We start from the raw sequence: 144,179 nt of genomic DNA, 5'->3' as shown, positions 1-144,179 counted from the left end.
TACCTATGCCTAATCCAATCAGCCCTATGCAGTCCTGCCCATTTAGGACTGTAGGTGAGAGCCTGTACCACACACCTGATGACCGAAGACATGGACACCTGAGCTGAATCCACACAAGAAAAATAAATGGACTCCTGGGTTCACATACCTAATAACAGCTCTAACTGCCTGGTATCAGGATGTGAGAGCTTCAAAAATGCCAATAATCAAAGTAGCTCCAATGACCAGCCTACTTGGGCATATCAAAGTGGAATAAAACAAGAAGCTAGGATGCAGTAAGGAAACATAAAAGAAATAAATATAACTTATTGATGGATTAGAAACAACAGTCAATATCAAATCACAGAAAGAGGCAGACCATGATGGCTTCAGCAAGTGACCGAAACAAAGAACCAAGAAATCTCCTGGAGGACGAAAAACTCTTGGAGTTATCGGAGGTAAAATTAAAAAGATTAACATACAGAGCTCTTTAAGAGATCAGGAAGGAGATCAGGCAAAATGTAGACCAAGTCAAGGAACACACAGAGAAAGCAATAGTGGAACATAAGTCTGCTATACAAGAGCATAATGACAAATTTAACAAGCTGCAATAATCCATAGAGAAACAGCAAACAGAAACCCAATATATTAACAACAAAATTTCAGAATTATACAAATCAATAGAAATGCATAGGTGCAGAATTGAAGCAATGGACGTCAGAATTAGTGAGACTGCAGAGAAAGCATTTGACAGCAATTTTTTGAGGAAAAATCTGCTATAAGAATTTAAAAAAATGAAGAAACCCTAAGAATTATGTGGGACTCTATCAAGAAGAATAATCTGTGAGTGACTAGAGTACTAGAACGGGGCGGGGAGTGGATAATACAAACAGAATTGTTGAAGATATGCTGGCAAAAAACTTTCTTGATATCATAAAAGATGAGAAGATACCTGTTCAAGAAACTCATCGAGCCCCACAGAGGGTAGATCCCAAAAGAAACTCACCAAGACATAGTATAATCAAACCAAAGATAAAGAGAGAATTTTAAGAGCAGTTGGGGACAAATGAAAAGTCATCTAAAAAGGAGAGTCAATAAGACTATATTCTGACTTCTTGGCAGAAAACACGCAGGCAGGAAGGAAATGGGATGACGTATATAAAACCTTGAACAAAAAAGAAAATGCCAGCCAAGAATTATGTATTAGGCAAAACTCTCTGTCGAATATGATGGAGGAATTAGGGCATTTCCAGATAAACAGAACTTTAGGTTATTTGTAAAAACCAAACCGAAATTACAAGAAATACTAAAGGGAGTCCTCTGGTTACAAAATCAATAATATCAGAAAACAACCCAAGACTAGAACACAGGACAGAACAACCAAATATCAACCCAGATAGGGAAGTCAAAAAAATAAATCAAAACTAAAACATTGAAAATAGGGCAACAGAGACATCAATATGTAAAAGATGACAACATTAAAACAAAAAAAGAGGGACTAAGTAATGTAGTCATAGAACTTTCATATGGTGACGAAGTCAAGGTGGTATCTAGAAATAAAAGATTGGTTTAAACTTAGAAATACAGAGGTAAATATTAAGGTAACCACAAAGGAAACTATCCTACACACCGAAATAAAAAATAAGAAAAACATAAAGACTTAGCAAATATAAAATCAACAATAATGAAAAAAAGTTGAAAATACATAAAGAAAAATAACTCAGCACAGAAAATTAACTGGAACAAAGAAACTGTCAAAAACAACACACTTACACACACACACAGGTACATCAGAATGACAGCACTAAACTCATACCTTTCAATAATTACACTGAATGTAAATGGAATAAATGCACTAATAAACAGAGAGTGGCAGAATAGATTTTAAAAAATGATCTGTCTATAGGCAGCCTCCGAGAGACACACTTAGATTCAAAGGCACAATCTAAAACTTGAAGGACGGAAAAAAATATATTAAGAAAACAATCAAAAAAGAGCAGGAGTGGCAATACTCATCTCTGACAAAATAGGATTTAAAGCAAAACCCACCACAAAGGTTAAGGAAGGACACTATATAATGCTTAAGGGTCAATACACCAGGAGGACATAACCATACTAAATATTTATGCACCCAAAAACAGGGCTCCAAAATACATAAAACAAACTCTAACAGCACTGAGAAGAGACATAGCTCCACAACAATAGTAGGAGACTTTGACAGACCACTTTTTGCTGAAGGACAGAACATCCGAAAAGAAGCTCAATAAAGACATGGCAAATCTAAAGGCCACAGTCACCCCAACTTGATCTCATAGACATATAGAGAACACTCCACTCAACTGAAGCCCAGTATACTTTCTTTTCCAACACACATGAAACATTCTCCAGAATAGAGCATGTATTAGGCCAAAAAAGCAAGTCTTAACAGAATCGAAAACGTCAAAATATTATAAAGCATCTTCTCTGACCATAAAGCTATAAAAGTAGAAAGCAATCAAAGAAAAAGGAAAAAAACAAAAAAATCAAATACATGGAAACTGAAGAACACCTTGCTCCAAAACTACTGGGTTATAGAAGAAGTTAAGGATACAGCAAACAAATTCACAGAATTAAATAAGAATGAAAACACATCCAACAAGAACTCTCTGAGGCTGGGCAAAAGCACTGTTCAGAGGTCAACTTATAGCAATAAATACACACATCCAAAAAGAAGAAAGGGCCAAAATCAAAACACTAACCCTACAACTTGAACAAATAGAAAAACAGCAGCAGAATAAGCTCATGGGCACCAGAAGACGGAAATAATAAAAATTAGAGAAGAAATGAATGTTATGGAGAATAGAAAAACAACTGAAAGAGTTAACAAGACCAAAAGCTGGTACTTTGAGAAGATCTACAAAATTGATAAGCCATTTACCAAAGTGACTGAAGAAAAACAGGAGAGGAAGCAAATAACCCAAATAAGAAATGAGATGGGTGATAACAAAACAGACTCAAATGAAATTAAAAGAATCATAACAGAATACTTATGAAAAACTGTACTGCAACAAATTTGAAAACCTAGAGGAAATGGACAAATTTCTAGAAACATACTAGCTACCTAAACTAACACAGACAGGTAGAACAACTAAACAAACTCATAAGAAAAGAAGAGATTGAAGAGGTAATTAAAAAGCTCCCCCTCCCCCCTCCAAAAAAAGCCCTAGCCCTGATGGCTGCACTGGAGAATTCTACCAAACTTTCAGAAAAGAGTAAATACCACTACTACTAAAGGTATGTCAGTACATAGAAAAGGATGGAATACTTCTGAACTCATTCTATGAAGCCAGCATAGCTCTGATATCAAAACCAGGTAAAGACACCACAAAAAAAGAAAATTACACACCAATATCCCCCTAAAACAGGCGCAAAAACACTCGGCAAAATTCTAGCCAATAGAACTAAAAAACATATCAAAAAAATAATTCACTATGACCAAGTGCGATTCATGCCAGTTATGCAGGGATGGTTCAACATTAGAAAAAGAATTAATGTAATCCCTCATATAAATAAAAAAAAAAAAGAATGATACGATCTTATCAATTGACAAAGAAATAGCATTTGACAAAGTCCAATACCCATTCATGATAAAAACTCTCAGCAAATTAGAATAGAAGGAAAATTGCTTAAAATAATACAGGGCATATATACAAAGACAACAACCAACATCATCCTAAATGGAGAGGGTCTGAAAGCGTTTCCCTTGAGAAGGGGATCCACACGATGCCCTTTATCACCACTCTTATTCAATATCATGCTGGAGGTCCTAGCCGGAGCTATAAGGTAAGAGAAAGAAATAAAAGATCATCCAAATTGGTAAGGAAGAAATAAAAGTATCCCTATTTGCAGATGATATGATCTTATACACAGAAAACCCCAAGGAATCCATAAGAGAATTACTGGAACTAATAGACGATTTCAGCAAAGTATCAGGATAGCAGATAAACATACAAAAATCAGTTGGATCCCTCTACACCAACAAACAGAATCTCAGAGGAAATCACCAAACCAATACCATTTACAATAGCCTCCAAGAAGAGAAAATACTTAGGAATAAATACAACCAGAGATGTAAAAGACATATACAAAGAAAAATACAAGACACTACTGAAAGAAACCAAAAGAGACCCACGTAAGTGGAAAAATATACCTTGCTCATGGGTAGGAAGACTCAACATGGTGAAAATCTCAATTTTACCCCAAACTATCTACAGATACAAGGCAATACAATCCAAATTACAATGACATTTTTTAATGAGACAGAGAAACAAACTGACAACTTCATATGGAAAGGGAAAAGATCCCAGATAAATAAAGCATTACTGAAGGAGAAGAACAATGTGGGAGGCCTCACACTACCTGATTTTAGAACCTATTATACCATGGCAGTCAAACAACAGTAAAACAGCTTGGTACTAGTACAAGAGATACACAGACCAATGCAACAGCATTGAGAATCCAGACGCGAATTCATCCGTCTAGGAGCAGCTATATTTGACAAAGGCCCAAACTCCATTAAACAGGAAAAGGACAATCTCTTTTACAAGTGGTTCTGGCATAACTGGATATCCATCTGGAAAAAAATGAAACAAGACTCACACCTCACACCATGTACAAACTATCTCAAAGTGGATCCAAGACCTAAATATAAAGTCTAAAACGATAAAGATCATGGAAGAAAAAATAGGGACAATGCTAAGAGCCCTAATACATGGCAGAAACAAAACACAAAACATAACTCACAATTCATAAAGAACAGAAGAGAAGGTAGATAACTGGGAGCTCCTAAAAGTCAAACACTTATGCTCATCAAAAGACTTCACCAAAAGAATAAAAAGACAACCTAAAGACCAGGAAAAAAATTTTTGGTTACAACATAACCGATCAGGGTCTAATCTCTGAAATCTACAAGATACTGCAAAACTTCAACAGCAAAAAGACAAATAACCCATTAAAAAATGGGCAAAGGATAGGAACAGGAAGTTCACCAAGGAGACATTTAGGCAACTAACAGACATAAGAGGAAATGCTCATGATCATTAGCCATTACAGAAATGCAAATCAAAACTACAATGAGATACCATCTCTCCACAACAAGGATAGAATTAATCCAAAAAATACAAAATAATAAACGTTGGAGAGGTTGTGGAGAGCCTAGAACACTTACATAATGCTGCTGGGTATGTAAAATGGTTCAACCACTTTGAAAATCAATTTGGTGCTTCCTTACAAAGCTAGGAATAGAAGTACCATACAATCCAGCAATCCTATTCCCTGCAATATATCCTAGAGAAATAAGAGCCATCACACAGATACATGCACACCCATCTTCATTGCAGCACTGTTAACTACAGCAAAAAGATGAGAACAACCTAGGATCCCATCAACGGATGAATGGATAAACAAATTATGGTATATTTCACACAATGGAATACTATGCAATGATAAAGAACAATGATGAATCTGCAAAACATCTCACAACATGATGAATCTGGAAGGCATCATGCTGAGTGAAATTAGTAAGTCGCAAAAGGACAAATATTGTATGAGACAACTATTATAAGAACTCAAGAAAAGTTTAAACACAGAAGAAAACGTTCTTTCATGGTTACAAGGGTGGGGAGGGAGGGAGAGGGGTATTCCCTAACTAGATAGTAGATAAGAATTATCTTAGGTGAAGGGAAGGACAACACACAATACAGGGTAAGTCAGCACAACTGGACTAAACCAAAAGCTGACAAGGTTCCTGAACACTACCAAACACTTTGAGGGACAGAGTACCAGGGGTGAGGGTCGGGGGACCTTGGTTTCAGGGGACATCTAGGTCAACTGGCATAACAAAGTTGATTAAGAAAATGTTCTGCGTCCCACTTTGCTGAGTCGCACCTGGGGTCTTAAGAGCTTGGGAGCAGCCATTTAAGATGCATCAATTAGTTCCAACCTACCTGGAGCAAAGGGGAATGAAGGACACCAAAGACACAAGGAAAATATTAGCCCAAGAGACAAAAGGGCCTCGTAAACCAGAAGTTCCATCAGTGTGAGAACAGAAGAACTAGATAGTGCCCAGCTACCACCAATTGTTACCACCAATGACTGCCCTTAGAAGGAACACAACATAGTCCTTGATGGAGCAGGAGAAAAGTGTGGTGCAGAACACAAATTCACGTACAAAAGACCAGACTTGACGGTTGACTGAGCCTAGAGGAACCCCAGAAGGCATGGCCCCCAGACTTACTGTTCAACCAGAACTAAAACCATTTCCGAAGCCAACTCTTCCGAAAAAGATTAGGCTGAACTTTACAGTACTTTACCCATGGAGAGTGTGCTTCTTAGTTCAAGTAGATACATTAGACTAAATTTTTTTTAAAAAAACTTTTAAAATAAATACATAGCACATAGAAAAAAAAGGAAAAGAAATGTGAGAATTTGCCTTGGGAAAAGAAAAATCTGAAGTGTATGAAAATAAGTTTACTTCATATTTAACTATATTTAGGTTAGAATTCCAACTATGCTCTAATTCTCGGAATAAACAAAGAATGAATCAACATCGATGGAGAGTTTAGGTATAAATATTTTTTACCCCAAATTTTGAGGGCTTCTACAATTTTCCCCAGAGACTCTAAATACCTGATAGGAAATTCATTCTCTTCTGAAGGGCCTATGCCATCAGCCCTCTTGTTCATTTTCTTTCAAATGCAAGCTGCCCTCACTCTCTGAAGTCCTTAATTGTCAATAGTTTTGTCAATGACGTCAGAGTTTCTTCAGCATCACCCTCCTCCCATCTTGAATTTTAAACCTCATGGACAATCAGCAAGAAGGCCAAGTAACAAAGCTGTTGAAAGGAGAGTCTGGAATATACACCCCTGACTTAAACAGGGAGGGATACATAAGAAGAAGACCCAAAGACAAAACAGAGACTATGTACTCAGTTGTATGCAGCATAGTTACACCATGTTAGATGGAAGCATGGCTTTATTTGGAGAATAATTATGTTTAAGGAGACATGAATGGATGCCACACAGACACAGGACAACTCACCCAGGGAACACTGACATAGGCAGGGAGTTCATTAGTAAATATCATTGTGTTTAGGGCCAATGGAGCCCCAAGGTAATGAACATGCCAGTGGTCCCTTCTTCACAGTTCAATCTGAACTGACTGAGTCCTCTAGAGCTGGAACAGGAATAAAGCCCTATGCTCCCCAAACAACCCCACCTCACCAGACCATGAAAGGTGTTGTTGCCATCGCTCCCACCTATCCCTCTCCTGATCTTTCTGCTCTCCCCTGAAGAGGAAGCATGCCCTAGAGAGCAAGCATGGATCTGATCAGCCCTCTTTGATTCAACCCTGGAGGAGACAAGACACGTCCTTCTATGTCATAGCCTTTCTGTTAACTACTGTTGTCGGTAGTTGTTGTTGAGTCAATTTCGACTCATGCTGACCTCATATATTTCACAGTAGACATGGGCTCCATAGGGATTTCAATGCTGTGACCTTGCAGAAGCAGATTGCCAGGTCTGTCTTTCAAGGCACCGCTGGGTGGGTTTGAACTGCCAACCTTTCAGTGAGTAGTGAAGCACTTAACGGTTTGTGCCACCCAAGTACTCCTATGAACTACTAAAGGGTTTTAAAATGGCTAGTGGTTACTTTCAGGTAATACTGAGTGGGACAAGGCTGTAAGGGAGTTAACTGGAAACTGGCCCTACTCTCAGGGTCATGATCTTGGTGGTGTTACAGAGGTGTATGCATATGTGGTTAAGAAATTGCACTTTACAGCTTATGGAGTTCCAGCGGTGAAGTGGTTAAGAGCTCAGGCTGCTAACCAACAGTTCAGCAGTAACAATCTACCAGCCACTCCTTGGAAACCTTATGGGACAGTTCTACTGTGTCTTAGAGGGTCGCTATGAGTCAGAATCGGCTCAATGGCAACAGGTTTGGTGTTTTCGGTTTCATAGAGTACTTAGGATGTGAAAGCACTCTCCTAAAGCTTGATACCTATTAACTCATTTCACCTAGCCCTCAATACTGTGTTGTTGTTGTTGTTGTTGTTGTTGTTGTTGTTGTTGTTGTTGTTGTTGTTAGCTGCCATCGAGTCAGCCCCAGGCTCCTGAAGACCCCATGTGTTACAGAGTAGAACTGTTCCGTAGGGTCTTCTTGGCAGATTACCAGGCCTTTCTTCCACAGTATCACTGGGTGGGTTCGACCCACCAACCTTTGCATTAGCAGCTGATGGCAAACTTCTTGCACCACCCAGGCTCCTTCAACACTATGAGGCAGATGCTGTTTTTATCCCATTTTAGGATAAGGAAACTGTGTCACAAAGCAGTGAAGAATGTTGCATTAAGTCTCAAAGATATCACACGGTGGAGTTCAAATTTTAACCGAGCTTGTCTGGCTCTAAATCCATGTTCCTAACCCTTCGCTAAAAAAAAAAAAAGGAGAGAGAGAATGAGACAATACCCTACAGCTATAAAAAAAAAGGTGGTCTGCACCATCTTTTACCTTTCAAGAGATAATAGCAAAGAGAAGCAAGACCAGAGTGGGGACCTCATACCACCAAGAAAGCAGTGCCAAGAGCAGAACGTGTCCTTTGGACTGGGGTTCCTGAGCAGAGAAGCTCCTAGTCCAAGGGAAGATTGATGAGAAGGATCTTCCCCCAGAGCCTTACTGTGAAGCTGATGCCCTGAATTTGAACTTCTAGCTAGTAGGCTGTGAGGAAGTAAATTTCTCTTTGTTGAAGCCATCCACTTGTGGTATTTCTGTTATAGCAGCGCTACATAACTAAGACAGTCACCATGCTCTTATCAAGAACACAGCACAAGCATCACCTTGCTTTTCCATTCATTCAATAAACATTACATTTTTGCCGTCACAGTGGTTAAGTGCTTGGCTGTTACCTGAGAGGTTGGCAGTTCAAACCCACCAGCCACTCCGCAGGAGAAAGATGTGGTAGTCTGCTTCCATAAAGCCTTGTAAACCCTATAGGGTAGTTCTCCTCTGTCCTATAGGGTTGCTATGGGTGGCAATTGATGTGAAGCCAGTGGGTGGGGGTATCATTTCTTGGCACTCACCCTGACTTCACTCCTGTGCTGCAGGTGGTGATAGTGTTCATTGTCCTGGTTCCACTGTTCCTGTCCCATGACCATCTCACCAAGGAGTTATGGCAGCACGTGAAGGGAGCGACAGCCCCACACAAGCACCTGAGGAAGGTGAGCATGGCAGATGGATAGGGTCTGGCCCTCTGGGCTGGTTCTGGTGCTCAGCTCTCCCAAGGCCTCCAAGGTGTTAGGGTAAGCTTAGGTAAACAACCGCACTACCTTTTTCTACTGCAGAAGACCCAATTCAACTTAAGGATGTGGTGGAGCGGACTTAATTGATTGGGATCCTCGAGCGTGTGTCAGAAACCAAAAAGGAACTCACTGCTGGTAAGTTAACCTAAAGAAAAAAAATCAGACAAGTGTCCACAGACCTAAGTGCAAGAAGATTATTCATAAACCTCCTGAATCTTAAAAAGAAAAGTCCAAATCAGCAGCTTCAAAACTATCTCTAACATGATTCATCGTAAGAAATACATTTTGTATTGCAGCCCAATACATATATACATAAATATGACATATAAAAGTTAATAAAATATCATCATAACTCAATACATTGAGTACTTTCTGTTCTTCATCTGTTTTTAAATGCTACTTGCAACCAACAAAATTTCTTTTACAACTATCTAATGGGCCACAACATGGTTTGAAAATCACTGATCTCAATGTCCAACATAGAGAAGTGATTCAATTATTCCCAGAATTAATACAGGCACCTCCTGATGGCACAGTGGTTAACTGCTTGGCTGCCAACAAAAAAGTAGACAGTTGGAACTCTCTAACTGCTCTCTGAGAGAAAGATGTGGCAGTCTGCTTCTGTAAAGATTATAGCGTTGGAAACCCTATGGGGCAGTTCCACTCTGTCCTGTAGGAGCACTATGAGTCGTAATCAACCTTAATGGCAACAGGATTTTTTTTTATAGTTAGATATGATTGCACATATTTAATTTTTTTACATAAACAGATCTCGACAGCACACGGCAGAACATGGAAGGGTATATGATGTATGATCTTACCTGCTCAGAGTCTGAAAGGGTACAGATGCCAAAGATTTAACATTTCCTTCTTTTGTAATACTTTGCGGCATTGTTCAAATCTTTACAATCAATGCATATTATGTAGCTACATGTCTAATATTTATTGATCACCTACCCTGTGTCCTGGGCCCTGTAATAAATGCTCTACATGTAGCATTATTTCACTTAATCCTTGCCACAACCTGCTATGGTATAACTCTCCTGTTCTACGTGGAGGAAACTAAGACACAAAGTAAATGGCCTGAAATTACAGCTAATAAAAGGCAGAGCTGGAACTCAAACCCAGGTGTATCTGACAACAGGGTTCGCGCTTTCCATTTTAGGCTCTGTTGCCTCATAGCTTTCATATCATGGCAACACCCAGGCCACCATAGTAACACCAACAGACAGACAAGTATTGCAAACATCAGCAGGACCACCCATGGCAGACAGGTTTCAGTGGAGTTTCCAGACTAGGACAGAAAAGGAACAAAGGCCCGGAAATCTACTTCCAGAAGTTAGCTAATGGAACTCCTATGGATCACAACAGAATATTTTCTGATGTAGAGTTGGAAGATGAGCCCCCTAAGTTGGGAGGTACTCAAAATACGTTGTGGCCAAAACAATGGGCTTGAGCATAACAATGATCATGAAGATGGCACAGGACCAGTCAACATTTCATTCTGTTGTCCTTGGGGTCGTCATGAGTTGGAGCCGACTTAATGCCCACGAACAGCAACAACAACGCTACCTCACAGAGAACAGAAAAAATGACGCATAGCATGAGGTTGTACCGTGGGGAACTGTGATGGTTAAGATTGTGCATCATCTTGGCCAGAGCCTGATTCTCAGTGTTTTGGCAGTCATTTCACGTTGTGATCACGTCCCTGTTGAGATTTGATATGTGATCACCCCTATGATGGGATCTGCTGTGAGTGGCCAATCAGTTGAAGGAGTTTTCTTGGGCATGTGTCATGCATCAAGTGTGGGGGGACATTCTGGCAGGGCTCAGGGGCTTTTGCTAGTTCTGGATCCTACAGCTGGCTCCAGTTCATCTGAACTCCCATTCTCGGGACTTGAGCTAGCAGCTTACCTGCCGTCTTGCCGGCCGATCTTGGGATTCATCAATCCTCATAGTCTGTGAAAAACAGCCTGGCTCTCCAACCAGATGATCTTGGGTTCACCAGCCCCTGCAGCTACGTGAATCAGGAGAACCCTCCATCCTGATCCACAGACATGGGATGTTCCAGCCTCTACAACTGCATGAGCCATTTCCTTGATAAAAATCTTTCTCTCTTTATATATATTTATAAGTTTTACTGGTTTTTCCTCTCTAGAGAACCCAGCCTCAAACAATAACGAACAGCCCTAAAATCTTAGTGGCTGATAGCAAAGAAAGCTTATTACCACGGGTATTCTGGGAACTCTGCTCCACATCCTGTCACTCTGGGACCTGGATAAAGCACAGCCACTATATAGACACCTGCCAGGTGCTATGCTGATGGGAAGAAATGGTGGTCAGCCTTCCATCTAAAAGATTCTGAACTCTTCTGCCTAGAGGTGACACACTTCACAGTTCATTGGCCAAAGGAAGTCGTGTGGCTATGTCCACCCTCGGGGAGACAGGAGGAGGACCTGAGATACCTGGTGAGATACACGGAGACCCCCTCATGATGCCAGCCTGTCTGGGGTCTCTGCAGGTGACAAGGATGGGAGTGGGAAATGGAAGGAAATAATAGCAGGATCAAGTCAGGCCGGATCTGCTTTCTCCTGGTCCAGGTGGAGTTTGTTAAATAGCTGCCCAAAACCATCACTAGCAAGATCGACCAGACTGAACTTTGGAAAAAGAGTTGCAGCTGATGTAATCGACAGTCAACTCAGGCCCACGGAGTGAACCTGGGCACACCCCAGTCCCTCTCAGTTTCCCCAGTATGGTTGGGGGGAGGTGTGTTTAGAGACTGGATTTCAAAGGGGATCAGGAGAGCCTAGATTCCTACACTTTTCCTCTTTGAAGTTAAATTTAGTCACCACACCTCCTTCCACTGCTCCGTCCCTTTGGGGTTGGCCAGGTGAGTGCTGGGACTGGGACTGAGGGGTGATAAAAATGCCTGGGCCTGTGTTAAGTGCTGCTCACAACTTCCTCTGAGATTCTCCCCAACCCTCAATTCAAGATCCCAGGCCAGATGGATTCTCCCTTCTGGAACCAGCACCATCTGGGGGCCCCGTGTGCACATTCCCGTGGCCAGAGACACTGAGGCTGGGTGGGAAACTCCAGGTGGCCCTAGGCTCCAGACCTGCTGGGCTCCTCCTGACCCTACAGGAGGGTAAGCCTGGCATGGCCCTGGAAGGGCATCTGAGGCCTCGGTCCTTGCTTGGTGGCTTCACTTGCTGGCTAGATAGTCTAGTACCTGCCACCACCCAGTGGGTCTGTCACCTTTCGGCCTGACAGTAACGCTGCTGTTGCTGCTACCACCACAGCTCCTGGCCACCACAGTGAGGGAGGGACCCGGGCTCTCTAGGATTCCAAGAGCCACAAAGACTCCCCAAGTCTACCTAGGTGTGCTGCATACTCACCATTAACCAGGGCCCCAGAAGCCTTCCGCCTCGAATTTCCCTAGAGATCTCCCTCACTCAACCCATCCCCAGGAATCCAGGACTCCCCCAAAACTTCAACCAATGCCTCGCTACTCACCTCACCCCCAGGCCACAGAGCCCTGAGACCCTAGCCCTCCGTAGGGACACTTACTCAATCACCTCTCCCAGGGACCAAGGACTCCCCCAGACCCTTCCCAGGGGCATAGGACCCCCTCCACTCTTCCCACTCACTATAAACCTCTGCAGTTGCCCCCTGACTGGGGGGTCCTGTGTACTGACCCTTCACTCCCTCCATCTTGGGGCCTGAGATGGGACCACCAGAAGGACAGCAGAGGCTGAGAGGAGCAGGGGCAGAAAGGTCCAGCCCCTCCTGACAGAGGATGGACATACCGTCTCCTCTCACCCACCCCTGGGATGGCTCTCCAAAAAGTCTGCTCTGTGTCTGCATGTTCCTGGGGTACATACACACACATACACATACACACACTCAGTGAGAAGTGTACACACACAACGAGCATGGAGATGCACAGACAAGGACCACCTAGACTCACCTGGCAAAGCGTGTGGGCTCATGGAGAGGCTCACATGGCCCCACACTGCAGACCCAGGCAGACACAACGTGGGGAGCACACAGACACACACTCAGGGTCACCCTAGATGGCCCCCCGGGGCAAACTTTCATACGATGGACACACGCATACACAGATGCACACTCAGGAATATCCAAAAGAGCAATTTACACACACACGGATCCAAAACACAGATACTCCAACAGGGACACACATTCCCACACACAGACACAGGCCCAGAGGCACATGGATTACATGCATTTCCACAACTGACACATATCCTTTCATTGACAGACACGAAAACACACACACACTGTAATGGATGGAATTGTTTCCCCCCAAAAATATGTGTCAACTTGGTTAGGCCATGATTCCTGGTATTGTGTGGCTGTCCTCCATTTTGTGATTGTAATTTTAAGCTGAGAAGATTAGGGTGGGATTGAAACACCGCCCTTAATCATGTCATCTCCTTAATGCAAGGTAAAGGGAGTTTCCCTGGGGCGTGGCCTGGACCACCTTTTATCTCTCAAGAGATAAAAGGAAAGGGAAGCAAGCAGAGAGTTGGGGACCTCATACCACCAAGAAAGCAGCACCAGGAGCAGAGTGTGTCCTTTGGCCACGGGGTCCCTGTGCCTGTGAAGCTCCTAGACCAGGGGAAGATTGAGGACAAGGATCTTCCTCCAGAGCCAACAAAGCAAGAAAAGCTTCCCCTGGAGCCGATGCCCTCAATTTGGACTTGTAATCTACTAAAAAAAAGTATAAGAAAATAAAATTCTGTTTGTTAAAGCCATCCACTTGTGGTATTTCTGTTATGGCAGCACTAGATGACCAAGACACACACATACACAGAGAAGGGCACAGAGAAACGCACAACAGCCACACAGGGGAAAGCACAGCACACAATCGATGCACTCACAGACTCAGAAACTCAGACAGACAGAGACAGCCACACAGATTACACACCTGCACGCACATAATCACACACATGCACAGACCCTCGGCCCCCCAGGAGGCACAGATAGCCCCGGTACTCCCAACAGAGGCCACTGCAGGCAAATGAGGCTACAGTCCAGGCATGCCCTGCTCCACTGAAGCTGTCTGTAGAGGGAGTGCTTTCCTGGCTCCAAATTCATGCTGGAGCCCTCTAGAGGGCTGCGCCCAGGGCGCTGAGAGTGGCCAGGGCAGGGTGGCTCTGGGAAGAGCCTCTGGGGCCGAGATTAGAACTTGGACCCTGTCAGGGGCCCTTAAAGTGGGGGTGTCCTGTAGAGCCTGGTGGATGCAGAGGTCAAGGGAGGCTTCAGGAACTGTTCTTAATTTTCATAGGTGTTGTGATGATTAATTTTGGGTGTCAGTTCTACCTGTGTGTGCAAAGGTAAGGAAAGGGAAGGGGCCTGTCCTAGAGGATCAACAAAGGAAATGCCCAGTTATTAAAGAAAGCATATTCCAGACAGGAGTAACGTTATAAATAATGGGAACTCCAGAACAGTTCATTGTGCTCATGCCTAACCTTCACATGGACCAAGAGGCAATTGTCTAAACAGAATAAATTGCAAAAGGTGCGGCAGGGTTCTATCCTTTTACCTTACTTATGCAGTCTGTACGCTAAACAAATAATCCTGGAAGCTGGCATATGAAGAAGACAGCATCAGGATGGAAGGAACACTCATTAACAAACTCAATAATCAATTGACAGAACCTTGCTTGCCGAAAATGAAGAGACTTGAAGCACTTACTGATCAAACTCAAAGACTACATAGAGCCTTTGGTATAGATGATGCCTGAATGTGAAGAAGACAAAAATCCTCAAACTGGACCAATAAACAACGTCATGATAAATGGCAGAGAAACTGAAGTTGTCAAGGATTTCCTCCTAGTTGTATCAACAATCAATATCCATGCAAGCAGCAGTCAAGAAATCAGAGAATGTATTGCATTGGGCAAATCTGCAAAAGACCTCTTTAAAGTTGTTTTTTTTTTTTTTTTTTTGTGCTTTAAGTGAAAGTTTACATATCAAGTCAGTCTCTCACACAAAAACTTATATACACCTTGCTACATACTCCCAACTGCTCTCCCCGTAATGAGGCAACCCACTCCCTCCCTCCACTCTCTCTTTTCCTGTCCATTTCGCCAGCTTCTAACCCTCTCCAGGGAGGAGATGCCAACATAGTCTCAAGTGTCCACCTGATCCAGGAAGCTCACTCCTCACTAGCATCCCTCTCCAACCCATTGTCCAATCCAATAACTGTATGAAGATTTGGCTTTGGGAATGGTTCCTGTCCCGGGCCAACAGAAGGTCTGGGGGCCACGATCACTGGGGTCCGTCTAGTCTCAGTCAGACCATTAAGTCTGGTCTTTTTATGAGAATTTCGGGTCTGCATCCCACTGTTCGCCTGCTCCCTCAGGGGTTCTCTGTTGTGGTCCATGGCAGGGCAGTCATCAGTTGTAGCTGGGTACCATCTAGTTCTTCTGGTCTCAGGATGATGTAGTCTCTGGTTTATGTGGCCCTTTCTGTCTCTTGGGCTTGTAATTACCTTGTGTCCTTGGTGTTCTTCATTCTCCTTTGATCCGGGTGGGTTGAGACAAATTGATGCACCTTAGATGGCCACTTGCTAGCGTTTAAGGCCCCAGACACCTCTCTCCAAGGTGGGAAGCAGAATGTTTTCTTAATAGATTTTTATTGTGCCAATTGACTTAGATGTCCCCTGGAACCATGGTCCCCAAACCCCTGCCCCTGCTACGCTGGCCTTTGAAGGATTCAGTTTATTCCGGAAACTTCTTTGCTTTTCGTTTAGTCCAGTTGTGTTGACCTCGCCTATATTATGTTGTCTTTCTCATCACCTAAAGTAGTTCTTATCTACTATCTAATTAGTGAGTACCCCCTCCCACCCTCCCTCCCTCCCCCTCGTAACCATCAAAGAATATTTTCTTCTCTGTTTAAACTATTTCTTGAGTTTGTTTAATATAAGAGTCGCCTTATACAATATTTGTCCTTTTGTAACTGACTAATTTCACTCTGCAAAATGCCTTCCAGATTCCTCCATGTTATGAAATGTTTCACAGATTCATCACTGTTCTTTATCAATGCATAGTATTCCACTGTGTGAATATACCAGAATTTATTTATCCATTCATCATAAATAATTTATTTATCCATTCATTGGAACAAGCCTTGGTAAATTTTTTTTTTAAACATTAGTGGTTGCACTGGATCCTATGAAAGATGGTTCAGAAAGCTGAAATTTAGAATTCTTTGAGGTCATGAAAATCAACAAACATGGCAATTATTTCCATTGAAAATGAGACAAACTAATAATTATATTTCAAAGATGTAATTGATGACTATCCTTCCATGGGAACCCTGGTGGCACAGTGATTAAGACCTAGGCTGCTAACCAAATAGTTGGCAGTTCCAATCCACCAGCCACTCCTCAGAAACCCTACGGGGCAGTTCTACTCTGTCCTATAGAGTCTCTGCAGGGTGGATGCCGCAGCAACGTGAGTTTGTTTTTTGTTGGTGTTTTGTTTTTTCATGGTTCCATGAGGACTCCCTGGGCTGTGCAGATGATTAAGCGCTGGACTACAAGCCAAACGGTTGGCGGTTGGAACCCACCCAGACGCGCCTTGTAATACAAACTTGGCAATCTGCTTCCAGTAACATCACAGCCTGGAAAGCCCTATACAGCAGTTCTACTCTGCACACATGGGGTCGCCCTGAACCAAAATCGAACCCGCTCTACCGCAACAAAAACATCAGCGCTTTCACAAAAACCAGGACAATAAAATTAGAGTAATTTCTAATATTTTAATAGAGAAAAATAAACTTAAAGTAATGTTTTCATACACCTACTTTTCAATTTTTTACTATTTCCCAGCTACTTTAAAGTTATATGTAAAAATAACAACAAAAACCCGCTGCCATCAAGTCCACTGCAACTCGTATCAACCCTACAGGACAGAGGAGAACTGGCCCCTAGGGGTTCCTAGGATGTCATCTTCAAGGAAGCTGACTGCCACATCTTTCTCCAGCTGAGCGGCTGGTGGGTTCCAAACACCAACATTTCGGTTAGCAGCCGAGCGCTTCACCACTGCGCCTCCACCTGGGTTCCTTCTTTAGGTAAAAAGAACCGTTAAAATGGTAACAACAGCCTGTACACAGGGGTAGCGTCTTCCCTTTCCCCTCGGGCTCCACCGTGGCTGGCCTGAGAAGCCACAACAAAGCCCCTTCTCCTCAGCACTCAGGGCCCCAAAACAAAGCTTTGTACTCACTGTTGACTCTCGGGTCCCATAGCCGCGGGGCCTCCCTGACGCTGGTCCCCTGGAAACTAAGCTCTTTTTCCTTCCCCGACAGCCCGGTCACCCTCCAGGCCGAAGCTCCGATCCACCAGCTCTTCCAGGCGCCGCCCGTCAAAATGGCGGCGGGGCGCCCTCTGCCGGCTGCTGCCGCCCAGGAAAGGTCGCTTTGTGCAAACTGTTAGCAGTGGCCGCACCGCCCCCTGGGAATGACATTCTCAATTCTAAGTGATGTTTTAAACCAAAAAAAAAAAAAAAAGATTAATTACAGTGTTATCTAGAGAAGCATTTAAATGGGAATTTCACCAGCAATATTGACTGATCTCCAGAAAGAATTCTCCATCATCACATTAAGATGAATACACGTTAATTCACTGACGAATTCTCCTCAGAGCTTGAGTGGAATATCTGTGTTCTTTATTTGCAAATGAGTATTTTATCAGAGACCTCTTGTGCATCATTTCTGACCCTCTTGGCTCTCTTATCTCTGTTTCACATGCTACTGTGACAACCAGCTCTGAAGACTCAGATGTACTTCATGAGGGACCAACATCACAAACTCCTGCACTTTGTCCCTGTGTCCAAAGACTCCCCACCCCTCTCTGGGTTTCTATGTTGATGCTTAGGTGGGAGATGCTCCATGATCAAAGCCCACAAATGCAAAGCCAGGTGCCTTGTTGGCTTTGGGTGTGTGTCTGGTCTGTGTTTGTGTGTGTTCAGAGAGTGAACGGTCATTGTGGTGGGGGTCCGTATGTTGCTAGGGTGTGTACATATGATTTTCATATTTGTGTACGATCAGAAGGTAGGTGGTCATTTCAGGGTCTCTTTGTATGTGTATTTTATTATGTTTGCTATGATGAGTGGGTGTATGGACATGTGGAATCTTGGAGAATGTGCAATGTGTGTTTGTTGTCAGTGTTTTGTGCGTTTCTAAAGTGGACTGACATGTGAAAATGTGTGATCAGTGTGTGACTTCAGGATGTGAGTGTGGTCAGAATATGTCTGAGTTCTCAGTGTTGATGTGTTGTCAGAAGAATACAATCATTTGCAATATCTCTGTGTGTGCTGCATTCATTTTCATGTGGCCAGAAGTTGTGTGGTCAGTGTGAATGTGCGTGTCTGTGTGTGTTTATGATGTGGTTACAGAGTGTTAGTGAGGAGCAGCATTGAACACTTGCCCAACTATTCAGCAGTCACCTTCCCTGGAGCCCCAGTTTATCCAGGAATTGCCCAAAGGTTACCTGAGAATCTGCAAAAAGGAGGAAAGAACAGAGGGATCTGGACAATGGGAGCTACTAATGCTCAGGACAGGTTCTTGACCAGCTAGAGACAGGGATTTGGGTTCTGTAGGTTCAAGGGGTTGGGGAACCTGCAGGCATCAGTAACTGTAGAACTTTATGGGATCCGGATTAAGGGCTTTGTGCAAGATAGGGATTTGGGACTAAGAATGCTGAACTACTTTTCATGTGCCTATTGGCCATTTGTAATCTTCTTTGGAGAAATGTCTATTCAAGTCCTTTCGTCAGTTTTTCTTTGGCTGGTTTATGATTTCATTCTTAGTGTTCTTTGTATCTTCTGGATACTAGGCCTTTATCAAATGTATGATTTGCAAACATTTTCTCCCATTCTGTGGTTTGTTTTCCACTCTCTGGTTAGCATCCTTTGATGCAAAAATTTTTTTTAATTGGATGAAAATTAGTTTCTCTATTTTTTCTATAGTTGCTTGTGTTTAGGTGCCATTTCTAAGAAACCATTGCCAAATGCAAGGTCGTGAAAATTGCACCTATGTTTTCTTCTAAGACTTTTATAGTTTTGGTACCTATATTTAGATCTTTGATTATTTTGAATATCTGTATATGAGGTGAGGTAAAATTTCAACATCAGTTTTTGTATGTGATATCCAGTTCCCCTAACAGCATTTGTTGAAAAGATTCTTCTTTCTCCATCCAATGGACTTGGCAGCCTTGTGGAAAAGCAATTGGCCTCATACGTGAGGGTTCAATTCTGGATGCTCTGTTGATCTATATGTGTATTTCTATGCCTGTATGATGCTGTTTTAATGACTGAGGGTTTGTAGTAAGTTTTGAAATTGAAAAGTATGAATTCTGCCACTTGGTTCTTCTTTTTCAAAATTATTTTGGCTACATAGGATTCCCAGAAATTCTATACCAATTTTAGGACTGGCTTTATCATTTCTGTAAAAAAAGGTTGGGATTTTGGAAGGCAAGGCATTGCATATGTGGATTTCCTTAGGAAATACTGCCATTTTAACAATGTTAAATCTTTCCATTCGCAAACACAGGATCTTTGCATTTGTTTAGGTCTTTTTTAAATTCCTGCAGAAATGTCCTGCAGTTTTCAGGGTACAAATCTTTCACCTCATTGGTTAATTTTATTCCTAGGTATTGTATTCATTTGGATGGTATTGTAAATGGAATTGTTCTCTCAGATTCCTTCCTGGAGTTTTCAATGCTAGCATATAGATAGTCAACTGATTTTTTGTGTTGGTCTTGTATCCTGCAACCTTGCTGAATTCGTTGATTAGCTCTAACAGTGTTTGTTGTTAATTCTTTAGGATTTAATCTTTACACTATCATATCAACTGTGAGTACAGATAGTTTGACTTCTTCCAGTTCAACCTGGATACACTATTTCTTTTTCTTACCTGACTAATCTGGCTAGAACTTCCAATACAAGTTGAATAGTAGTATTGACAGCAAGAATCCTTGTCCTGTTCCTGATGTTAGGGGGAAAAGCTTTCAGTCTTTCACCATTGAGTATAATGTTAGCTGTGGGTTTTTCGTATATGGCCTTTATCATGTTGAGGAAATTCCCTTAGTTCAAATTTTCTGAACATTTGTTTCATGACAGACTATTGGATGTTCTCAAATGCTTTATCTCCATCAATTAACATGATCATGTGTGGGCTTGTGTGCTTCCTTGTATTAATGAAGCATATTACATTGGTTGATTATGTTAAACCACCCATGGATTTCTGGGGTAAACCCCTCTTGCTCACAGGGTATAATCCTTTTGCTGTGCTGCTGGATTTGCGTTGCCCTTGTTTGGTTGAGGATTTTTATGTCTATATTCTTAAGGAATAGTGTGCCACATTTTTCTTTTCTTGTGAAGTCTATTTCTGCCTTTGGTATCAGAGTAATGCTGACCTCATAGAATGAGTGAGGAAGTATTCCCTCGTCTTCTTTTGTTTTTGAAGATTTTGAGAAGAATTGATGATAATTCTTCTTTAAGTGTTTGGTGGAATTTAGCCACGAAACCTTTTGTTCCCGAGCTTTATTGTTGGGAGATTTTTCATTACTGATTCAATCTCTTTACTTGTTATAAGTCTATACACATTTTGAGCTGTTTTGTAGCATGTGTGTTTCTCAGAATTTGCTCATTTGATTTACCCTATTTATTTGTTCAGCTCTCAGTTGTTCAAAGTGTTCACTTATAATCCATTTTTATTTCTGTAAGGCTGATAGTAATATCATCACTTTCATTTTTGATTCTTGTAACTTGAGTTAAAGTAACAATCTTGAAGCTGCCATGGGCCTGAATAAGTTTTAGAATCACTGTGTTCAATCATGCAGATAAACACCTACGTAAGAGTTCAACTCAGGACAGGGCCTGGGAAAGATGATCACCTATGTGGGTTTGTCCTAGTCATGGGTGCCTCTAGGCCCTGCCTACCTTCTTGACATTCACCACCCATTATTCCTGGGGTTGCCATGCTCTCTGGGTATTGTTCAGTGGTCCCCTAGGAGAGAAGCTGAGAAACTTCTCTCTTAAAATGCACGAATTCTTTGGAGATCCCAGGAAGATCAAGTGTGAGAGTTAGATTGATACATTCCCCATTTATGTGCATCATTTAAAGTCCACACTAATGAATAGTGGGTGACATAGTTAACTGACATTTCTACAGCTGTTTAATGTGTGATATTTTCTAATTTAATAAGGGATGATTCTGAGGCCTGGAAATCTTCCCAATAAAGATCAGAATTCCCAGGTCAAAAGGGTTGCATTTTAATGCCATTTTAGGTTATCCTTATCACTAAGGTCACATTCCTTTTCCCTTGAGATTTCTCCTTGATTCGTGTTTCATTTAAAAGGGTACGTGACCATTTCCAACATGGGGAGTTTCTGCTTAGCATTTTATCAATTCCTAGCATAGTTACGTTATGCAAGAAAACAATAGAACATGTTCTCTGTGATTTCATTCCTCTGACATTGATGGAGATGAGCTTCAAGTCCAGAATAGAGTGATTTTTGTGGATGTACCATGTGTGCTTGAAAAGAACGTTTCTTGTACAGTTGTTAGGAATAATTAGATAAACACATATGTATATATCGGTTTGCTATTCAAATGTTCCACATCCTCACTGATTTTTGTCTGTTTATTATATCAGTTGCAGAGAGAGGCCAGGGGTGTGAACTCTCCTGCTCTGCTTCTGTTTGTTTCTTCTAGCAGCCCTGTCATCATTCACGCTGTAAGTTCTGTAGCCAAGGATGGGATGGAAAATTCTGGGAGCTCAGGAAATGAGGGAACACCCCAGAATGTGGGGGACAGGGAATATGGGTTGGGAATGACCATAAATCACAAGTTTCTTGATGGTTCCAGAGAGGACCTGTAGTTGGTATGGCAGTTGGTGGGGGGGTGGTACACTGTGGGTTACCTGTGGTGTCTCAGGTATGGGTTCCATTGTGATGTGTCAGGGAAGAAGGCAGGGATTGGATGAGGGAGAATTTATAAACCATGCAGGTTACTAAGGCATGGACCAGATGGGAGAAGGCTACTGATCCTGCGAGTCCAACTCTTCTGCTCCTTGAATCCTACTGACCTGTTGAGCTACTCACCTACTTACCGACTTTGAAACCTCCTCCAGCTTCTCCTGTGTGATCTCCTCGCTCATCCATCCCACTCCTGCCATCTCTACCGTTTTCCCTTCCCTTCCCCCCCCTTCCCCCCCTCCCAGGCGAACAAGCACCCCCTGTCTCTTCAGGCCATACCCCTTGTTCCACTCTCATACACAATTGGCCCTGTCCCCATCCCACACTTAACCGACTCCTCCTTTGTGCCACTTGAGCTTCCTCAAGGGGACAGGACATGAAGGCACAAAGGGTATTTTTCTCGTTCCTGGTGCTCTGGCCACCAACTACTCCATTGGAAAATGTGAGTAATCCTTGAACATGCAGTGCTTTCTCACCTGTTATTGGGCTTTTTCACACTAGTTTAAACAACAGCTTTTCCTGGGGTGATTGAGGGGGACTTAGTCCAGCACAAAGGGTGGCCAGCAGAGCTGCAGTATTTAGTGGCCCCTGTCTGAGCTGACTTCAGGAGTAGTGCACTCCTGACACTGGCGTCTTGACAATAGCTAGATGGAACAAGAGTGTCCAGAACTGGGGTGTTTGACCAGTGAGGAAAGGATGGCCTTGGTCTTTTCATGCATCTGATCCACTTCTTTAATGAATTTGCTGAGAGTGACTGCTCCCTTTTAGACAGTGGCTACTCAAAGACAGTGTGTTTCCTGAAAGCACACATGATAGTCACCTCAACTGTGAGGGCTGAGATGACAGTGTTAGAGAGCTCAGAGTTTACTTTCCAGAGAGATTTCAATCTGCATGAAACTGAACCTCCATGTGGATTAGTATGAATTCCATTGCAAAGTTATTTTCTCCTAAAATACTTGTACAATCTTGCTTTTAAAGAAACAAGATTTTCCTTCTGTTTTGGTGACCACACATTCCAGAAATTTTTGTATTCCTTTTACATATTAGTTTCCATGTTCCTATTCATTGGTTCAGGTGAAGTACTATGAAATACAAAACTAAATTCTTGTTAGCAGCTATCTGGAATTCTGTTCCTAACTAGCTGCTAATTTCATAGTTTTAATCGTAGAATATACAAGATTACTCTTTTATGCAAATCTTTTATGGACTTCAGAAATCTGGCATTACATGGCTTGGTTCAGAATGCAAACGAATGTTGAAAGAAAACTTCGATGGTTTTGGAAACTTGATGTTAATGTTATCCTGTACTTTTTGTTGGAATATGAATTTATGATGTCAACTGCCTATCTCTCCTAGTTGTGGTCATAACTACATACATCTATATTTATCTCATATATACTCTTTAGTTTTTTTTATATACACTTTAATACAGAATTTTGATTCCTGTTATTTCTCATGCTTTCATACAGGTTGAGTATGTTTTCAACCATTATAACGTGCCAGGATTCCCACATAATGTAAGTATTTTTTCCTCAATTCTGAATTGGCCTATAAATTCATGAATCATATCCTGTTGACTTTTTAAAAATGCGTGCAATATTCTTTTGGTCAAGGAAATAAACTATAACAGTGTGTATATCTAATCTTTTTTCCTACAGCTCATGTATAAGTGGTGTATAATAATCAGCACCTAATTAAAGTATGCAGTTTGTTGAATTTTGACTTGTGTATACAGCCATGAAACTGTTACCATAATCAAGATAATTAACCTACCCCTCACCCCTAAAACATTCCTGCTCATTCTTTTAATTCATTCTGTCCTCTCCCTCCATTTCTGGCACCCTTCTTCCAACCAGTGATCTGCATTTTTATAGAACGTTTATGTAATTGAAGCATACAAGATTTACTTTTTGTTTTCATTCAGGATTCTTTAAGTCAGCATAATCATTTCTGGGTTTATCCAGGATGTTTGGTATACTAATAGTTGCTTCATTTTCATTACTGAGTAGAAGTTCTATATATGAATATGCCACAGTGTGGTTATCCTTTACCTTGGAAAGAGACATAGGGGGCTGGTTTTTCCTGTTACAACATGGCCCTTTAAACAAAAACGCAGAAAGCAGCACCTTCACAGGGTTGTACCAGCTTCTACTTCCATTTTGCAAGTTCACAATGGATCATTCTTGCCTGGTTCCATAATTCATTCATTTCTGTTGCTGAATCATATTCTGTTGAATCCATATCAATGTTGAACACACTGTCTTGAAGGACACGTTTAGAATGAAAATAATGAGTTTTCTAGAACAAACAGTTACATCCAAAGCAATCTCTCCAGACCAGTTAGCCAGACAGTCAGAGCATACTCAGAAGTCTGTCTCCATTCACAGAGGACTGGAACAGAATTAAAATCAAGGATCTCAGAGAAACCTCACATTGTTAGTGTCACCTTCATGGTCACCACTTCGCTTTTATTCAAGCCCTAAAAGTTCATTAATTCTGAATAAAGACATCTCTGTAGTGCTTTTCCTTTTTTTTCTTTGTCCTGTGCTTGTCTTTAAGATGCTAAAAACTCAATGTATGCATGAGAAAAGTGTGATTCAGCATTAGACACAAGGGCAGGTAGAGCCTCTGGGGAACCAGAGATTGAGCCCTATTTAGAGAAAGCACACTCACAACCTCTAACAAACACTGCCAGACTCAGAAGAAACACCAGGTGGCCAGCTTCCAACCTTCCTGGAAGCAGAGAAATCCACTGGAGATATCTGATGGGTGGGGCTCGTTCCTGGAGGCTGATTTGGGATTTCTGCCCATGATTCCCTGTGACTGCTATACTGTCCATTTCTTTGAAGCTTCTTGTGACTTTGAATATTGCTCTTTCAGCTCATTGACAATTGTTTTCCTGGGCCGGTCCAAAAACTTATAAAGACATTCCTCTTTCTGGGGATTACTATTTTAGCAATACTTTTTCTCCGCACTGTCCATTCGGTGAGTATTTTAACATACTTTATAGACATGCTTTGAATCATAAATAGAAACTCTAGTGGTGTGGTGGTTAAGTAAGTGCTACAGCTGCTAACCAAGGGGTCAGCAGTTCAGATCTGCCAGGCGTTCCTTGTAAACTCTACAGGGCAGTTCTACTCTGTCCTATAGGGTTGCTATGAGTCGGAATCAACTCCAAGACAGTGGATTTGGAATCATAAATAATCAGGACAGAGTAGAACAGCCCCATAGAGTTTCCAAGGAGCAGCTAGTAGATGGGAATGCCAACCTTTGGATTAGCAGCCTTAGCTCTTAACCACTACACCACCAGGGCTGGGGTTTTTTTTGGTTTATACATATGCTTTGAATCATGAATAATCAGGAATTTTTATGCTCACTAGCCTGTTATTGGATTTCCCTTTAAACTACTAATGAGAACACAAATTGTTGAGTGAAAGCAAAGCTAACTTTCTAAAACAGTCTCATCTTTTTTAGTGAAGAATCACTGAAAAAGACAACTACACAACTTCAGTAAAAAAAACTTTTAATTGATAAATTCCTTCTATCAAAGGAATTAAATATTAACTCTTCTGGGCCCCCTTTCACACACTGGTAGTGGAACAGCGAATTCTCACAACCATCCTGAAATGCAATGGAACACTTTCTACCCAAAGCCTTCAAAACACTCACACCCTTTTATTCAGCACAATCCCACATCTAGTCATCTCCCCTAATCAAAGAACCACCACATATCCAAAGACCTGGTGAGACCACATTCAGCGGAACAGGATGGATTACAGGGCAAATGTGGCAACAAACTAAATCACTCATGGTAGAGGGATGGTGGAACTAGTGTAAATCCTTACAGTGGAGGCAGCTCCTAAAAGTCATATGTTTCAAAGACATTTCAGAACACAGAAAATGCTGCTAATGTAATGTCAAGTGGAAAGACGCAGAAACCAGGCTTTCTGTGTTGTGTAGAGAAGAGTGTACGTGTTTCTGCACAGACAGAGTGAACAAACGCTTCATGAAAACACCACAGAATGGAAGAACAGGGCTTTCTAAAGGGTGCTGTAACCACCACTGTATCCACTTCTTGACAGTTATTTCTGGGGCTCTGAACAGTCAATCCTGTCCTCACTCCACCATTGAGGGTGGGGGCACTTTCCTCCTTTTTAGCAAAGCCTTGTTTGGACTCTAAGTGACAGGCCCAGGAGGGGCCTGGCTTCCTCTTTTCCTTCCTTACTCCTACGTATGATCTCAAAGTTTCCTGTGCATTTTGACTTACTCAATCCAGTTTTTGTTTTTCGCTTTTTGGTTGCATCATCCTTTACCACCCCCTGAACTGTAGTGGGATCAGCGGGATAGACTTTTCTGGCACTGATGCTTCTTGGAGGGGAAGGTGCCAGGTGCGGACACCTGCTTGCATCATTATGTTTCAACTTTTATAATTTGTAGTGTTTTGGTCTGTCCTATTAAAGTATTTTAAAAATGCAACTGCTCCTCTTCTGCAGGGTCAGCGGGCTTCAGCAGGGACCCTTCCTTACCCAGGAGGATCGGCCACACGCTGCCCCATCAGATGCCCTCCATCAGTACCCATGGAGAGTGGGCCACCAGATCCACCCAGATGTCTTCCCCAGCCTTGGACTGACCCTTCAACACACCCTCGACCAACTCCTCCCAGATCTGTTCCCAAACCTGGGCCAGACCCTCCCCCTCCTCCTCCCACCATTGTTCCCAGAACTGGGCCAGATCCTCCCCCTCTCCCTCCCACCAGTGTTCCCAAACCTGGGCCAGACCCTCCCCCTCCTCCTCCCACCAGTGTTCCCAGAACTGGGCCAGACCCACCCCCTCTTCCTCCCACCCATGTTCCCAAACCTGGGCCAGACCCTCCTCCACCCCCTCCCACCCGTGTTCCCAAACCCAGGCCAGACCCTCCCACTCCTCCCACCAGTGTTCCCAAGCCTGGGCCAGACCCACCCCCTTTTCCTCCCACCCATATTCCCAAACCTGGGCCAGACTCTCCCCCTCCTCCTCCTCCTCCTACCCCTGTTCTCAAACCTGGGCCAGACCCTCCCCCTCCTCCTCCCAGCACTATTCTGGGTCTTCCACTACACCCTCCCCCTTCTCTTCCTCCCAGCCCTGTCCCTGGACCTCCCCTAGACCCTTCCCCTCCTCCTCCCAGCTGGCCTCCCAAGGCTTGGCCAGAGTCTCCACCTCCTTGTACACCCTGCTATCCTCCCAAACCTCCACCACTCCCCCCCTCTTCTGGCCTCCACCTCCTCCACCAGGCTGGCACCCTCCTCCCCCACTGTTCTGGCGAGCCCCTCCCCCACCTGGCTGGCGTCCCCCTCCCTCACCCTTATGGTATCCCCCTCCCCCATCAAGCTCACTTCCCCTGCCGCCACGTGGCTGGCTTCTCCCTACCACCCGAGGCTGCCCTCCACCCACCCTGCCAGGATGTCCTCTATCCACCCAATCTGGCAGCTGTCCACCCACCCCACCCGGATGCCGTCCACGCATCCCACCCAGATGCCGTCCACCCACACCATCCAGCAGCCGTCCACTCATCCCACCCAAATGCCATCCACTCATCCCACCCAGCAGCCGTCCACCCACCCCACCCAGATGCCGTCCACCCAACGCCCCCGAATGCCGCTCACCTCCTCAACCTGACTACTGTCCACCTCCCCTTCATGTCGCGGGTCCTTCTCCCCGGGCATGGCTGGGAACCCCTTCGCCTGCACGGTTGGGATCCCCTTCCCCCTCAAGGGTGGGGTGCCCCTCCTCCACCCCTCTGGCATCCCCCTCCCCCACCAGCCTGGGTTCCCGGTAACCCACCCAGCTGGTGTCCCTCTCCATCATTTGGCTGTCCTCCACCTTCCCCACCCAACCTGCCAGATGGGCCTCAGCAGCTGCCTCTGTAACCCAAGGCCTCTCTGGTTCTTTGCCTCTCACATTAAAGCAAAACAAACAAACAAAAAAAGCCAAACTGGTTGTGATCAAGTCAATTCCTACTAATAGCAACCCTATAGGACAGAGTAGAACTGCCCTATAGAGTTTCCAAGGAAGGCCTGGTGAATTCAAGCTGCTGACTTTTGGTTAGCAGCCCTAGCTCTTACCCATATGCCACCAGGGATCCCAGTCCTACTAACCGATTGAAATAAGAGGGACAGCGGTTTTAAGGGAAACGGAAAGTGGCAAGTTTATTATCAGCACAGATAAGGAGCAACATGGGGTCTAGTGACCAGAAGACCATTAGCTCCTTGAGCTGGGAACTTGAGGATCTTTAAGGGGGAGACTGGTTCCAGGTCTTAACACCTTAGTCCCTTTAGCCCGCCCATTCTTGGAATTCCCCTCCCCTGTCCAAGTTTTTGGTTTTGTCCAAGTTTGGGAGTCCCATTGTCGAGTCATCTTGGGTTGCATGTACTGGTGGGTGGATCTCTCACTCCAGAATGGGCTCCAGGTACAATGGTGGGCTGATAATTCTGCACCTCTCCAGAGAGAGAAGTTCTGAGGCCAGATTCTGCATGAGCCTGGGTGGCTGCTTGGAGCCAGTTCTCAAGATGCAGCTTTCTGGACTGAATAGTGTTACTAAGAAAATGTTGCCTAGAGCATATCAGTGGTTAGTCACGAAGAAAAGGGGGTTAACAGACCTTGCACAGTAACTCAATCTTACCTTGGGATGCCTCTCAGGAGCCTTTAGCTAGGATTTCATCTCAGCCACATACTTGTAGGCCTCAGTGTCCAAAACCTCTATCACCTCCACGCTTTCAGCCTCTGGAGACCTTTACATAGTTGCCAGAGTCTCCTCCTGCGGCGGCCTGGCCACCATTATTGTTGTCCCTATTGTTAAATGGTCTCATTCTACTTCCTTCCAGCTTCCATGGGTGAAAACCCATGTCTGTGGAAAGACAATTCTTTATTTAAGAAATCTTAACTGTGGCATTAAGCTCACTGCAGAAAACTTATCAACTAAAATTGGTACCATTTGAAAAAGAATTTCACAACTGGTGTCTCTCATAAGTTGATTAGATTTAATGTAAGTAAGCGCACAACCACTCAACACATTTGTTTCCTCAACAAACCTGTATTGAGTACCTGCTTTCTGCTATGACAAACAATAGACTTGATGCTTGGCCTCATGGCCTTCAGATGCAACAATCTGAAATTAGTGTGTGCAAAAATTGTCTAGCGCCCATGGCCATCGAGTTCATACTCACTTAAAACGAGCTCACAGGATAGAGTAGAACTACCACGGGGAATTTCCGAGGAATGTGGATTTGAACTGCCAACCTTTTGGTTAGCAGCCCATCTCTTAACCACTGTGCCACCAGGGATCCAGAGAGGACATTACAGCCCAACAAAGTCACCTTTTACAGATGAAGAAACTAAGGTTGAGTGACTTGCCTCTAAACTCCCAGTGAGGATCCCCAAGGTTGTGCTCTTGACCATATTCTCATCTCATTCCACTAGTTCACAACCACTTTCACAACCTGATTGCCCTGTATATACCAGTGATTCACGTTTGTATATTAGGTCAGGACATCTTTCCCCAAGTCTTCATGTGTCAGTATGCTGTCTACCAGAGCCACACTTCAGATCCAAAACACAAACAGGTTGAAACTAGAAGGATGGAAAAAAACATTCCATGTAAATAGTAACTGTGACCCTAATACCTTGCAATATGTTTTCTTCCTTTTCAAAATGGACAATTGAGAGCTTGACATAACACCATAATGATACTCTAAGTAACCTACAAGCTTTTAATTTTTTTTTATTGCACCAGCTGCACTGGTCTCTTTCCAAAGGGGTGCAGGGCCCTCTTGGCTCTTGCACCCTTGGTTTCCCTTCTCTTCTTTGTTCTCTTGGGGGATGTCCTTCAGCCTGCAAGACAGTAGCTAGGAAGGCTGCCTCGTGCTTTTGGTCTGCAGCTTTCTTTCTTGCTCCTTATCTTTGTCAGAGTCAACTTGGCAGGCCAGATCCACTAGCCAAGATATTTTATGTAAGTTTTTTTTTTTTTTTTGCCTGTTACAAAGATTAGGGTCCAGATGTCCAGCATGCACATCTATATTTTAATAAAGAGTTTCTTGTAGTTGTTTTGTAATGTATACAACCATTCATGGGCTATGTGCTTAAAAATATTAGGTAATCCTTGCCGAAATGATATATAAGCTCTGATGTAAAAACTGCTTTTCGGGACTCCATAAAGACAGCCTGCATTACTGTCAGAACTTCCGTTGGTGCCACCTCCTCCTAATAAACTTCCTCTCTCTTTCTGACTTGGGGTACCTTTCATTGGCTCAACTGCTCCAGGATACAGATCATAATTGGGTCAAAATAACCAAAAAACTTGGATGGCTATATTAATATCAGAAATAGTTCTACAGTCATAGTTACTTCCATAATGCAGAGAATATCTAGACAGATCAATAGAGAAACAGAGGGTTTGAACAACACTAGAAACCGACTAGACCTAATAGACATATATACAACACTTCACTCAACATCAGTAGAACATGCATTCTTCTTCAATACACATAGATTATTCTCCAGGATAGAGCATACACTAGGTCACTGTCTTAGCTATCAAGTGTTGCTATAACAGAATACCACATGTGAGTGGCTTTAATAAATTCATTTTCTCAAAGTTTAAGAGGCTAGAAGTCTGAAGTCAGGGTGCCAGCTATAGGGGAAGACTCTCGGTTGTTTCTGGGGGATGGTCCTTATCTCTTTTCAGCTTCTGTTTCTTGATTCTGTGGAGAGCTCCTGTGGTGTGGCATCTATCTTCCCCCATCTCTGCCTGCTTGCCTGCTTACTTGCTCAATCTGCTCTTTTATATCTCAAAAGAGATTGATTTAAGACACATCCTTACTACTGCCGCCTCATTAATATATTAAACATTATATATTAATATATATTATATAATAATATATATTAATATAATAAAACCCATTCCCAAATGGGAGTATAAGAACAGGAATAGGGATTAATGTTTACAATCCATATTTTGTGGGGATGCAATTCAATCTATAACAGTCAATACAAATCTAAATAAATTTAAAAAGGTTAAAATCATACAAAGTCTCTTCTCCAACCACATGGAATGAAACTAGAAATCAAGTAACAGAAGGAAAAGTGGAAATTACAAACATATGGAAATTAAACAACACACTATGAACCAGTGGTCAAAGAAGATACTAAAGGAAAATCAGGAATACTGAGAGATGAGAAAAATGAAAACACCACCTCAAAACTTAAGAGATGCAGCAAGGGCAAGGCTTGTAAACACTGACATGGGGGAAAAAAATCAAATCAAGAAGGCAACTTTACAATTTGAGAAACTAGAAAAAGAACAGCAAACTAATTCCAAAGCTACCACAAGGAAGGAAATAACAAAGATTAAAGCAGAGATAAAATAGAGAGAATAGCAAAACAATAGAACAAAATCAACAAAACTAGAAGTTGGTTGTCTGAAACGATCAGTAAAACTGACATATCAGTAGCTAGACAAAGAAAAGAGAAGATGCAAATTTTTTTTTCCAGAAATGAAAGTAGAAACATTACAACAGAATGCATGTGCATTTTCAGAAATGCAAATTATTATAAGAGAATACTAGGAAATTTTTTATACCAACAAATTAGATAACCTAGATGAAATAGACACAGTCCTAGAAACCCACAAACTACCTATATTGATTCAAGAAGAAACAGAAAATCTCACCAGATCCATAACAAGTGAAGAGACTGAATCAGTAATCAGTATCCTCCCAGCAAAGAAAAGCCCAGAACCAGATGGCTTCAGTGAGTAATTCCACCAAACGTTTAAAGAAACATTGACACCAATGCCTCTCAAGCTCTCCCAAAAAATAAGAGGATGGATCACTTCCTAAATCACTTTATGAGACCACCATTACCCTGACACCAAAGCCAGACAAGGATACCAAAAGAAAACTACAACCAAATAATTCCTAACAAACATACAGATAAAAATCCTTAACAAAGTAGTAGCAAACAGTATCCATGACCAAGTGGGGTTTATCCCAGGAACGCAAGGGTGGTTCAACATAAGGAAATCTAACAATGTAATACAATGAAGAAAAAAAAACCAAATGATCATCTCAGTTGATGTGGAGAAGACAGTTGACAAAACCCAATGCCCTTTCATGATGAAATTAATCAAAAAACTAGAAATAGGAAGGAACTTAATATGATGAAGGGCATTTATGAAAACCTCACACATAACATCATACTCAATGGTGAAAGGCTGATAAATTTCCATCTAAGGTCAGGAGAAAGACAAGGATGCCTGCTCTCATCACTGCTTTTCAGCATTGTACTGGAAGTTTTAGAGAGAAATTAGGCAAGGGAAAAAAAAGAAAGAGGGAAAGCAAAGTATCCAAATTGGAAAGGAGGAAATAAAAATATCTGTATTCACAGATGGCATGATCCTATATGTAGAAAATCCCAAAGAATCCACATGCACGTGCACGCACGCACACACACAGACATACACACACAAAAACTAGTGGAGGTAATAAACAAATTTAGTAAAGTTGCAATGTACATGTTCAACACATTAAGGTACATTGGGTTTTTTTACACCAGCAATGAACAATCTGAATAGGATATAAAGAAAACCATTTCATTTACAATAGTATCAAAAAGAATAAAATACCTCGGCGTAAAGTTAATCAGGGAAGTGAAACACTTATACACTGAAAACTAAAACTTTTCTAAAAGAAATGAAAGGAGGTGAATAAATGGAAGGACATTCCATGTTCATGGATCGGAAGACTTAATATTAAGATGTCAATACTACACAAAGTAATCTACAGGTTCATTGTAATCCCTGTGCCAACTCTATAGTTATCTAGTGCTTCAGGAAAAGCTGGTGGCGTAGTAGTTAAATGCTATGGCTGCTAACCAAAAGGTCAGCAGTTCGAATCCACCAGGCGCTTCTTGGAAACTCTGTAGGGCAGTTCTACTCTGCCCTATGGGGTCGCTGTGAGTTGTAATCAACTCGACGGCAGTGGGTTTGGATTTTTTGGTTTTTTCTAGTGCTTCTATAACACAAAAACTACAAGTAGATGGCTTTAACAAACAAGAGTTTTATTTCTTCACAGTTTAGGAGGCTAGAGCTCCAAATTCACAGTGCTGGCTATAGGGGAAGGTTTTCTCTCTCATGGCTCTATAGAAATGTCATTTCTCTTTGAGCTTCTGCTCCTGGGCAATTTTCATGTGGCATGGCATTTCATTCCCCCCATGTCTGCTTCTTTAGCTTGCCTGTTTAATCTCTTTTATATCTCAAAAGAGACTGACTTCAGACACACCCTATATTAATCCTTTCTCATTAACATAACAAAGACAACTCCTTCCCAAATGGGATTATAAACACAGGAATAGCAGTTGTGATTTAAAACACATATTTTGGGGAGAAACAATTCAATCTGCCACAAATTCCAACAACCTTATTTTGCACAAACAGAAAAGCTGAGTCTCAAATTCATATGGAGAGGTGAGGAAAAGATGGCAGAGTAGTCAGATGCTTCAGGTGATCCCTCTTCAACAAAGACCCAAAAAACAATTGAAACAATTATATTTACGACAAGCTGGGAGCCCTGAATATCAAAGGCAAACTTAGAAAATGGACTGAGTGGCAGAGGTAGGGAGACATGGTTCAGAAGCAGAGAGGAGTTGCCAGACCTGAATCACCCAGGAACCCTCAGGCACCATTCTCGGGAGCGTGGCTGGCTGGTGTAGTGTTCAGTCGCAGTTTCCTCAAGGAGAAAACAGCCAGCTGCACAGCCTACTCACACCTCTGCAACCAGAGAAGAGCGGCACTCTAGACAAAAGCTAAGCACTTGCATATATTTTACCTCGCCCCCAGCCCCTGGGCCTGAGATAGGCCCTGCAGAAAGCTTAGAGCCATTGTCCCAGCCACAGAGAAGGAATAAATTTATAATTGGGGGAAAAGCTAATCTGCCAACTCCACTAACCTGGGGAGCTTAGGACAGAAGCAGTTCCCGTCCATGCATAAATGGTCTGTGGACATTGAATACCTTTCCCCCCTGCACTGACCTGTGTGGGCCTATTTCAGAAGGATAGACCCTTGTTGGCAGATTGCAACTGTTTCAGCTGTGCAGTGGAGAGGTGGGTGTTTGATGTTTCACACAGCTTTGCCTATTAAACAGGGTTCTCACCTACCCACATCAGGGACCTAAGGACTAGTGGCTCCACTCAGGTCACCCAAGCACCCACGACAGGGGTCCAAGGATAACTGGCACCTCCCAGTCCTTACAACCAAAAGCATTGGGTGCCCATGGTCTGCTGCAGAACCCACCCACCTGTATGCTCTAGGGAACCAGGATGGGCTTTCCTCACAGACACTCGGGGACAGTTGTCAGCCCCCTGCCTTGTTCAGAGTGTGATCCCCTGCTGCAACCAGATACTGGTACCTACACCAATCACCCCTGCCCCTCTAAGACTGTAGGACAGAGCCTGTACTACATACTTGATGACTAACTACCTGGACACCTGAGCTGAATCCATACAAGAAAAGTGAATAGACTCCTAGGCTGATATACCTGATAACAGCTCTACCCATCTGGTGACAGGACGTTAGCACTTCAAAGGTGAAAATAATCAGTGTAGCTCACTCAAGCAACCTATTTGGGCATATCAAAACAAAACTAAGCCAGAAGCTAGGACCCAGTAAGCAAACATAAAATAAACTAATAACTTATACATGGCTCGGAGACAAGAGTTAATATCAAATCACATAAAGAAGCAGACCATGATTGCTTCAACAAGCTCTCAAAACAAAGAATCAAGAGATCTTCTGGATAAAGGTGCCTTCCAGGAATTACTGGATGCAGAATACAAATGATTAACATACAGAATCCTTCAAGACATTAGGAACGAAATCGGGAAGGAGATCAGGCAATACACAGAACAAGCCAAGGAACACACAGATAAAGCAAGGATATAATGAAAAATTTAATAAGCTGCAAGAATCAATAGAGAGACAGCAATCAGAAATTCAGAAGATTAACAATAGAATTACAGAATTGGAAAACTCGATAGAAAGTCAGAGGTGCAGAATTGAGCAAGTGGAAGGCAGAATTGGTGAGACTGAAGATAAAGTACTTGGCACCAATATATTAGAAAAAAAATCAGATAAAAGAATTTTAAAAAATGAAGAAACCCTAAGAATCATATGGGACTCTATCAAGAAAAATAACTGACGAGTGAATGGAGTACCAGAAGAGGGAGAGATAACAGAAAATACAGAAAGAATTGATGAAGATTTGTTGGCAGAAAACTTCCTGATATCGTGAAAGATGAGAAGATATCTATCCAAGATGCTCATGGAACTCCACATAAGGTAGATCTTAAAAAAAAGTCACCAACACATATTATAATCAAACTTGCCAAAACCAAAGATAAAGAGAGAATTTTAAGAGCAGCCAGGGAGAAACAAAAAGTCACCTATAAAAGGGAGGGTCAATAAGAATAAGCTTGGACTACGACGGTACTGGGTACTCAGCAGAAGCCCTGCAGGGAAGAAGGCAATGGGATGACTTACATAAAGCACTGAAGGAAAAAAATTGCCAGCCAAGAATCATATATCCAGCAAAACTGTCTCTCAAATAAGAAGGCAAAAATCGAACATTTCCAGATAAACAGAAGTTTAGGGAATTTGTAAAAAGAAAACTAAAACTACAAGAAATACTAAAGGGAGTTCTCTAGTTAGAAAATTAATATCAGGTATCAGTCCAAGACTAGAACACAGGACAGGGCAACCAAATATCAACTCAGATAGGGAAATCTCAAAAATGAATAAAGATTAAAAAAAAAAAAACCCTCAAAACAGGGATGTCATTATATAAAAGAAGACAACATTAAAACAATAAAGAGGAACTAAGAAATGTAGTCATAGATCTTTCATATGGAGAGGAAGACAAGGTGATATAAAGTATTAAAAGTTAGATTTAAACTTAGAAAACTAGAGGTAAATATTGAGTGAACCATGAAGGAGAAGAACAATCCTACTCATCAAAATAAAATACAAGAAAAAAATAGAGCCTCAGCAGAAACAAAATCAACAACAACAAATAAGAGGAAAAGACAATATATAAAGATAAACTACTCAGCACAAAAAATTAAGTGGGAAAAAGAAACTGCCAACAACTCACAAAAAAAGACATCAAAATGACAACATTAAACTCATACCTATTCATAATTACGCTGAATATAAATGCACTAAATGCACCAATAAAGAGGCAGTGAGTGGCAGAATGGATTTAAAAACATGATCCGTCTATATGCTGCCTATAAGAGACACACCGTAGACTTAAAGACACAAACAAATTAAAACTCAAAGGATGGAAAATATATATCAAGGAAACAACAATCAAAAAGGAGCAAGAGTGGCAATATTAATTTCTGAGAAAATATACTTTAAAGTTAAATCCACCATAATGGATACGGAAGGACGCTATATAATGATTAAAGGGACAATATACCAGGAGGATATAACCATGTTACATATTTATGCACCCAATAACAGGACTTTGAAATACATAAAACAAACTCTAACAGCACTGAAAAGTGAGATAGACAGCTACACAATTATAGTAGGAGACTTCAACACACCACTTTCAGTGTAGGACAGAACATCCAGAGAGAAGCTCAGTAAAGACATGGAGGAGCTAAATGTCACAATCAACCAACTTGACCTCAGAGACATATGCAGAACACTCCACCCAACAGCAGTCAAGTATACTTTCTTTTCTAGTGCACATGGAACATTCTCCAGAATAGACCACATATTAGGTCATAAACCAAGCCTTAACAGAGTCCAAAACATTGAAATATTACAAAGCATCTTCTCTGACCAGAAGGCCATAAAAGTAGAAATCAATAACAAAAAGAGCAGGGAAAAGAAATCAAACACTTGGAAACTGAACAATACCCTGCTCAAAAACAACTGGGTTACAGAAGACCTGAAGAAGAGAATAAACAAATTCATAGAATCCAATGAGAATGAAAACAGTTCCTATCAGAACCTTTGGGACACAGTGAAAGCAGCGCTCAGAGGTCAATTTATATCGATAAATGCACACATACAAAGAGAAGAAAGGGCCAAAATCAAAAAATTATCCCTACAACTTGAACAAATAGAAAGGGAGCAACAAAAGAAGCCCTCAGGCACCAGAAGAAACCAAATAATAAAAATTAGAGCAGAATTAAATGAAATAAAAAAAAAAAAAACAGAAAAACAATTGAAAGAATTAACAAGACCAAAAGCTGGTTCTCCCAAAAAATTAAAAAAATTGATAAACCATTGGCCAGACTAACAAAAGAAAAACAGGAAAGGAAGCAAATAGCCCGAATAAGAAATGAGATGGGCGATATCACAACAGACTCAACTGAAATTAAAAGAATCATATCAGATTACTATGAAAAATTGTACTGTAACAAATTTGAAAACCTAGAAGAAATGGATGAATTTCTAGAAACACACTACCTACCTAAACTAACACAAACAGAGGTAAAACAAACAAACCCATAACAAGGGAAGAGATTGTAAAGGAAATCAAAAAACTCCCAACAAAAAAAAAACCCTGCCCGGATGGCTTCACTGCAGAGTTCTACCAAACTTTCAGAGAAGAGTTAACACCACTACTACTAAAGGTATTTTAGAGCACAGAAAAGGATGGAATGCTTCCAAGCTCATTCTATGTAGCCAGGATATCTCTGATACCAAAAAGAGGTAAAGACACCACAAAAAAAGAAAATTACAGACCTATATCCCTCATGAACTTAGATACAAAACACCTCAACAAAATTCTATCCAATAGAATTCAACAACATATCAAAAAAATAATTCACAATGACCAAGTGGGATTCATACTAGGTATGCAGGGATGGTTCAACATTGGAAAACAATTATTGTAATCCATCATATAAATAACACAAAAGACAAGAACCACACAATCTTATCAAATGATTCAGAAAAGGCATTTGACAAAATTCAACACCCATTCATGATAAAAACTCTCAGCAAAATAGGAATAGAAGGAAAATTCCTCAACATAATAAAGGGCATTTATACAAAGCCAACAGCCAACATCATCCTAAATGGAGAGTCTGAAAGCATTTCCCCTGAGATCAGAAAGCAGACAAGGATGCCCTTTATCATCACTCTTATTTAACTTTGTGCTGTAGGTCCTAGCCAGAGCAATTAGGCTAGATAAAAAAAATAAAGGGCATCCAGACAGGTAAGGAAGAAGTAAAAGTACCTCTATTTGCAGATGACATGATCTTATATACAGAAAACCCTAAAGAATCCTCAAGAAAACTACAGAAACTAATAGAAGGGCTCAGCAGAGTGTCAGGATATAAGATACATTTATAAAAATCAGTTGGATTCCTCTACACCAACAAAAACATCGAAGAGGAAATCACCAAATCAATGCCATTCACAGAAGCCCCCAAGAAGATCAAATACTTAGGAATAAATCTTACCAGAGACATAAAAGACACATACAAAGAAAACTACAAGACACTACTGCAAGAAACCAAAAGAGACCTACATAAATGGAAAAAAATACCTTGCTCATGGATAGGAAGACTTAACATTGTAAAAGTGTCTATTCTACCAAAAGCGATCTATAGATACAATGCAATTCCGATCCAAATTCCAATGACACTTTTTAATGAGATGCAGAAACAAATCACCAACTTCATGTGGAAGGGAAAGAGGCCCTGAATAAGTAAAGCATTACTGAAAAAGAAGAACAAAGTGGGAGACCTCATTCTACCTGGTTTTAGAACCTATTATACTGCCACAGTAGTCAAAACAGCCTGGTATTGGTCCAACAGATACATAGCCCAATGGAACAGAACTGAGAATCCAGACATAAATTCATCCACATATGAGCAGCTGATATTTCACAAAGGCCGAAAGTCAGTTAAATGGGGAAAAGACAGTCTCTTTAACAAATGGCGCTGGCAAAACTGGATATCCATCTACAAAAAAATGAAACAACACCCATACCTCACACCACGCACAAAAATGAACTCAAAATGGATCAAAGATCTAAATATAAAATCTAAAATGATAAAGATCATGGAGGAAAAAATAGGGACAATGCTAGGACCACTAATACATGGCATAAACAGTATACAAAACATTACTAACAATGCAGAAGAGGAACTAGATAACTGGGAGCTCCTAAAATTCAAACACCTATGCTCATCCAAAGACTTCACCAAAAAAGTAAAAAGATTACATACAGGCTGGGAAAAAGTTTTTACTTAGGACATTTCCGATCAGCATCTGATCTCTAAAATCTACGTGATACTGCAAAAACTCAAGTACAAAAAAGGAAATAACCCCATTAAAAAATGGGCAAAAGATGTGAACAGGCATTTCACTAAAGAAGGCATTCAGGTAGCTAAAAGATACATGAGGGAAAAACACCAAGACATATTATCATCAAACTCACCAAAACCAAAGATAAACAGAAAATTTTAAAAGCAGCCAGGGAGAAAAGAAAGGTTTCCTTCAAGGGAGGATCGATAAGAATAAGTTCAGACTACTCAGCAGAAACCATGCAGGCAAGAAGGGAATGGGACCACATATACAGAACACTGAAGGAGAAAAACTGCCAGCCAAGGATCATATATCCAGCAAAACTCTCTCTGAAATATGAAGGAGAAATTAAGATATTTACAGATAAACACAAGTTTAGAGAATTTGCAAAAACCAAACCAAAGCTACAAGAAATACTAAAGGATATTGTCTGGTCAGAGAACCAATAATATCACATATCAGCACAACACAAGGTCACAAAACAGAACGTCCTGATATCATCTCAAATAGGGAAATCACAAAAACAAATTAAGATTAATAAAAAAAAAAAAAATACACATAACAGGGAATCATGGAAGTCAATAGGTAAAAGATCACAATAATCAAAAAGAGGGACTAAATACAGGAGGCATTGAACTGCCATATGGAGAGAGATACAAGGCGATATAGAACAATACAAGTTAGGTTTTTACTTAGAAAAATAGGGGTAAATAATAAGGTAACCACAAAAAGGTATAAAAACTCTATAACTCAAGATAAAAGCCAAGAAAAACGTAACGACTCAACTAACATAAAGTCAAACACTATGAAAATGAGGATCTCACAATTTACTAAGAAAAACGCCTCAGCACAAAAAAGTTTGCGGAAAAATGAAATTGTCAACAACACACATAAAAAGGCATCAAAATGACAGCACTAAAAACTTATTTATCTATAATTACCCTGAATGTAAATGGACTAAATGCACCAATAAAGAGACAGAGAGTCACAGACTGGATAAAGAAACACGATCCATCTATATGCTGCCTACAAGAGACACACCTTAGACTTAGAGACACAAACAAACTCAAAGGATGGAAAAAAGTATATCAAGCAAACAATAAGCAAAAAAGAAGAGTAGCAATATTAATTTCTGACAAAATAGACTTTAGACTTAAATCCACCACAAAGGATAAAGAAGGACACTATATAATGATAAAAGGGACAATTGATCAGGAAGACATAACCATATTAAATATTTATGCACCCAATGACAGGGCTGCAAGATACATAAATCAAATTTTAACAGAATTGAAAAGTGAGATAGATACCTCCACAATTATAGTAGGAGACTTCAACACACCACTTTCGGAGAAGGACAGGACATCCAGTAAGAAGCTCAATAGAGACACGGAAGACCTAATTACAACAATCAACCAACTTGACCTCATTGACTTATACAGAACTCTCCACCCAACTGCTGCAAAATATACTTTTTTTTCTAGCGCACATGGAACATTCTCTAGAATAGACCACATATTAGGTCATAAAACAAACCTTCGCAGAGTCCAAAACATGGAAATATTACAAAGCATCTTCTCAGACCACAAGGCAATAAAACTAGAGATCAATAACAGAAAAACTAGGGAAAAGAAATCAAATACTTGGAAAATGAACAATACCCTCCTGAAAAAAGACTGGGTTATAGAAGACATCAAGGAGGGAATAAGGAAATTCATAGAAAGCAACGAGGATGAAAATACTTCCTATCAAAACCTCTGGGACACAGCAAAAGCAGTGCTCAGAGGCCAATTTATATCGATAAATGCACACATACAAAAAGAAGAGCTGCCAACCAAAAGGTTGGCCGTTTGAATTCACCAGTTGCTTCTTGGAAACCCTGTGGGCAAGTTGTATTCTGTCCTACAGGGTACCTATGAGTCAGAATTGACTCAGCTGCAACGGGTTTGGTTTTTGGGTACCCCATTCAGAGGATCCCTGGTGCCACAGTGGTTAAAGCACTCAGCTGCTAACTGAAAGCTCAGCTGTTTGAACCCACCAGCTGCTCCAAAGGAAAAAGATGTGGCAGTCTGCTTTCATAAAGATTACAGCCTTGGGAACCCTATGGGGAGGTTCTACTCTACAGTTCTGCCTACAGAGTTGCTATAAGTCAAAATCAATTCAAAGGCAATGAGTTTGGTTTGGTTTTAGTTATCCCCGTTCAACAGATACCTAACACTGAGGATAAGAGAAGGAAATGCCAACAAGCTGCTAAGCAATAGAGCACTCCTTCTTTCCCTCTTATATATGAACTTCTGTCTCCACACATTTTGGAGTTTTCTATAACTTTATTATTTAAATGCAAATACAGAAAATTATGTCAATAAAGAAGGGAAGGCTTTCAAAAAAAAAAAGATACATGAGGAAATGCTCACGATCATTAGCTATTAGAGAAATGCAAATCAAAACTACAATGAGATTCAATCTCACTCCAAAAAGTCTGGCATTAATCCAAAATAATAAATGTTGGAGAGGTTGTAGAGAGACTGGAACACTTATACTCTGCTGGTAGGAATGTAAAATGGTAAAACGACTTTAGAAATCAATTTGGCGCTTCCTTAAAAAACTAGAAATAGAACTACCATAAGATCCAGCAATCCCAGTCCTTGGAATAAAACCCAAAACCCACTGCCATCGAGTTGATTCCAACTCATAGCAACCCTATAGGACTGAGTAGAACTGCCCCATCGAGTTTCCAAGGAGCGCCTGGTGGATTCAAACTGCCGACCTCTTGGTTAGCAGCTGTAGCACTTAACCACAATGCCACCTTGGAATATATCCTAGAGAAATAAGAGCCTTTACACAAACAGATATATGTACACCCATGTTCATTGCAGCACCGTTTACAATAGCAAAAAGATGGAAGCAACCAAGGTGCCTACCAACAGACAAATGGATTAATTATGGCATATTCACACAATGGAATACTACTCATCCATTAACAACAACGGTGAATCTGTGAAACATTTTGTAACATGGAGGAATCTGGAAGGCATTATGCTGAGTGAAATTAGTCAGTCACGAAAGGACAAATATTGTATGAGACTACTATTACAAGAACTCGAAAAATAGTTGAAACAGAGAAGAAAATATTCTTTGACGGTTACGAGAGGGGGAGGGAGGGAGAGAGAGGGCTTTCATTAATTATATAGTAGATAACTATTTTAGGTGAAGGGAAAGGCAACACACAATACAGGAGAGGTCAGCACAAGTGGACTAAACCAAAAGCAAAGAAGTGTCCTGAATAAACTGAACTCTTCGAAGGCCAGCGTAGCACGGGCAGGGGTTTGGGGACCATGTTTTCAAGGGAAATCTAAGTCAATTGGCATAATAAAAACTATTTAGAAAACATTCTGCTTCCCACTTTGGAAAGCGGCATCTGGGGTCTTAAACGACAGCAAGTGGCCATCTAAGATGCATCAATTGGTCTCAATCCACATGGAACAAAGGAGAATGAAGAACACCAAAGACACAAGGTAATAATGAGTGCAAGAGACAGAAAGGGCCACAAAAATCAGAGACTACATCAGCCTGAGACCTGAAGAACTAGTAGATGGTGCCTGGCTACAACCAATAACTGCCCTGACAGGGAACACAACAGAGAACCCCTAAGGGAGCAGGGGGATGCAATCCTCAAATTCTCATAAAAAGACCAGACTTAATGGTCTGACTGAGACTAGAAGGATCCCAGAGGTCATGGTGCCCAGACCTTTTGTTAGCCCAAGACTGGAACCATTCCCAAAGCCAATTCTTCAGACAGGGATTGGACTGGACTATGGGGTAGAAAACGATACCGGTGAGAAGTGAGCTTTTTGGATCAAGTAGACACATGAGACTATGTGGGCAGCTTCTGTCTGAAGGAGAGGGCAGAGGGAGTCAGAAGCTGGCTAAAAGGACACAAAAATAAAGAGTGGAGGGAAGGAGTGTGCTGTCTCATTAGGGGGAGACCAACTAGAGTATATTGCAAGGCATGTATAAATTTTTGTATGAGAGATGGATTTGATTTGTAAACTTTCATTTAAAGCACAATAAAAATTTTTTAAAAATTCATATGGAATTGCAAGGGGCCCTAAACGGCCCCAACAATCTTGGAAAAGAAGAATAAAAGAGGAGGAATGCAATAGAATACTACTCTGCTATCAAGATAAATGAAGTTCTGATATGTATCACAGCATGAATTTGAAAACTTCATGCTGAGTAAAATTAGTCAATCACAAAAGGACAAATATTGTATGATTTCACTAACAAGGAGTAATTTAAAATAGACAAAGGTTTTGAGATCAGAGTTTCATAGTGGTTACCAGGGAAAGGAGGGATGGAGAAAGGGTGTTTCATTGTTTATGCAGCTTACATTTTTGTTTATGGAGATGTAAAATTGCTAGATATTGGTGGTGGTTGCACATGATCGATGTAACAGGTTTTATTGAATTCCACATGTGAAAAATGTTTAATTGGCAGATGTGTTCTTTATATCCTTACAACACTGAATTTTTAAAAGGAAAAAAAAGAAATTGAAAATAAAAATGTAAATCCAGACAGTTCACCAAAGAGGACTTTTAGACGGCCAACAAACACATGAAAATTTGTTTGAGAGCATTAGCCATTAGAGAGATGCAAATCAAAAATACAATGAGATACCACTTGTCATGGATTGCACTGTGTCCTGAAAAATATCTGTCAAGTTGCTAGGCCATGATTCCTAGTATTGTGTGGTTATCCTCCATTTTGTGATCTGATATAATTTTCATATACTGTAAATCCTAAACTCTGACTGTGGTCAATGAGGCAAGACTAGGTTCCGTTAAAAAGCATTTGGGAGGGATTCAACACCCTTACTCAAGTCACAGCCCTGGTATGATGTAAGCGGAATTTCCTTGGGGTGTCACCTGCATCACGTTTAATCTTACAACGGATGAAAGAGAAGCAAACAGAGAGAGAGAGACATTATTACTACCAAGCAAGAAAAGCCAGGAGCAGAGTGAGTCCTTTAGATGCATTGAGAAGTTCCTAATCGAGGGAAAGGTTGATGATAAGGACCTTCCCCCAGAGCTGACACAGAAAGTTTTCCCTCTAAAACTGGCGCCCTGCATTTGGACTTCTACCGTCCTAAACTGTAAGAGAATAAATTTGTTTGCTATAGCCATTCACTTGTGGTGTATCTGTTATAGCAGCACTACATAACGAAGTCACCACTTACCTCTGCAAAAATGGTACTGACCGAAAAAGCAGAAAACAACAAATGCTGGTGAGGTTGTGGGGATATTGGAACACTTCTACATTGTTGGTAGGATTGTAAAGTGGTACAACCACTATGGAAAAACATAAGGCACTTCCTCAAAAGGCTAGAAATAGAAATACTTCATGATTCAACAATCCCACTCCTGGGGATCTAACAGCAGTAACGTGAATACACAGGTGAATCACCTTTGTAATTTGCAGCATTATTCACAAGAGTAAAAAGACAGCAACAATCTAAGTGTCCAGCAATGGATGGATGCATGGATAAACAAATTGTGCTACAAATGTACAATGAAATAGTGCACAGCTAAAAAAATAATGACGAGTTTTTGAAACATCTTACAACATGGATGAATATGGAGGACATTATCCTGGGGGAAATAAATCAATCACTAAAGGACAAATATTGTATGGTCTCACTTTTCTAAAAAGACAAGAATAGCTATATTAACATATACAGAAAGCTATGTTCTTTGGTGTTTCCCAGGGATGGAAGGAGAAGGGAGGGGGAACCACTTTCTAAATAGCAGACTTTTGTTATTTTTTGCGACGGGAAAGGCAATACTCAATACGGGTGAAATCTGCACAATTTGACCAAGGTAAATGACAACACAAAAACTACACAAATTAGGGACAATTTTCATAAATGCTAGAACACATACAATTTTGCAACAATAACTAACAAATATGTGTGTGGTTACATAAGTAAATATGTATGCACATATGTATATAGGAAGGCACATGGGAATACATGGGTGTTCAGGTATAGGCCTATCTGTAGGCATCTGTATGTACACGTTTGTGTCTGCTGCATATCTATTCATATATATAATAAAGCACATAGGGGGCACAGTTACGGATACTTTCTAGATATAACCATACTGGGTTTGAAGGCTTAGGACCATAGTCTCATGGGACAACTTGGTCACTTGGCATAATATAGTTCATAAAGATGATACTCTACATCCGAGTTTGGTGAGTGCTGTCTGTGGTCCTAAAAGCTCGCCAGCAGCCATCTAAGATATAAGTGTTGTCTCTACTCATCTTGAGCAAAAGAGAAAGAAGGAAAACAAAGACTCAAAGAAGGAACTAGTCTACAGGACTAATAGCCCACACAAACCATGGCCCCATCTATCCTGAAACCAGAAGAAGTAGATGGTGCACAGATACCACTACCAACTGTTCTGATCAGGGACACAACAGATGGTCCCACACAGAATCAGAGAAAAATGTACAACAAAACTCAAATTCCTAAAAAAGGCCTGACTTCCTGGACCTGAACAGACAAAAGGAAATCCCAAGACTGTCACCCTGACATACCCTTTGAACTTAGAACTGAAGCCATTCCCAGAGGTTACCTTTCAGACAAATGACAGATAGGATCAGAAAATAATAAACAATATCATCCACGAGTACTGTGGTCCTTTAAATAATCATCTGTATGACACCAAATGGTCAACATTTACCCTAAAACAAAGATGACAAGATAAGGGGCGTGGTGGTATGGAAGCTAGATTAATGGAGACAGAACAACTAGAACGGAAATAATGTCAATGCCTACACATTGTAAAAACCTACCAGTATCGTGGAACAATATGTCTAGGAACTGTTAAATAGGAACCTAATTTGCTCTGTAAACTTTCACCAAAATCATAATAAAATAATATAAAAAATTGTGAGTCCATTTACAACCCAAAACATAATAGTACATAGTGAAAAAAGAAAATAACAGTGAGAATTTACTTTGGGGAAAAAAAAAACCAACCTAAAGAGTGTGAAAATAAGTTTATATTTAACCACACAGACCAGACGACCACAATTAGGTTATAATTGCAACTATGCTCTAATTCTTGGAATAAACAAAGCATGAATGGATGCTGATGGAGAAGAGTTTATGTAAAAATTTTCCAACAAAATCATATGTTGAGTATCATGACATGTTTCACTTCATTGCTAACCTGTACAGCACCATGAGAGGATGGCCATTTTTTTACCCCAAAATTTGAGGGCTTCAGCAATTTTCATGAAAGACTCTAAATATCTAATAAGAAATTCATTCTCTTCTGAAGGGCCTATTCCATCTCCCCTCTTGTCATTTTCTCTCAGGTGTAAACTGCCCCAACTCTCTAAAGTCCTTATTTGCCAATAGTTTTGTGAAAGATCTTAGTATTTCTTCAGCATCACCCTCTTCCCATCTTGAATCTTATGCCTCATGGACAATCAGCAAGAGAGGCAAAGCAACAAAGCTATTGAAAGGAGACTCTGGAATATACACCCCTGAGTTAAACACGGAGGGATGTATGAGAAGAACACCCAAAGACAAAACAGGGACTATGACTCAGTTGTATGCTGCATAGTTAGATCACGTTAGGTGGGAGCATGGCCTTATCTAGAGAAAAAATACATTGAAGGAGCCATGAATGGATACCACACTGACACATTACAAACCATCCCAGGGACCAGAGACAGAAAGCAGCAAGTTCATTAGTAAAGATCATTGTGTTTAGGGGCAATGCAACCCCAGGGTAATGAAGATGCCAGTGGTCCCTTCTGCATATGGGGTTAAGAGCTTGCGCTTTACAAATATAGAGCTCTGGTGGCACAGTGGTTAAGAGCTCAGGCTGCTAACCAAAAAGGTCAGCAGTTGGATCCACCAGCCACTCTCTGGAAACCCTAGGGTGCAGTTCTACTCTGTCCTATAGGGTTGCTATGAGTCGGAATCAACTTGACGGGAACAGGCTTGATATACATGGTTTTATAGAGTCCTTGGGATGTGAAAGCACTGCCCTAAGGCCTTCATACCTATTAACTCATTTAACCCAACCCTCAATGTTCTTAGCTGCCATCAAGTCAGCCCCAGACTCCTGGAAGTCCCATGCGTTAAGAGTAGAACTGTTCCATAGTTTTCTTGACAGATCACCAGGTCTTTCTTCAATGTTGTTAGCTGCCATCAAGTCAGCCCCAGACTCCTGGAAGTCCCATGAGTTAAGAGTAGAACTGTTCCATAGTTTTCTTGACAGATCACCAGGTCTTTCTTCCACGGAGTCACTGGGTAGGTTCGAACCCTTAACCTTTGTGTTAGCAGCTGATCACAAACTTCGTGTACTACCCAGGCTCCTTCAACGGTATGAAGCAGGTGCTATTTTTAATCCCATTTCAGGATGAGAAAACTGCGTCACAGAGCAATGAAGAGAGCTGTCTTAAGTCTCAAAGCTATTACACAGTAGAGTCCAGATTTTAATCAAGGTGTCTGGTTCTGAACCCATGTACTAAGCCGTACTCTTAACAAAAGAGAGAGAAAGAAACATTACCCTATAGTAATAATTCTTGGATATTACAGGAAATAGAGAATTTTTTTTTTATTTCCAAAGTAAACAGTTATATACAGGGGAATAAGTTGCTGAATATACATAAATGATTAAGCTAAAATTTCAGGCTTCTAGGAAATTTCACACCAGTAGAAGCTTCTCGAGCCAAGGACCTAGAGCTCTGGGAAGACAAAGCATCACCCCATCTGTCGTCTAGAGGCCTCGAGAGCCCTGGGTGCAATTGAGCATTGGTGTTTCTTAGCATAGAGTGTTGAGGTCTTCATTTTTCAAGTCCAGGACACAGGCAGGCTGCGAGTCTCAGGCTCCCTATGCCAGTTACTCTCTGTGCGAAGGGAAGGTGTGATCCTCCAAAGCCAATAGTTGGGAAGGGAGCACCCCAATCCCGGCATCCACCTCCGAACTCATGAAGGAAGGAACAGCTGATCTTGCAGGTACCAAATTGGTCCAGCAGAGGTAGAGAATGCCCTGGTGGAGCACCCAAAGGTGGCTGAATCAGCCGTGGGGAGCACTCCAGAGCCCATTCGAGGGGAGGTGGGTAAGGACATGGATGTTATCATGTCTGCGTGTGGGCACTGGGAAGACAGAAGCAGGATCAACTTCAAGGCACTGTCTAGCCAGCCTTGGTCCTCTGGTGCAGAGGGCATAATTGATGTGTGTGTGGACTTACACTTCGTGGTCAGCAGATGGCACTGGACCTCATCTGTGCCACTGTGAATAAGGATTATGAACGATGACCACGAAGGTTGTGACGGTTAAGCTTGTGTGTCAACCTAGCTGGGCCGTGATTCTCGGTAGCTTGACAGTCGGATGATGTTGTGATCCCTTCCATGACGAAATCTGATATGATGTGATAACCTCCATGATGGGATCTGCTGTGAGTAGCCAATCAGTTGAAACGGAGTTTCCTTGGGCATTTGTCCTGCATTGAATATAAGTGGATATTCTAATAAGGCTTGTGGGCTTTCGCTCATTCTGGGTTCTGCAGCTGGCTCCTGTTCATCCCACCTCCGGTTCTTGAGACTTGAGCTAGCAACTTATGTGTGGTCTTGCCTGCAGATCTTCAGATCTGTCGATCTTCACAGCCTGTGAGCAGGAGTCCTTAATGGGTACCAACGCATTTAACTCTCACAACAACCCACTGAGTTAAGTATTCTTATTATACTCTTTTTATAGAAAAGGCGTGGTCCCTAGCAAGCAGTTGTCTATTAACCTACCCTGAAGGTTGGCCCTTTGAACCCACTCAGTGGCACTGCTGAAGAAAGGCCTGTCAATCTGCTTTCATAAAGTTAACAGCGAAGAAGACCCTATGGAGCAATTCTACCCTGTAACACATGGGGACACCATGAGCCAAATCAACTGGAAGGCAATGGGTTTGGTTTCGTTTTTATAGACTAGGAAACAAGTATAAAGAAGTTAACTAACTCGCCTGGATCACACAGCTAATAAGTGATGGAGCTAGAATGAGAATCTAAGCAATCTGGCTCCACACTGTGCATTCCTTCATTTAACAAGTATTTCTTGAAAACCTACTATGTACTGAGACATATGCAGCCAAATTGGGGGTATCATTAATCATCATCATCAATTGCCAATACTTATTGCTCACTAGGTTCCATGCAGGGAACTCTACATACAATAACATTAATAATTATGATGATACTGTTACTACTACTACTGCTAACAACAGTAACAATAAATTAAAACTAGCCAGATGGTTCATATGTATCATCACTTGGAATATTTACAGATACCCAACAAGGGATGAACTTTTATTGTTCCTCTTTCACACATAACAAAACTGAAGTTAAGGGAAGAAAATAATTTTCCAAGGACGTAGATGGCATCAGAAGTAGTTAGATTGGAACCTAATCCTTTCCTTTTCCACAGTCGCCATGCTCTTATCAAGTATATGGCTCAAGCATCACCTTGTTCCTCCAATCATTCAATAAACATTACATTTTTGATGTCACAGTGGTTCAGTGCTCGGCTATTAATTGAAAGGTTGGCGGTTCAAACCCACCAGCCCCTCTGTGGGAGAAAGATGTGGCAGTCTGCTTTCATAAAGCCTTGGAAAACCTATGGGGCAGTTCTAGTCTGTCCTATAGGGTTGCTATGGGTGGGAATTGACTCGAAAGCACTTGGTGGGGTATATAATATATTGGCACTCATTCTGACATCGCTCCTGTGCAGCAGCTGGTAAAGGTGTTCATCGTCCTGGCCCCACAGTTCCTGTCCCATAAGCAGGACTAGCTCACCTAGGAGCTCCAGCATCATGTCAATGGAGAGACAGCCCGGTACAAATACCTGAGGAAGGTGAGTATGGTAGATGGGTAGGGTCTGGTCCTCCTAGCTGGCTCTGGTGCTTAGCTCTTCCAGGTCCTCCAGGGTGGTGAGGGGTAAGCTTAGGTAAACAACAGCAGAAGGAGCAACTCAACTTGAGGAAGAGGTGGAGTTGACTTAATTGATTGGGATCCTCCAGCCTGTGTCAAAAACCAAAAAGAATCTCATTGCTGCCAAGTTTACCTAAAGTAAAAAAAAAAAAAAATGAGACAAGTGTCAAAAGACATAAGTACAAGAAGGTTATTTATAATCCTGCAAAATTTGAAAAAGAAAAGTCCAAATCAGCAGCTTCCAAGCTATCTGTAACCTGATTCATAGTAGGAAATACATTTTGTATTGCAACCCAATACTTATACACATTAACATAACTTACAATAGTTAATAAAATATTTACCATTATAACTCTCAATACATTGAATATTTTCTACTCTACTTCAGTTTTTTAAATGCTAGTTGCCACCAACAAAATTCTTTTTACAACTCTCTAATAGGCTACAGTCTATGGTTTGAAAATCACTGATCTCAATGTCCAACATAGAGAAGTGATTCAATTATTCCCAGAATAAACATAGGCTCCTCTGGTGATGCAGCGGTTAGCTGCTCGGCTGCTAATCAAAAAGTAGATGGTTTGAACCCACCAGCCACTCCCTGGGAGAGAGATGTGTCAGTCTGCTTCTGTAAAGATTATAGCCTTGAAAACCCTATGGGGCACTTCTGCTCTATCCGGGAGGCTCACTATGAGTTTAATCTGCTTTGATGGCAGCAGGGTTGGTTTTTTTACAGTTAGAAATGATGATGCATATATTTTTATTTTTCTAACATAAAAAGATCTTGACAGCACCATGGCATAATACGGAATAGTATATGTAGTATGATCCTATTTGCTTAAGCAGTGTTTGAAAGTGTACGGATTCCAAAGATCTACCGTTTCCTTCTTTTGTAACACTAAGCAGCATTGTTTGAATGTTTACAGTCAATACGCATTATGTAGCTATATGGTTAACATTGATTGATCATCTACCATACGTCCTGGCCCTGTGGTGTATGCTCAACGCGTAGTGTTATTTCACTTAATCCTCGTCATAACCTACTATGGTGTAACTATCCTGTTCTACACAGAGGAACTATAACACAGACAAAGTAAATGGCCTGAAATTACAGCTAATAAAAGGCACAGCTGAAACTCAAACCCAGGTGTGTCCGACAACAAAGTTCATGCTTTTCATTTCAGGCTATGCTGCCTCATAGCCTTCACATCGTAGCAACACCCAAGCCACCACAGTATGACCAACAGACAGACAAGTATCGCAAACATCAGCAGGACCACCCATGGTTGACAGGTTTCAGTGCAGTTTTCAGACCCAGACAGAGTAAGTAGAAAGGCCTGGTAATTTACTTCTAAAAGTTAGCTAATGGAAATTCTATGGATCACAACAGAATATTTTCTGATGTAGAGTTGGAAGATGAGCCTTCTAAGTTGGAACGCACTCAAAATACACAGTGGCCGAAACAATGGCCTTGAGCATAACAATGATTATGAATACGGCACAGGACCCAGAAACATTTCATTCTGTTGAGCTTGGGGTCGTCATGAGTTAGAGCTGACTCAATGGCAGATTAACAGTAATAACAAAGTTGCCTCATGGAGACTAGAAAAAATGATGCATAACACTAGGTGGGTGAGGTTATACTATGGGTAACTGTGATGGTTAAGCCTGTGTGTCAACTCGGCTGGGTCATGAGTCTCAGTGTTTTGGAAGTTGTATGATGTTGTGGTCACTGCCCTATTGAGATTTGATATGTAATCACCCCCATGATGGGATCTGCTGCAAGTAGCCCACCAATTAAAAGGGCGTTTCCTTGGCTGTGTGGCCTGCATCAAGTGTGGGGGACATTCTGGCAGGGCTCAGGAGCTTCTACTAGTTCTGTATGCTGCAGCTGGCTCCTGTTCGTCTGACCTCCCGTTCTTGGGACTTGAGCAAGCAGCTTACCTGCTGTCTTGCCTGCCGATCTTGGGATTCACTGATCTTCACAGCCTGTGAACAACAGCCCTACTCTCCTACCTGCTGATCTTGGGTTCGCCAGCCCCTGCAGCTACATCAATCAGGAGAAGCCACCATTCGAACCCACGGACTTAGATGTTCCAGCATCTACAACCGGGTGAGCCATTTCCTTGATATAAGTCTCTCTCTCTCTATGTATATATATAATTATACACTTTACTAGTTTCTCTTCTCTGGAGAACACAGCCTAAGACAGTAAAAAATAGCTTCAAAGTCTTAGTGGCCTATAGTGATGAAAGTTTATAGGACCTAGATAAAGTCCAGCCACCCTGTAGATACCTGTCAGGTACTAGGCTGATGGGAAGACAGGGTGCTCAGCCTCCCATGTGAAGAGTTCTGAACTCTTCTGCCTAGAGGTAACACACTTCACAGTTCATTGGCCAAAGCAAATCATGTGGCTACATCCACTTTCCTAGAATCAGGAGAGGACCTGAGATATGTGGTGAGCCCCATGGAGACGCCCACATGGTGTCAGCCTGCCTGGGGTCTGTGCAGCTGACAAGGAAGGGAGTGGGAAATGGAAGGAAACGATAGCAGGACTGAATCGGGTCAGATTTGCTTTCTCGACATCTAGGTGGAGTTTGTCCCAGGGCTGCCCAAAACCATCACTGGAGACATCAAACACAGTGCACTTCGCAAGAAGAGTTTGTGTGGATATAATCAACAGTAACTCACGGCCACTGAGGGAACCTGGGCACACCCCTGCCCATCTCAGTTTCCTCAATATGGTCAGGGGTAAGGTGTGTTCTGAGACTGGATTTCAAAGAGGATCAGGACCACCTAGATTCCTACGTTTATCCTCTTTGAAGTTAAGTTCAGTCACTACCCCTCCTCTCACTGCTCTGTCCCTTTGAGGTTGGCCAGGTGAGCACTGGGACTGGGGCTGAAGGTAATAAAATGCCACCATCAATGTCAACAACACCCCTGTTTTGGGACCTTGCTCTGGGCCTGGGCCTAGGCTAAGTGCTTCTTACAACTTCCTCTGTAATTCTTCCCAACCTCCAATCTGAGATAACCCAGGCTAGATGGATTCTCCCTCCTGGATCCAGCACCATCTGGTGCCCCCACTCACCCATTTTCATGTCCAGGGACGCTGAGGCCAGGAGGGAAACTGCATATGGCCGTAGGCTCTGGCCCTGCTGGGCTCCTCCAGGGCCCACAGGATGGTGAGCCCAGAGGTGGTCTGGGCAGGGCATCTTGAGGCTCGGTCCTTGCCTGGTGGCTGTATCCACTGGACAGATAGTCCAGCACCTGCCACAATCCAATGGGTCTGTTACCTTTGTGCCTGATAATAATGCTGCTGTTGCTGCTACCACCGCCCCAGCTCCTGGCCACCAGGGTGACGGACCAGGGCTCTCTGGGGATCCAAGCTGTGCTGCCCCAAGCTGTGCTGCCCGCTCACCCCTAACCAGGGCCCCAGGAGCCCTCCTCCTCAGATTTCCCTAGATATCTCTCCACCCAAACCCTCACCAGGGATTCAGGACTCCCCCAACCCTCCCAACAACCCCCAGCTACTCATCCCACCCCAGGGACACAGAGCCCTACAGATCCCCAGCGCTCCCTAGGGACACCCACTCAATCACCCCTCTCGGGGACCATGACTCTCTCAACCACTCCCAAGTGCCCCTCCAACTCATTATAACCCTCTGTAGCCACTCCCTGGTTAGGGATCCTATGAACTGACCCTTGACTCCATTCTTGGGGCTTGAGGTGGGACTACCAGGAGGACACCAGAGGCTGAGGGATCAGGGACAGAAGGGCCCAGCCTAGCCTGAGGGAGGAGGATAGACATACTGTCTCCTCTTACCCACCCTAGGGGTTGCCCTCAAAGAAGTCCCCTCTGGGGGTGCATGTTCCTGGCGTATGCACACACACACACACACACACACTCAGTGGGAAATGTACAGCCACCAGGAGCATGGGGACGCACAGACAAGGACCACCTGGTCTCAGCTGGGAACACGGGTGTGGGCTCATGGACAGGCTCACAGGGCCCCACACTGCAGGCTCAGGCAGAGACACTGTGGGGAGCACACGCAAACACAGACAAACACTCAGGGTCACCTGAGACAACCCCTCAGGCAAACTGACACATGATGGACACACCCACACAGATACATACTCAGGAACACCCAAAGGAGCAAATTTACACAAACAAAGGGATCCAAAACACAGACATTCCAGCAAGGAAACACATGCCCAGATACACACATACACACACACACAGAGAAGAGCGCAGAGACACAACAGCCACACGGGAAAACACAACACACTCACAGAGTCAGAAACTCAGACAGAGACAGCCACACAGATTACACTACTGCACACACACACTCACACACATGCACAGACCCTCGCCCCACAGGACACATAGAGGGCCCTGGCACTCCCAACAGAGGCCACTGCAGGCAAATGGGGCTACAGTCCAGGCAGGCCCTGCTCCCCTGAAACTGTCACAACAGGGAGTGCTTTCCGGGCTCCAAATTCATGCTGGGGCCCTCTGCAGGGCTGTGTCCAGGGCGCTGAGCATGGCCAGGGCAGGGGAGCTCTGGGACGAGCCTCTGGGCCTGAGATTGGGACTCGGACCCTGTCAGGGGCCCTTAGAGTCAGGGTGTCCTGTGGGGCCTAGTAGATGCAGAGGTCAAGTGAGGCCACAGGAACTGTTGTTAATTTTCATAGGCGCTGTGATGATTAATTTTGTGTGTCTACCGTACTTGTGCATGTAAATGTAAGGAAAGGTAAGGGGACTGTCCTAGAGGATCAACACAGGAAATGCCCAGTTAATAAAGAAAGCATATTCCAGACAGGAATAACGTTATAAATAATGGGAACTCCAGAACGCTTCATTGTGCTCATGCCTAATCTCTACATGGATCAAGAGGCAATTGTTCGAACAGAACATATTTCAAAAGGCGCACAGCAGGGTTGTATCTTTTTACCTTACTTATGCAGTCTGCACCCTAAACAAATAATTCTAGAAGCTGCACTATATGAAGAAGACAGCATCAGGATGGAAGGAACACTCCTTAACAAACTCAATAATCAATTGACACAACGTTGCTTGCCAAGAATCAAGACGACTGGAAGCACTTACCGATCAAAGTCAAAGACTAGAGCTTTCAGTATAGATTACACCTGAATGTGAAGAAAACAAAAATCCTCACAACCGGACCAATAAACAGTGCCATGATAGATGGCAAAGATATTGAAGTTGGCAAAGATTTCATCCTACTTGGAGCAACAATAAATATCCACGCAAGCTGTTGCTGTTAGGTGCTGTCGAGTCGGTTCTGACTCATATCAACCCTAGGTCAACAGAATGAAACACTGCCCGGTCTTGTGCCATCCTCACAATTGTTGTTCTGCTTCAGCCCGTTGCTGCAGTCACTATGTCAATCCACCTTGTTGGGGGTTTTCCTCTTTTTCACTGGCCCTCTACTTTACTAAGCATGATGTCCTTCTCCAGGCACTGATCCCTCCTGACAGCATGTCCAAAGGATGTGAGACACAGTCTCGCCATCCTTGCTTCTAAGGAGCATTCTCGTTGTTCTTCTTCCAAGACAGATTTGTTTTTCTTTTGGGAGTCCAGGGTATATTCACTATTTTTTGCCAACACCACAATTCAAAGGCATCAATTCTTCTTCGGTTTTCCTCATTCATCGTCCAGCTTTCGCACGCATGTCAGGCGACTGAAAGCACCATGGCTTGGTGCACCTTAGTCTTCAAGATGACATCTTTGCTTTTCAACACTTTAAAGAAGTCTTTTGCAACAGGTTTGCCCAGCGCAATGCATCTTTTGATTTGGTGACTGCAGCTTCCATGGGTGTTGATTGTGTATCCAAGTAAAATGCAATCCTTGACAACTTCGATGTTTTCCCTGTTTATCATGATGTTGCTTATTGGTCCGGTTGTGAGGATTTTTGTTTTCTTTATGTTAAGGTGTAATCCATACTGAAGGCTGTGGTCTTTGGTGTTCATCAGTAAGTGCTTCAAGCCATCTTCACCTTCAGCAAGGTTGTTCATCTGCATATCACAGGTTGTTAATGAGTCTTCCTCCAATCCTTTTGCCCCATTCTTCTACATATAGTACAGCTTCTCGGATTATCTGTTCAGCATAAAGACTGAATAAGTATGGTGAAAGGATACACCTCTGATGCACACCTTCCCTGACTTTAACCCATGCAGTATCCCCCAGTTCTGTCTGAATGACTGCCTCTTGATCTATGCATAGGTTCTTCATGAGCACATTAAGTGTTCTGGAATTCCCATTGTTTGCAATGTTATCCATAACCTGTTATGATCCACACAGTCAAATGCCTTTGCATGGTCAATAAAACACAGGAAAACATCTTTCCTGTGTTCTCTGCTTTCAGCCAAGATCCATCTGACATCAGCAATGATATCACTGGTTCCACGTCCTCTTCTGAATCCAGCTTGACTTTCTGGTAGTTCCTGGTTGATATACTGCTTCAACCGCTTTTGAATGATCTTCAGCAAAATTTTACTTGCGTGTGACATTAATGATGTTGTTTGATAATTTGTGCATTCGGTTGGATCACCTTTTCTGGGAACAGACATGAACATGGATCTCTTCCAGTCAGATGGTTTTTTTTTTTTTTCCCCCAGTCAGATGGTTAGGTAGCTGTATTGTGAATTTCTTGCACTGACGAGCGAGCACTTTCAGTGCTGCATCTCTTTCTTGAAACATTTCAATTGGTATTCCATCAACTCCTGGAGACTTGTTTTCTGCCAGTGCCTTCAGTGAAGCTTGGACTTCTTCCTTCAGTACCATCAGTTCCTGATCATGTGCTACCTCCTGAAATGGTTGAATGTCAACTACTTTCTGGTATAGTGACTCTGTGTACTCCTTCCATTTTCCTTTGATGCTTCCTGCATTGTTTAATATTTTCCCCATAGAATCCTTTGATATCGTAACTTGACGCTTGAATTTTTCTTCAGTTCTTTCAGCTTGAGAAATGCTGAGCGTGTTCTTCCCTTTTGCTTTTCCACCTCCAGGTCTTTGCGCATGTCATTATAATACTTTCTCTTCTCGAGTCACCTTTTGAAATCTTCTATTTAGTTCCTTTGTTTCATCGTTTCTTCCGTTCGCTTTAGCTACTGGATATTCAAGAGCAAGTTTCAGAATCTCTTCTGACATCCATTTTGGTCTTTTCTTTCTTTTCTGTCTTTTTAAGGACTTCAGGAAACCCTGGTGGCATAGTGGTTAAGAGGTTGGCAGTTCAAATCCACCAGGCGCTCCTTGGAATCTCTAAGGGGCAGTCCTACTCCCCATAGGGTTGCTATGAGTCAGAATCGATTCCATGGCAATGGGTTCTTTCTTTCTTTCTTTCTTTCTTTCTTCATGTATGATGTCATTCCACAACTCGTCTAGTCTTCAGTCATTAGCATTTGACGTGTCATATCTATTCTTGAGATAGTCTCTACATTCAAGTGAGATATGCTCAAGACCGTACCTTGGCTCTCAGGGGCTTGTTTTAATGTTCTTCAGCTTCAACTTGAACTTGCATATGAGCGAGTGATGGTCTATTCCACATTCCCCAGTCCCCTGGCCTTGTTCTAACTGATGACATTCAGCTTTTCCATCATCTCTTTCCAGAGATGTAGTTGATTTGATTTCTGTGTATTCCATGTGGTGAGGTCCACCTATAGAGTTGCCGTTTATGTTGGTGAAAAAAGGTATTTGCAAGGAAGAATTCATTGGTCTTGCAAATCCTATCATGCAGTCTGCAGTGTCATTTCTATCACCAAGACTATATTTTCAACTACCAATTCTTTTTTGTCTCCAACTTTCCCATTCCAGTCACCAGTAATTACCAATACATCCTGATTGCATGTTCTATCAATTTCAGACTGAAGAAGTTGGTTAAAATCTTCAATTTCTTCACCTTTGGCCTTAGTGGCTGGTGCATATATTCGAGTAATAGTCATAATAACAGCTCTCCCTTGGCATATGGATATTATCCTATCACTGACAGCACTGTACTTCAGGATAGATCTTGAAATGTTCTTTTTGGTGATGAATGCATCCATGCAAGCAGCAGTCAAGAAATCAAAAAATGTATTGCATTGGGCAAATCTGCAAAAGACCTCTTTACACTTTTATAAACTGAAAATGTCCCTTTGATGACTAAGATGCCCCTGACCTAAGCTATGGGCTTTTCAATTGCCTCATATGCATGAGAAGCCTGGACAATGAAAAAGGAAGGCAGAAGAAGAATGAATGGACTTAAATGGTGGTGTTGGCAAAGAATATTGAATATACTGTGGCGTGCCAGAAGGACAAACAAATCAATCGGAATTCCCAAGCCAAAAGTAGTTGCATTTTAATGTCATTTTAGTATATCCTTATCACTGATTTTTATCACTGAGGTCACATATATTCCTTTTCCCTTGAGAGTTTGCCTTTGATTCGTGTTTCACTTAAAAGGACACATTACCATTTCTAACATAGGAAGTTCCTAGTTAGCATTTTATCATTAATTCCTAGCACAGTTACGTTATGATCAGAAAACGAGGACATGTTCTCTGTGATTTCATGCCTCTGAAATTGATGGAGTGAGCTCAAAGTCCAGAATAGAGTGATTTTTGGAAATGCACCATGTGTGCTTGAAAATAACGTTTCTTGTACAATTGTTCGGAATAACGAGATAAACACATTATATATATATATATATGTATATATATATGTATATATATATATATACTGGTTTTCTATTCAAATGTTCCACATGCTTACTGATTTTCATCTGTTTAGTGTATCAGTTGCAGAGAGAGGGCAGGGGTATGAACTCCCCTGCTCTGCTTCTGTTTGTTTCTTCTAGCAGCTCTGTCATCATTCACTGTATAAGTTTTGTAGCCAAGACTTAGGACGGGAAATTCTAGGAGCTCAGGAAAGGAAGGAACAACCCAGAATGTGGGGGACAAGGAAGATGGGCTGGGAAGGAACATAAATCACAAGTTTCTTGATGATCCCAGAGAGGCCCTATAGTACGTATGGCAGTTGGTGGGGGGTGGTACATGGTAGATTACGTGTGGTCTGTCAGGTGTGGGTTCCATTGTGATGCGTCAGGGGCGAAGGCAGGGATTGGACGAGGGAGAATTTATAAACCATGCAGGTTACTAAGGCATCGACCAGATGGGAGAAGGCTACTGATCCTGCGAGTCCAACTCTTCTGCTCCTTGAATCCTACTGACCTGTTGAGCTACTCACCTACTTACCGACTTTGAAACCTCCTCCAGCTTCTCCTGTGTGATCTCCTCGCTCATCCATCCCACTCCTGCCATCTCTACCGTTTTCCCTTCCCTTCCCCCCCCTTCCCCCCCCTCCCAGGCGAACAAGCACCCCCTGTCTCTTCAGGCCATACCCCTTGTTCCACTCTCATACACAATTGGCCCTGTCCCCATCCCACACTTAACCGACTCCTGCGTTGTGCCACTGAGCTCCCTTAAGGAGACAGGACATGAAGGCACAAAGGGTATTGTTCTGGTTCCTGGTGCTCTGGCCACCAACTACGCCATTCGAAAATGTGAGTAATCCTTGAACATGCCGTGCTTTCTCACCTGTTATTGGACTCTTTCACACTAGTTTAAACAACAGCTTTTCCTGGGGTGGCTGAGGGGGACTCAGTCCAGCACGAAGGGTGACCAGAAGAAGCACAGTGTTTAGTGACCCCTGTCTGAGCTGACTTAGCTAGTAGGACACTCCTGACACCGGAGTCTCAACAATAGCTAGATGGAACAAGAGTGCCCAGAACTGGGGTTTTGACCCATGAGGAAAGGACGGCCTTGGTCTTTTCATGCATCTGATCTGCTTCTTTAATGAATTTGCTGAAAGTTACTGCTCCCTTTTAGACAGTGGCTACTCAAAGACACTGTGTTTTCTGAAAGCACACACAGTAGTCACCTCAGCTGTGAGGGCTGAGAAGAAACTGTTAGAGACCTCAGAGTTTATTTTCTAGAGAAACATCAATCTGCATGAGACTGAACCTCCATGTGGATTAGTATGAATTCCATTGCAAAGTTATTTTTTCCTAAAATACTTGTAACAATCTTGTTTTGAAAGAAACAAGATTTCCCTTTTGTTTTGGTGACCATACATTCAAAAAATTTTAGTATTCTCTTACATATTAGTTTCCATGTTCCTGTTCATTGGTTTAGGTGAAATACTATGAAAGGAAATTCTTGTTAGTTTCTATCTGGAATTATGTTGCTAACTACCTGCTAATTTCATAGATTTAATCATATAATACACAAGATTCCTCTTTTACGCCACTCTTTTATGGACTTCAAAAATCTGACATGACATGGCCTGGTTCAGAATGAAAATGAATGTTGAAAGAAAACTTCAATGGTTTTGGAAACTTGATGTTAATAGTACTCTGTACTTTTATTTGAATACGATTTTATGATGGCAACTGCCTATCTCTCCTGGTTATGGCCGTAACTATATACATCTGTATTTATCCCATATATACTCTCTTTAACACAGAATTTTCATGCCTATTATTTCTCACGCTTTCATACAGGTTGGGTGTACTACTGACCATTGTAAAGTGCCAGGATTCCCACATAATGTAAGTATGTATTTTTTCCTCAGTTCTAAACTGGCTTATAAATTCATACACTGTATCCTGCTGACTTTTTAAAAATACTTGCTATATATAGTCTTTTGGTCAAGGAAATAAAAAACTATAACAGTTTGTGTAGCTAATCTCTTTTCCTACAGCTCGTGTATAAGTGATGTATAATAATCAGCACCTAATTAAAGTATGCAGTTTGTTGAATTTTGATGTGTGTATACAGCCATGAAACCATTACCATTGTCAAGATAATGAACCTAACCCTCACCCGCAAGACATTCCTGCTGATTCTTTTAATTCATTCTGTCCTCTCCTTGGGTTTCTGCCACTCCTCTTCCAACCACTGATAGGCATTTTTATAGAACTTTTATGTAATTGAAGCATACAAGATTTACTTTTGGTTTTCATTGAGGATTCTTTAAGTCACAATAATCATTTTTAGATTTATCCAGGATGTGTGGTGTGCTAATAGTTGCTTCATTTTCATTGCTGAGTAGAAGTTCTGTATATGAATATGCCACAGTGTGTTTATCCTTTACCTTGGAAAGAGACACGGGGGCTGGTTTTTCCCCTTAGGACATGGCCCGTTAAAAAAAAAACCCAGAAAGCAGCACCTTCACAGGGTTGTCCCAGCTTATACTTTCATTTTGCAAGTTCACGATGAATCATTTTGCCTGGTTCCATAATTCATTCGTTTCTTTTGCTGAATCATATTCTGTCAAATGCGTATCTCTGTTGAATACACTGTCTTGAAGGAAATGTTGAGAATGAAAGTAATCAGTTTTCAAGAACAAACAGTTAAATCCAAAGTATCAGGTATCCGGAGAGTCAGAACTTGCTCTGAAGAAGTCTGTCTCCATGCACAGAGGAGTGGAATAGAATTAAAATCAAGGATCTTAGAGAAACCTCAGGTTGTTAGTGTCATCTACATTGTCACCACTTTGCTTTTATTCAAGCTCTAAAAGTTGATTAATTCTGAATAAAGACATCTCTTTTTGTAGCAATTTTCAGGCTTTTTTTTTTTTTTTTTTTTTTTTTTGCCCTGTGCTTGTCTTTAAGATGCTAAAAATTCAATGCATCCATGAGAAAAGTGTGATTCAGCATTAGACACAAGGGCAGGTAGAGCCTCTGGGGAACCAGAGATTGAGCCCCATTACAGACAGGACACTCACAACCTCTAACAACACTGCCAGACTCAGAGGAAACACCAGGTGGCCAGCTGCCAACCTTCCTGGAAGCAGAGAAACCCACTGGAGATATCTGATGGGTGGGGATGGTTCTCGGAGGCTGATTTGGGGTTTCTCTCCATGATTCCATGTGACTGCTATAATATATTTCTTTGAGGCTTCTTGTGACTTCGAATATTGCTCTTTCAGCTCATCGACAATAGTTTTCCTGAGCCGGACCAAAACCTTATAACGACGTTCCTCTTTCTGCAGATTGCTACTTTAGCAATACTCTTTCTCCTCACTCTCCGTTCGGTGAGTATTTTCACATACCTTGTAGATATGCTTTCAATCATGGATAATCAGGACAGAGAACGACCCCATAGGGTTTCCAAGGAGCACCTCGCGGACTGGAATGCCCACCTTTGGATTAGCAGCCTTAGCTCTTAACCACTACACCACCAGGACTGGGGTTTTTGTTTGTTTGTTTGTTTATACATATGCTTTCAATCATGAATAATCAGGAATTCTTATACTCACTGGCCTATTATTGGATTTCCCTTTAGTCTACTAATAAGAACACAAATCGATGAGTGAAACCAAACTAACTTTCTAAAACAGTCTCATCTCCTTTAGTGAAGAATCAGTGAATAAGACAAGTACATAACTTCGATGAAAAAACTTTTAATTGATAAATTCTTTCGATCAAAGGAATTAAATATTAACTCTTCTGGGGCCCCGTTCACATACTGGTAGTGGAACCGCGAATTCTCACAACCATCCTGAAATGCAGTGTAACACTGTCTACCCGAAGCCTTAAAAATACAGCCTTTTATTCACCACAGTCCCATGTCTAGTCATCTTCCCTAATGAAAGAGCCACCACGCATCCAAAGACCTGGTGAGAGCACACTCAGTGGAACAGGATGGGATTACAGGGCAAATGTGGCAACAAACTGAATCACTCATGGTAGAGGGATGGTGGAACTAGTGTAAATCCTCACAGTGGAGGCAGCTCCTAAAAGTCATATGTTTCAAAGACATTTCAGAGCACAGAAAATTTTCTAAATGTCAAGTGTTTTTAAAGACCCAGAAACCAGGCTTTCTATGTTGTGTAGAGAAGAGTGTATATGTTTCTGCACAGGGAGAGTGAACAATTGCTTCATGAAAATACCACAGAATGGAAGAACAGGGCTTTCTAAAGGGTGCTGTTACCACCATTGTATTGACTTCTTGACAGTTATTTCTGGGGCTCCAAGCACTCAATTCTGTCCTCACTCCAGCGTTGAGGGTGGGGGCGCTTTTCCCCTTCCTTTTTACCAAAGCCTTGGCTGGACTCTAGGACTCTTCCTTACTTACTCCTACATATGATCTCAGAGTTTCTTATGCACTTTGACTTAATCTAGTTTTTGTTTTTTGCTTTTTGGTTGCATCCTTTACCACCCCCTAAAGTGTAGTGTTTTTAAAGTGTAGTGGGATCAGCGGGAGGGATAGAATTTTCTAGGACTGATGCTCTTTTGACAACTGGTGGAGGGGAAGGTGCCAGGTGCGGACATCTGCATCATTAGGTTTCAGCTTTTATAATTCGTAGTGTTTTGGTCTGTCCTATTGAAGTATATTAAAAATATAACTGCTTCTATTCTGCAGGGTCGGCGGGCTTCAGCAAGGACCCTTCCTTGCCCAAGAGGGTCAGACACACGCTGCCCCACCAGATGCCCTCCATCAGTACTCACGGACAGTGGGGCACCAGCTCCATCCAGATTTCTTCCCCAGCCTTGGACTGACCTTTCACCACACCCTCCACCACCTCCTCCCAGATATGTTCCCAAAACTGGGCCAGACCCTCCCCCTCCTCCTCCCAGATATGTTCCCAAAACTGGGCCGGACCATACCCCTCCTCCTCCCACCGGACTTTCCAAGCCCAGGCCAGACCCTCCCCCTCCTCCACCCACCCCTGTTCACAAACCCAAGCCAGACTCTCCCCCTCCTCTTCCCACCCGTGTTCGCAAACCCAGGCCAGACCCTCCCCCTCCTCCTCCCACCTGTGTTCCCAAATCCAGGCCAGAGCCTCCCCCTCCTCCTCCCACCCCTGTTCCCAAACCTAGGCCAGAACTTCCCCCTCCTCCTCCGAGCCGTGTTCCCAAACCCAGGCCAGACCCTCCCTCTCCTCCTCCCACCAGTGTTTCCAAACCCCTTCCAGACCATCCCCCTCCTCCTCCCACCGGACTTCCCAAACCCAGGCCAGACTCTCCCCCTCCTCCTCCCACCTGTGTTCCCAAATCCAGGCCAGAGCCTCCCCCTCCTCCTCCCACCCCTGTTCCCAAACCTAGGCCAGAACTTCCCCCTCCTCCTCCGAGCCGTGTTCCCAAACCCAGGCCAGACCCTCCCTCTCCTCCTCCCACCAGTGTTCCCAAACCCCTTCCAGACCATCCCCCTCCTCCTCCCACCGGACTTCCCAAACCCAGGCCAGACCCTCCCCCTCCTCCTCCCACCTGTGTTCCCCAACCTGGGCCAGACCCTTCCCCTCTTCCTCCCAACCCTGCTCCCAAACCCAGGCCAGAACCTCCCTCTCCTTTTCCCACCCGTGTTCCCAAACCCTGGCCAGAACTTCCCCCTCCTCCTTCCACCTGTGTTCCCAATCCTGGGCCAGACCCTTCCCCTCCTTCTCCTTCCACCTGTGCTCCTAAACCTGGGCCAGAGCCTCCCCTTCCCACCCCAGTTGGCAAACCTGGGCCAGAGCCTCCCCCGCCACCTCCCAGCAGTATTCCGGGTCCTCCACTAAATCCTCCCCCTCCTCCTCCTCCCAGCCCTGTCCCTGGACCTCCCCTAGACCCTTCCCCTCCTCCTCCCAGCTGGCCTCCCAAGGCTTGGCCAGAGTCTCCACCTCCTTGTACACCCTCCTATCCTCCCAAGCCTCCACCAGGGTGCTCACTTCCCCCTCCCTTCTGGCCTCCACCTCCTCCACCAGGCTGGCACCCTCCTCCCCCACCCTTCTGGCGAGCCCCTCCCCCACCTGGCTGGCGTCCCCCTCCCACACTTTTCTGGCATCCTCCTCCCCCACCCAACTCCCTTACTCTGCCTCCAAGGAGCTGGCTTCTCCCTACCACAAGAGGCTGCCCTCCACCCACCACTCCAGAATGCCTTCCATCAACCTCACCCGGATGTGGTCCACCCACCCCACCCGGATGCCCCCGCCCTCGTCAACCTGGCTGCTGTCCATCTCCCCCTCATGGCTGGTATCCCTCTCCCCCGCACGGCTGGGGTCCCCCTCCCCCGAATGACTGCCATTCACCTCCCCCTATCAGCTGGGGTCCTCCTCTCCCGCGCAGCTGGGTTCTGCCTCCCCCGCACGGCTGGGGTCCCCTTCCCCCTCATGGGTGGGGTGCCCCTCCTCCACCCCCCTGGCATGCCCCTGCCCCACCCGCCTGGGGCCCCCATAACCCCCCTGGCTGGTGTCCCCCTCCATCACTTGGCTGTCGTCCACCTTCCCCACCCAACCTGCCAGATGGGCCTCAGCAGCTGCCTCTGTAACCCAACGACACATCTCGGGGTCTTATACTCTCCAATTAAATCAAAACAGAAAGCCAAACTCGTTGTCATCAGGTCAATTCCTACTCATACCAACCCTACAGGACAGAGTAGAGCTACCCCACAGAGTTTCCAAGGAGTGCCTGGTGAATTCAAACTGCCCACTTTTGGTTAGCAGCCCTAGCACTTAAAACCATAGGCCCCAGGGTTTCCCTGACCTATTAGCCGATTGAAGTAATAGGGACACCACTTTTAAGGAAAACAGAAAGTGACAAGTTTATTATCAGCGCAGATAAGGAGCAACGCAGGGTCTAGTGACCAGAAGACCATGAGCTTCCCGAGCTGGGAACTTGGGGATCTTTAAGGGGAAGACTGGTTCCAGGTCTTACACCTTAGTCCCTTTAGCCTGCCCATTCATGGAATTCCCCTCCCCTGTCCAAGTTTGGGAGTCCCATTGTCCAGTCATCTTGGGTTGCATGTACTGGTGGATGGACCTCTCACTCCAGAATGGGCTCCAGGTACAACGGTGGGCTGATAATTGTGCACCCCTCCGGAGGAGGGAAGCTCTGAGGTCAGATTCTGCGTGAGCCTGGGTGGCAGCTTGGAGCTGGTTCTCAAGGTGCAGCCTTTTCCCTTGAACGATGTGACTTAAAAAATGTTGCCTAGAGCATATCGGAGGTTAGTCGGGAAGAAAAGGGAGTTACTGGACCTTGCACAGGGAATTCTATCTTATCTTGGCATGCCTCTCAGCAGTCTTTAGCTGGGATTTCACCTCAACCACATACTGGTAGAACTCAGTGTCCAAAGCCTCTATCACCTCCTCACTTCCAGCCTCTGGAAACCTTTACACAGTTGCCAGAGTCTCCTGCTTCAACAGCCTGATCACCGTTATTGTTCTCCCTGCCGTCAAAGAGTCTCATTCTACCTCCTTCCAGCTTCCATGGCAGAAAACCTACGTCTGTGGAAAGAGATCATTCTTTATTTAAGAAATCTTAACAGTGCCATTAAACTCACTGCAGAAAATTTGTTATCAACTAAAATTGGTACCATTTGAAAAAGAATCTCACAATTGGTGTCTCTCCTAAGTTGGTTAGATTTAAGGTAAGCACACAACCACTCAACACATATTTGTTTCCTCAACAAACCTTTATTGACTACCTGCTGTCCGCTATGACAAACAACAGACCTGATCCTTAGCCTCATGGTCTTCAGATACAACAATCTGAAATAAGTGTGTGCAAAAATTGTCTAGAGTTCTTTAGCCTGGAGAGGACGTTAACCCGTGGCCATCGAGTCCACACTCACTTATAAGAATCTCATAGGACAGAGTAAACTGCAGCACAGGATTTCCAAAGAGCTTGGATGTGAACTGCCAAGCTTTTGGTCAGCAGCCCATCTCTTAACCACTGTGCCATCAGGGCTCTGGAGAGGACAATAGGGCCCAACAAAATCACCTTTCACAGATGAAGAAACTAAGGTTGAGTGACTTGCCCCTAATCTCCCAGTAAGGATCCCCAGGGTTGTGTTCTTGACCGTATTCTCATCTCATTCCACTCATTCGCAACCACTTTCACAGCTTAACTCCCCTGTATATACTAGTGATTCCACCTTGTATATTAGCTCGGGACCTCTTTCCCTAAGTTTTTGTGTGTCGATATGCTGTCTACCAGAGACACATTTCAGATCCAAAACACAAACAGGTTGAAACTAGAAGTATGGAAAAAAATATCCCATGCAGATAGTAACTGTGACCCTAATACCTTGCAATATGTTTTCTCCTTTTCAAAATGGGTGACTGAGAGCTTGACCTAACTAACACCATAATGATACTCTAAGTAACCAACAAGCTTTTTATTTTTTTTTATTGCACCAGCTGCACTGGTCTCTTTCCAAAGGGGTGCAGAGCCCTCTCGGCTCTTGCACCTTGGTTTCCCTTCTCTTCTTTGTTCTCTTGGGGGATGTCCTTCAGCCAGCAAGACAGTAGCTAGGAAGGCTGCCTGGTGCTTTTGGTCTGCAGCTTCCTTTCTTGCTCCTTCTCTCAGTCAGAGTGGACTTGGCAGGCCAATTCCAATAGCCAAGATATTTTATAGAAGTTTTTTTTGCCTCTTACAAACATAAAGATTAGAGTCCAGATGTCCAGCATGCATATCTTTATTTTAATAGTTTCTTGTTGTTTCATAACGTATATGGCCATCCGTGGGCTATGTGCTTAAAAACTTTGAGTAATCCTCGCCAAAATGAAATATAAGCTCAGATGTAAGAACTGCTTTTCGGGACTCCATAGACACAGCCTGCATTGCTGTTAGAACTTCCGCTGGTGCCACCTCCTCCTAATAAACTTTCTCTCTTTCTGACTTGGAGTTTCTTCATTGGCTCGACTGCTCCAGGGTACAGACCATATTCGGGTAACAGTAACCAAAAAAGTTGGATGGCTGTATTAATATCAGACAAAATAGACTTTAGGTCAAAAACTGTTACAACAGAAAAAGGACATTATATAATGATAAAAGGGTCAATTCATTAAAAACATGTATGCCCCCAACAGAGTTGTAAAATATATGAAGTAAACATGACAGAATTTAAAGGAGAAATAGTTCTACAGTCCTAGTTACTTCAGTAATGGACAGAGTATCTGGACAGATGAATACGGAAATAGAGGACAACACTATTAAAAAAACTAGACCTAATAGACATATACAGAATACTTCACTCAACATCAATGAAACACACATTCTTCTCCAGTGCACATAGATTATTCTCCAGGATAGAGCATACACTAGGTCACTGTCTTAGCTATCAAGTGTTGCTATAACAGAATACCACATGTGAGTGGCTTTAATAAATTTATTTTCTCAGAGTTGAAGTGGCTGGAAGTCTGAAGTCAGGGTGCCAGCTATAGGGGAAGACTCTCTGTTAGTTCTGGGGGATGGTCCGTATCTCTTTTCAGCTTCTGTTTCTTGGTTCTGTGGAGAGCTCCTGTGGTGTGGTATCTATCTTCCCCCATCTCTGCTTGCTTGCCTGCTTATTTGCTCAGTCTGCTGTTTTATATCTCAAAAGAGATTGATTTAAGACACATCCTCACTACTGTTGCCTCATTAATATAACACATTATATGTTAATATATAATATTATGTATTAATACATTAATAGGTAATATATATTATTATAACAATGAAAACCTATTCCCAAATAGGGGTATAAGAACAGGAATGGGGTGAAGGTTTACAATCCATATTTTGGGGGACACAACTCAATCCATAACTGTCAATACAAATCTAAATAAATTTAAGAAGATTAAAATCATACAAAGTCTCTTCTCCAACCACATGGAATGAAACTAGAGATCAAGTAACAGAAGAAAAACTGGAAATTACAAACATATATGGAAATTAAACAACACACTATTAACCAGTGGTCAAAGAAGAAACTAACGGACAATCAGAAATGCTGAGAGATGAGCAAAATGAAAACAACATATCAAAACTTAAGAGATTCAGCAAGGCCATAGCTTAAAGGGTAATGTATACTTGTGAATGCCGACATGAGGGGGAAAAAAATTAAATCAATAAGCTAACTTTACAGTTTGAGAAACTACACAAAGAAGAACAAACTCATTCCAAAGCTACCACAAGGAAGGAAAATAAACAAAGATCAAAGCAGAGATAAATGATAGAGAGAATAGCAAAACAATAGAACAAAATCAACAAAACTAGAAGTTGGTTCTTTGAAAAGATCAGTAAAATTGACAAATCACTACCTACACAAAGACAAGAGAAGATGCAAATTTTTTTACGAGAAATGAAAGTAGAAACATTACAACAGAATGCATGTGCATTTTCAAAAATATAAGAGAATACTAGGAACAATTTTACGCCAAGATATTAGATAATCTAGATGAAATAGACACAGTCCTAGAAACCCACAAACTACCTATACTGATTCAAGAAAAAATAGAAAATCTCAAAAGATCCACCACAAGTGAAGAGATTGAATTGGTAATCAATATCATCCCAACAAAGAAAAGCCCAGAACCAGATGGCTTCAGTGGGGAATTCCACCGAACATTTAAACAAACAATGACAACAATGCCTCTCAAAAAAAACTCTCCCAAAAAATAAAAGGATGGATCACTTCCTAAATCACTTTATGAGGCCACCATTACCCTAACACCAAAGACAGACAAGGACACCAAAAGAACACTACAGGAGGGGGCCAAGATGGCTGACCAGGTAGACACTACCTCGGATCCCTCTTGCAACAAAGACTCGGAAAAACAAGTGAATCAATCACATACATGACAATCTATGAACCCTGAACAACAAACACAGATTTAAAGAGTTGACCTGAGTGACAGAGACGGAGAACGAACAACTACGGGGAAGCAGCGACTGTTTTCGGAGCCTGGAGCCAGCATCCCAGTCAGATAACCTTGGCGCTGGGCTTAGGACTGGGCCCAGGGGAGCTGAACACAACATCTTGTGCAGGCGCAAACACGGGGCGCAGCCCTACGCCCCTGAACTGACCCCGGGAGGGGGCCCAGGTGGTCCACACAGGCAGCGCAGTGACGCGGCTGGCGGGAGGAGAAGTCCCCGGGAGGCAGCGACTGATTTTGGAGCTGGGAGTGCAGCGTCCCAGCCAGGGAACCTTGATGCTGGGCTTTGGACTGGCAGCAGAGGAACTGACTGCCCCTTCTGCGGGCCAGACCCTCGGGGCAATCTCTACACAGCCAGCACACATAGGCGACACGCCCCTCGGGAATCTCAGATAAAATAGTCATCCCAAGCAAGATAAGCAACTTTGCTATAATCCGGGATGCTACTCTCTCCTGTTTTTCTAAACCCTCCCCTCCCCTTCCCAGGCGGCTTCATTAACATTGGAATTTCCTAAGCCAGAGGGAGAATGCTCCGGCTCCGCGGCTTTTCTTTTCCTTTTTTTTTTTTTTTTTTTTGGTCTTTTCCTAACCCATTCTTCCGGCCTGAGAGAAGCAACCACAAAAAACCCAGGGACCAAAAATCCTTCCCTAATTGGACTAAAAACACAGAAATAGCTCCAGCCAAGCATATACGATCCATATCTCAGGCTTTCATCCCTACAGGGAACAAGGTGGCTATTATAATGCAAAGGCATTTCTGATAGGGATCTGACTGCATTGTTTTTTAGCAGATTTACTGGAAAAACAAGTTTCCCAGGTCTGATATCTCTGCTTATTCAACAGAGCGCTCACTGACCCACAACAGGGAACTGAGGGCTGAAGCTCCCCCCACACCACCTAGCCTCTTGCCTTAGGGGTCTAAGGAGGGTGACACCTACCAATCAGTAGAGGTAGTTGCATTGGGGGCCTAAGGTACAGCTGAAGAGCCCTCCCACTAAGGTGCTTTAGGAATAGAGACACACCTACCTCACTGACACTTGGGGGAAGCCTGTCAGCATCCTGTCCCCCTGGAGTGTGAACCCCAGCTGCTAATAGAATCTGGTGCACACAACTATCACCACTACTTCTCAAGGTGGGTAGGTGTTAGGGTGCAGCACACACTTGATGACCCAAAATCAGATTCTACTCAAGAATAGTGAATAGACTCAGGCATATATATCTGGCAAAAGCCCAAACCACCTGGTAATAGGTCATAAATAAGTCAAGGGCTACAACAATCAAGACAGCACAATCTAGTAGCCCATCCATGTATATTGAAAGAAAACCAAACAAGATAAGACTCAGTGAGCAAATATAGAATAAATCACTACAATATCTTAGTGATGGCTCGGAGACAGCAGTCGATATCAAACCACATAAAGAAGCAGACCATGACAGCTTCTACAACCCCCCAAACAAAAGAATCAAAATCTTTCCCAAATGAAGATACAATCCTGGAATTATCAGATACAGAATGTAAAAAACTAATTTACAGAATGCTTCAAGACATCAGGGATGACCTCAGAAATGAAATAAGGCAAACTGCAGAAAAAGCCAAGGAACACACTGATAAAACAGTTGAAGAACTCAAAAAGATTATTCAAGAACATAGTGGAAAAATTAATAAGTTGCAAGAATCCATAGAGAGACAGCATTCAGAAATCCAAAAGATTAACAATAAAATTACAGAATTAGACAACACAATAGGAAGTCAGAGGAGCAGAATCGAGCAATTAGAATGCAGAGTGGAAAATCTGGAGGACCAGGGAATCAACACCAACATAGCTAAAAAAAAAATCAGATAAAAGAATTTTAAAAAATGAAGAAACCCTAAGAATCATGTGGGACTCTATCAAGAGGGATAACTTGTGTGTGATTGGAGACCCAGAACCGGGGGGTAGGACAGAAAACACAGAGAGACTAGTTGAAGATCTGCTGACAGAAAACTTCCCTTACGTCATGAAAGACGAAAGGATATCTATCCAAGATGCTCATCGAACCCCATTTAAGATTGATCCAAAAAGAAAAACACCAAGACATATTATCATCAAACTTGCCAAAACCAAAGATAAAGGAAAATTTTAAAAGCAGCCAGGGAGAAAAGAAAGGTCTCCTTCAAGGGAGAATCAATAAGAATAAGTTCAGACTACTCAGCAGAAACCATGCAGGCAAGAAGGCAATGGGATGACATATACAGAGCACTGAAGGAGAAAAACTGCCAGCCAAGGATCATACATCCAGCAAAACTCTCTCTGAAATATGAAGGAGAAATTAAGATATTTACAGATAAACACAAGCTTAGAGAATTTGCAAAAACCAAACCAAAGCTACAAGAAATACTAAAGGAAATTCTTTGGTCAGACAACCAATAATATCAGATACCAGCACAACACAAGGTCACGGAACAGAACATCCTGATATCAACTCAAATAGGGAAATCACAAAAACAAATTAAGATTAATAAAAAAAAAAAAAAAGCTCAAAACAGGGAATCATTGAAGTCAACATGTAAAAGACCACAATAATCAAAAAGAGGGACTAAATACGGGTGGCATAGAACTGCCATATGGAGACGGATACAAGGCGATATAGGACAATACAAGTTAGGTTTTTACTTAGAAAAATAGGGGTAAATATTAAGGTAACCACAAAGAGGTATAACAACTCCATAACTCAAAATAAAAACCAAGAAAAACATAACGACTCAGCAAACATGAAGTCAAATACTATGAAAACGAGGATCTCACAATTTAATAAGAAAAACGTCTCAGCACAAAACAGTAAGTGGAAAAAATGAAATTGTCAACAACACACATAAAAAGGCATCAAAATGACAACACTAAACACTTATCTATAATTACGCTGAAAGTAAATGAACTGAACGCACCAATAAAGAGACAGAGTCTCAGACTGGATAAAGAAACACGATCCGTCTATATGCTGCCTACAAGAGACACACCTTAGACTTAGAGACACAAACAAACTAAAACTCAAAGGATGGAAATAAATATATCAAGCAAACAATAAGCAAAAAAGAAGAGGAGTAGCAATATTAATTTTTGACAAAATAGACTTTAAACTTAAATCCACCACAAAGGATAAAGAAGGACACTACACAATGATAAAAGGGACAATGGACCAGGAAGGTATAACCATATTAAATATTTATGCAACCAATGACAGGGCTGCAAGATACATAAAACAAACTTTAACAGAACTGAAAAGTAAGATAGACGCCTCCACAGTTATAGTAGGAGACTTCAACACACCACTTTCAGAGAAGGACAGGACATCCAGTAAGAAGCTCAATAGAGACACGGAAGATCTAATTACAACAATCAACCGACTTGACCTCATTGACTTATACAGAACTCTCCACCCAACTGCTGCAAAGTATACTTTTTTTTCTAGCGCACATGGAACAGTCTCTAGAATAGACCACATATTAGATCATAAAACAAACCTTTGCAAAATCCAAAACATGGAAATATTACAAAGCATCTTCTCAGACCACAAGGCAATAAAACTAGAGATCAATAACAGAAAAACTAGGGAAAAGAAATCAAATACTTGGAAAATGAACAATACCCTCCTGAAAAAAGACTGGATTATAGCAGACATCAAGGAGGGAATAAGGAAATTCATAGAAAGCAACGAGAATGAAAATACTTCCTATCAAAACCTCTGGGACACAGCAAAAGCAGTGCTCAGAGGCCAATTTATATCGACAAATGCACACATACAAAAAGAAGAAAGAGCCAAAATCAGAGAACTGTCCCTACAACTTGAACAAATAGAAAGTGAGCAACAAAAGAATCCATCGGGCACCAGAAGAAAACAAATAATAAAAGTTAGAGCTGAACTAAATGAATTAGAGAACAGAAAAACAATTGAAAGAATTAACAAAGCCAAAAGCTGGTTCTTTGAAAAAAATTAACAAAATTGATAAACCATTGGCTAGACTGACTAAAGAAATACAGGAAAGGAAACAAATAACCCGAATAAGAAACGAGAAGGACCACATCACAACAGAACCAAATGAAATTAAAAGAATCATTTCAGATTATTATGAAAAATTGTACTCTAACAAATTTGAAAACTTAGAAGAAATGGATGAATTCCTGGAAAAACACTACCTACCTAAACTAACACATTCAGAAGTAGAACAACTAAATAGACCCATAACAAAAAAAGAGATTGAAACGGTAATCAAAAAACTCCCAACAAAAAAAAGCCCTGGCCCGGACGGCTTCACTGCAGAGTTCTACCAAACTTTCAGAGAAGAGTTAACCCCACTACTTCTGAAGGCATTCCAAAGCATAGAAAATGACCCAATACTACCCAACTCATTCTATGAAGCCACCATCTCCCTAATACCAAAACCAGGTAAAGACATTACAAAAAAAGAAAATTATAGACCTATACCCCTCATGAACATAGATGCAAAAATCCTCAACAAAATTCTAGCCAATAGAATCCAACAACACATCAAAAAAATAATTCACCATGATCAAGTGGGATTTATACCAGGTATGCAAGGCTGGTTTAATATCAGAAAAACCATTAATGTAATCCATCACATAAATAAAACAAAAGACAAAAACCACATGATCTTATCAATTGATGCAGAAAAGGCATTTGACAAAGTCCAACACCCATTTATGAAAAGAACTCTTACCAAAATAGGAATTGAAGGAAAATTCCTCAACATAATAGAGGGCATCTATGCAAAGCCAACAGCCAATATTACTCTAAATGGAGAGAACCTGAAAGCATTTCCCTTGAGAACGGGAACCAGACAAGGATGCCCTTTATCACCGCTCTTATTCAACATCGTGCTGGAAGTCCTAGCCAGGGCAATTAGGCTAGACAAAGAAATAAAAGGTATCCAGACTGACAAGGAGGAAGTAAAGTTATCACTATTTGCAGATGACACGATTATATACACAGAAAACCCTAAGGAATCCTCCAGAAAACTACTGAAACTAATAGAAGAGTTTGGCAGAGTCGCAGGTTATAAAATAAACATACAAAAATCACTTGGATTCCTCTACATCAACAAAAAGAACACCGAAGAGGAAATAACCAAATCAATACCATTCACAGTAGCCCCCAAGAAGATAAGATACTTAGGAATAAATCTTACCAAGGATGTAAAAGACCTATACAAAGAAAACTACAAAGCTCTACTACAAGAAATTCAAAAGGACATACTTAAGTGGAAAAACATACCTTGCTCATGGATACGAAGACTTAACATAGTAAAAATGTCTATTCTACCAAAAGCCATCTATACATACAATGCACTTCCGATCCAAATTCCAATGTCATTTTTTAATGTGATAAGAGAAACAAATCACCAACTTCATATGGAAGGGAAAGAAGCCTCGGATAAGCAAAGCATTACTGAAAAAGAAGAAGAAAGTGGGAGGCCTCACTCTACCTGATTTCAGAACCTATTATACAGCCACAGTGGTCAAAACAGCCTGGTACTGGTACAACAACAGGCACATAGACCAATGGAACAGAATTGAGAACCCAGATATAGATCCATCCACATATGAGCAGCTGATATTTGACAAAGGACCAGAGTCAGTTAACTGGGGAAAAGATAGTCTTTTTAACAAATGGTGCTGGCATAACTGGATATCCATTTGCAAAAAAATGAAACAGGACCCATACCTCACACCATGCACAAAAACTAACTCCAAGTGGATCAAAGACCTAAACATAAAGACTAAAACGATAAAGATCATGGAAGATAAAATAGGGACAACCTTAGGAGCCCTAATACAAGGCATAAACAGAATACAAAACATTACCAAAAATGATGAAGAGAAACCAGATAACTGGGAGCTCCTAAAAATCAAACACCTATGCTCATCTAAAGACTTCACCAAAAGAGTAAAAAGACCACCTACAGACTGGGAAAGAATTTTCAGCTATGACATCTCTGACCAGCGCCTGATCTCTAAAATCTACATGATTCTGTCAAAACTCAACCACAAAAAGACAAACAACGCAATCAAAAAGTGGGCAAAGGATATGAACACACATTTCACTAAAGAAGATATTCAGGCAGCTAACAGATACATGAGAAAATGCTCTTGATCATTAGCCATTAGAGAAAAACAAATTAAAACTAAGATGAGATTCCATCTCACTCCAACAAGGCTGGCATTAATCCAAAAAACACAAAATAATAAATGTTGGAGAGGCTGCGGAGAGATTGGAACTCTCATACACTGCTGGTGGGAATGTAAAATGGTACAACCACTTTGGAAATCTATCTGGCGTTATCTTAAACAGTTAGAAATAGAACTACCATACAACCCAGAAATCCCACTCCTCAGAATATACCCTAGAGATACAAGAGCCTTCACACAAACAGATATATGCACACCCATGTTTATTGCAGCTCTGTTTACAATAGCAAAAAGTTGGAAGCAACCAAGGTGTCCATCAACAGACGAATGGGTAAATAAATTGTGGTATATTCACACAATGGAATACTATGCATCGATAAAGAACAGTGACGAATCTCTGAAACATTTCACAACATGGAGGAACCTGGAAGGCATTATGCTGAGCGAAATTAGTCAGAGGCAAAAGGACAAATATTGTATAAGACCACTATTATAAGATCTTGAGAAATAGTAAACCTGAGAAGAACACATACTTTTGTGATTACGAGGTGGGGAGGGAGGGAGGGTGGGAGAGGGTTTTTTATTGAATAATCAGTAGATAAGAACTGCTTTAGGTGAAGGGAAAGACAACACTCAATCCATGGAAGGTCAGCTCAATTGGACTGGACCAAAAGCAAACAAGTTTCCGGGATAAAATGAATGCTGCAAAGGTCAGCGGAGCAGGGGCGGGGGTCTGGGGAACATGGTTTGCGGGGACTTCTAAGTCAATTGGCAAAATAATTCTATTATGAAATCGTTCTGCATCCCACTTTGAAAAGTGGCGTCTGGGGTCTTAAAGGCTGACAAGGGGCCATCTAAGATGCATCAATTGGTCTCAACCCACCTGGAGCAAAGGAAAATGAACAACACCAAGGCCACACGACAACTAAGAGCCCAAGAGACAGAAAGGGCCACATGAACCAGAGACCTACATCACCCTGAGACCAGAGGAACTAGTTGGTGCCCGGCCACAATCGGTGACTGCCCTGACAGGGAGCACAGCAGAGGACACCTGAGGGAGCAGGAGATCAGTGGGACGCAGACCCCAAATTCTCATAAAAAGACCAAACTTAATGGTCTGACTGAGACTAGAGGAATTCCGGCGGCCATAGTCCCCAGACCTTCTGTTGGCCCAGGACAGGAACCATCCCCGAAGACAACTCATCAGACATGAAAGGGACTGGTCAGCGGGTGGGAGAGAGACGCTGATGAAGAGTGAGCTAATTATATCAGGGGGACACATGCGATTGTGTTGGCAACTCTTGTCTGGAGGGGGGATGGGAGGATAGAGAGAGAGGGAAGCCGGCAAAATTCTCATGAAAGGAGAGACTGAAAGGGCTGACTCAAGAGGGGGAGAGCAAGTGGGAGTACGGAGTAAGAGGTAAGTAAACTTATATGTGACAGACTGATTGGATTTGTAAACGTTCACTTGAAGCTTAATAAAAATTAATAAAAAAAAAAGCATTTGGGAGGGATTCAACACCCTTACTCAAGTCACAGCCCTAACATGATGTAAGGGTAATTTCCCTGGGCTGTGACCTGCATCACCTTTAATCTTACAAAGAATAAAACAAAAGAGAAGCAAACAAAGAGAGAGGGACATCATTACCACCAAGCAAGAAGAGCCAGGAGCAGAGTGAGTCTTTTAGATGCACTGAGAAGTTCCTAAACCAGGGAAAGATTGATGACAAGGACCTTCTCCCAGAGCTGACAGAGAAAGTCTCCCCTCTGAAACCGGTGCCCTGAGTTTGGGCTTCTAGCCTCCTAAACCGTGACAGGCTAAATTTCTGTTTGTTAAAGCCATTCACTTGTGGTATATCTGTTACAGCAGCACTAGGTAACTAAGTCGCCACTTACCTCTGCAAAAGTGGTACTGAGCAAAAAATCAGAAAACAACAAATGCTGGTGAGGTTGTGGCGACATTGGAGGACTTTTACATTGCTGGTAGGATTGTAAAGTGGTACAACCACTATGGAAAAGCATAAGGCACTTCCTCAAAAAGCTAGAAATAGAAATACTTCATGATTCAACAATCCCACTCCTAGGGATCTAACAGCAGTAACGTGAATACACAGGTGAATCACCTTTGTAATTTGCAACATTATTCACAAGAATAAAAAGACGGCAACAATCTAAGTGTCCAGCAATGGATGGATGCATGGATAAACAAATTGTGCTACAAATGTACAATGAAATACTGCACAGCTAAAAAAATAATGATGAGCTTTTGAAACATCTTACAACATGGATGAATATGGAGGACATTATCCTGAGTGAAATAAATCAATCACTAAAGGACAAATATTGTATGGTCTCACTTTTCTAAAAAGACAAGAATAGCTATATTAACATATACAGAAAACTATGTTCTTTGGTGTTTCCCAGGCATGGAAGGAGAAGGGAGGGGGGATCACTTTCTAAATAGCAGACTCTTGTTAGGTTTTGTGATGGGCAAGGCAATGTTCAATATGGATGAAATCTGCACAATTTGACCAAGGTAAATGACAACACAAAAAGTACACAGATTAGGGACAATTTTTGTAAATGCTAGAACACATACAATTTTGCAATAATAACTAAAAACATGTGTGTGGTTACATAGATAGATATATATGCATATACTTGTATAGGAAGGCACATGGGAATACATGGGTGTTCAGGTATAGGCCTATCTGTAGACATCTGTATGTACACATTTGTGTCTGCTGCATATCTATTCATATATATAATAAAGCACATGGGGCACAGTTATGGATACTTTCTAGACATAACCACACTGGGTTTGAAGGCTTAGGACCATAGTCTTATGGGACAGCTTGGTCACTTGGCATAATATAGTTCATAAGGATGATACTCTACATCCTAGTTTGGGTGAGTGCTGTCTGTGGTCTTCAAAGCTTGCCAGCAGCCATCTAACATACAACTACTGTCTCTACTCATCTGGAGCAAAAGAGAAAGAAGGAAAACAAAGACTCAAAGAAGAAACTAGTCTACAGGACTAATAGCCCACACAAGCCACAGCGTCATCTATCCTGACACCAGAAGAACTAGAAGGTGCACAGATACCACTACCAACTGTTCTGATCAGGGACACAGTAGTTGGTCCCACACAGAATCAGAGAAAAATGCACAACAAAACTCAAATTCCTAAAAAAGGCCTGACTTCCTGGACCCGAACACATAAAAGGAAATCCCAAGACTGTCACCCTGACATACCCTTTGAACTTAGAACTGAAGCCACTCCCAGAGGTCACCTTTCAGACAAATAACAGATGGGATCAGAAAATAATAAACAATATCATCCACGAGTACTGTGGTCCTTTAAATAATCATCCGTATGACACCAAATGGTCAACATTTACCCTAAAACGAAGATGACAAGATGGGGCGGGGGTGATACAGAAGCTAGATTAATGGAGACAGAACAACTAGAACGGAAATAACGTGAATGCCTACACATTGTGAAAAACCTACCAGTATCATGGAACAATATGTCTAGGAACTGTTAAATGGGAACCTAATTTGCTCTGTAAACTTTCACCAAAATCATAATAAAATAACATAAAAAAGTGTGAGTCCATTTAGAATCCAAAATGTAATAGTACATAGTGAAAAAGAAAATAACAGTGAGAATTTACCTTGGGGAAAAAAAAAAAACAAAAACCCGAAGAGTGTGAAAGTAAGTTTACATTTAACCACACAGACCAGACGACCACAATTAGGTTATAACTGCAACTATGCTCTAATTCTTGGAATAACCAAAGCATGAATGGATGCTGACGGAGAAGAGTTTATGTACAAATTTTCCAACAAAATCATATGTTGAGTATCATGACATCTTTCACTTCATTGTTAACCTGTACAGCACCATGAGAGGATGGCCATTTTTTTCACCCCAAAATTTGAGGGCTTCAGCAATTTTCGCAAAAGACTCTAAATATCTGATAAGAAATTCATTCTCTTCTGAAGGGCCTATTCCATCTCCCCTCTTGTCCTTTTCTCTCTTTCAAGCGTAAACTGCCCTAACTCTCTAAAGTCCTTATTTGCCAATAGTTTTGTGAATGATCTTAGTATTTCTTCAGCATCACCCTCTTCCCACTTGAATCTTATACCTCATGGACAATCAGCAAGAGAGGCAAAGCAACAAAGCTATTGAAAGCAGACTCTGGAATATACACCCCTGAGTTAACACGGAGGGATGTATGAGAAGAACACCCAAAGACAAAACAGGGACTATGACTCAGTTGTATGCTGCATAGTTAGATCATGTTAGGTGGAAGCATGGCTTTATCTAGAGAATAAGTACTTTTAAGGAGCCGTGGATGGATGCCACACTGGCACATTACAAACCATCCCAGGGAACAGTGACAGAAAGCAGCAAGTTCATTAGTAAAGATCATTGTGTTTAGGGCCAATGTAGCCCCAGGGTAATGGATGCCAGTGGTCCCTTCTGCATACGGGGTTAAGAGCTTGCGCTTTACAAATATAGAGCTCTGGTGGCACAGTGGTTAAGAGCTCAGGCTGCTAACCAAAAAGGTAAGCAGTTGGAATCCACCAGTCGTTCTCTGGAAACCCTAGGGCACAGTTCTACTCTGTCCTATAGGGTTGCTATGAGTCAGAATCAACTTGATTCCAACAGGCTTGGTATGTTTGGTTTTATAGAGTCCTTAGGATGTGAAAGCACTGCCCTAAGACCTTCATACCTATTAACTCATTTAACCCAACCCTCAATGTTCTTAGCTGCCATCAAGCCAGCCCCAGACTCCTGGAAGTCCCATGTGTTAAGAGTAGAACTGTTCCATAGTTTTCTTGACAGATCACCAGGTCTTTCTTCCACGGAGTCACTGGGTGGGTTCGAACTCTCAACCTTTCTGTTAGCCGCTGATCACAAACTTCCTGTACCACCCAGGCTCCTTCAATGGTATGAAGCAGGTGCTATTTTTAATCCCATTTCAGGATGAGAAAACTGAGTCACCGAGCAATGAAGAGAGCTGTCTTAAGTCTCAAAGCTATTACACGGTAGAGTCCAGATTTTAATCAAGGTGTCTGGTTCTGAACCCATGTACTAAGCCGTACTCTTAAAAAAAGAGAGAGAAAGAAACATTACCCTATAGTAATAATTCTTGGATATTACAGGAAATAGAGAATTTTTTTTTTTAATTTCCAAAGTAAACAGTTATATACAGGGGAATAAGTTGCTGAATATACATAAATGATTAAGCTAAAATTTCAGGCTTCTAGGAAATTTCACACTGGTAGAAGCTTCTTGAGCCAAGGACCTAGAGCTCTGGGAAGACAAAGCATCACCCCATCTATCATCTAGAGGCCTCGAGAGCCCTGGGTGCAATTGAGCATTGGTGTTTCTTAGTATAAAGTGTTGAGGTCTTCATTTTTCAAGTCCAGGACACAGGCAGGTTGCGAGTCTCAGGCTCCCTATGCCAGTTACTCTCTGTGCCAAGGGAAGATGTGATCCTCCAAAGCCAATAGTTGGGCAAGGGGGTACCCCAATCCCGGCATCCACCTCCGAACTCGTGAAGGAAGGAACAGCTGATCTTGCAGGTACCAAATCGGTCCAGCAGAGGTAGAGAATGCCCTGGTGGAGCACCCAAAGGTGGCTGAATCAGCCGTGGGGAGCACTCCAGAGCCCATTCGAGGGGAGGTGGGTAAGGACATGGATGTTATCATGTCTGCGTGTGGGCACTGGGAAGACAGAAGCAGGATCAACTTCAAGGCACTGTCTAGCCAGCCTTGGTCCTCTGGTGCAGAGGGCATAATTGATGTGTGTGTGGACTTACACTTCGTGGTCAGCAGATGGCACTGGACCTCATCTGTGCCACTGTGAATAAGGATTATGAACGATGACCACGAAGGTTGTGACGGTTAAGCTTGTGTGTCAACCTGGCTGGGCCGTGATTCTCGGTAGCTTGACAGTCGGATGATGTTGTGATCCCTTCCATGACGAAATCTGATAGGATGTGATGACCTCCATGATGGGATCTGCTGTGAGTAGCCAATCAGTTGAAACGGAGTTTCCTTGGGCATTTGTCCTGCATTGAATATAAGTGGATATTCTAACAAGGCTTGTGGGCTTTCGCTCATTCTGGGTTCTGCAGCTGGCTCCTGTTCATCTCACCTCCGGTTCTTGAGACTTGAGCTAGCAACTTATGTGTGGTCTTGCCTGCAGATCTTCAGATTTGTCAATCTTCACAGCCTGTGAGCAGGAGTCCTTAATGGGTACCAACTCATTTAACTCTCACAACAACCCACTGAGTTAAGTATTCTTATTATACTCTTTTTATAGATAAGGCATGGTCCCTAGCAAGCAGTAATCTATTAATCTACCCTGAAGGCTGGCCCTTTGAACCCACTCAGTGGCACTGCTGAAGAAAGGCCTGTCAATCTGCTTTCATAAAGTTAACAGCCAAGAAGACCCTATGGAGCAATTCTACCCTGTAACACATGGGGACACCATGAGTCAAATCAACCGGAAGGCAGTGGGTTTGGTTTGGTTTTTATAGACTACGAAACAAGTATAAATCAGTTAACTAACACGCCTGGATCACACAGCTAATAAGTGATGGAGCTAGAATGAGAATCTAAGCAATCTGGCTCCACACTGTGCATTCCTTCATTCAACAAGTATTTCTTGAAAACCTACTATGTACTGAGCTGAGCCATTTGCAGCCAAATTGGGGGTACCATTAATCATCATCATCAATTGCCAATACTTATTGCTCACTAGGTTCCATGCAGGGAACTCTACATACAATAACATTAATAATTATGATGATACTATTACTACTACTACTGCTAACAACAGTAACAATAAATTAAAACTAGCCAGATGGTTCATATGTATCATCACTTGGAATATTTACAGATAGCCAACAAGGGATGAACTTTTATTGTTCCTCTTTCACACATAACAAAACTGAAGTTAAGGGAAGAAAATAATTTTCCAAGGACATAGATGGCATCAGAAGTAGTTAGATTGGAACCTAATCCTTTCCTTTTCCACAGTCGCCATGCTCTTATCAAATATATGGCTCAAGCATCACCTTGCTCCTCCATTCATTCAAAAAACATTACATTTTTGATGTCACAGTGGTTCAGTGCTCGGCTATTAATTGAAAGGTTGGCGGTTCAAACCCACCAGCCCCTCTGTGGGAGAAAGATGTGGCAGTCTGCTTTCATAAAGCCTTGGAAAACCTATGGGGCAGTTCTAATCTGTCCTATAGGGTTACTATGGGTGGGAATTGACTCGAAAGCACTTGGTGGGGTATATAATATATTGGCACTCATTGTGACATCGCTCCTGTGCAGCAGCTGGTAAAGGTGTTCATCGTCCTGGCCCCACAGTTCCTGTCCCATAAGCAGGACTAGCTCACCTAGGAGCTCCAGCATCATGTCAATGGAGAGACAGCCCAGTACAAATACCTGAGGAAGGTGAGTATGGTAGATGGGTAGGGTCTGGTCCTCCTAGCTGGCTCTGGTGCTTAGCTCTTCCAGGTCCTCCAGGGTGGTGAGGGGTAAGCTTAGGTAAACAACAGTAGAAGGAGCAACTCAACTTAAGGAAGAGGTGGAGTTGACTTAATTGATTGGGATCCTCCAGCCTGTGTCAAAAACCAAAAAGAATCTCATTGCTGCCAAGTTTACCTAAAGTAAAAAAAAAAAAATGAGACAAGTGTCAAAAGACATAAGTACAAGAAGGTTATTTATAATCCTGCAAAATTTGAAAAAGAAAAGTCCAAATCAGCAGCTTCCAAACAATCTGTAACATGATTCATAGTAGAAAATACATTTTGTATTGCAACCCAATACTTATACATATTAACATAACTTACAATAGTTAATAAAATATTTACCATTATAACTCTCAATACATTGAATATTTTCTACTCTACTTCAGTTTTTTAAATGCTAGTTGCCACCAACAAAATTCTTTTTACAACTCTCTAATAGGCTACAGTCTATGGTTTGAAAATCACTGATCTCAACGTCCAACATAGAGAAGTGATACAATTATTCCCAGAATAAACATAGGCTCCTCTGGTGACGCAGCGGTTAGCTGCTCGGCTGCTAATCAAAAAGTAGATGGTTTGGGGAGCCAAGATGGCGGACTAGGCAGACGCTACCTCGGATCCCTCTTACAACAAAGACACGGAAAAACAAGTGAATCGATCACATACATAACATTCTACGAACCCTGAACAACAAACACAGATTTAGAGACAGAGAACGAACTAATACGGGGAAGCAGCGATTGTTTCCAGAGCCTGGAGCCAGCATACCAGTCAGGTACGGCACAAGCACAGAGACCTGCTCCACCCTCCTGAACTAACCCCGGGAGGGAGACCAGCCGGTTCCACGGGCGGCGTGGGACGCAGCCAGTAGGAGAAGTCCCCGGGAGGCAGTGACTGGTCTTGGAGCAGAAAGAGCAGCATCCGAGCCGGGGAACCGTCCCGCAGGGATTTGGACTGGAAACAGGTACGGCATAAACATGGAGAGTTGCTCCACCCCCCTGAACTAACCCCGGTAAGGGGACCAGCCGGGTCGCGTGGGTGGCGTGGGACGCAGCCGGTAGGAGAAGCCCCCGGGAGGCAGCGACTGGTATTGGAGCGAGGAGAACAGCGTCCCAGCCGGGACACTCGGTCACGGCACAAGCACGGGGACCTGCTCCACCCATCTGAACTAACCCCGGGAGGAGGCCCAACTGGTTCTCGGGGGCGGCACGGTCACGCGGCTGGCGGGACGAGAAGTCCCCGGGAGGCAGCGACTGATTTTGGAGTCGAGAGTGCACCGTCCCAGTAGGGGAGCCTTGACGCTGGGCGTGGGGCTGGAAGCAGAGGATCTGACCGTGACTCCAGCGGGCCAGACCCCCCCAGGGCAATCTCCACACAGCCAGCACACATAGGCAACACGCCGGCGGGAATCTCAGATAAAATAGTCATTCCAAGCAAGACAAGCAACTCTGGCTATATTCTGAGGTGCTACTCTCCTATCTCTCTGTTCCCTCCCCCACCCTCCCCAGGCGGCTTCATTAACATCTGAATAGCCTGAGCCAGAGGGAGAACTCTGATAGGGATCTGACTGCATTTTTTTTTAGCGGATTTTCTGAAAAAACTAGTTTCCCAGTGATGGCTCGGAGACAACAATCCATATCAAACCACTTAAAGAAGCAGACCGTGACAGCTTCTCCAACCCCCCAAATAAAAGAATCAAAACCTTTCCCAAATGAAGATACAATCTTGGAATTATCAGATACAGAATATAAAAAACTAATTTACAGAATGCTTAATGATATCACAAATGAAATTAGGATAAATGCAGAAAAAGCCAAGGAACACACTGATAAAACTGTTGAAGAACTCAAAAAGACTATTCAAGAACATACTGGAAAAATTAATAAGTTGCAAGAATCCATAGAGAGACAACATGTAGAAATCCAAAAGATTAACAATAAAATAACAGAATTAGACAATGCACTAGGAAGTCAGAGGAGCAGACTCGAGCAATTAGAATGCAGACTGGGACATCTGGAGGACCAGGGAATCAACACCAACATAGCTGAAAAAAAATCAGATAAAAGAATTTAAAAAAATGAAGAAACCCTAAGAATCATGTGGGACTCTATCAAGAAGGATAACTTGCGGGTGATTGGAGTCCCAGAACAGGGAGGGGGGACAGAAAACACAGGGAAAATAGTTGAAGAACTCCTGACAGAAAACTTCCCTGACATCATGAAAGACGAAAGGATAGCTATCCAAGATGCTCATCGAACCCCATTTAAGATTGATCCAAAAAGAAAAACACCAAGACATATTATCATCAAACTCGCCAAAACCAAAGATAAGCAGGAAATTTTAAAAGCAGCCAGGGAGAAAAAAAAGGTTTCCTTCAAGGGAGAATCAATAAGAATATGTTCTGACTACTCAGCAGAAACCATGCAGTCTAGAAGTCAATGGGATGACATATACAGAACACTGAAGGAGAAAAACTGCCAGCCAAGGATCATATATCCAGCAAAACTCTCTCTGAAATATGAAGGCGAAATTAAGATATTTACAGACAAACACAAGTTTAGAGAATTTGCAAAAACCAAACCAAAGCTACAAGAAATACTAAAGGATATTGTTTGGTCAAAGAACCAATAATATCAGATACCAGCACAACACAAGGTCACAAAACAGAATGTCCTGATATCAACTCAAATAGAGAAATCACAAAAACAAACAAATTAAGATTAATTAAAAAAAAAAATACACATAACAGGGAATCATGGAAGTCAATAGGTAAAAGATCACAATAATCAAAAAGAGGGACTAAATACAGGAGGCATTGAACTGCCATATGGGGAGTGATACAAGGCGATATAGAACAATACAAGTTAGGTTTTTACTTAGAAAAATAGGGGTAAATAATAAGGTAACCACAAAAAGGTATAACAAATCTATAACTCAAGATAAAAACCAAGAAAAACGTAACGACTCAACTAACATAAAGTCAAACACTATGAAAATGAGGATCTCACAATTTACTAAGAAAAACGCCTCAGCACAAAAAAGTATGTGGAAAAATGAAATTGTCAACAACACACATAAAAAGGAATCAAAATGACAGCACTAAAAACTTATTTATCTATAATTACCCTGAATGTAAATGGACTAAATGCACCAATAAAGAGACAGAGAGTCACGGACTGGATAAAGAAACACGATCCATCTATATGCTGCCTACAAGAGACACACCTTAGACTTAGAGACACAAACAAACTAAAACTCAAAGGATGGAAAAAAGTATATCAAGCAAACAATAAGCAAAAAAGAAGAGGAGTAGCAATATTAATTTCTGACAAAATAGACTTTAGACTTAAATTCACCACAAAGGACACTATATAATGATAAAAGGGACAATTGATCAGGAAGACATAACCATATTAAATATTTACGCACCCAATGACAGGGCTGCAAGATACATAAATCAAATTTTAACAGAATTGAAAAGCGAGATACATACCTCCACAATTATAGTAGGAGACTTCAACACACCACTTTCGGAGAAGGACAGGACATCCAGTAAGAAGCTCAACAGAGACACGGAAGATCTAATTACAACAATCAACCAACTTGACCTCATTGACTTATACAGAACTCTCCACCCAACTGCTGCAAAATATACTTTTTTTTCTAGTGCACATGGAACATTCTCTAGAATAGACCACATATTAGGTCATAAAACAAACCTTTGCAGAGTCCAAAACATCGAAATATTACAAAGCATCTTCTCAGACCACAAGGCAATAAAACTAGAGATCAATAACAGAAAAACTAGGGAAAAGAAATCAAATACTTGGAAAATGAACAATACCCTCCTGAAAAAAGACTGGGTTATAGCAGACATCAAGGAGGGAATAAGGAAATTCACAGAAAGCAACGAGAATGAAAATACTTCCTATCAAAACCTCTGGGACACAGCAAAAGCAGTGCTCAGAGGCCAATTTATATCGATAAATGCACACATACAAAAAGAAGAAAGAGCCAAAATCAGAGAACTGTCCCTACAACTTGAACAAATAGAAAGTGAGCAACAAAAGAATCCATCAGGCACCAGAAGAAAACAAATAATAAAAATTAGAGCTGAACTAAATGAATTAGAGAACAGAAAAACAATTGAAAGAATTAACAAAGCCAAAAGCTGGTTCTTTGAAAAAATTAACAAAATTGATAAACCATTGGCTAGACTGACTAAAGAAATACAGGAAAGGAAACAAATAACCCGAATAAGAAATGAGAAGGACCACATCACAACAGAACCAAATGAAATTAAAAGAATCATTTCAGATTATTATGAAAAATTGTACTCTAACAAATTTGAAAACCTAGAAGAAATGGATGAATTCCTGGAAAAACACTACCTACCTAAACTAACACATTCAGAAGTAGAACAACTAAATAGACCCATAACAAAAAAAGAGATTGAAACGGTAATCAAAAAACTCCCAACAAAAAAAAGCCCTGGCCCGGACGGCTTCACTGCAGAGTTCTACCAAACTTTCAGAGAAGAGTTAACCCCACTACTACTAAAGGTATTCCAAAGCATAGAAAATGACCCAATACTACCCAACTCATTCTATGAAGCCACCATCTCCCTGATACGAAAACCAGGTAAAGACAATACAAAAAAAGAAAATTATAGACCTATATCCCTCATGAACATTGATGCAAAAATCCTCAACAAAATTCTAGCCAATAGAATCCAACAACACATCAAAAAAATAATTCACCATGATCAAGTGGGATTTATACCAGGTATGCAAGGCTGGTTTAATATCAGAAAAACCATTAATGTAATCCATCACATAAATAAAACAAAAGACAAAAACCACAAGATCTTATCAATTGATGCAGAAAAGGCATTTGACAAAGTCCAACACCCATTCATGATAAAAACTCTTACCAAAATAGGAATTGAAGGAAAATTCCTCAACATAATAAAGGGCATCTATGCAAAGCCAACAGCCAATATTACTCTAAATGGAGAGAACCTGAAAGCATTTCCCTTGAGAACGAGAACCAGACAAGGATGCCCTTTATCACCGCTCTTATTCAACATCGTGTTGGAAGTCTTAGCCAGGGCAATTAGGCTAGACAAAGAAATAAAAGGTATCCGGATTGGCAAGGAAGAAGTAAAGTTATCACTATTTGCAGATGACATGATTATATACACAGAAAACCCTAAGGAATCCCCCAGAAAACTACTGAAACTAATAGAAGAGTTTGGCAGAGTCTCAGGTTATAAAATAAACATACAAAAATCACTTGGATTCCTCTACATCAACAAAAAGAACACCGAAGAGGAAATAACCAAATCAGTACCATTCACAGTAGCCCCCAAGAAGATAAGATACTTAGGAATAAATCTTACCAAGGATGTAAAAGACCTATACAAAGAAAACTACAAAGCTCTACTACAAGAAATTCAAAAGGACATACTTAAGTGGAAAAACATACCTTGCTCATGGATACGAAGACTTAACATAGTAAAAATGTCTATTCTACCAAAAGCCATCTATACATTTAACCCACTTCCGATCCAAATTCCAATGTCATATTTTAAGGGGATAGAGAAACAAATCACCAATTTCATATGGAAGGGAAAGAAGCCCCGGATAAGCAAAGCACTACTGAAAAAGAAGAAGAAAGTGGGAGGCCTCACCTTACCTGACTTCAGAACCTATTATACAGCCACAGTAGTCAAAACAGCTTGGTATTGGTACAACAACAGACACATAGACCAATGGAACAGAATTGAGAACCCAGACATAGATCCATCCACGTATGAGCAGCTGATATTTGACAAAGGACCAGTGTCAATTAACTGGGGAAAAGATAGCCTTTTTAACAAATGGTGCTGGCATAACTGGATATCCATTTGCAAAAAAATGAAACAGGACCCATACCTCACACCATGCACAAAAACTAACTCCAAGTGGATCAAAGACCTAAACATAAAGACTAAAACGATAAAGATCATGGAAGAAAAAATTGGGACAACCTTAGGAGCCCTAATACAAGGCATAAACAGAATACAAAACATTACCAAAAATGATGAAGAGAAACCCGATAACTGGGAGCTCCTAAAAATCAAACACCTATGCTCATCTAAAGACTTCACCAAAAGAGTAAAAAGACCACCTACAGACTGGGAAAGAATTTTCAGCTATGACATCTCCGACCAGCGCCTGATCTCTAAAATCTATATGATTCTGTCAAAACTCAACTACAAAAAGACAAACAACCCAATCAAGAAGTGGGCAAAGGATATGAACACACATTTCACTAAAGAAGATATTCAGGCAGCCAACAGATACGTGAGAAAATGCTCCCGATCATTAGCCATTAGAGAAATGCAAATTAAAACTACGATGAGATTCCATCTCACACCAGCAAGGCTGGCATTAATCCAAAAAACACAAAATAATAAATGTTGGAGAGGCTGCGGAGAGATTGGAACTCTCATACACTGCTGGTGGGAATGTAAAATGGTACAACCACTTTGGAAATCTATCTGGCGTTATCTTAAACAGTTAGAAATAGAACTACCATACAACCCAGAAATCCCACTCCTAGGAATATACCCTAGAGATACAAGAGCCTTCACACAAACAGATATATGCACACCCATGTTTATTGCAGCTCTGTTTACAATAGCAAAAAGTTGGAAGCAACCAAGGTGTCCATCAACGGATGAATGGGTAAATAAATTGTGGTATATTCACACAATGGAATACTATGCATCGATAAAGAACAGTGACGAATCTCTGAAACATTTCACAACATGGAGGAACCTGGAAGGCATTATGCTGAGCGAAATTAGTCAGAGGCAAAAGGACAAATATTGTATAAGACCACTATTATAAGATCTTGAGAAATAGTAAACCTGAGAAGAACACATACTTTGGTGGTTACGAGGGGGGGAGGGAGGGAGGGTGGGAGAGGGTTTTTTATTGATTAATCAGTAGATAAGAACTGCTTTAGGTGAAGGGGAAGACAACACTCAATAAATGGAAGGTCAGCTCAATTGGACTGGACCAAAAGCAAAGAAGTTTCCGGGATAAAATGAATGCTTCAAAGGTCAGCGGAGCAAGTGCGGGGGTCTGGGGAACATGGTTTGCGGGGACTTCTAAGTCAATTGGCAAAATAATTCTGTTATGAAATCATTCTGCATCCCACTTTGAAATGTGGCGTCTAGGGTCTTAAATGCTAACAAGCAGCCATCTAAGATGCAGCAATTGGTCTCAACCCACCTGGAGCAAAGGAAAATGAACAACACCAAGGCCACACGACAACTAAGAGCCCAAGAGACAGAAAGGGCTACATGAACCAGAGACCTACATCACCCTGAGACCAGAAGAACTAGTTGGTGCCCGGCCACAATCGATGACTGCCCTGACAGGGAGCACAGCAGAGGACCCCTGAGGGAGCAGGAGATCAGTGGGATGCAGACCCCAAATTCTCATAAGAAGACCAAACTTAATGGTCTGACTGAGACTGGAGGAATCCCGGCGGCCATGCTCCCCGGACCTTCTGTTGACACAGGACAGGAACCATCCCCGAAGACAACTCATCAGACATGAAAGGGACTGGTCAGCGGGTGGGAGAGAGACGCTGATGAAGAGTGAGCTAATTATATCAGGTGGACACTTGAGATTGTGTTGGCAACTCTTGTCTGGAGGGGGGATGGGAGGATAGAGAGAGAGGGAAGCAGGCAAAATTGTCAAGAAAGGAGAGACTGAAAGGGCTGACTCAAGAGGGGGACAGTAAGTGGGAGTAGGGAGTGAGATGTATGTAAACTTATATGTGACAGACTGATTGGATTTGTAAACGTTCACTTGAAGCTTAATAAAAGTTATTTAAAAAAAAAAAAAAAAGTAGATGGTTTGAACCCACCAGCCACTCCCTGGGAGAGAGATGTGTCATTCTGCTTCTGTAAAGATTATAGGCTTGGAAACCCTATGGGGCACTTCTGCTCTATCCAGGAGGCTCACTATGAGTTTAATCTGCTTTGATGGCAGCAGGGTTGGGTTTTTTACAGTTAGAAATGATGATGCATATATTTTATTTTTTTGACATAAAAAGATCTCGACAGCACCATGGCATAATACAGAATAGTATATGTAGTATGATCCTATTTGCTAAAGCAGAGTTTGAAAGTATATGGATGCCAAAGATCTAACATTTCCTTCTTTTGTAACACTAGGCAGCATTGTTTGAATGTTTACAGTCAATACGCATTATGTAGCTATATGGTTAACATTGATTGATCATCTACCATACGTCCTGGCCCTGTGGTGTATGCTCAACGCGTAGTGTTATTTCACTTAATCCTCGTCATAACCTACTATGGTATAACTATCCTGTTCTACACAGAGGAACTAGGACACAGACAAAGTAAATGGCCTGAAATTACAGCTAATAAAGGGCACAGTTAGAACTCAAACCCAGGTATGTCCGACAACAAAGTTCATGCTTTTCATTTCAGGCTATGCTGCCTCATAGCCTTCACATCGTAGCAACACCCAAGCCACCACAGTACGACCAACAGACAGACAAGTACTGCAAACATCAGCAGGACCACCCATGGTCGACAGGTTTCAGTGCAGTTTTCAGACCCAGACAGAACAAGTAGAAAGGCCTGGTAATCTACTTCTAAAAGTTAGCTAATGGAAATCCTATGGATCACAGCAGAATATTTTCTGATGTAGAGATGGAAGATGAGCCTTCTAAGTTGGAATGCACTCAAAATACACAGTGGCCGAAACAATGGCCTTGAGCATAACAATGATTATGAAGATGGCACAGGACCCAGCAACATTTCATTCTGTTGACCGTGGGGTCGTCATGAGTTAGAGCTGACTCAATGGCAAGTTAACAGTAATAACAATGCTGCCTCATGGAGACTAGAAAAAATGATGCATAGCACTAGGTGGGTGAGGTTATACTATGGGTAACTGTGATGGTTAAGACTGTGTGTCAACTCAGCTGGGTCATGAGTCTCAGTGTTTTGGAAGTTGTATGATGTTGTGGTCACTTCCCTATTGAGATTTGATATGTGATCACCCCCAAGATGGGATCTGCTGCAAGTAGCCCATCAGTTAAAAGAGCGTTTCCTTGGGTGTGCGGCCTGCATCAAGTGTGGGGGACGTTCTGGCAGGGCTCAGGGGCTTCTACTAGTTCTGTATGCTGCAGCTGGCTCCTGTTCGTCTGACCTCCCGTTCTTGGGACTTGAGCAAGCAGCTTACCTGCTGTCTTGCCTGCCGATCTTGGGATTCACTGATCTTCACAGCCTGTGAACAACAGCCCTACTCTCCTACCTGCTGATCTTGGGTTCGCCAGCCCCTGCAGCTACATCAATCAGGAGAAGCCACCATTCGAACCCACGGACTTAGATGTTCCAACATCTACAACTGCGTGAGCCATTTCCTTGATATAAGTCTCTCTCTCTCTCTCTGTATTTCTACACTTTACTAGTTTCTCTTCTCTGGAGAACACAGCCTAAGACAGTAAAAAATAGCTTCAAAGTCTTAGTGGCCTATAGTGATGAAAGTTTATAGGACCTAGATAAAGTCCAGCCACCCTGTAGATACCTATCAGGTACTAGGCTGATGGGAAGACAGGGTGCTCAGCCTCCCATGTGAAGAGTTCTGAACTCTTCTGCCTAGAGGTAACACACTTCACAGTTCATTGGCCAAAGCAAGTCATGTGGCTACATCCACTTTCCTAGAATCAGGAGAGGACCTGAGATATGTGGTGAGCCCCATGGAGACGCCCACATGGTGTCAGCCTGCCTGGGGTCTGTGCAGTTGACAAGGAAGGGAGTGGGAAATGGAAGGAAATGATAGCAGGACTGAATCGGGTCAGATTTGCTTTCTCCACGTCTAGGTGGAGTTTGTCCCAGGGCTGCCCAAAACCATCACTGGAGACATCAAACACAGTGCACTTTGCAAGAAGAGTTTGTGTGGATATAATCAACAGTAACTCACGGCCACTGAGGGAACCTGGGCACACCCCTGCCCATCTCAGTTTCCTCAATATGGTCAGGGGTAAGGTGTGTTCTGAGACTGGATTTCAAAGAGGATCAGGACCACCTAGATTCCTACGTTTATCCTCTTTGAAGTTAAGTTCAGTCACTACCCCTCCTCTCACTGCTCTGTCCCTTTGAGGTTGGCCAGGTGAGCACTGGGACTGGGGCTGAAGGTAATAAAATGCCACCATCAATGTCAACAACACCCCTGTTTTGGGACCTTGCTCTGGGCCTGGGCCTAGGCTAAGTGCTTCTTACAACTTCCTCTGTAATTCTTCCCAACCTCCAATCTGAGATAACCCAGGCTAGATGGATTCTCCCTCCTGGATCCAGCACCATCTGGTGCCCCCACTCACCCATTTTCATGTCCAGGGACGCTGAGGCCAGGAGGGAAACTGCATATGGCCGTAGGCTCTGGCCCTGCTGGGCTCCTCCAGGGCCCACAGGATGGTGAGCCCAGAGGTGGTCTGGGCAGGGCATCTTGAGGCTCGGTCCTTGCCTGGTGGCTGTATCCACTGGACAGATAGTCCAGCACCTGCCACAATCCAATGGGTCTGTTACCTTTGTGCCTGATAATAATGCTGCTGTTGCTGCTACCACCGCCCCAGCTCCTGGCCACCAGGGTGACGGACCAGGGCTCTCTGGGGATCCAAGCTGTGCTGCCCCAAGCTGTGCTGCCCGCTCACCCCTAACCAGGGCCCCAGGAGCCCTCCTCCTCAGATTTCCCTAGATATCTCTCCACCCAAACCCTCACCAGGGATTCAGGACTCCCCCAACCCTCCCAACAACCCCCAGCTACTCATCCCACCCCAGGGACACAGAGCCCTACAGATCCCCAGCGCTCCCTAGGGACACCCACTCAATCACCCCTCTCGGGGACCATGACTCTCTCAACCACTCCCAAGTGCCCCTCCAACTCATTATAACCCTCTGTAGCCACTCCCTGGTTAGGGATCCTATGAACTGACCCTTGACTCCATTCTTGGGGCTTGAGGTGGGACTACCAGGAGGACACCAGAGGCTGAGGGATCAGGGACAGAAGGGCCCAGCCTAGCCTGAGGGAGGAGGATAGACATACTGTCTCCTCTTACCCACCCTAGGGGTTGCCCTCAAAGAAGTCCCCTCTGGGGGTGCATGTTCCTGGCGTATGCACACACACACACACACACACACACACACACACACACACTCAGCGGGAAATGTACAGCCACCAGGAGCATGGGGACGCACAGACAAGGACCACCTGGTCTCAGCTGGGAACACGGGTGTGGGCTCATGGACAGGCTCACAGGGCCCCACACTGCAGACTCAGGCAGAGACACTGTGGGGAGCACACGCAAACACAGACAAACACTCAGGGTCACCTGAGACAACCCCTCAGGCAAACTGACACATGATGGACACACCCACACAGATACATACTCAGGAACACCCAAAGGAGCAAATTTACACAAACAAAGGGATCCAAAACACAGACATTCCAGCAGGGAAACACATGCCCAGATACACACATACACACACACACAGAGAAGAGCGCAGAGACACAACAGCCACACGGGAAAACACAACACACTCACAGAGTCAGAAACTCAGACAGAGACAGCCACACAGATTACACTACTGCACACACACACTCACACACATGCACAGACCCTTGCCCCACAGGACACATAGAGGGCCCTGGCACTCCCAACAGAGGCCACTGCAGGCAAATGGGGCTACAGTCCAGGCAGGCCCTGCTCCCCTGAAACTGTCACAACAGGGAGTGCTTTCCTGGCTCCAAATTCATGCTGGGGCCCTCTGCAGGGCTGTGTCCAGGGCGCTGAGCATGGCCAGGGCAGGGGAGCTCTGGGACGAGCCTCTGGGCCTGAGATTGGGACTCGGACCCTGTCAGGGGCCCTTAGAGTCAGGGTGTCCTGTGGGGCCTAGTAGATGCAGAGGTCAAGTGAGGCCACAGGAACTGTTGTTAATTTTCATAGGCGCTGTGATGATTAATTTTGTGTGTCTACCGTACTTGTGCATGTAAATGTAAGGAAAGGTAAGGGGACTGTCCCAGAGGATCAACACAGGAAATGCCCAGTTAATAAAGAAAGCATATTCCAGACAGGAATAACGTTATAAATAATGGGAACTCCGGAACACTTCATTGTGCTCATGCCTAATCTCTACATGGATCAAGAGGCAATTGTTCGAACAGAACGTATTTCAAAAGGCGCACAGCAGGGTTGTATCTTTTTACCTTACTTATGCAGTCTGCACCCTAAACAAATAATCCTAGAAGCTGCACTATATGAAGAAGACAGCATCAGGATGGAAGGAACACTCCTTAACAAACTCAATAATCAATTGACACAACGTTGCTTGCCAAGAATGAAGACGACTGGAAGCACTTACCGATCAAAGTCAAAGACTAGAGCTTTCAGTATAGATTACACCTGAATGTGAAGAAAACAAAAATCCTCACAACCGGACCAATAAACAGTGCCATGATAGATGGCAAAGATATTGAAGTTGGCAAAGATTTCATCCTACTTGGAGCAACAATAAATATCCACGCAAGCTGTTGCTGTTAGGTGCTGTCGAGTCGGTTCTGACTCATATCAACCCTAGGTCAACAGAATGAAACACTGCCCGGTCTTGTGCCATCCTCACAATTGTTGTTCTGCTTCAGCCCGTTGCTGCAGTCACTATGTCAATCCACCTTGTTGGGGGTTTTCCTCTTTTTCACTGGCCCTCTACTTTACTAAGCATGATGTCCTTCTCCAGGCACTGATCCCTCCTGACAGCATGTCCAAAGGATGTGAGACACAGTCTCGCCATCCTTGCTTCTAAGGAGCATTCTCGTTGTTCTTCTTCCAAGACAGATTTGTTTTTCTTTTGGGAGTCCAGGGTATATTCACTATTTTTTGCCAACACCACAATTCAAAGGCATCAATTCTTCTTCGGTTTTCCTCATTCATCGTCCAGCTTTCGCACGCATGTCAGGCGACTGAAAGCACCATGGCTTGGTGCACCTTAGTCTTCAAGATGACATCTTTGCTTTTCAACACTTTAAAGAAGTCTTTTGCAACAGGTTTGCCCAGTGCAATGCATCTTTTGATTTGGTGACTGCAGCTTCCATGGGTGTTGATTGTGTATCCAAGTAAAATGCAATCCTTGACAACTTCGATGTTTTCCCTGTTTATCATGATGTTGCTTATTGGTCCGGTTGTGAGGATTTTTGTTTTCTTTATGTTAAGGTGTAATCCATACTGAAGGCTGTGGTCTTTGGTGTTCATCAGTAAGTGCTTCAAGCCATCTTCACCTTCAGCAAGGTTGTTCATCTGCATATCACAGGTTGTTAATGAGTCTTCCTCCAATCCTTTTGCCCCATTCTTCTACATATAGTACAGCTTCTCGGATTATCTGTTCAGCATAAAGACTGAATAAGTATGGTGAAAGGATACACCTCTGATGCACACCTTCCCTGACTTTAACCCATGCAGTATCCCCCAGTTCTGTTTGAATGACTGCCTCTTGATCTATGCATAGGTTCTTCATGAGCACATTAAGTGTTCTGGAATTCCCATTGTTTGCAATGTTATCCATAACCTGTTATGATCCACACAGTCAAATGCCTTTGCATGGTCAATAAAACACAGGAAAACATCTTTCCTGTGTTCTCTGCTTTCAGCCAAGATCCATCTGACATCAGCAATGATATCACTGGTTCCACGTCCTCTTCTGAATCCAGCTTGACTTTCTGGTAGTTCCTGGTTGATATACTGCTTCAACCGCTTTTGAATGATCTTCAGCAAAATTTTACTTGCGTGTGACATTAATGATGTTGTTTGATAATTTGTGCATTCGGTTGGATCACCTTTTCTGGGAACAGACATGAACATGGATCTCTTCCAGTCAGATGGTTTGTTTTTTTTTTTTTTTCCCCAGTCAGATGGTTAGGTAGCTGTATTCCGAATTTCTTGCACTGACGAGCGAGCACTTTCAGTGCTGCATCTCTTTCTTGAAACATTTCAATTGGTATTCCATCAACTCCTGGAGACTTGTTTTCTGCCAATGCCTTCAGTGAAGCTTGGACTTCTTCCTTCAGTACCATCAGTTCCTGATCATGTGCTACCTCCTGAAATGGTTGAATGTCAACTACTTTCTGGTATAGTGACTCTGTGTATTCCTTCCATTTTTCTTTGATGCTTCCTGCATTGTTTAATATTTTCCCCATAGAATCCTTTGATATCGTAACTCGAGGCTTGAATTTTTTCTTCAGTTCTTTCAGCTTGAGAAATGCTGAGCGTGTTCTTCCCTTTTGCTTTTCCACCTCCAGGTCTTTGCGCATGTCATTATAATACTTTCTCTTCTCGAGTTGCCTTTTGAAATCTTCTATTTAGTTCCTTTGTTTCATCGTTTCTTCCGTTCGCTTTAGCTACTGGATATTCAAGAGCAAGTTTCAGAATCTCTTCTGACATCCATTTTGGTCTTTTCTTTCTTTTCTGTCTTTTTAAGGACTTCAGGAAACCCTGGTGGCATAGTGGTTAAGAGGTTGGCAGTTCAAATCCACCAGGCGCTCCTTGGAATCTCTAAGGGGCAGTCCTACTCCCCATAGGGTTGCTATGAGTCGGAATCGATTCCATGGCAATGGGTTCTTTTTTTCTTTCTTTCTTTCTTCATGTATGATGTCATTCCACAACTCGTCTAGTCTTCAGTCATTAGCATTTGACGTGTCATATCTATTCTTGAGATAGTCTCTACATTCAAGTGACATATGCTCAAGACCGTACCTTGGCTCTCAGGGGCTTGTTTTAATGTTCTTCAGCTTCAACTTGAACTTGCATATGAGCGAGTGATGGTCTATTCCACATTCCCCAGTCCCCTGGCCTTGTTCTAACTGATGACATTCAGCTTTTCCATCATCTCTTTCCAGAGATGTAGTTGATTTGATTTCTGTGTATTCCATGTGGTGAGGTCCACCTATAGAGTTGCCGTTTATGTTGGTGAAAAAAGGTATTTGCAAGGAAGAATTCATTGGTCTTGCAAATCCTATCATGCAGTCTGCAGTGTCATTTCTATCACCAAGACTATATTTTCAACTACCAATTCTTTTTTGTCTCCAACTTTCCCATTCCAGTCACCAGTAATTACCAATACATCCTGATTGCATGTTCTATCAATTTCAGACTGAAGAAGTTGGTTAAAATCTTCAATTTCTTCACCTTTGGCCTTAGTGGTTGGTGCATATATTCGAGTAATAGTCATAATAACAGCTCTCCCTTGGCATATGGATATTATCCTATCACTGACAGCACTGTACTTCAGGATAGATCTTGAAATGTTCTTTTTGATGATGAATGCATCCATGCAAGCAGCAGTCAAGAAATCAAAAAATGTATTGCATTGGGCAAATCTGCAAAAGACCTCTTTACACTTTTATAAACTGAAAATGTCCCTTTGATGACTAAGATGCCCCTGACCTAAGCTATGGGCTTTTCAATTGCCTCATATGCATGAGAAGCCTGGACAATGAAAAAGGAAGGCAGAAGAAGAATGGATGGACTTAAATTGTGGTGTTGGCAAAGAATATTGAATATACTGTGGTGTGCCAGAAGGACAAACAAATCAATCGGAATTCCCAAGCCAAAAGTAGTTGCATTTTAATGTCATTTTAGTATATCCTTATCACTGATTTTTATCACTGAGGTCACATATATTCCTTTTCCCTTGAGAGTTTGCCTTTGATTCGTGTTTCACTTAAAAGGGCACATTACCATTTCCAACATAGGAAGTTCCTAGTTAGCATTTTATCATTAATTCCTAGCACAGTTACGTTATGATCAGAAAACGAGGACATGTTCTCTGTGATTTCATGCCTCTGAAATTGATGGAGTGAGCTCAAAGTCCAGAATAGAGTGATTTTTGGAAATGCACCATGTGTGCTTGAAAATAACGTTTCTTGTACAATTGTTCGGAATAACGAGATAAACATATATATATATATATATATATACTGGTTTCCTATTCAAATGTTCCACATGCTTACTGATTTTCACCTGTTTAGTGTATCAGTTGCAGAGAGAGGGCAGGGGTATGAACTCCCCTGCTCTGCTTCTGTTTGTTTCTTCTAGCAGCTCTGTCATCATTCACTGTATAAGTTATGTAGCCAAGACTTAGGACGGGAAATTCTAGGAGCTCAGGAAAGGAAGGAACAACCCAGAATGTGGGGGACAAGGAAGATGGGCTGGGAAGGAACATAAATCACAAGTTTCTTGATGATCCCAGAGAGGCCCTATAGTACGTATGGCAGTTGGTGGGGGATGGTACATGGTAGGTTACGTGTGGTCTGTCAGGTGTGGGTTCCATTGTGATGCGTCAGGGGCGAAGGCAGGGATTGGACGAGGGAGAATTTATAAACCATGCAGGTTACTAAGGCATCGACCAGATGGGAGAAGGCTACTGATCCTGCGAGTCCAACTCTTCTGCTCCTTGAATCCTACTGACCTGTTGAGCTACTCACCTACTTACCGACTTTGAAACCTCCTCCAGCTTCTCCTGTGTGATCTCCTCGCTCATCCATCCCACTCCTGCCATCTCTACCGTTTTCCCTTCCCTTCCCCCCCTTCCCCCCCCCCCCAGGCGAACAAGCACCCCCTGTCTCTTCAGGCCATACCCCTTGTTCCACTCTCATACACAATTGGCCCTGTCCCCATCCCACACTTAACCGACTCCTGCGTTGCGCCACTGAGCTCCCTTAAGGAGACAGGACATGAAGGCACAAAGGGTGTTGTTCTGGTTCCTGGTGCTCTGGCCACCAACTACGCCATTCGAAAATGTGAGTAATCCTTGAACATGCCGTGCTTTCTCACCTGTTATTGGACTCTTTCACACTAGTTTAAACAACAGCTTTTCCTGGGGTGGCTGAGGGGGACTCAGTCCAGCACGAAGGGTGACCAGAAGAAGCACAGTGTTTAGTGACCCCTGTCTGAGCTGACTTAGCTAGTAGGACACTCCTGACACCGGAGTCTCAACAATAGCTAGATGGAACAAGAGTGCCCAGAACTGGGGTTTTGACCCATGAGGAAAGGACGGCCTTGGTCTTTTCATGCATCTGATCTGCTTCTTTAATGAATTTGCTGAAAGTTACTGCTCCCTTTTAGACAGTGGCTACTCAAAGACACTGTGTTTTCTGAAAGCACACACAGTAGTCACCTCAGCTGTGAGGGCTGAGAAGAAACTGTTAGAGACCTCAGAGTTTATTTTCTAGAGAAACATCAATCTGCATGAGACTGAACCTCCATGTGGATTAGTATGAATTCCATTGCAAAGTTATTTTTTCCTAAAATACTTGTAACAATCTTGTTTTGAAAGAAACAAGATTTCCCTTTTGTTTTGGTGACCATACATTCAAAAAATTTTAGTATTCTCTTACATATTAGTTTCCATGTTCCTGTTCATTGGTTTAGGTGAAATACTATGAAAGGAAATTCTTGTTAGTTTCTATCTGGAATTATGTTGCTAACTACCTGCTAATTTCATAGATTTAATCATATAATACACAAGATTCCTCTTTTACGCCACTCTTTTATGGACTTCAAAAATCTGACATGACATGGCCTGGTTCAGAATGAAAATGAATGTTGAAAGAAAACTTCAATGGTTTTGGAAACTTGATGTTAATAGTACTCTGTACTTTTATTTGAATACGATTTTATGATGGCAACTGCCTATCTCTCCTGGTTATGGCCGTAACTATATACATCTGTATTTATCCCATATATACTCTCTTTAACACAGAATTTTCATGCCTATTATTTCTCACGCTTTCATACAGGTTGGGTGTACTACTGACCATTGTAAAGTGCCAGGATTCCCACATAATGTAAGTATGTATTTTTTCCTCAGTTCTAAACTGGCTTATAAATTCATACACTGTATCCTGCTGACTTTTTAAAAATACTTGCTATAGTCTTTTGGTCAAGAAAATAAAAAACTATAACAGTTTGTGTAGCTAATCTCTTTTCCTACAGCTCGTGTATAAGTGATGTATAATAATCAGCACCTAATTAAAGTATGCAGTTTGTTGAATTTTGATGTGTGTATACAGCCATGAAACCATTACCATTGTCAAGATAATGAACCTAACCCTCACCCGCAAGACATTCCTGCTGATTCTTTTAATTCATTCTGTCCTCTCCTTGGGTTTCTGCCACTCCTCTTCCAACCACTGATAGGTATTTTTATAGAACTTTTATGTAATTGAAGCATACAAGATTTACTTTTGGTTTTCATTGAGGATTCTTTAAGTCACAATAATCATTTTTAGATTTATCCAGGATGTGTGGTGTGCTAATAGTTGCTTCATTTTCATTGCTGAGTAGAAGTTCTGTATATGAATATGCCACAGTGTGTTTATCCTTTACCTTGGAAAGAGACATGGGGGCTGGTTTTTCCCCTTAGGACATGGCCCGTTAAAAAAAAACCCAGAAAGCAGCACCTTCACAGGGTTGTCCCAGCTTATACTTTCATTTTGCAAGTTCACGATGAATCATTCTTGCCTGGTTCCATAATTCATTCGTTTCTTTTGCTGAATCATATTCTGTCAAATGCGTATCTCTGTTGAATACACTGTCTTGAAGGAAATGTTGAGAATGAAAGTAATCAGTTTTCAAGAACAAACAGTTAAATCCAAAGTATCAGGTATCCGGAGAGTCAGAACTTGCTCTGAAGAAGTCTGTCTCCATGCACAGAGGAGTAGAATAGAATTAAAATCAAGGATCTTAGAGAAACCTCGGGTTGTTAGTGTCATCTACATGGTCACCACTTTGCTTTTATTCAAGCGCTAAAAGTTGATTAATTCTGAATAAAGACATCTCTTTTTGTAGCAATTTTCAGGCTTTTTTTTTTTTTTTTGCCCTGTGCTTGTCTTTAAGATGCTAAAAATTCAATGTATCCATGAGAAAAGTGTGATTCAGCATTAGACACAAGGGCAGGTAGAGCCTCTGGGGAACCAGAGATTGAGCCCCATTACAGACAGGACACTCACAACCTCTAACAACACTGCCAGACTCAGAGGAAACACCAGGTGGCCAGCTGCCAACCTTCCTGGAAGCAGAGAAACCCACTGGAGATATCTGATGGGTGGGGATGGTTCTCGGAGGCTGATTTGGGGTTTCTCTCCATGATTCCATGTGACTGCTATAATATATTTCTTTGAGGCTTCTTGTGACTTCGAATATTGCTCTTTCAGCTCATCGACAATAGTTTTCCTGAGCCGGACCAAAACCTTATAACGACGTTCCTCTTTCTGCAGATTGCTACTTTAGCAATACTCTTTCTCCTCACTCTCCGTTCGGTGAGTATTTTCACATACCTTGTAGATATGCTTTCAATCATGGATAATCAGGACAGAGAACGACCCCATAGGGTTTCCAAGGAGCACCTCGCGGACTGGAATGCCCACCTTTGGATTAGCAGCCTTAGCTCTTAACCACTACACCACCAGGACTGGGGTTTTTGTTTGTTTGTTTGTTTATACATATGCTTTCAATCATGAATAATCAGGAATTCTTATACTCACTGGCCTATTATTGGATTTCCCTTTAGTCTACTAATGAGAACACAAATCGATGAGTGAAACCAAACTAACTTTCTAAAACAGTCTCATCTCCTTTAGTGAAGAATCAGTGAATAAGACAAGTACATAACTTCGATGAAAAAACTTTTAATTGATAAATTCTTTCGATCAAAGGAATTAAATATTAACTCTTCTGGGGCCCCGTTCACATACTGGTAGTGGAACCGCGAATTCTCACAACCATCCTGAAATGCAGTGTAACACTGTCTACCCGAAGCCTTAAAAATACAGCCTTTTATTCACCACAGTCCCATGTCTAGTCATCTTCCCTAATGAAAGAGCCACCACGCATCCAAAGACCTGGTGAGAGCACACTCAGTGGAACAGGATGGGATTACAGGGCAAATGTGGCAACAAACTGAATCACTCATGGTAGAGGGATGGTGGAACTAGTGTAAATCCTCACAGTGGAGGCAGCTCCTAAAAGTCATATGCTTCAAAGACATTTCAGAGCACAGAAAATTTTCTAAATGTCAAGTGTTTTTAAAGACCCAGAAACCAGGCTTTCTATGTTGTGTAGAGAAGAGTGTATATGTTTCTGCACAGGGAGAGTGAACAATTGCTTCATGAAAATACCACAAAATGGAAGAACAGGGCTTTCTAAAGGGTGCTGTTACCACCATTGTATTGACTTCTTGACAGTTATTTCTGGGGCTCCAAGCACTCAATTCTGTCCTCACTCCAGCGTTGAGGGTGGGGGCGCTTTTCCCCTTCCTTTTTACCAAAGCCTTGGCTGGACTCTAGGACTCTTCCTTACTTACTCCTACGTATGATCTCAGAGTTTCTTATGCACTTTGACTTAATCTAGTTTTTGTTTTTTGCTTTTTGGTTGCATCCTTTACCATCCCCTAAAGTGTAGTGTTTTTAAAGTGTAGTGGGATCAGCGGGAGGGATAGAGTTTTCTAGGACTGATGCTCTTTTGAGAACTGGTGGAGGGGAAGGTGCCAGGTGCGGACATCTGCATCATTAGGTTTCAGCTTTTATAATTCATAGTGTTTTGGTCTGTCCTATTGAAGTATATTAAAACTATAACTGCTTTTCTATTCTGCAGGGTCGGCGGGCTTCAGCAAGGACCCTTCCTTGCCCAAGAGGGTCAGACACACGCTGCCCCACCAGATGCCCTCCATCAGTACTCACGGACAGTGGGGCACCAGCTCCATCCAGATTTCTTCCCCAGCCTTGGACTGACCCTTCACCACACCCTCCACCACCTCCTCCCAGATATGTTCCCAAAACTGGGCCAGACCCTCCCCCTCCTCCTCCCAGATATGTTCCCAAAACTGGGCCGGACCATAACACTCCTCCTCCCACCGGACTTTCCAAGCCCAGGCCAGACCCTCCCCCTCCTCCACCCACCCCTGTTCACAAACCCAGGCCAGACTCTCCCCCTCCTCCTCCCACCTGTGTTCCCAAATCCAGGCCAGAGCCTCCCCCTCCTCCTCCCACCCCTGTTCCCAAACCTAGGCCAGAACTTCCCCCTCCTCCTCCGAGCCGTGTTCCCAAACCCAGGCCAGACCCTCCCTCTCCTCCTCCCACCAGTGTTCCCAAACCCCTTCCAGACCATCCCCCTCCTCCTCCCACCGGACTTCCCAAACCCAGGCCAGACCCTCCCCCTCCTCCTCCCACCTGTGTTCCCGAACCTGGGCCAGACCCTTCCCCTCTTCCTCCCAACCCTGCTCCCAAACCCAGGCCAGAACCTCCCTCTCCTTTTCCCACCCGTGTTCCCAAACCCTGGCCAGAACTTCCCCCTCCTCCTTCCACCTGTGTTCCCAATCCTGGGCCAGACCCTTCCCCTCCTTCTCCTTCCACCTGTGCTCCTAAACCTGGGCCAGAGCCGCCCCTTCCCACCCCAGTTGGCAAACCTGGGCCAGAGCCTCCCCGGCCACCTCCCAGCAGTATTCCGGGTCCTCCACTAAATCCTCCCCCTCCTCCTCCTCCCAGCCCTGTCCCTGGACCTCCCCTAGACCCTTCCCCTCCTCCTCCCAGCTGGCCTCCCAAGGCTTGGCCAGAGTCTCAACCTCCTTGTACACCCTCCTATCCTCCCAAGCCTCCACCAGGGTGCTCACTTCCCCCTCCCTTCTGGCCTCCACCTCCTCCACCAGGCTGGCACCCTCCTCCCCCACCCTTCTGGCGAGCCCCTCCCCCACCTGGCTGGCGTCCCCCTCCCACACTTTTCTGGCATCCTCCTCCCCCGCCCAACTCCCTTACTCTGCCTCCAAGGAGCTGGCTTCCCCCTACCACAAGAGGCTGCCCTCCACCCACCACTCCAGAATGCCTTCCATCAACCTCACCCGGATGTGGTCCACCCACCCCACCCGGATGCCCCCGCCCTCATCAACCTGGCTGCTGTCCATCTCCCCCTCATGGCTGGTATCCCTCTCCCCCGCACGGCTGGGGTCCCCCTCCCCCGAATGACTGCCATTCACCTCCCCCGATATGCTGGGGTCCCCCTCTCCCGCGCAGCTGGGTTCTGCCTCCCCCGCACGGCTGGGGTCCCCTTCCCCCTCATGGGTGGGGTGCCCCTCCTCCACCCCCCTGGCATGCCCCTGCCGCACCCGCCTGGGGTCCCCATAACCCCCCTGGCTGGTGTCCCCCTCCATCACTTGGCTGTCGTCCACTTTCCCCACCCAACCTGCCAGATGGGCCTCAGCAGCTGCCTCTGTAACCCAACGACACATCTCGGTCTTATACTCTCCAATTAAATCAAAACAGAAAGCCAAACTCGTTGTCATCAGGTCAATTCCTACTCATACCAACCCTACAGGACAGAGTAGAGCTACCCCACAGAGTTTCCAAGGAGTGCCTGGTGAATTCAAACTGCCCACTTTTGGTTAGCAGCCCTAGCACTTAAAACCATAGGCCCCAGGGTTCCCCTGACCTATTAGCTGATTGAAGTAATAGGGACACCACTTTTAAGGAAAACAGAAAGTGACAAGTTTATTATCAGTGCAGATAACGAGCAACGCAGGGTCTAGTGACCAGAAGACCATGAGCTTTCCGAGCTGGGAACTTGGGGATCTTTAAGGGGAAGACTGCTTCCAGGTCTTACACCTTAGTCCCTTTAGCATGCCCATTCATGGAATTCCCCTCCCCTGTCCAAGTTTGGGAGTCCCATTGTCCAGTCATCTTGGGTTGCATGTACTGGTGGATGGACCTCTCACTCCAGAATGGGCTCCAGGTACAACGGTGGGCTGATAATTGTGCACCCCTCCGGAGGAGGGAAGCTCTGAGGTCAGATTCTGCGTGAGCCTGGGTGGCAGCTTGGAGCTGGTTCTCAAGGTGCAGCCTTTTCCCTTGAACAATGTGACTTAAAAAATGTTGCCTAGCATTGGAGGTTAGTCGGGAAGAAAAGGGAGTTACTGGACCTTGCACAGGAATTCTATCTTATCTTGGCACGCCTCTCAGCAGTCTTTAGCTGGGATTTCACCTCAACCACATACTGGTAGGACTCAGTGTCCGAAGCCTCTAACACCTCCTCACTTCCAGCCTCTGGAAACCTTTACACAGTTGCCAGAGTCTCCTGCTTCAACAGCCTGATCACCGTTATTGTTCTCCCTGCCGTCAAAGAATCTCATTCTACCTCCTTCCAGCTTCCATGGCAGAAAACCTACGTCTGTGGAAAGAGATCACTCTTTATTTAAGAAATCTTAACAGTGCCATTAAACTCACTGCAGAAAATTTGTTATCAACTAAAATTGGTACCATTTGAAAAAGAATCTCACAATTGGTGTCTCTCCTAAGTTGGTTAGATTTAAGGTAAGCACACAACCACTCAACACATATTTGTTTCCTCAACAAACCTTTATTGACTACCTGCTGTCTGCTATGACAAACAACAGACCTGATCCTTAGCCTCATGGTCTTCAGATACAACAATCTGAAATAAGTGTGTGCAAAAATTGTCTAGAGTTCTTTAGCCTGGAGAGGACGTTAACCCGTGGCCATCGAGTCCACACTCACTTATAACAATCTCATAGGACAGAGTAAACTGCAGCACAGGGTTTCCAAAGAGCTTGGATGTGAACTGCCAACCTTTTGGTCAGCAGCCCATCTCTTAACCACTGTGCCATCAGGGCTCTGGAGAGGACAATAGGGCCCAACAAAATCACCTTTTACAGATGAAGAAACTAAGGTTGAGTGACTTGCCCCTAATCTCCCAGTAAGGATCCCCAGGGTTGTGTTCTTGACCGTATTCTCATCTCATTCCACTCATTCGCAACCACTTTCACAGCTTAACTGCCCTGTATATACTAGTGATTCCAACTTGTATATTAGCTCGGGACCTCTTTCCCTAAGTTTTTGTGTGTCGATATGCTGTCTACCAGAGACACATTTCAGATCCAAAACACAAACAGGTTGAAACTAGAAGTATGGAAAAAAATATCCCATGCAGATAGTAACTGTGACCCTAATACCTTGCAATATGTTTTCTCCTTTTCAAAATGGGTGACTGAGAGCTTGACCTAACTAACACCATAATGATACTCTAAGTAACCAACAAGCTTTTTATTTTTTTTTATTGCATCAGCTGCACTGGTCTCTTTCCAAAGGGGTGCAGAGCCCTCTCGGCTCTTGCACCTTGGTTTCCCTTCTCTTCTTTGTTCTCTTGGGGGATGTCCTTCAGCCAGCAAGACAGTAGCTGGGAAGGCTGCCTGGTGCTTTTGGTCTGCAGCTTCCTTTCTTGCTCCTTCTCTCAGTCAGAGTGGACTTGGCAGGCCAATTCCAATAGCCAAGATATTTTATAGAAGTTTTTTTTGCCTCTTACAAACATAAAGATTAGAGTCCAGATGTCCAGCATGCATATCTTTATTTTAATAGTTTCTTGTTGTTTCGTAACGTATATGGCCATCCGTGGGCTATGTGCTTAAAAACTTTGAGTAATCCTCGCCAAAATGAAATATAAGCTCAGATGTAAGAACTGCTTTTCGGGACTCCATAGACACAGCCTGCATTGCTGTTAGAACTTCCGCTGGTGCCACCTCCTCCTAATAAACTTTCTCTCTTTCTGACTTGGAGTTTCTTCATTGGCTCGACTGCTCCAGGGTACAGACCATATTCGGGTAACAGTAACCAAAAAAGTTGGATGGCTGTATTAATATCAGACAAAATAGACTTTAGGTCAAAAACTGTTACAACAGAAAAAGGACATTATATAATGATAAAAGGGTCAATTCATTAAAAACATGTATGCCCCCAACAGAGTTGTAAAATATATGAAGTAAACATGACAGAATTTAAAGGAGAAATAGTTCTACAGTCCTAGTTACTTCAGTAATGGACAGAGTATCTAGACAGATCAATAGGGAAATAGAGGACTTCAACAACACTATTAAAAAAACTAGACCTAATAGACATATACAGAATACTTCACTCAACATCAATGAAACACACATTCTTCTCCAGTGCACATAGATTATTCTCCAGGATAGAGCATACACTAGGTCACTGTCTTAGCTATCAAGTGTTGCTATAACAGAATGCCACGCGTGAGTGGCTTTAATAAATTTATTTTCTCAGAGTTGAAGTGGCTGGAAGTCTGCAGTCAGGGTGCCAGCTATAGGGGAAGACTCTCTGTTAGTTCTGGGGGATGGTCCGTATCTCTTTTCAGCTTCTGTTTCTTGGTTCTGTGGAGAGCTCCTGTGGTGTGGCATCTATCTTCCCCCATCTCTGCTTGCTTGCCTGCTTATTTGCTCAGTCTGCTGTTTTATATCTCAAAAGAGATTGATTTAGGACACATCCTCACTACTGCTGCCTCATTAATATAACACATTATATGTTAATATATAATATTACGTATTAATACATTAATAGATAATATATATTATTATAACAATGAAAACCTATTCCCAAATAGGGGTATAAGAACAGGAATGGGGTGAAGGTTTACAATCCATATTTTGGGGGACACAACTCAATCCATAACTGTCAATACAAATCTAAATAAATTTAAAAAGATTAAAATCATACAAAGTCTCTTCTCCAACCACATGGAATGAAACTAGAGATCAAGTAACAGAAGAAAAACTGGAAATTACAAACATATATGGAAATTAAACAACACACTATTAACCAGTGGTCAAAGAAGAAGCTAACGGACAATCAGAAATGCTGAGAGATGAGCAAAATGAAAACAACATATCAAAACTTAAGAGATTCAGCAAGGCCATAGCTTAAAGGGAAAAGTATACTTGTGAATGCCGACATGAGGGGAAAAAAATTTAAATCAATAAGCTAACTTTACAGTTTGAGAAACTACACAAAGAAGAACAAACTCATTCCAAAGCTACCACAAGGGAAGAAAATAAACAAAGATCAAAGCAGAGATAAATGATAGAGAGAATAGCAAAACAATAGAACAAAATCAACAAAACTAGAAGTTGGTTCTTTGAAAAGATCAGTAAAATTGACAAATCACTACCTACACAAAGACAAGAGAAGATGCAAATTTTTTTACCAGAAATGAAAGTAGAAACATTACAACAGAATGCATGTGCATTTTCAAAAATATAAGAGACTACTAGGAACAATTTTACGCCAAGATATTAGATAATCTAGATGAAATAGACACAGTCCTAGAAACCCACAAACTACCTATACTGATTCAAGAAAAAATAGAAAATCTCAAAAGATCCACCACAAGTGAAGAGATTGAATTGGTAATCAATATCATCCCAACAAAGAAAAGCCCAGAACCAGATGGCTTCAGTGGGGAATTCCACCGAACATTTAAACAAACAATGACAACAATGCCTCTCAAAAAAAACTCTCCCAAAAAATAAGAGGATGGATCACTTCCTAAATCACTTTATGAGGCCACCATTACCCTAACACCAAAGACAGACAAGGACACCAAAAGAACACTACAGGAGGGGGCCAAGATGGCTGACCAGGTAGACACTACCTCAGATCCCTCTTGCAACAAAGACTCGGAAAAACAAGTGAATCGATCACATACATGACAATCTATGAACCCTGAACAACAAACACAGATTTAAAGAGTTGACCTGAGTGACAGAGACTGAGAACGAACAACTACGGGGAAGCAGCGACTGTTTTCGGAGCCTGGAGCCAGCATCCCAGTCAGATAACCTTGGTGCTGGGCTTAGGACTGGGCCCAGGGGAGCTGAACACAACATCTTGTGCAGGCGCAAACATGGGGCGCAGCCCTACGCCCCTGAACTGACCCCGGGAGGGGGCCCAGGTGGTCCACGCAGGCGGCGCAGTGACGCGGCTGGCAGGAGGAGAAGTCCCCGGGAGGCAGCGGCTGATTTTGGAGCTGGGAGTGCAGCGTCCCAGCCAGGGAAGCTTGATGCTGGGCTTTGGACTGGCAGCGGAGGAACTGACCGCCGCTTCTACGGGCCAGACCCTCGGGGGCAATCTCTACACACCCAGCACACATAGGCGACATGCCCCTCGGGAATCTCAGATAAAATAGTCATCCCAAGCAAGATAAGCAACTTTGCTATAATCCGGGATGCTACTCTCTCCTGTTTTTCTAAACCCTCCCCTCCCCTTCCCAGGCGGCTTCATTAACATTGGAATTTCCTAAGCCAGAGGGAGAATGCTCCGGCTCCGCGGCTTTTCTTTTCCTTTTTTTTTTTTTTTTTTTTGGTCTTTTCCTAACCCATTCTTCCGGCCTGAGAGAAGCAACCACAAAAAACCCAGGCACCAAAAATCCTTCCCTAATTGGACTAAAAACACAGAAATAGCTCCAGCCAAGCATATACGATCCATATCTCAGGCTTTCATCCCTACAGGGAACAAGGTGGCTATTATAATGCAAAGGCATTTCTGATAGGGATCTGACTGCATTGTTTTTTAGCAGATTTACTGGAAAAACAAGTTTCCCAGGTCTGATATCTCTGCTTATTCAACAGAGCGCTCACTGACCCACAACAGGGAACTGAGGGCTGAAGCTCCCCCCACACCACCTAGCCTCTTGCCTTAGGGGTCTAAGGAGGGTGACACCTACCAATCAGTAGAGGTAGTTGCATTGGGGGCCTATGGTACAGCTGCAGAGCCCTCCCACTAAGGTACTTTAGGAATAGAGACACACCTACCTCACTGACATTGGGGGAAGCCTGTCAGCATCCTGTCCCCCTGGAGTGTGAACCCCAGCTGCTAATAGAATCTGGTGCACACAACTATCACCACTACTTCTCAAGGTGGGTAGGTGTTAGGGTGCAGCACACACTTGATGACCCAAAATCAGATTCTACTCAAGAATAGTGAATAGACTCAGGCATATATATCTGGCAAAAGCCCAAACCACCTGGTAATAGGTCATAAGTAAGTCAAGGGCTACAACAACCAAGACAGCACAATCTAGTAGCCCATCCACGTATATTGAAAGAAAACCAAACAAGATAAGACTCAGTGAGCAAATATAGAATAAATCACTACAATATCTTAGTGATGGCTCGGAGACAGCAGTCGATATCAAACCACATAAAGAAGCAGACCATGACAGCTTCTACAACCCCCAATACAAAAGAATCAAAATCTTTCCCAAATGAAGATACAATCCTGGAATTATCAGATACAGAATGTAAAAAACTAATTTACAGAATGCTTCAAGACATCAGGGATGACCTCAGAAATGAAATAAGGCAAACTGCAGAAAAAGCCAAGGAACACACTGATAAAACAGTTGAAGAACTCAAAAAGATTATTCAAGAACATAGTGGAAAAATTAATAAGTTGCAAGAATCCATAGAGAGACAGCATTCAGAAATCCAAAAGATTAACAATAAAATTACAGAATTAGACAATGCAATAGGAAGTCAGAGGAGCAGAATCGAGCAATTAGAATGCAGAGTGGAAAATCTGGAGGACCAGGGAATCAACACCAACATAGCTAAAAAAAAAAAATCTGATAAAAGAATTTAAAAAAATGAAGAAACCCTAAGAATCATGTGGGACTCTATCAAGAAGGATAACTTGCGTGTGATTGGAGTCCCAGAACAGGGAGGGAGGACAGAAAACACAGAGAGACTAGTTGAAGATCTGCTGACAGAAAACTTCCCTTACGTCATGAAAGACGAAAGGATATCTATCCAAGATGCTCATCGAACCCCATTTAAGATTGATCCAAAAAGAAAAACACCAAGACATATTATCATCAAACTTGCCAAAACCAAAGATAAAGGAAAATTTTAAAAGCAGCCAGGGAGAAAAGAAAGGTCTCCTTCAAGGGAGAATCAATAAGAATAAGTTCAGACTACTCAGCAGAAACCATGCAGGCAAGAAGGCAATGGGATGACATATACAGAACACTGAAGGAGAAAAACTGCCGGCCAAGGATCATACATCCAGCAAAACTCTCTCTGAAATATGAAGGAGAATTTAAGATATTTACAGATAAACACAAGCTTAGAGAATTTGCAAAAAACAAACCAAAGCTACAAGAAATAGTAAAAGAAATTCTTTGGTCAGACAACCAATAATATCAGATACCAGCACAACACAAGGTCACGGAACAGAACATCCTGATATCAACTCAAATAGGGAAATCACAAAAACAAATTAAGATTAATTAAAAAAAAAAAAAGCTCAAAACAGGGAATCATTGAAGTCAATATGTAAAAGATCACAATAATCAAAAAGAGGGACTAAATACAGGTGGCATAGAACTGCCATATGGAGACAGACACAAGGCGATATAGAACAATACAAGTTAGGTTTTTACTTAGAAAAATAGGGGTAAATATTAAGGTAACCACAAAGAGGTATAACAACTCCATAACTCAAAATAAAAACCAAGAAAAACGTAACGGCTCAGCAAACATGAAGTCAAATACTATGAAAATGAGGATCTCACAATTTACAAAGAAAAACGTCTCAGCACAAAACAGTAAGTGGAAAAAATGAAATTGTCAACAACACACATAAAAAGGCATCAAAATGACAACACTAAACACTTATCCATAATTACGCTGAAAGTAAATGCACTGAATGCACCAATAAAGAGACAGAGAGTCTCAGACTGGATAAAGAAACACGATCCGTCTATATGCTGCCTACAAGAGACACACCTTAGACTTAGAGACACAAACTAAAACTCAAAGGATGGAAATAAATATATCAAGCAAACAATAAGCAAAAAAGAAGAGGAGTAGCAATATTAATTTCTGACAAAATAGACTTTAAACTTAAATCCACCATAAAGGATAAAGAAGGACACTACACAATGATAAAAGGGACAATGGACCAGGAAGATATAACCATATTAAATATTTATGCAACCAATGACAGGGCTGCAAGATACATAAAACAAACTTTAACAGAACTGAAAAGTGAGATAGACACCTCCACAATTATAGTAGGAGACTTCAACACACCACTTTCGGAGAAGGACAGGACATCCAGTAAGAAGCTCAATAGAGACACGGAAGACCTAATTACAACAATCAACCAACTTGACCTCATTGACTTATACAGAACTCTCCACCCAACTGCTGCAAAGTATACTTTTTTTTTCTAGCGCACATGGAACAGTCTCTAGAATACACCACATATTAGGTCATAAAACAAACCTTTGCAGAATCCAAAACATCGAAATACTACAAAGCATCTTCTCAGACCACAAGGTCATAAAAGTGGAAATCAATAACAGAAAAATTAGGGAAAAGAAATCAAATACTTGGAAACTGAACAATACCCTCCTGAAAAAAGACTGGGTTATAGAAGACATCAAGGAGGGAATAAGGAAATTCATAGAATGCAACGAGAATGAAAATACTTCCTATCAAAACCTCTGGGACACAGCAAAAGCAGTGCTCAGAGGCCAATTTATATCGATAAATGCACACATACAAAAAGAAGAAAGAGCCAAAATCAGAGAACTGTCCCTACAACTTGAACAAATAGAAAGTGAGCAACAAAAGAATCCATCAGGCACCAGAAGAAAACAAATAATAAACATTAGAGCTGAACTAAATGAACTAGAGAACAGAAAAACAATTGAAAGAATTAACAAAGCCAAAAGCTGGTTCTTCGAAAAAGTTAACAAAATTGATAAACCATTGGCTAGACTGACTAAAGAAATACAGGAAAGGAAACAAATAACCCGAATAAGAAACGAGAAGAGCCACATCACAACAGAACCAAATGAAATTAAAAGAATCATTACGAAAAATTCTACTCTAACAAATTTGAAAACCTAGAAGAAATGGATGAATTCCTGGAAAAACACTACCTACCTAAACTAACACAATCAGAAGTAGAACAGCTAAATAGACCCATAACAAAAAAAGAGATTGAAACGGTAATCAAAAAACTCCCAACAAAAAGAAGCCCTGGCCCAGATGGCTATACTGCAGAGTTCTACCAAACTTTCAGAGAAGAGTTAACACCGCTACTACTAAAGGTATTTCAAAGCATAGAAAATGACGGAATACTACCCAACTCATTCTATGAAGCCACCATCTCCGTGATACCAAAACCAGGTAAAGACATCACAAAAAAAGAAAATTATAGACCTATATCCCTCATGAACATAGATGCAAAAATCCTCAACAAAATTCTAGCCAATAGAATTCAACAACATATCAAAAAAATAATCCACCACGACCAAATGGGACTTATACCAGGTATGCAAGGCTGGTTTAGAAAAACCATTCATGTAATCCACCATATAAATAAAACAAAAGACAAAAAACACAAGATCTTATCAATTGATGCAGAAAAGGCATTTCACAAACTCCAACACCCATTCATGATAAAAACTCTCACCAAAATAGGAATTGAAGGAAAATTCCTCAACATAATAAAGGGCATCTATGCAAAGCCAACAGCCAACATCACTCTAAATGGAGAGAACCTGAAAGCATTTCCCTTGAGAACGGGAACTAGACAAGGATGCCCTTTATCACCGCTCTTATTCAGCATTGTGCTAGAAGTCCTAGCCAGAGCAATTAGGCTAGACAAAGAAATAAAGGGCATCTGGATTGGCAAGGAGGAAGTAAAATTATCTCTATTTGCAGATGACATGATCTTATACACAGAAAACCCTAAGGAATCCTCCAGAAAACTACTGAAACTAATAGAAGGGTTTGGCAGAGTCTCAGGTTATATGATAAACATACAAAAATCACTTGGATTCCTCTACATCAACAAAAAGAACATCGAAGAGGAAATCACCAAATCAATACCATTCACAGTAGCCCCCAAGAAGATAAAATACTTAGGAATAAATTTTACCAAAGATGTAAAAGACCTATACAAAGAAAACTACAAAGCACTACTACAAGAAATTCAAAAGGACATACTTAAGTGGAAAAACATACCTTGCTCATGGATAGGAAGACTTAACATAGTAAAAACGTCTATTCTACCAAAAGCCATCTATACATACAATGCACTTCCGATCCAAATTCCAATGTCATTTTTTAATGTGATAGAGAAACAAATCACCAATTTCATATGGAAGGGAAAGAAGCCTCGGATAAGCAAAACACTACTGAAAAAGAAGAAGAAAGTGGGAGGCCTCACTCTACCTGATTTCAGAACCTATTATACAGCCACAGTGGTCAAAACAGCCTGGTACTGGTACAACAACAGACACATAGACCAATGGAACAGAATTGAGAACCCAGATATGCATCCATCCACATATGAGCAGCTGATATTTGACAAAGGACCAGAGTCAGTTAACTGGGGAAAAGATAGCCTTTTTAACAAATGGTGCTGGCATAACTGGATATCCATTTGCAAAAAAATGAAACAGGACCCATACCTCACACCATGCACAAAAACTAACTCCAAGTGGATCAAAGACCTAAACATAAAGACTAAAACGATAAAGATCATGGAAGATAAAATAGGGACAACCTTAGGAGCCCTAATACAAGGCATAAACAGAATACAAAACATTACCAAAAATGATGAAGAGAAACCCGATAACTGGGAGCTCCTAAAAATCAAACACCTATGCTCATCTAAAGACTTCACCAAAAGAGTAAAAAGACCACCTACAGACTGGGAAAGAATTTTCAGCTATGACATCTCCGACCAGCGCCTGATCTCTAAAATCTATATGATTCTGTCAAAACTCAACTACAAAAAGACAAACAACCCAATCAAGAAGTGGGCAAAGGATATGAACACCCACTTCACTAAAGAAGATATTCAGGCAGCTAACAGATACATGACAAAATGCTCTCGATCATTAGCCATTAGAGAAACGTAAATTAAAACTACGATGAGATTCCATCTCACTCCGATAAGGCTGGCATTAATCCAAAAAACGCAAAATAATAAATGTTGGAGAGGCTGCGGAGAGATTGGAACTCTCATACACTGCTGCTGGGAATGTAAAATGGTACAACCACTTTGGAAATCTATCTGGCGTTATCTTAAACAGTTAGAAACAGAACTACCATACAACCCAGAAATCCCACTCCTCAGAATATACCCTAGAGATACAAGAGCCTTCACACAAACAGATATAAGCACACCCATGTTTATTGCAGCTCTGTTTACAACAGCAAAAAGCTGGAAGCAACCAAGGTGTCCATCAACGGATGAATGGGTAAATAAATTGTGGTATATTCACACAATGGAATACTACACATCGATAAAGAACAGTGACGAATCTGTGAAACATTTCATAACATGGAGGAACCTGGAAGGCATTATGCTGAGTGAAATTAGTCAGAGGCAAAAGGACAAATATTGTATAAGACCACTATTATAAGATCTTGAGAAATACTAAACCTGAGAAGAACACATACTTTTGTGATTACGAGGAGCGCAGGGAGGGAGGGTGGGAGAGGGTTTTTTATTGATTAATCAGTAGATAAGAACTGCTTTAGGTGAAGGGAAAGACAACACTCAATCCATGGAAGGTCAGCTCAATTGGACTGGACCAAAAGCAAACAAGTTTCCGGGATAAAATGAATGCTTCAAAGGTCAGCGGAGCAGGGGCGGGGGTCTGGGGAACATGGTTTGCAGGGACTTCTAAGTCAACTGGCAAAATAATTCTATTATGAAATCGTTCTGCATCCCACTTTGAAATGTGGCGTCTGGGGTCTTAAAGGCTGACAAGCGGCCATCTAAGATGCATCAATTGGTCTCAACCCACCTGGAGCAAAGGAAAATGAACAACACCAAGGCCACATGACAACTAAGAGCCCAAGAGACAGAAAGGGCCACATGAACCAGAGACCTACATCACCCTGAGACCAGAGGAACTAGTTGGTGCCCGGCCACAATCGGTGACTGCCCTGACAGGGAGCACAGCAGAGGACCCCTGAGGGAGCAGGAGATCAGTGGGACGCAGACCCCAAATTCTCATAAAAAGACCAAACTTAATGGTCTGACTGAGACTAGAGGAATTCCGGCGGCCATAGTCCCCAGACCTTCTGTTGGCCCAGGACAGGAACCATCCCCGAAGACAACTCATCAGACATGAAAGGGACTGGTCAGCGGGTGGGAGAGAGACGCTGATGAAGAGTGAGCTAATTATATCAGGGGGACACATGAGATTATGTTGGCAGCTCTTGTCTGGAGGGGGGATGGGAGGATAGAGAGAGAGGGAAGCCGGCAAAATTCTCATGAAAGGAGAGACTGAAAGGGCTGACTCAAGAGGGGGAGAGCAAGTGGGAGTACGGAGTAAGAGGTAAGTAAACTTATATGTGACAGACTGATTGGATTTGTAAACGTTCACTTGAAGCTTAATAAAAATTAATAAAAAAAAAAGCATTTGGGAGGGATTCAACACCCTTACTCAAGTCACAGCCCTAACATGATGTAAGGGTAATTTCCCTGGGCTGTGACCTGCATCACCTTTAATCTTACAAAGAATAAAACAAAAGAGAAGCAAACAAAGAGAGAGGGACATCATTACCACCAAGCAAGAAGAGCCAGGAGCAGAGTGAGTCTTTTACATGCACGGAGAAGTTCCTAAACCAGGGAAAGATTGATGACAAGGACCTTCTCCCAGAGCTGACAGAGAAAGTCTCCCCTCTGAAACCGGTGCCCTGAGTTTGGGCTTCTAGCCTCCTAAACCGTGACAGGCTAAATTTCTGTTTGTTAAAGCCATTCACTTGTGGTATATCTGTTACAGCAGCACTAGGTAACTAAGTCGCCACTTACCTCTGCAAAAGTGGTACTGAGCAAAAAATCAGAAAACAACAAATGCTGGTGAGGTTGTGGCGACATTGGAGGACTTTTACATTGCTGGTAGGATTGTAAAGTGGTACAACCACTATGGAAAAGCATAAGGCACTTCCTCAAAAAGCTAGAAATAGAAATACTTCATGATTCAACAATCCCACTCCTAGGGATCTAACAGCAGTAACGTGAATACACAGGTGAATCACCTTTGTAATTTGCAGCATTCACAAGAGTAAAAAGACGGCAACAATCTAAGTGTCCAGCAATGGATGGATGCATGGATAAACAAATTGTGCTACAAATGTACAATGAAATACCGCACAGCTAAAAAAATAATGATGAGCTTTTGAAACATCTTACAACATGGATGAATATGGAGGACATTATCCTGAGTGAAATAAATCAATCACTAAAGGACAAATATTGTATGGTCTCACTTTTCTAAAAAGACAAGAATAGCTATATTAACATATACAGAAAGCTATGTTCTTTGGTGTTTCCCAGGCATGGAAGGAGAAGGGAGGGGGAATCACTTTCTAAATAGCAGACTCTTGTTAGGTTTTGTGATGGGAAAGGCAATATTCAATATGGATGAAATCTGCACAATTTGACCAAGGTAAATGACAACACAAAAAGTACACGAATTAGGGACAATTTTCATAAATGCTAGAACACATACAATTTTGCAACAATAACTAAGAAATATATGTGTGGTTACACAGGTAGATATATATGCATATACGTGTATAGGAAGGCACATCGGAATACATGGGTGTTCAGGTATAGGCCTATCTTTAGGCATCTGTATGTACACGTTTGTGTCTGCTGCATATCTATTCATATGTATAATAAAGCACATAGGGGGCACAGTTATGGATACTTTCTAGACATAACCATACTGGGTTTGAAGGCTTAGGACCATAGTCTTACGGGACAGCTTGGTCACTTGGCGTAATATAGTTCATAAAGATGATACTCTACATCCTAGTTTGGTGAGTGCTGTCTGTGGTCTTAAAAGCTCGCCAGCAGCCATCTAAGATACAACTATTGTCTCTACTCATCTGGAGCAAAAGAGAAAGAAGGAAAACAAAGACTCAAAGAAGAAACTAGTCTACAGGACTAATAGCCCACACAAGCCACAGCGTCATCTATCCTGAGACCAGAAGAAGTAGATGGTGCACAGATACCACTACCAACTGTTCTGATCAGGGACACAATAGATGGTCCCACACAGAATCAGAGAAAAATGTACAACAAAACTCAAATTCCTAAAAAAGGCCTGACTTCCTGGACCCGAAGAGACAAAAGGAAATCCCAAGACTGTCACCCTGACATACCCTTTGAACTTAGAACTGAAGCCACTCCCAGAGGTCACCTTTCAGACAAATAACAGATGGGATCAGAAAATAATAAACAATATCATCCACGAGTACTGTGGTCCTTTAAATAATCATCCGTATGACACCAAATGGTCAACATTTACCCTAAAACGAAGATGACAAGATGGGGCGGGGGTGGTACGGAAGTTACATTAGTGAATACAGAACAACTAGAACGGAAATAATGTGAATGCCTACACATTGTGAAAAACCTACCAGTATCATGGAACAATATGTCTAGGAACTGTTAAATGGGAACCTGATTTGCTCTGTAAACTTTCACTGAAATCACAACAAAATAATATAAAAAAGTGTGAGTCCATTTAGAATCCAAAACTTAATAGTACATAGCAAAAAAGAAAATAACAGTGAGAATTTACCTTGGGAAAAAAAATCTGAAGACTGTGAAAATAAGTTTATTTTGTATTTACCCACATTTAGGTTGTAACTGCAAATATGCTCTAATTCTGGAATAACAGTATGAACAGACATTGATGGAGAGGAGTTTACGTACAAATTTTCCAACAGAATGATATGATGAGCATCAAGACATCTTTCACTTCATTGCTAACTTGTACAGCACCATGAGAAGATGACTAATTTTTTTACCCAATAATTTGAGGGCTTCAACCATTTTCCCAAGAGACTCGAAATATCTGAGAGGAAATTCATTCTCTTCTGAAGGGCCTGTTCCATCACCTCTCTTGTTCATTTTCTCTCTTTCAAGTGTAAACCGCCCTAACTCTCTGAAGTCCTCATTAGCCAATAGTTTTGTGAATGATCTTAGTATTTCTTCAGGACCACCCTCTTCCCATCTTGAATCTTGTACCTCATGGACAATCAGCAAGAGAGGCCAAGCAACAAAGCTATTGAAAGGAGACTCTGGAATATACACCCCTGAGTTAAACACGGAGGGATGTATGAGAAGAACGCCCAAAGACAAAACAGGGACTATGACTTGATTGTATGTCACATAGTCGGATCATGTCAGGTGGAAGCATGGCTTTATCTAGAGAATAAGTATGTTTAAGGAGCCATGAATGGATGCCACACTGACACATTACAAACCATCCCAGAGACCGCTGACATAAGCAGCGAGTTCATTAGTGAAGATCATTGTTTTAGGGCCAATGTGGCTAAGGGGTAATGAAGATGCCAGTGGTCCCTTCTTCACGGTTCAATCTGAACTGAGTCCTTTAGGGCCTGCCCAGGAATAAAACCCTATAGTCCCCAAACAACCCCACCCCACCAGACTACGAAAGCTGTGGCCATCGTCCCTTCCACCCATCCTTCTCCTGCTCTTTCTGCTCTCCAATGAAAAAGAAGCACGCCCAGGGAGGAAGCAGGGATCTGATTAGCCCTCTTTGCTTCAATCCTGGACAAGATAAGACCCATCCTTGTAAGTCACAGCCTTACTGTTAACCACTGTTGGTGGTGGTGGTGGTAGTCGAGTTAATTCTGGCTCATGTGTTTCAGAGTAGAGCTATGCTCCATAGGGTTTTTAATTCTGTAACCTTTCAGAAGCAGATTTCCAGGTCTGTCTTCTCAGTTACCTCTGGGTGAGTCTGAACTGCCAACCTTTCAGCCAGTAGTGAAGCACTTAGACATTTGTGCAACCCAAGTACTCCTGTTACTACTAAAGGGCTTTAAAATGGATAGTGGTTACCTTTTGGGGGATACCTAGTGGGACAGGGCGTAAGGGAGTCAGCTGGGAACTGGAGCTATTCTAAGTCATGGCCTTGGTGGTGTTTACACAAGTGTATGCATATGGGGTTAAGAGCTTGCACTTCACAGCTATGGAGCTCTGATGACACAGTGGTTAAGAGGTCAGGCGGCTAACCAAAAATGTCAGCAGCTCAAATCCACCAGCCACTCTTAGGAAACCCTATGGCACATTTCTACTCTGTCCTATCGGGTTGCTATGAGTCGGAATCAACTCGATGGCAACGGTCTTGGTATTTTTGGTTTTATAGAGTACTTAGGATATGAAAGCATTCTCCTAAGACCTTCATACCTATTAACTCATTTAACCAGCTCTCAGTCCTATGTTGTTGTTGTTGTTAGGTGCCATCAAGCCAACACAGCATGAAAGGATGCTGATGGAGAAGAGTTTATGTACAAATTTTCCAACAAAATCATATGTTGAGTATCATGACATCTTTCACTTCATTGTTAACCTGTACAGCACCATGAGAGGATGGCCATTTTTTTTACCCCAAAATTTGAGGGCTTTAGCAATTTTCTCAAAAGTCTCTAAATATCTGATAAGAAATTCATTCTCTTCTGAAGGGCCTATTCCATCTCCCCGCTTGTCCTTTTCTCTCTTTCAAGCGTAAACTGCCCTAACTCTCTAAAGTCCTTATTTGCCAATAGTTTTGTGAAAGATCTTAGTATTTCTTCAGCATCACCCTCTTCCCACTTGAATCTTATACCTCATGGACAATCAGCAAGAGAGGCAAAGCAACAAAGCTATTGAAAGCAGACTCTGGAATATACACCCCTGAGTTGAACACGGAGGGATGTATGAGAAGAACACCCAAAGACAAAACAGGGACTATGACTCAGTTGTATGCTGCATAGTTAGATCATGTTAGGTGGAAGCATGGCTTTATCTAGAGAATAAGTACTTTTAAGGAGCCGTGGATGGATGCCACACTGGCACATTACAAACCATCCCAGGGAACAGTGACAGAAAGCAGCAAGTTCATTAGTAAAGATCATTGTGTTTAGGGCCAATGTAGCCCCAGGGTAATGAAGATGCCAGTGGTCCCTTCTGCATACGGGGTTAAGAGCTTGCGCTTTACAAATATAGAGCTCTGGTGGCACAGTGGTTAAGAGCTCAGGCTGCTAACCAAAAAGGTAAGCAGTTGGAATCCACCAGTCGTTCTCTGGGCACCCTAGGGCGCAGTTCTTCTCTGTCCTATAGGGTTGCTATGAGTCAGAATCAACTTGATTCCAACAGGCTTGGTATGTTTGGTTTTATAGAGTCCTTAGGATGTGAAAGCACTGCCCTAAGACCTTCATACCTATTAACTCATTTAACCCAACCCTCAATGTTCTTAGCTGCCATCAAGCCAGCCCCAGACTCCTGGAAGTCCCATGTGTTAAGAGTAGAACAGTTCCATAGTTTTCTTGACAGATCACCAGGTCTTTCTTCCACGGAGTCACTGGGTGGGTTCGAACTCTCAACCTTTCTGTTAGCAGCTGATCACAAACTTCCTGTACCACCCAGGCTCCTTCAATGGTATGAAGCAGGTGCTATTTTTAATCCCATTTCAGGATAAGGAAGCTGAGTCACAAGGCAATGAAGAGGGTTTTCTTAAGTCTCGAAGATATTACATGGTGGAGTCCAAATTTTAATCAAGTTATCTGGTTCTGAACCCATATACTAAGCCATACTCTTAAAAAAAGAGACTGAGAAAGAGACATTACCCTACAGTAATAATTCTTGGATATTACAGGTAATAGAGAATTTTTTTTTTAATTTCCTAAGTAAACACTTTTATACAGGGGGAATAAGATGCTGAATTTACATAAATGATTAAGATAAAATTTGAGTTTTCTAGGAAATTTCACACTGGTGGAAGGTGCTTCAGCTAAGGACCCAGACTTTTTGGAAGACAAAGCATTGCCCACTCTGTTATCTGAGGCCTCAAGAGCCCTGGGTGCACTTGAGCATTGGTGTTTCCTAGCATAGAGTGTTGAGGTCTTCACTTTTCAAGTCCAGGACACAGGCAGGTTGTGAGTCTCAGGCTCCCTATGCCAGTTACTCTCTGTGCCAAGGGAAGATGTGATCCTCCAAAGCTGGTATTTGATCAATGGGTCACCCCAATCCTGGCATCTACCTCCGAACTCATGAAGGAAGGAACAGCAGATCTTGCAGGTACCAAATTGGTCCAGCAGAGGTGGAGAATGCCCTGGCAGAGCACCCAGAGGTGGCTGAATCAGCCGTGGTGAGCACTCTGGATCACATTCAAGGGGAGGTGAGTAGAGGACACGGATGTGATCATGTCTGCCTGTGGGCACTGGGAAGCCAGAAGCAGGATCAACTTCAAGGCACTGTCTAGCCAGCCTTGGTCCTCTGGCGTAGATGGCATAATTGATGTGTGTGTGGACTTACACTCTGTGGCCAGCAGGTGGCACTAGGCCTCACATTGTCCCATCCAACCCTGTCTTACCCTGCAAATAATGACTGTGAATGATGACGATAATTGTGACGATGATGACAGCTAATATTTAACGAGTACTTACTACGTGCCAACTCATTTAACCCTCACAACAACCCAATTAATTAAAACCAAACTCACTGCTGAATATTCGACACCAACTCATAGGCTATAAGAGCGGAACTGCTCCAAGGAGGGACTGGTCTATCTGAACTGCCGACCTTTTGGTTAGCAGCCAAGCTCTTAACCACTGCACCACCAGGGCTCCCAATGAGTTAAGGACTCTTATTATACCCTTTTTATAGATAGTAATGGTCCATGGCTGGCGAAGCAGTCAGTTATTAACCTACAGATTGGCAGTTTGAACCTACCTAACCACACTGGGGAAGAGAGGCCTGGTGATTGGCTTCCACAAAGATTACAGCAAAGGAGACCCTATAGAGAACTTCTACCCTGTAACACATAGGGTTGCCATGAGTCAGAATTGACTGGAAGGCGATGGATTTGGTTTGGCTTTTATAGATGAGGAAACAGGCATAAAGACATTAAGTAACTAGCCTGGATCACACAGCTTAGAAGTGATGGAGCCAGAATGGGAATCTAAGTAATCTGGCCTCACAGCCTGTATTCCTATATTCAGCAAGTATTTATTGAAAAGCTACTACGTACTGAGCCCTATAGAGTCAAATTGGGGATATCATTAATTATCATCATCAATTGCCAATTCTTATTACTCACTAGGTTCCGTGCAGGGAACTGTACATATAATAATAGTAATAATTACAATGATACTACTACTAATAATAATAACAATAACTAATAATAATAACAATAGTAACAGTAAATTTAAACTAGCCAGATGGTTCACATGTCATCACTTGGAATATTTACAGATACCCAGTAAGGGATGAACTTTTATTGTCCCCATTTCATAGACAAGGAAACTGAAGTTAAGAGAAGGAAATAATTTTCCAAGGACATAGATGGAATCAGAAGCAGTGAGATTTGAACCTAATCCTTTCCTTTTCCAAAGTCGCCATGCTCTTATCAAGTATATGGCTCAAGGATCACCTTGCTTTTCCATTCATTCAATAAACATTACATTTTTTGCATCGCAGTGGTTAAACACTCAGCTGCTAACCGAAAGGTCAAAGGTTCAAACCCACCAGCCAAGGTCCAAAATAGAGAAGTGATTCAATTATTCATGGAATTAGCATAGACTTCTCCTGGTGATGTAGCAGTTAAGTGCTTGGTTGCTAACCAAAGGGTCCACAGTTTGAACCCAACAGTCCCTCCCTGGGAGAAAGGTGTGGCAGTCTACTTCTGTAAAGAAAGATTACAGCCATGGAAACCCTATGGGGCAGTTCTACTCTGTCCTGAAGGGTCAGTATGAGTCAGAATTGATTTATGGCAGCGGATTGGATTTTTTTATAGTTAAAAATGATCATGCACATATTTTAGTCTTTGACCTAAAAAGATCTCAGCAGTACGTTATTAAGGGGAAAAGACAGCATATGGAATAGCATATGTAGTATGATCCTATTTGCTTAAAAATAAAATTTGAAAGGATACACATGCCAAACAGTTAACAATCTGTGGGAGAAAGATGTGGCAGTCTGCTTCCATAAAGCTTTGGAAACCCTATGGGGCAGCTCTACACTGTCCTATAGGGTTGCTATGTGTGGGAATGACTCCTGGCAATGAGTGGGGGTATAATTTGTCGGCCCTTACTGTGACTCTGCTCCCTGCAGGTGATAAAGGTGTTTATCATCCTGGCCCCACAGTTCCTGTCCCATGACCAGAACCAGCTCACCATGGAGCTGCAGCAGCATGTGAAGGGAGTGACAGCCCTGTACAAGTACCCGAGGAAGGTGAGCATGGCAGATGGATGGGGTCTGGTCCCCCTGGCTGGTTCCAGTGTTCATCTCTCCCAAGCCCTCCAGGGTGGTTAGGGTAAGCTTAGGTAAACAACAGCGCTAGCTTTTTCCACTACAGAAGAAGCAATTCAACTTACGGATGGGTGGAGCAGACTTAATCCGTTGGGAGCCTCTAGCCTGTGTCAGAAACCAAAAAGGAACTCACCGCTGGTAATTTAACCTAAAGAAAAAAATCAGACAAGTGTTGGAAGATACATGTGCAAGAAGGTTATTTATAATCCCGCAAATTTTGAAAAAGAAGTTCAAGTCAGCAGCTTCCAAACTTTCTGTAACATGATTCATAGGAAGAAACACATTTTGTATTGCAACCCAATGTATAGTGGCCCAAACAACGGGCTTGACCATGAAGATGACACAGGACCAGGCAACATTTCATTCTGTTGTCCTTGGGGTCGCCATGAGTCGGAGCTGACTCAATGCCAACTAACAGCAAACACAATGCTGCCTCATAGAGATAATTAACCAAAATCCAGATAATTAACATATCCCTCACCCCCAAAACATTCCTGCTGATCCTTTTAATTCATTTGTCTGTCCCCTCCCTTCATTCTGCCACCCCTCTTCCAACCACAGATCTGCATTTTTATAGAACTTTTATGTAATTGAAGCATACAGGATTTACTTTTTGTTTTTATTCAGGATTCTTTAAGTAATCATAATCATATTTAGATTTATACATGATATTGGAAACCCTGGTGGTGTAGTGGTTTAGTGCTACGGCTGTTAACCAAAGGATTGGCAGTTCAAATCTGCCAGGCGCTCCTTGAAAACCCTGTAGGGTAGTTCTACTCTGTCCTATAGGGTCGCTAGGACTCGACAGCAATGGGTACAGGTAAACACATGATATTAGGTGTACTAATAATGTCTTCGTTTTCGTTGCTGAGTAGATTTCATATATACATACCACAGTGTGTTTATCCTTGTGTTAGTTGTCTAGTGCTGCTATAACAGAAATACCACAAGTGGACGGCTTTAACAAAGAGAAATTTATTCTTTCACAGTCTCATAGGTTGCATGTCCAAATTCAGGGTGTCAGCTCCAGGGGAAGGCTTTCTTTCTGTATTGGACCTGGAGGAAGATTCCTTGTGGTCAATCTTCCCTTGGTCGAGGAGCTTCTCAGGCACAGGGACCCCAGGTCCGAAGGAAGCACTCTGCTCTTGGTGCTGCCTTCTTGGTGGTATGAGGTTCCCACCCTCTGCTAGCTTCCCTTTCCTTTTATCTCTTGAGAGATAAAAGGTGGTGCAGCCACACCCCAGGGAAACTCCATTTAGGTTGAATGGGGATGTGACCCAGTAAGGGTGTTACTATCCCACCCTAATCCTCTTTAACATAAAATTACAATCACAAAATAGAGGTCAACCACAAAATACTGGGAATCATGGCCTAACCAAGTTAATTTGCACATTTTTGGGGGGACATAATTCAATCCATGACAATCCTTTACCTTGGAAAAACACTTGGGGACTGGTTTTTCCAGTTAGGCTGTTACTGAGGGCCCCTTCCTAGGTTGAACCCAACCAGATGCGCACCGCCCAATAAGGCTATTAGGCAGCTTGGAGTCACACAAGCAAATTTATTTTGCCAGCAGCTAGCAAAAGGACACAGGGCTAGAAACTTCAGAGAGACTGTCTCACTGATTTGCCTATAAGCCAAGTATTTAATGGCTTCAACAAGGAGGGGAGGAAGGGTTTGAGGTTTATTCATGAGGTTGGGGGCGGAGATTTCTGAGGAGGGGTTGAGTTACGCAAATACAGCTGTGCATGCAGGATTTCTTCAGGATGGAAGTACTTTGGTTCCCCTTGACATAACTCATCATGGAAAGTGACGGAGGCGCACTCGTTCCCTTTGACATATCGCCCCCTTCGGCAGGCATGAGAAGGATAAACAGTGATCGCTTTTACTTCTTTTACACACACTCTGCACCTGTAGAGTCCTGCAAGAACTACATTAACAGTTTATTTGCAACATTTCAGTTTGTTCCACCCTTCAGCCAGAACATTTTGCCCCACAGAACCTGTGTTCTTTTCTACTCCCCAGGAGGTGGGTTATGGTTGTACCAGGTTGTTTATTCTACTCTGTCCTGCTCAACTTCTTCTTAGCCTATGTGCAAAAGAGAGGGGGGCAACCGGCCCTGCTCCAGCCTAGTGCTGTCTCAAGGCCATGACCTTGTGAACAGAAACCCAGAAAGCAGTACCTCTCCGGGCTGTCCCAGCTTATATTTATATTTTGCAAGTTCATAATGAATCATTGTTGCCTAGATCTGTAATTCATTAGTCCTCATTGCTGAATCATATTCCGTTAAATGAATATCCCTGTTGAATACACTGTCTTGAAGGATGTGTTTAGAATTAAAGTAATGAGTTTCCAAGAACAAACTGCTTAAATTCAAGGCAATCTTTCCAGACCAGTTATCAGGACAGTTGAAACTTACTCAGAGGAAGTCTGTCTCCATTCACAGAGGAGTGGAATAGAACGAAAATCAAGGGTCTTAGAGAGCTCTCACATTTTTAGTGTCATCTTCATGGTCATCACTTTGCTTTTATTCAACCCGTACAAGTTGATTAATTCTGAATAAAGAATCTCTGTAGTGTTTTGTTTTTGCCCTGTGCTGGTCTTTAAGATGTTAAAAAATCAGTGTATCCATGAGAAAAGTGTGATTCAGCGTTAGACCCATGGTGGGTAGAGCCTTTGGTGAATAGGAAATTGAGCCCTATTAGAGACAACATACTACTACACTGCCAACCTCTTAAGAAACATGAGGTGGCCAGCTTTCAGTCTTCCTGGGAGCAGTGGAATCCACCAGAGATATTTGATGGGTAGGGCTAGTTCTTGGAGGTTGAATTAGAGTTTCTCTCCACGATTCCATATGACTTCTACATTGTACATTTCTTTGGGGCTTCTTGAGACTTTGAATATTGCTTTTTCAGCTCTTTGACAATTGCTTCTCTGGCCCAGACCAAAAACTTACGAAGGCTTTTCTGTTCCTGGGCATTGTTATTTTAGCAATAGTCTTTGTCTGCACTGTCCTTTCAGTGAGTATTTTAATGTGCCTTATAAATCTGCTTTGGGTCATGAATAATCAGGACAGGGTATAAATACCCTATAGGGTTTCCAAAGAGGAGCTGGTAGATTCCAATGGCCGACATTTTGGTTAGCAGCTGTAGCTCTTAACCACTGCACCACCAGGGCTGTTTTTTGTTTTTGGTTAATAAACATGCTTTGAATCATGAACAATCAGGAATTTTTATAGTCACTGGCCTATTACTGGATTTTCAGATTATAAATGAAAACACAAATTGATGAGTGAAATCAAAGCTAACTTTGTAAAACAGTCTCATCTTTTTTAGTGAAGAATCAGTGAACAAGACAACTGTATAAACTCAATGAGAAGATTTTAAGTGATAAATACTTCCTGTCCAAAGAGTTAATAAATATTAACTCTTCTGAGGCCCCTTTCACACACTGGTAGTGGAATTGTGAATTCTCACAACCATCCTGAAATATAACACTGTCTACCTGAAGCCTTCAAAATGCTCACACACTTTCCTTTATTCAGCACAATCCCACGTCTAGTCATCTCCCCTAATGAAAGAACCACCACGCATCCAAAGACGTGGTGGGAGCACATTCAGCGGGACAGGATGGATTACAGTGCAAATGGGGCAACAAACTAAATCACTCATTGTAGAGGGATGGTGGAACTAGTGTAAATCCTCACAGTGGCGGCAGCTCCTGAAAGTCATATGTTTCAAGGACATTACAGAACACAGAAAACACTCTTATTATAACAAGCAGTTGAAAAAAGCAGAAAGCAGGAGTTTCTATATTGTGTAGTTAAAAGTGTGTATGTTTCTACACACACAGAGTAAAAAAATGCTACATGAAAAAACCTAAGAATGGATATTACAAAAAAAAAGTATTTAAAGGTTTTTTTTTTCCTACCAGTTGTATTATTATTGTCAGTAACTACCTTTCTCTTTGAAATAACGGTTACATAATGTCTAAAATCTAAAATTCTGTGACAGGCAAGGAAGTAACAAGTAGCAGGAGCTGCCTCTGTAACCGATCTCCATCGGCTGTGAGCAGGACTGTCTTAGTCATCTAGTGCTGCTTTAACAGAAATACCACAAGTGGATGGCTTTAACGAAAAGAAATTTATTCTCTCACAGTCTAGTAGGCTAAAAGTCCAAATTCAAGGCATTAGCTCCAAGGGAAGGCTTTTTCTCTATCAGCTCTAGAGGAAGTCCTTGTCATCAATCTTTGCCTTTATTAGGAACTTCTCAGTTCAAGGACCCCAGGTCCAAAGGATGCACTATTCTCCTGGCTCTTCATTCTTGGTGCTGTGAGGTCCCCCTATCTTTCTGTTCACTTCTCTTTTTTTATATATCAGAAGAGATTGGCTTAAGACACTATCTAATCTTGTAGAACTCATCAATATAACTGCCACTAATCCATCTCATTAAATCATAGTGATAGGATTTACAACACATCAGGAAATCACATCAGATGACAAAATGGTAGACAATCATACCATACTGGGAATCATGACCTAGCCAAATTGATACACATATTTTTGGGGGATGCAGTTCAATCCATGACAAGGACCATGGGCCAAAACCCATCAGAGAGGAGGCAGGGCTGGGAGGTAGCACCCCTGTCTTCTTGGACAGGGCTAGAGGGGAGCAGAGGGTCAGTCATAGAGGTAGGGGAGAGAGAGAAACAGATGTGTCAGTAAGAATTGAAGACAGAGGTGGAGAAGAGTTAAGAGACAGAAGAAACAGAGGGTCTAGCCTCTGCATCTGCCACTGATGAAGTGACTTGCAGGAGAGAGGTTACCATTTGGCAGGTTTACCCTGGAACCTCCTCTACAGGAGGTGACCCCTGAGCAATCTCCCTCTCTGTCCCAGTTTCTGCTGCATTTCCCACCACGCCAGCTGGGCCTTTATCATGTCCTCAAGCCAGACACCAGGCCCTGTACTGCTCCCAAGGCCACACAGCCTCAAACTGGCAGAGCTGCAATTGGAGCCCACCCAGAGTGACCAGGCCCAAAATAGCCCAGTTTACCTTTTCTGTCAAACAGAAATGCTTCCATGAGTGAGTACTCCCACCCTAAAAAGCTGGACCCACCACTGCTATGAGGAATACTAGCTAACACAGGTAGGATTATAATTCAGTAATGAGCATGCCCTGTTCTCAGTGCTTAACAGAGAGGACCTGTCGTTGGGATGGCAGTTGGTGGGGTTGTGTGGGGGAGGGGTCTACTGTGAAGGGTCAGGAGCAAAAGAAGTGATAGGACAAGGGAGAAGATATAAAACATCCAGGTTACTAAGGCAGCAACCTAACAAGACAAGAATCAGGAGGAAGAAGAAGCAGCCCCCCTCCTCCTCCTCCTCCTGATCCTGCCAGCCCCACCTCACAAGCTCGTTGTGTCCTGGTGACCTGCTCACCTACTGGCCATCTTGGAAGCCTCCTCCTACTCCTCTCCTATGTGGTTCCCCGCCTCCCATTCTGTCCCTCCTCACAAAGCTTCCCCCTCCTCTCTCCAGGAGCTTTAGCACCCTCTGCCCCTGCCTGGCCACATCCTATCTTGCCCTCATCCCAATCCCGGCCCCACCCCCATCCCATACTTGCCCCAGGCTCACCCATCTCCCTCTGCCACCTGGACTGCTCCCCAGGGGGACCTGGTCATGGAGGTCCCAAGGCTGTTCCTCTGGCTCCTTATCCTCTTGCCTCTTGGTCACCCCACCACAAGTGTGAGTAATCATTGGACGTGTCATGGTTTGTGAGTAATCATTGGACATGTCATGGTTTGTCACTTTTCTTTGTGTTGTGTCACACTGTTGTTTAAATAACAGCTTTTTCCTGGAAAATTTTTTTTTTTTTTTTTTTTTTTTTTTTTTTTTGCGGGAGGCTCAGAGCAGGTTGCTTGGCCAGCCTGAATGGACTCTAGCCACTGCCATGCACTTTGAGAATGGTCCTGCCAGCCCTGCTTGTTGCACACATGGGAAATGTTGAAAATATGGCAAACTGAAAATAGTAATTTTATAGCTTTAAAAAGGAAGTTCCTATGAGTATACTAAAAGCCTTTAAGTCTACACTTTCATTGACGAAACTGCATGACATATAAATTATATCTCGATAAATCTATTTTCTTTTAAAGTAAGGAACTCTCGTTTAATAGGAATCACAGACGTTAGGCTTGCTCCTGGGAGCACCGTTTATGATCGTGTCTCAAGTTCTGCAGGTTTAGAACCTATTCCATGAGTGCTTCAATTGTGCTACAAATACATTTTTAACATTTGTGAAAGCTCCCATCCCTGGGAACAGCGCTGCTAATCATTGGTGTTCTTACTAGTTTGTTAAAATAGCAAAATGTCATCTGTACTCTGTGCTTCCTTGTTTACTTGTTGGCTTTAGCAGCTTCTGAGTCATTCCATTCATTCTGCTCCTGGAGGCCGTGCCTGGGTCTTTGCCTCCAGCCAGTTTCTTGGGAGCCCTGAGAAACCAGCGAGACATGGAAATAAATGGCTGCATAGTTCTATTAGTTGTTAGGTGCTGTCAAGCCAGTTCCGACTCATAGTGACCCTATGCACAACAGAACAAAACACTGCCTGGTCCTATGCCATCCTTACAATCGTTATTATACTTGAGCCCATTGTTGCAGCCACTGTGTCAGTTCATCTCATTCAGGTTCTTCCTCTCTTTCGCTGACCCTCTACTTGACCAAGCATGATGTCCCTCTCCAGGAACTGGCCCCTCCTGATAACATGTCCAAAGTATGTGAGATGAAGTGTCACCATCCTTGCCTCTAAGGAGCATTTTGGCTGTACTTCTTCCAAGACAGATTTGTTTGTTCTTTTGGGATTTCATAGTTTATTCAGTGTTCTTCACCAACACCACAATCCAAAGGCATCAATTCTTTTTCAGTCTCCCTTAAGCATACTTCTGGGATGTATATAATGAGGGGAGGCTCTAGGAGTGACATGATCAGGAGTCAGATGACTATCGTCCTTTCCTTTTTCCGTGTGTCACATGGTGACTGTTAATTTACCCAGAGCAGAAACGATCCTTAATGTCTGTAGGATTGTTCAAACCTAGAGAGATTCTATTTCCAACTGTGGAAATATTCACTCTCACTCTTATTAAAAACAAACCTAGAGAGAGAAAGAGCTCAGAAAGGATAAGGTGACACATTTTGATCTGCATGCCCTGAGTTCCCAGGGAGGAACCTGGAAAGGTCCAGTGGACAGGAACAACTCTTGCATTTAGGTAGAATCTTCCCAGTTGAATCACTCCAAGCAAAGAAAACCTACTCTATTTCTTTCAGCTCTACAAAAGAAGAGATTTTTGTGATAATCTTTGGTAAAAATGGTGTGGGACACTCTGAGGAACAGAGTAGTAGGGGCAGGGGTCTAGGGACCATGGTTTCAGGGGACATCTAGGTCAATTGGCATAAGAAAGTTTATTAAGAAAATGTTCTGCATCTCACTTTGGTGAGCAGAATCTAGGGTCTTAAAAGCTAGTGAGCAGCCATCTAAGATGCATCAATTGGTCCCAACCCACCTGGAACAAAGGAGAATGAAGGACACCAAAGACACAAGAAAAATATGAGCCCAAGGGACAAAAAGGGCCACATAAACCAGAGACTCCAACAGCCTGAGACCAGAAGAACTAGATGGGGCCCAGCTACCTCCAATGACCACCAGCCTGACAGGGAACACGACAGAGAGCCTCTGATGGAGGAGGAGACAAGTGGGGTGCAGAACTCAAACTCTAGTAAAAAGACCAGACTCAATGGTCTGAGACTGGAGGAACTACAGTTAACCCAGAACTAAAACCACTCCCAAAGCCAACTCTTCAGACAAAGATTAAGCTGGACTATAAGACAAAGTGATACTTGTGAGGAGTGTGCTTCTTAGTTTAAGTAGATACACAAGACTAAATGGGCAGCTCCTGCTGGGAGGCTAGATGAGAAGGCAGAAAGGAATAGGAGCTGGTTGAATGGACATGGGAAATCCGAGGTGGAGAGGAGGAGTGTGCTGTCACATTATAGGGAGAGCAGCTAGGGTCACATAGAAATGTGTGTATAAATTTTTGTATGAGAAACTAACTTGAGCTGTAAACTTTCACCTAAAGCACAAAAAATAAAATAAATGGTGTGGGAATATCATCTGACCTCATCTAACTTCACAAGGAGGAAGGAGAATCAAGATCAACAGCCCAAAGCTGATTCCCACGAGGAGGGAGTCAGACATGCCTCCTCTCTCTGCTGTTTTACCAATTCTCAAACCAACCATACCTCCCACAGCACTCTCTACTTCTGTGCTGGGTTTGATAATTCATTGCAGTGGTCGCACAGAACTCACAGATAATACTCATGATCATGGGGTTTATCAGGGAAGTAACACGTTACAATTCAGGCTCAGGAACACTCAGGATACAGTTTGTCCATCAGGATAGCCTCTTCCCAGGTGTGCTGCATGCATGCCTGTCCCTGGCTCCTTTGCCTCTATCCTGCTCAGGCAAGTGCTAAAAAGCTGTTTTAGCTCTGCCAATAAGTGCCCAGAGGCACCCCACTCCACCAGTAAACCTCAGCCTGAAGGCTCTCAGCTTTATCTCCATGGGTCAGCAAACCTAGCTCCACCAAGTGCCCAGAGGCACCCTACTCTGCCAGAAGCTTCCTGTCCAAAGGCATTCAGTGAGAAGCCCACCAGGCCGTGTCCTGCCACCACTTCTCGCTGTCTTTGGTATTACAGGTCTCTCTCTCTCTCTGTCTTCTGGTTCCAGGAGCTTCTTAGCACAGGGATCACAGGTCCAAAGGACATGTTGTGCTCTTGGCTGTTCTTCCTTGGCGGTGGTGAGATCCTCTTCCTGCTCTGGAATTGGCTCTCCTTTAAGCCCAGCAGGATGGCAAAACTGACCTATCCCCTTGGTAGGCCACAATTACCTTATTTGCACAGTTCCCCCCACCAATCACTTGGATGGGAGTTTACAAGACCATGGAGAGAACAGCTATGCAAAAGTGATCCATTGCACCACGTCTTGATCTTGGAATTGTTTTTGTACCTAGACTGCATTTCTCATACATCAGTTAAGCTCTTTTCCTTCCTCAACCTTGAGCACTTGGATCAATTAACCTGTCTTCCATTTTCCACCTCCAGTCTTGCGCGTGACCATGTCCACCTGTGGAAATCCCACTGACCACTCTTAGAGCAACTCTTATCCTCCCCACTTTTGGGAAGCACAGCCTTCAGGACCAGCCAGAAAGAACATTTGTTCTCTTAGAATGTTTCCACGCCCGTGTTTGTGTTGCTCAAGAGGCATTTTGTTTATTCCTTGGATTGCAGTTACTGTGCTTAAGTGGCTTCACTCTCCTTCGCTCCACTCCACAGGCTCTGGAAGGGAAGGGACAACGTCTTGTCCGTCTTCCTGACTTCTGGAGTATTTCCTTATAGGGCAGTGGTGCTTATACACGTATCTTCAATATGGCTTGTAGAGAATTTCTTCTTTTGACATAATTTTCTACTCACTTTTTCAAATCAAAAGAATAATTCCTTCCTAGTGAAAATATATAGGAGTAAAATCAACAGATGGCTGGTTGGACATAAAGATTACTTCCAGTGTTGATGACCTACGACTCTGCAAAGTTGTTTGTGAGATTGTAACAACTGTGGTAACATTCTGTGTATAAATATGGAGGCTGGCTGTACAAAAAATGAAACAGAACCCGTACCTCACACCATACACAAAAATTCATTCAAAATGGATCAACGACTTAAATATAAAACCAAAAACTATAAAGATCATGGAAGAAAAAATAGGATCAATGCTAGAGACCCTAATACATGGCATAAACAGGATATAAACCATAACTATCAATATACAAACACCAGAAGATAAGCTAGATTATTGGGATCTTCTAAAAATTAAACACTTAGGCTCATCATTTGACTTCGCCAAAGAGTAAAAACAGAACCCACAGACTGAGAAAAAAATTTGGCTATGACATATCTGATTCTCTCATTCAACTTTTCCTTAAAGAGAAAAGTATCTTTTCCCTCAGTTTCCCCTCTCATCTTCAAGCCTTATACTTTAGGGAATTTTAAACTTCTGTTCTTAGATTTCAAACGATTGTTTCTGTGTTTTATTTTTCATTCTGAAGTTGTTTGTTTCTTCTTATCCTTTTTTTTTTTTTTTTAATTTCTTAGCATTTCAGACATTAACTGCCCAAGCTGCAGCTTTTTTGGCCTGTCTGGTCTAATTTAGGTAGTAGTAGTTCACTCCTGATATTAGCATCCAGACATCTTGTCACCAGATGTAACAAGCATATCCACAGCTGTGGCTGTTTGACCAGCTAGGGACAGAAGGGCCTCGGTCCTTTTTGAGCACGTGATCCGTGTCTTTACCAATTGTGCTGAGAGCTACTGCCTCCTTGCAGACACACCTTTACACACCTGAGCTGTGAAAGCTGAGGTTGTCTGTTAGACAGTTCAGAGGTTATTTTCTAATAATCCATATGGCACTGCAGCTTGATGTGTGGATTAGAACAAATTATATTGTAAATTTATTTTCTCCTAACCAACAAACCAAACCCTTTGTTATGGAGTTGATTCAAATGCATGGCAACCGGTCATGTTCTGGAGCACAGTAAAACTGAGCTCCATAGGGTTTTTTTTTTTCCCTGTAATTTATGGAACCAGATTGCCAGGACTTTCTTCTGTGGTACTGCTGGGTGGGCTCAAACTGCCAACCTTTCATATTTGGGTGCAAACTGTTTGTGCCACACAGCAATATCTCCTAAAATATTTGTAAAATCTTGTTTTTGAAAAAATAATGTTTGTCTTATGTTATAGGACAATACATCCCAGAAAGTTTGTACTCTTCTTAATTGTGTAATAATTTTCATGGTTGCTTTTAACTGGTTTAGGTGAAATAGTATAATGTATGAACATGAATTCTTGCTAGTGGCTCTTTGAAATTGTGTTTCCAACTGGCTTCTATTTTCATAATTTTCATGATGTAATTACAAGATTCCTGTATTATGCAAATCTTTTCCGGACTTTAAAAATCTGACATTGTGTGCCCTGGTTCAGAATGAAAATAAATGTTGAAAGAAAACTTTAATGGTTTTAGAAATTTGGTGTTAATAATATTCTGCACTTAATATTTATTGGCATAACAATCTCATTATAATTTATAAAAGCAGCTATCTCTCTTAGTTATGTCCATATCTATAAATATATATCTCATTTATATCTTTAATACAGAATTTTGATTCCAATTATTTCCCATTCTTTCATACAGGTTGAGTATATTTTTGGATATTTTCCAAAGGATTTAATCCACATAATTCATCAATATACAAAAGAAGACCTAGGCTTCCTGTCTAATGTAAGTTTGTACTTTTTTCTCAATCATAAATTTGTTTATAAATTCATAAATTAAATTCTGTTAACTTTTTAAAAAAAAATACTTGCAATATTCTTTTGGTCAAGGAAATAAAACTGTGACAGTTTATGTATTCAATTTTTCATACAGCTTGATTGTATAAAAAACAAAAAAAACAAACCTGTTGCCGTCAAGTCAATTCCTACTGATACGGACCCTTTAGGACAGAGTAGAACCACCCCATAGGATTTCCAAGGAGCAGCTGGTGGATTCAATCTGCTGAACTTTTGGTCAGCAGCCAAAGCTCTTAACCGCTGCACCACCAGGGCTCCTGATATTGTGTAAGTGATATATAATAAACAGCACCTATTTAAAGAATGGCATCCCTAGGTGGTGCAGTTAAGAGCTTGGCTGCTAGCCAAGAGGTTGGTGGTTCAAGTCTGCCCAGAGGCACATGGAAAGAAAGCCCCGGCAATCTACCTCCAAAAAATCAGCCATTGAAAACTCTATAGAGCACATTTCTATCCTGACACACGTGGGGTCACAATGAGTCAGAATTGACTTAAAGGCAACTGGTTATTTAAAGGGTGCAATTCATTGAAATGTAATATTATGCATACAGCCATGAAACCATCACCATAATCAACGCAATGTATCCATCATCCCTGTAAAATGGGGACAGTGCCTGACCTCCCCTAACTTCACAAGGGGGAAAGAAAATCAAGATCAACAGCCCAAGACTTACTCTTATGAGGCACAAGTCAAACATGCCTCCTCTCACCACCACCTTTACCAATTCCGACACCATCTGTCCCTCCCAGGGCACTTTCTATTTCTCTGCTGGGTTTGCTAATTCATTGCAATGGCCACACAATGCTCACAGACAATACTCACGATTATGGGGTTTATCAGGGAAGTAATATGTTTAATATGTTACAACTGAGGTTCAGGAACACTCAGGATATAGTTCTTCCATCAGAACAGCTTCTTCCCAGCCATGCCGGCAGGCACGCCTCTCTCTGGCCCTTTGGCTTCTGCCCTGCTCAGGTAAGGGTTACAAAGCTCTATTAGCTCTGCCAGTAAGTGCCCAGAGGCACCTCACTCTGCCAATAAGCCTTGGCCCAAAGGCACTCAGCTTTCTCACTCTGTGGGCCAGGAAGCCCACTGTGCCATCTCCTGCTGGTCTCTCCTGGTGCTGTTTTTCTGCCACTGCTTCTCGCTGTCTTCAGTGTTACAGCTCTCTCTCTCTCTCTCTCTCTGTCACCTGGTTCCAAGAGCTTCTCAGCACGGAGATCCTAGGTCCCAAGGACATGCACCACTTCTGGCTGTTCTTCCTTGGTGGAGATGGGATCCTCCTTCTGCTTTGGAATTGGCTCTCTTTCAAGGCAAAACTGACCAATCCTCTTCGTGGGCCACAATTACCTTATTTGCACGGTGCCACCCAATCACTTGGGTGGGAGTTACAAGGACCATGGCTAGAAGGGTCACATAAATAATTCATTGCACTGCAACCCTGGAAAGATTCCTCCTGATACTTTTAATTCATTTGTTTATCCTTTCCCTCCACTTCTACCACCCCTCTCCCAACCACTGATCTGCATTTTTATAGAACTTTCATGTAATCAAAGCATACATGATGTACCTTTTGTTTTTGTTCAGGCTTCTTTGAGTCAGCAAAATTGATTTTAGATTTATCCATGATATTTTGTTTATTAATAGTTTTTTCATTTTCATTGATAAGTAGAATTCCTTTATCTGGTTTTTTGTGTTTTTGTGGCATACTGCAGTGTGTTTATCCTTTACTTTAGAAACTCAGGGCTAGTTTTTCCCATTTGGTTGTGGTCTTCAAGACAAAAATCTAGAAAGTAGTACTTCTGTGGAGTTGTCCCAGCATATATGCTTGCATTTTGAAACTCCATGATACATTGGTTGGGAAAAACAAAAAATTCAACTAGGATTGTGCCCAAAATTGTTCAACATCTAGCACATTTATTAACAATTACTTTTTGAACTCTTGTTCAGATGAACAATTATTGACATGTGATATTTTGGTTTTGCTAAATACCCTCAATGTTCTATTATGAAAAATTTGAAACATACAACAATATTGATACATTAACATTTTACTAAATTTGACTTATCACTTATCTATCCCTTTCAACACCCATGAGTCCATTCTCTTTTCATTGCATTTCAAAATAAATTGCAGACATCAGTATATTTCCTTCTAAATTCATGAGTATATTTGTCATTGATTAGAGTTCAATATTTATTTACAGATGTTTCTTATAATATACAATTTACACAGAGCAAAATATATAAGTCTTAAGTGTACATTCACTGAGTTTTGACAAATATACCAGTATAAACCAAGCCCCTATCAACATATATTGTAGACTATATCTGTCTCCCCAGAAACTGCCTTCCCCTCTTTCCACTCAATCCCTGTCTCATCAGAGATTAGTTTTGATTGTTCCAAAAAAATCCTATGAATAGGCATATACCATATATACTCTTTTGTGTCAGCCCAGTGTTTCGGAGATTCATTTATGGTGTTGCCAGGATCAGTCATTATTGTCATTGCTGAGTCATATTCTGTTGAATGAATATCTCTGTTTGTTCAATGCATTGTGTTCAAGTATGCATTTAGAATTAAGGTAACGAGTTGTTTTTTATTTTATTGTGGTGAAGATATACATAAAACATACACCATCTCAATAATCTCTACATGCACAATTCAGTAACATTGATTACGTTCTTCAAGTTGTGCAACCATTCTCACTATCCTTTTCTAAATCATTTCACCACCATTAACATAAACTCACTGTCCCCTAAGCAAAAATTCCCCTTTCCCCCTCCCCCGCCCATCCTTGGTAACCACTTTATTTTTTATGTTTGCTTATTTCACATAAGTGAGATCATCCTTTTGCAACTAACCTGTTTTGCTCAGCGTAATGTTTCCAAGGTTCATCCATGTTGTGGCATACAGCAGGACTTCATTTCTCTACACAATTAGTAGTATTCCATAGTGTGTATATACCACATTTTGTTTATCCATTCATCTGTTGATGAACATTTCAGCTGCTTCTACCTTTTGGGCTTTATAAAAAGTGCTGCAATGAACACTGGTGTACAGGTTTTTGTTTGCATTCCTGCCTTCAGTTCTTCTGGGTGTATACCTCGGATTGAGATTGCTGGGTCTTATGGTAGTTCTATGTTCAACTTTTTGAGGAGCCACAATGTTTGCCACAGTGATTGCCACAGTGACTGTACCATATTACTTTCATACCAGCAATGGATGAGGGTTCCAGTTTCTTCATAAGATTACCAACACCTACTGTTTTGCTTTTTTTTGATCATTGCCATTTTAATAGGGGTGAAGTGGTATCTCCTGGTAGTTTTGATTTGCATCTCTCTAATGGCTAATGGCATTAAGCATCTTTTCATGTACTTGTTGGCCATTTGAATAGCCTCTCTGGTGAAATGCCTGTTCAAGTCCTCTGCCCATTTTTTGATTAGGTTGTTTGTCTTTTTGTTGTTAAATTGTATAAATATTGTATACATTTTAGATATTAGACCCTTATTGGATATATGGTTCCAGAAATGTTTTCCCAATCTCTAGGTTGTCTCTTCACTTTGTTGATAAAGTCCTTTGATGAACAAAAGTATGTAATTTTTATGAGGCCCAATTTATCTGTTTTGTCTTTTGATGTTCGGACATTTATTATCATATCTGATAAAGTATTTTTAAAAGTTAGGTACCAAGGCAAGGTCATGGAAGCTCTACAGATGTATCTAAACTCTCTGAGGGACAGAATTGCTGAGCTGAGGGCTGTGGTGACTGTGGTCTCTGAATATCTAGCTCAACCGGCATAACATAATTTATGAAGAAAATGTTCTTCATTCTACTTTGGTGGGTATAGTCTGCAGTCTTAAAAGACTGTGAGTAGCCATTTAAGATAAAACACTGGTCTCACCCTTTCGGGAGCAAGGGAGAATTAAGAAAATTAAAGATAAAAGGAAAAGATTAATCCAAAGGACTAATAGACCACATCTACCACGGCCTCCACCAGACTGAGTCCAGTACAACTAGATGGTGCCCAGCTACCACCACAGACTGCTCTGACAGGGATCACAATAGAGGGTCCCAGACAGAACTGGAGGAAAATGTAGAACAAAATTCTAACTCACAAAAAAAGACCAGACTTACTAGTCTGACAGAGACTGGAGAAACCCTCAGAGTACGGCCCTCAGACACACTTTTAGCACAGTAATGAAGTCACGCTGGAGGTTCACCCTTCAGCCAAAGATTAGATAGGCCCATAAAACAAAACAAGGCTAAAGGGGCACACCAGCCCAGGGGCAAGGACTAGAAGGGAGGGAACAGGAAAGCTGGTAGAGGGGAACCCAAAGTTGAGAAGGAGGAGTGTTGACTTGTCGTGGGGTTGTTAACCAATGTCATGAAAAATTATGTGTACTAACTGTTTAATGACAAACTAGTTTGTTCTGTAAACCTTCATCTAAAGTACAATTTAAAAAATTTAGGTACCAAGGCCTTGCCCTTATATTTTCTTCTAAGAATTTGATAGTTTTAGTTTTCACATTTAGGTCCTCAGTTTATTTTTGTGTATGGTGTGATGCATGGATCCCGTTTCATTCTTTTGTTGTTGTTGAGAACATACACAGGAAAAAAACATACACCAATTCAACCGTTTCTACATGTACAGTTCAGTGACATTGATTATATTCTTTGAGTTGTGCAACCATTCTTACTTTCCTTTTCTAAGTTGTTCCTCATCTATTAACATAAATTCAACCCCCCCCCCAAGGTTACTATCTAATCTTTTGAGTTGCTATTGTCACTTTGATCCCATATAGGTAGTTCTTAAAAGAGCGTAATGTTCGAGGCAGCCTTTTTTTTTACTAGTTAAGCTAAGCTGTTGTTTGGTTTTAAGATGACTTCAGGAGATATTTTTGATTTAAGGTTTAAAGATTATCTCAGGGCAATGGTTTCAGGGGTTCTTCCAGTCCCCACGGCTTCAGAAAGCCTGGAGTCCATGAGAATTTGAAGTTCTTTTCTGCATTTTTCCCCTTTTGATCAGGATTCTTCTGTAGAATCTTTGACCAAAATGTTCAGTAATGGCAACTAGACACCATCCAGTTTTTCTGGTCTCATGGCAAAGGAGGCAGCTGTTCATGGAGGCAACTAGCCACACATTCCATATCCTCCGATTCCTGCCTCTCCTTCTTCCTCTGTTGCTGCAGGTGAATAGAGACCAGTTGTTGTGCTTTGGATGACCGCTTGCAAGATTTTAAGAACCCAGGCACTATGCAAGAAACTTAGAGGTAGAACAAAAGCATTAAACATGCTATTAGGTCAATTAACTGTGATGTCTCATGAAACCAAGACACTAAACCTCCAAACCAAGGAACCAAATTTCATGCGGTTTTTGTTGTAGGTGAGCAGCCTCAGCAGCTACTCTCTCTCTCCCTCTTTTTTTTTTTTTGTAAATATACCTATCATACAAGTTTTTCCAGTTCAATTTTTTACAGGTGTACAACGTATTGACAGCAAATAAGGGTAGGGTTGTATAGCTGATTATTGTAATTGCTGTCAGTAAACTGTTTCATCCTTCTTCATTGAAAATCCAATTTGCCAGCACTATTTATTGAAGAGACTCTTCCTTCCCCCATTAAATGGACTTAGTACTCTTGTCTAAAACCAGTTGATCATAGATGAGTGGATTTCTCTCAATTCTATTCCATTGGTCTATGTCTATTATTTTACCAGTACCAGGCTATTTTAATTACTATGCTTTACAGTATGTTTTGAAATCAGAAAGTATGAGTCTTCCTACTTTATTCTTCGAGGTTGCTTTAGCTATTCAGGGCCCCTTCCTATTCCATATAAATTTGAGGATTGGCTTTGTGGTTTCTGTAAAGAAGGCTTTTGCAATTTCGATGGGGATTGCATTGATTTATAGATTGTTTTGGGTACTATTGACATCTTAACTATACTAAGCCTTTCAATATAGTCATGTGCCATATAATGTCTGTTCAGGCAATGTCCAACTGCATATACGTCCATGGTCCCATAACACCTGTCTCTTCCCCCACCACTTCCTACTTTCAGGACAGGTGTCTTCCATTAAGTGAGGCTGGAAGAGGAAGGCGCCTGCCCCGCAGGCAGAGAGACGTGAGGGAGGGGACAGGCCTTATGGGATCATGGATGTATATGCGGTCAGACATTGCCCAAATGGCCGTTATGGGGCGCTTGACTGTATGGTGTTTGCACAATGTCCAAATCACACAATGTCTTATTTCACAGAGCATATCGTAGACGTTAAGCGAAGCATGACTGTACCTAAACACAGAACATCCTTCCATTTGTAGGTCTTCTTTGATTTCTCTTA

The 144,179-nt window shown here is 42.2% G+C and overlaps 1 long non-coding RNA gene across 4 annotated transcripts; it reads right to left on the bottom strand.

The window, feature by feature from the left end:
- Window positions 1–50,733: 50,733 nt before the first annotated feature.
- On the bottom strand, window positions 50,734–132,106 carry LOC126086670 (uncharacterized). Of its 4 annotated transcripts, XR_007519569.1 has the most exons (4): window positions 132,021–132,106; window positions 126,456–126,538; window positions 84,012–84,230; window positions 68,123–68,410 (listed from the first exon to the last, which is right to left on the bottom strand). It is a non-coding gene; the product is annotated as an uncharacterized LOC126086670 (long non-coding RNA). The 4 variants fall into 4 exon arrangements; XR_007519570.1 differs by lacking the exons at window positions 68,123–68,410; window positions 84,012–84,230 and adding an exon at window positions 50,734–50,805; XR_007519568.1 differs by lacking the exon at window positions 84,012–84,230.
- Window positions 132,107–144,179: the final 12,073 nt, after the last annotated feature.

The sequence above is a fragment of the Elephas maximus genome, chromosome 12, assembly GCF_024166365.1.
Source record: "Elephas maximus indicus isolate mEleMax1 chromosome 12, mEleMax1 primary haplotype, whole genome shotgun sequence".
Taxonomy (NCBI): Eukaryota; Metazoa; Chordata; class Mammalia; order Proboscidea; family Elephantidae; genus Elephas; species Elephas maximus.
Note: the sequence above shows the minus strand (reverse complement) of the source record. Positions and strands in the feature narration are given on the sequence as shown.